General features: G+C 42.6%; 3 protein-coding genes across 7 annotated transcripts; 1 reads left to right on the forward strand and 2 right to left on the reverse strand.

Annotated features, from left to right (window-relative positions):
- Positions 1-2,596: 2,596 nt before the first annotated feature.
- On the forward strand, positions 2,597-39,765 carry SMAD9 (SMAD family member 9). 2 transcript variants are annotated; one of them, XM_074815821.1, is made up of 7 exons: positions 2,597-2,692; positions 17,150-17,773; positions 24,337-24,594; positions 27,427-27,564; positions 29,340-29,561; positions 33,970-34,226; positions 38,594-39,765. In XM_074815821.1, exons 2-7 carry the CDS (start codon positions 17,362-17,364, stop codon positions 38,735-38,737), a joined length of 1,431 nt encoding a protein of 476 aa, XP_074671922.1. In that variant the 5' UTR covers positions 2,597-2,692; positions 17,150-17,361; the 3' UTR covers positions 38,738-39,765. The 2 variants fall into 2 exon arrangements, with proteins under 2 accessions (XP_074671922.1, XP_074671923.1); XM_074815822.1 differs by having other exon boundaries at positions 27,427-27,537.
- Positions 39,766-47,253: 7,488 nt separating this feature from the next.
- On the reverse strand, positions 47,254-55,046 carry RFXAP (regulatory factor X associated protein). The gene is made up of 3 exons (XM_074816732.1): positions 54,459-55,046; positions 51,702-51,809; positions 47,254-48,877 (listed from the first exon to the last, which is right to left on the reverse strand). The coding sequence occupies exons 1-3, from the start codon at positions 55,044-55,046 to the stop codon at positions 48,767-48,769; spliced, it is 807 nt and encodes a 268-aa protein (XP_074672833.1). The 3' UTR covers positions 47,254-48,766.
- Positions 55,047-112,879: 57,833 nt separating this feature from the next.
- On the reverse strand, positions 112,880-131,455 carry SERTM1 (serine rich and transmembrane domain containing 1). Of its 4 annotated transcripts, XM_074815828.1 has the most exons (4): positions 131,114-131,214; positions 123,914-124,012; positions 118,596-118,684; positions 112,880-114,058 (listed from the first exon to the last, which is right to left on the reverse strand). In XM_074815828.1, exon 4 carries the CDS (start codon positions 113,880-113,882, stop codon positions 113,559-113,561), a length of 324 nt encoding a protein of 107 aa, XP_074671929.1. In that variant the 5' UTR covers positions 113,883-114,058; positions 118,596-118,684; positions 123,914-124,012; positions 131,114-131,214; the 3' UTR covers positions 112,880-113,558. The 4 variants fall into 4 exon arrangements, with proteins under 4 accessions (XP_074671929.1, XP_074671928.1, XP_074671924.1 ...); XM_074815827.1 differs by lacking the exons at positions 118,596-118,684; positions 131,114-131,214 and adding an exon at positions 131,437-131,455; XM_074815823.1 differs by lacking the exon at positions 118,596-118,684.
- Positions 131,456-144,179: the final 12,724 nt, after the last annotated feature.

Raw genomic sequence — 144,179 nt, forward strand, 5'->3', positions numbered from 1 at the left:
TACAACTGTACGCAAAAAAAGTGTTCCCTGGTGTATAATCTGTACTATACAAAACTCTAGTAATATATATACCATGTGATCTCTTTTAGCTAGACTTTTCAAAATGGTGCAGTTAAAATTGGCACCACACAACTATGAATGCAATGCAGTCATTGCACAAATAATTTATGCCTATTTAACTTGAAGCTACTATCAAAGATTTAGGAAATGACTGATAAATCTAGGCAGTGGCTCTGCCGCTATCCCCCACCAGTGGGATCGCTCCAGTAGCAGAATTGCATTTTAATTCACCTTACCAATGAAGATGGGCTGGAGATAGCACAGCAGGCTGTGCACCAGAGAAGTAAGAGTACAAATCCACCTTCTCCCGCCACCTCTTTGCTGGCAACAGCAACTGTGAGCAGAGGCATGAGAAACTGGAGGTTTCAACACCTGAAATAGATGCAGTGAGACCCAGCAGAACTTGGGTATGAGAGCCCTCAGATTCATGATCTCGAGCCATGCCCCAGTAAGCTACACACCACACCTCAGCCGAGCCACCCTAACTGTCCGCGTCTATAGCATTCGCAGTAGGATGTCTTAAGTGCGTAAGTTAAAAATAAACAGCATTATGGATATAAAATCTCCAGTCATGCTGAGTTAGACTGTGTGACTGGCACTTTATAAAGCTTTACAGTGACTTATAAATAACAGAATCTCTTCTGCCACTCATCTGTCGAGAAGTCTCCTGTAGGAGAAGGGAGACAGCAGTGGGGAAGCCGCTGGTATTTTAAGACCAGCCAAAGCCAACGACAGAGGTATTTGGGGCGTTACTTTGTATCTCCCTGCTCCACCACAACCCTCACACACACATGCCTTGATAAATTTGCCCTGTGGAGCTGTAATTCCATTGTGGCTTTTTGACGTCTACTCAAACAACATTAGCTTTTCTGTCATGTTTTACAATGTAAAAAATTTTGGCGAAAATGTCAGCAGGATGGTATCTTTAATCATATTTATTGATTGACCTCAAAAGGCTCAGTGCAATTTAACTGGAACCCTTCAATGCAATGAGGGTCAGGTTCAGCCCGTACCTATTCCCAGCGCTGCCCAGAGCCCCAGTTTCATGAGTACCTTTCATTCCTAGTGCCCTTGAAGCCACTTAACTTCCCTGATACTTCTCAGTAAGCCCCTCCTTAGTACAGCTAATACAGTATGCTACGTGGCTAGAAATGGTTACTCATAGGTAATATGAGGGTTTAACAGGTAATATCTAGAGCAGAAAATACATCTGCTCACCAATAACAGCTGCAGTTTGCTGTCTGACCAGTCCCATAAACTGATGGGACCATTCAAAAATCCTCTGCAGGTATTACTAATCCTATTTACTTTTTTTTTTTTTTTTTTTTTTTGCATTGCAGTTAAAAGCTAAATGGAGGTCCTACAAGCCTGGCTCATGAAATCTCCAGGAAGATTTTCAGGACAGCCAATTCAAGACGCTGACTCTGCAGTCAGTGGGAGCCCAGCAGCTGCCTGCCGGGGCCCCACACGCTGGTGCAAATGCCGGGCGAAGGGGATTTTCGGAGGACGCCCCACGCCAGTGACAGCCCTGGTGTGGGGTCCAGGCGGAGAAACCGAGCGCACGCCTGGGGAGGGCCGGTGGCCTCTGCACAGCCCGGTGTAGGAAGGCTCAGCCTGTCTCCCAAATCTCTCTGGCTGCTGTTCAGCCGCCCCAGAGGGACATCTTCTCAGTCCCTCCCCACAGCTGGCGTTTGTCCCCTGTGCCCGAAAGCCGGGTCAGCACCACCCGGAGTGGTGCAGGACGGGGGAGATGTTGCCCCACGCCTCGCTTGGCCACCGTGGCCATCCTCGGGTGCTCGGAGGCTTGTGTGAGGGGCCACAGGCGAAGGGCTGCTGGCTGTGAAGGCACCGGGCAGAGGCTCGGCCCCGGGGGTCACATGCAAAAGCCCCGCCGCCCCCCGCTGCCCCAGGCCCAGCCTGGGCTCCGCGCCGCAGGGGCAGGGCAGGGATCGGGGCGCCCCCTCAGCGGGGAGCCGCGGGGCGGGGAAATGGCGGCGCCTGAGGCGGCTGCTCTACGGCGGGACGCTGGGCTGGGGGCGAGGGTGCGGGTGTGACGGGGGGCGAGGTGGAGGGGGGGTGTGTGTGTGTGTGTGTGTGTGTGCGCGCAGCGTGGGTTCTGCGCGCGTGGGTGTGTGTGTCCGTGCCGCGGTGAGCTCCGTGAAGGGGTGACCGCGTCCGTGTGCTGGAGGGGGTGAGCTCAGCCCCTGCGGGGGGGGAGCTCGGGGAGGGGCGGGCAGCCTGTGGTGGGGGCGCGCTCTGTCCGTCCGTCGGTCCGTCCGTCCGTGTGCGTGTGCGTGTGTGTCCGTCCGTGTGTGTGTGTCCGTCCGTCAGTCCGTCCGTCCGTCCGTGTGTGTGTGTGTCCGTGTGTGTGTGTGTGTGTGTGTGTGTGTGTGTGTGCCAGCGCGGGCGGCGCGGCGCGGCGGGGGGGGCGCAGGGGCGGGCCAGCGGCAGCGGCGCTGCTGGCCGCGGTCCAGCCCGGCGCACTAATACAGCCTGGCGGCTCCCGCCTGACTGACGCCGGCCGGGGCTGCTGCTGCCGCTGCCGCTGCCGCTGCGCCCTGGCCCCGCCGCCGCCGCGCAGCTGCAGCCCCGCTCCCGCCCGCGGCGCGCCGAGACCCCAGCCCGGTGGCAGGTAAGAGCCGGGGCTCCCCGGCCGCGTCCCGGGAAAGGCGGGCAGGGGGAAGAGGGGGGACGGGGGACAGTCCCGCCGCCGCCCCAAACTTCCCGCCGGGGCTGCTGCGCATCCTTCCCTGTGCCGGTGCCGGGGCGGCGGCGGGCCGCAGCATCCCCCCGTGCGGCCAGCGGGGCAGCGGCGGCGGCGCCCCGGGCCGGTGTCCCCGCGGCCGGCGGCCCCGGCCCCGCTGCGCCGGGGCGATGTGCGGGCGGGGGCCGGGGCCGGGGCCGGGGCCGGGGCAGCAGCGAGATGAGACAAACCGACGCCAGGACTGCAAGAGAAAGGAGGAGCGCGAGGAAAAAACAGTTTTATGGATGGCTAAGCGCTGACAAGTCTTCCCGCTGCTAGGATTTCTTTCCTTCTCGTTTAAGTAGGAGGAGGAAAAAAAAAAAAAAAGAAAAAAACAAAACCCCACATGACACGTTTGGAAATACTTTTCCTTTCAGAGGTTATTTTCTGTTCAAGAAATCCCGCTCCTGGATACGCTCCCTAGCAAAACGGAGCAGAATTGCTGGGATTTGGGTTTGTATTCAAGCTACAAACGGGGACTCTCTTTTTTTTTGGCTCCGGAGTTAAAACGTTACTTGTTAGCAAGTAACCAACATTTCCAAAAACAATAGCCCGCGATATGGCAAATTATGAATTATTGTAATTTTATCTCCATGCCCGGGCAGCTCTAAGTGGAGGGAATTCAAAGTTCGGCTCATTTGTAACAATTCGGATATTGTGCGGTAACTTTGTGTTTTCCTGCTTTGATTTTATGGGTAAATTTATTTGATGCTAACCAGGTCTGCCTTAAAAGAGGCATTAGTGGGAATAAAAATAAATAACACATACACGGACCCATACGGACACACATACACACACGTGCTGTGTTAATTACTTGCGTTTATAAATTAGTGAAAAAAATTTTCAGCCCAGAATGGTCAACTTTTCAGTGAATGAGCTGTTCCTTGGCAGAAGTGGGAAGTGATGTGCACGGCTCGGGAATGTATTCAAGTTTGCAGTGGTTTGGGAAGGACACTGCAGATAACGCAAGTTTCAGTACTTTGTATCTCAGATGTGTGGAAATGTGCATCTTTATACACGCGTGTATTTGTGCAGTAGGAGTAATATTCTCATCCTGAGGAGTATAAGCTGAAGAAAGCGCTGCAAAATTCTTCCCCTCAGCGATGGTAGGACAAATGTCATCACTCAAACAAACCTCATCCGTTTTAATCCAGCCAGACAACTCCCTTCTTTCAGATTTGATAAGTACCAGTGTCTGGCTGGTTCGTGTTTGCTTCCTGTTAGGTCTTAAAGCAGAGGCTGGGGATGTTTGTGGTTTGTTTGTTGTTTGTTTTGTTTTGTTTTGTTTTTTAATATTGAGTTAATTTGACATAGTAGCTAAAATAAATGTGCCCCAAAATATATTTGAAGTGAGTTGTATCAAGGATAATTTGTACTATATTTACTGAGTTTGTCAGTAGTTCCCATTCTCATCTGTCCTTTGTGATGGAGTTAAAAACATTTTCTTCTTCACTTTAACTTGCACATAAGCTGATAAACAGTAATTCTGCAAAAATTACTGGAATAAAGTTTAAGTGTATTTTATCATGAATCCTTATGATAAGCAGAATTTGTAAATTGATGAGTTGGAGATAGAAGCTTTTATTTACGTGCAGCAACTGAAACAATTATGCACAAAGCTGTCAACTGCACAACTTTGTGAAGAAGTTGAGTATTAATATTTTATTAACACACTTGCCCAAGGCTAAGAGGCGTGTACACATGTGCCAAATATCTGCAGAAGGTGGGGACATGTGTAGAAGAACTGGGTAGCACCTCAGGTTTGGAAGCTGCTCTCACAGAAACTGGTAGTAGTGCCTCATGTTGTCTTCAGTGGGTACAAAATGAGGCCTAACTCACTAAACAGGAGTGCAGAAGTGTCAGTGTAATGTATCACGTAATATCTGGACAGTTAATCCTCCTTTCTCTCCTTTTATTCTTTAACAGACTCTGCATCTCGCATTTGAATCCTTAGCTATCTGCTGTTATCAGCCTGGGAGATAGTGTGTCATGTAATCCTCCCTCCTGAATGCTAAAGTGCTGTAATTTTGATGGCCAGGCTAATCTGTCTCTATAAAGTTTTTTTTTTCCATTGTTAAATTCAAAGGACAATGACTACTAATTACAAGTGACCTCTAACCAAAACACTAGCTAGAGTTTATCACCGGTGCTAATACTGGCTAACAGTAATTCCAGCATCAGCAGTACTAGGCACCCCATTTCAAAGAAACTTAACAGAATTAAGGGGAGCCAGAAGGAAAAAAAAATATATGCTCTGGGTAATTTGTCTGCCGCAAAAAATATAGTGAAAGTGTACAGAGATTCCATTTGCTGTGCAATATACCCCTTACAAATAATAAGTACATGGATGGGGAAGAAAGAAAAAAAACACATCATAAATATTTTAACTGAAAACAGCACAGCAAAAACATACATAGGAAAGGTTGTTCTGGTAGACTGCCTGGTTTCCTGCTGCAGGCAGGTATAAAGAATCATTAGGGTTATTGTACATTAACAGCAAAAGATAGTAATAACTATGACAATTTGAGAGAATCATTGCTGTCCTATTACTGTCTTTGAGAACATTTATTGTAAGGCAGCATTAGACTCTGAATACAGTATAATAAAATTTTTCAAAAATAACCCAAATTATTTCCCATCTTATATTTTGTCTGTAATGTTTGAATGGTTAATTCTGTGGGAATTCTACAGCTGAAGAGGTGCAATAAAGAGTCTAGGGGCCTGTGTATTTATTATAGTCGCTGAAAACCTTGCTGTGCTTTTGCAGATGAGTGGATCTAACAGACCGTGGGATCAGAGCCCAGACTGAGATCCTGACTAATACATGTGTGCATTTAAATCGAAGCAGGTGAAACATTATCTGCCCAAGTTTTGTGCAGATACCTGTGATTTTTAGACAATCGTTCCACAGGACCACTTGCAGGTTTCTGCAAGAACTATTGCAACATCTTAGACAGATGTAAGATGGAGCAGTTTGCTTTGAGGTTCAGCTTCTCTGGACAAGGGCACAGCAAGGACACGGTGGAGGTGGACACAGAGTGGAGTCAATTTCCCAGTTTACGCAGTCGCTCCTGCATAGAAACACAAACCAAAACAGAAGAAGAAAATCTGATAATTGATCTCTATTTTTCTGAGACAGCATTAAGATCAAGGTGTGTTTCTGACTGGGAGGAGGAATGCCTTATCTTTTCCACATCCTTCTCTCCAGAACTTGTTTCCTTCCCACTCTTTTTCCTTGTCGGTAGCATCACCATCGTCCCCTCTGCCAAACTTAGCATCATCTTTGACTGTTCTGTTTCCTCACAGGTCTTGGTACTCCCAGATATCTCTTGACACTTTTTCTTCATGTTACTTCTTACATTCTTCCTTCCTTTTGTTTGCAGCTGCCAAAGCATTAGTCCACACTGTGGCAACCTTCCAGCTTGATACTGCAACCTCCCATTTCCCAACAAGCCCTTTTCTCCCACCTACGTTGTGCTCCCAGTCAGCATGACCCCTGCCAAAATCATGCGTCTTTTTCTTTTCTTTCTGGAACGTCTCCATGCAGACTCCCGTTCTGGAGTCTCTCAATATGCCTGGTCTTTGTTTAGGCTTTGAAAATGTTCCCCACTTCCAGAGTTCCCCAGAACTATTGGCCTCAAACTCTCTGTCCACTGAAAGAAAGAAATGAGGAGAAAAGAAAATTTAACAGACTCTTGGGTCATTACAGTTTGTTCTGCTTCAGGCTTCCTTTCACCCTCATTACCTGGCTACAATAGGAGGCAGATTGGCCATTTCTTGATAACGGTTATTCTGTGTTTGTTCGGTCTGGTGGTGTACTTGGTCATGCAGCTGTGCTGTGAAGAACAGCAGGCAGAGAGCTGGCGGTGGTAGTATCCTGTCCAGAAAGTGGTGTCTGCTAATAGCAAAGCTCCGTGTAATGAAGAATCCTTTATAACGCAAATAACCCTGCAAGTGAGGTCAATACATTTCAACAATACTTAATCTTTTTTGTGTGTGTTTTCTTGCCGTGCCTTTCCTTAACAAAAAATCCTTCTTTTTTTTTAAGCATTCCTGTGCAGGATTTCTCATCAGGAGAGTTCATAGTGCTTTACAAAGCTGTCCCCATCAGGGTACCTGTATGACAGACGCAGAAATTGAGGACCTGAGGGGAAAACCATTTACCCAGAGGCCTGTGGCAGGATGTGATCCCACACACTGCCCAGTAGGTGCAGAACTGACCAGAGGCACAAGCAGTTCACATGGCTTTTCAAGACTCCCTTACAGTTACTTGCTGGCCTGGCCTATCCAAACCTACTTGTCTCCGTCAAATTACTTTTGCCCAGCTGCCAACGTTCAGTTTCTTACCCTGCAGCACATATGAGGTAGCTAATTTATCTCTCTCTCATCAACAGATCTTGAATTACTTCATACAGGGCATGAGGCCTCCGCAGGGACATCTAGAGTAGAGAAACCAAAATTTATTCCTGTGCGAGGCAGCAGCCTGTGGCTCCCATGCCTGCCCTGCTGCACGTCCTACAGGACTGATGGTGGGACCAAGGCTTCTTGGTGGTAACCTGCTTGGGACTCTTGGGCTGGAGGGGCTGCATGGGGCAGAGCTGAGTGCTAGGAAGGGAGAGGAAGGGGAGAAACACTCCTGGAGAGATGGGGTATTCCTCAGACTCCTGGGGTGGGTCTGCAGAAGAGACATAGGTTTCTTTTAAAGACTGAGGGCCCTATTTCTGCCTTTTGCTCAGTGTTTTCTGAAGCTGGTTGTTAGCATGGCATGCCATCTTACACGCTAAAGAGAATCTAGCCGTCATTTTATACTCCCAGGCTCAAATGTAGGCATATGAAGCCTGTTTAATCTTATAAGCAAGTGTTCTGGTTTACAGAGAAGCTGAGCACCCACATCTTCAGCTGAAGTCACTGGGAATGGCCAGCCGTCTCCTCCTTTCCCTCCACAGGAGGGAACTAGATAGACAAGTTCTTACTCCTTTTGTTCTTAGTCCTGTTGTGAAATAACTTCCACAGGGAGTCCAAGCATATCCAGATATTTTTCATGAAAAGTGCCTCAGTGATGTTGCTTGGGAGCATTGGCCCCTTGACCAAGGCAATCCCTGCCACTGAATCAGATCTTTAAATGGATAAAACACACTAATGTTAGTGCTTACCTGACTTCCACACTCTTTATTTTTTGCAGTTCTTCAAGACCTAAGCCCTCTGGATGCTCCACCCTTCCTCCCCCCTGCAGGGTTTCACAAGCCACTGAGGGCTCAATTAGCACAGATTACTGCGGATGTTCATGCAGGAGAACCTCTATGTCAATCTTATTGCATTAGCAATTTCCCACAGTGATGCAGAATGAAAGCCTTTTAGAAAAAACAGCTTTGAATGTGATATGGTTTGAACACGATGAAATGCTAATGTGATTCCATGGAAAACTGCTAACATGTTGTATATGGAAAGCCTTTTGTATGTGACACATATGCCCCCATATACACTTGGTCAGGCTTTCTCACCTGGGAGGAAGGAGAGGTGGCTGGCAGTACTGCTGCTCCCTCTCCAGGTCTGCTGTCAGTCAGAGAGGAAGCACGTCTGGAAGTTCTTCCTTTTGAGTATTTTACTGATTATCTAAATGATCTATTGAACTATATTTTACTTGCCAAGCTGTGTGATGCTATATCTTCTGCAAAAGGTGTCTGCTGTGTTAACACTGTAACTGAGTTAGTAACCCTTCAGGCAGACCTCCCAGATGTTTCTCTCTGGGACCTTGGGTGTTAGGCAGGGAGCCTCCATGCCAGGCTACAGCTAGGAACATGGCTGGCGGTGCCCTGTCAGCGTGGGGTGCTTAGAGGCAACAGACTCCCCAGCTAACTCTCCATGTCACAGGTTGTCTCTGACTTTGTGGCATTAGATACCTGGCACAACTAGACAGCAGATCTCGAAAGCATGAGTCCTTGCATGGGGAGAACCAGGTACCAAAGTTTCCATCACTGGGAGCAGACCTTGCAGATCTGCCAGCTTCCTGTCAGTTCTGTGCATTCCCTCAGGAAATGAAGGTATTCAGCACTGTGCTGAACTTCACCCAGCTGGCCTTCAGGTGTCCTGTTAGGTAGATGGGATGTGCTACCATACAACACAAGAACATTTGCTTTATCCTTTGTGCACTGTAAATGTACAACCAGAGCTCCAAAAGTGCATTCCTTTCTAACAGTTTAAGACACTAAACTTTCAGGATAGGTTCCCATCAGACTTGAGCGCCACATCCTTGGTGAAGTAGTTGTTCTTTAGATGTATCCTTATTCACAACATTCTTAATGTCTAACTCTAAGCAAATCCTTTTCCTAAAATGGGTATTTGGGAATGGCTCCAAGAATGCCAGTGATTGATAACGAGGATTACAGGATCCGATTAGTGTGGATATAAACTTTAGGCTAGCAATGAAGCTGAAATTCTTTTCTAGTCCCCTTCTTCCTTTGTGAAGTGTTTGTTCTGGAGGCACTTGGCTGCATGCTTTGTATTAGAGACGAGTCAGCGTTTATTTTAAAAGCAGGAATTCTATTTTTTGCGTATTTCCAACCGTTCCATTTTTAGAAACACTGATGGGCTTTGCTACAGTTTCTCTGGGAATGGTGGGTATGTGAGGAATGCAGGACCGACTGTCTATAAAATGGGGATAACCAGAGCCATGAGAAGACATTTTGGCTCCCCAGGGCAGGTTGATGCACCTCCTCCCCATCATATCCCACTGCCTCCTGCCTTCTCCCACAAATATATCCTTGTGGTCCTCCATGGCAGGTGTGTGCTCCTTAGCTTCTGGCTCTGTGGGAGGAAGGCAGCTGGGAGAGGGGGTCTTCCTCAGGGCTGCTGGTCTGAGCCTGAGCAAGGCAGCCACAGGAAAGGATAAGGCAGGGAATGGGTGCATGGGTCTTCCTCCTGCCTGCGGGGAGCAGGGTGTGGGGCAGAGAAGAGGATGTGTCCCTGTGGGATTGCATCTCAGAAATTTCAGTGTGGCCCAGCCAGGGAACACAGTGCAGTTCACTCCATATAAACATCACAGTTGCTGGTTTCCTTTAAAAATTAATACCAAGGAAGGAAGTGCAGTCAAAGAGAGATCATAGCGATAAATTGGTCTGGTTTCATATTTTTGCACAGACTTTGATTGTGGTAATTTTGTGGGGTGTCTTCAAATATTGTGGGAGATTTTCAAAGGCAAAAATCAGTGAGAACGTCTAGCCCTCTGGTTTGTGTTTACCCTGAGCAGCAGCATGCACGTAACCTGGGAGCCAAAGCCAGTGTAGCCACGTTAGCCTAGTGCTGCACCTGAAGAGAGGGGCTCTTTTGTTTGGTCATAGCAGGGGACATAGGGTCAGAAGGGCTCATCTCAAGGGGTTTTCCAGTCCCTTCTTCCTCCCCAAGGCCAGCACAGTTATTCTTGAAGAAAGCTGTGTAATTGGCACTCACAGACCTCCAGCAGCAATAACTATCCCAATGCATAGCTACCTTATACCTATGTCCCATTTCTTCAAGTGGACATGAAAGACAGATTGCCCCTATCCTGCTTGCAACAGCCTTTTGCACATTGAGGTACTGTTACCATGTCCATGCCCCTCTGTTCTCCCCATCTTAAGTCACACTAATGAAGCTTTGTTGAAGCATCTGTCAATGTGCTCACCCAGAGCGGTCCCACGGCAGGAATTGGTACATCCCTTCCCAGTCAGGCATCGTGGGCATACCAAAAGTGAGCTGGGTACTTAATTTTCTTTTGTGATGGAATTAACGCCTCTTAAACACATCTGCAAGTGTTTGATCTGTGGAAATTTCTGTACCAGTGTTAAGGTGTGCAGCTTATATACTTGAATCTTTCCTTCTTTATATCAAATGAGAAGGTGTTACTACTGTCAAGAGAAGCTGAACAATGCTGAGTAGATGAGATAAGATTTGAATGATTCCACAAGCTCAGATAAATTATTTGGATGTCATAGATTTTTAGGCACTGGCATCAAATTTTGTCCTTATTTTATCTGGGAGGCAGTAAGTTTGGTGAAGACTCCACAATGTGGACAGATGGCCAGAGAGGCATGAAGCCTTGTGAGATTTGCCCTTTGATATTGATGTCTTCACATAAAGTTCAATGTAGAAGGGCTTTCAGAACATACTTGGAAAAAACGGAGAAAATTAGTTTCAGAAGTTTTCATTATTCATTTAAGCTTATAGGAATAAACAATGAGATGTTGCCAGGGCTGTGTGAAACGTGGACAAATTTGAGTCTCAAGTACTTTACCTCCTGTCATTGCAGCTGTTTTCAATTGGAGCAGTCCAGGGTCAAACCAGGAAGAAATTTAGTTTCTTAATTAAAAAAAAAAGAACAACCTTCTTTACATCCCATTTAATTAAAACCTTGGGTGTCAGGTTTTGTGGTTGTGGAAGAACTTGGTAACATTGTAATGAATAATTCATTCACTGTATTTTGTTGGGTGCAAAAGACAGTGGTTTCAGATAGGTTCATAACAGCACCCTTGTCTGGCAGGTCCCAAGCACAGCAAGAAGCCCCAGGGGATCCCAAATGATATTGTGGGTGCCACGAGTGGAACATGAGTCTTTTCAAGTGATTTACATGCACCAAGAGTAACATGTGGCCACCGTTCCCAAGCCATGAGCTGGTTACTGAAGCACCAGCAGTAGCTGTGCAGCTCAGGCGTGCACTTCCACACTGCTCTTTCGGAGTGAATGCACGTGTGAAACCTCTCCTGCCCAGCTCTGATCTACTGTGCCTGCAAAACCCTGGTGTCGGGGTTGGTGCTTTGGGCTCAGGGTGTGGGAGCAGGCCCAGGGCAAGGCTGGTGGGATCCCTTGCTCATTTGAGGGCCAAGTATTTGTAAACACTTTTGTTGGTTTGTTTATTTATTTATTTTTAAACCCTTTCCCCTTCTAAGGTGTGGAAGATCCCCATAGCGAGTGGCAGTGATGATGTGACCCAGGAAGTGCTTTGCCAGCCCTGGGTGCACACTGGCTGCTGCCAGCTGGGCACTTTTGAAACCAAATCAAGACTCAGTTACACTGAGAAAACTCTCATGCTTCTGTCTTTCATAGTAGGTAGAAATAACCAAGTCAATGCTAGGTAAAAATAACTAACCAAGTGCATGTTCACAGCATTCCTCTTTACGTTGTTTGACTGAAATAATTTTCTCCTTTCCAACTCTGTTGTGATTTAGTCATCGAGCGGCAGACTTCCCGATATAATTGTCTTACTACTCCATTTTCCAGCTGCGTGCATCTCCAAGAACTGCACAGCTTATGTCTAGACGACCCTCTGAGAAATGTCCCTCTGTGGCCTTACTTAGCTGTTGCAGTGACAGCAAGACTGATGATGTCAGCCATTTTCGAGACTGATAGCCACTCCTCTCACAGCTCAGTTAGCCAGGGCAGGCACTCTGAGGGAGGCAGCATCTTGGAGGTTTATTCTGAGATGAGATGCACACACACACATCTGCATACACCTGTGCTTACACACATGTGCACACATACGCTTTTGAGGGAGGATGGACACTGTGCTTTTACCCAGTTGTGTTTTACGCCTGTTTTCACTAGCATCCATGCAGTCTTCCTTTTTGACTTCTGCATAAAACTTAGAGCAAATTGTAACTAGGACTGGTACAATTTCATTGCTGTGCCCATGGGAATTGAATTAGAGGGACCTTCATCAGCATGTTGGCCTGCACAGACATTCTGCTGATGGGTGATGCAAGACACAGTGGATCCTTTTTACATCAAATGAATTCTAAATTTCCTAAAATCTTTCCATAGTGGAGGCATCAGCATGCTGCCACGGGAGACACAGAGGAGGACATGTTTAATTTCCATGAGCTTTGGAAACCCTCTTACTGACTTCAGCAGGACCTGGCTCCAGTTAGGAAACAATAAGCCCACAGTGATGGTGTTCCATCTGCTTTTCTCTGCTCTCGGTGTGTCAGGCTCTTTAGTAGCACAATGGAAATTACTGTAGTGAAGTTCCTGGAGGAACATACTCCTGTTGACCTGAGGACCTGCAAGCTAATTCTACACTGGAGGGTGAAATATGGACTTAGGAGCAGGAGAAGGTATCCTAGTCCCTTTCACTTTGTGTCCATGTTGCTGGGTCATAGCCTAGTAGTCATTCAGACTTGAGGTGAGACTCATCTCACTCAGCATGAGCTGTATGCAGTGCCTGATTTTGCTATTTTTTTTCTAGTTGTTTCCTTTGAGGTGGAATGGTCCATGCCATGTACACACCTGTTTTTCTCAAGTAGGTATTTAGGGACTTGAGTGTGAGTAGGTCAGATACGAGTGTCAACAATTTGGACATGTTTATGTGGCCAAGTAAATTCTACTGAAAGGCTGCTTCCATACTAATAGATTAAACATGCCTAGTACTCTTCTTGGCCTTGAGGCCAACTGGGATGGAGAGGTTCACTTCCATAAAACGGCTGTCTTGCGCTCCAAAACAGGGTGGCTCTATGCAGACTTCTTATTAGGAGTTACCCCATGTCCCTGCTAACTCCTGAACTAAACACAAGAGTTATTTGGGAGAGTGCTACTGGCACAGACCAAAGCCATTCCAGATACTGTGGTAATAATTTATGCTGTAGATAATCAAGTTTCCATACCCAGAAATGTTCCCCAGCAGTAGTGTAGCCATAGCTAAGGCAGACACCCTGTGTTTAGGGAGAATGGAGCCAGTGAACTGGGCTGAAGCATTTCCAGTCCCACCTTCTCCTGCAGACCACAGAAACGAAAGGGTGGGTTCATGCTCACGTGCCATAACTCTTCTGCCTCTTCCCTAAAGCAAACTTCAGACCTTAGGCTAAACTCGGTGATGGAATAAAGATTTACAGCATGGAAGATTGACTGTGTTTGGTGTTGTCCAGTCACCTGACAGATAGACAAAGCTTCCTTGTAGTCCCAGAGGAGGCAATTATGTTAGGGATGTACCCTGAATGATGCCTGACTTACACTCACGATAGCACATCATACTGTCACCGAGGGAGACACAGGTGATCAGACCAGAACTTCCATCATGGTGTGGCCCAGGGCTTGATACGTGTGCTGTGGATATGGATCAAAACTCTAACACTTCCTTCCCCGCTGCTACTCTAAAGTGAGGAGCATCAAGAAACATGATGGATCATCAGCACAGAAAACACATCAAACACGGTTTTGAAATGTTTCAATGTTGGAAGTTTCCAGTTGGGTAGGCAAGTTGCCTGTTACAAAAGGCATACAGCTTAAGCAACTGCTGTCCTGAAAGATTGTTAAACTGTGAATCGACACCTCTATGATTACAGCCATGGAGGAGAATGGCTGCCTAGGTGTTTCATAATGGAGTATCTCAGCCTAGCAACACAGGGCTTATTCTGCTGAATAGTGTGCAGTATTATGTAATTTAATAACATTAAACTAGGATGTTTTGATAATATTATTTGAAAGCTGTTTAGTTTGTATGTTAGTTAAATTTGGGGAAAAAAATATTTTAGAAGAAACTGGGGGGATCGTGGTAGGAAATTGTGCAATGTACTTATCTGAGACTACATCACATGGTCTGCAAAGCACGGCTTTTGCTTTTATACACATAGTCTTGGCAACTCTCCCACTAGCAACAATAGTACTCAGACTCATACTGATGTCACTGTTGAGTTATTTAATTTGACTAAACGAGATTAATGTGTTTATTTAAAACCTTGGTCAAAATGGAAAAGAAAATCTCAGGACAATACTTTTATGTGAACATGTATGTTTTCATATCTGATGATTGTAATGTTGCATTAACTTATCAGGAGCAGTTGTTTACACATGCTAACACCCAGGAGACCCCCTCAGATAAGAAGTGTGAGCCATTTTCCCTCTCAGCCTGGAGTAGAGACTTTTACACCACTGCTGGTCCTGTGGGCTTTCATCCCAGGCTCTCCTTGCTTCCTGTTTCTACTTTCGGAGCTGATCCACAGAGATCCTGGCGTTGTTTCATTTTCTCGTGTGAGGATGGGGTTTGGTGCCACCAGGCAATGACAGCAGTGCCGTGGTAGATTCTCCACAGGTTCTAACTGGGACAGCAAGGGACAGACACCTCCACTGCATGGGATGCCTAGATGGGGCTGGTGCTGGGCTCTGTAGTCTGAGCCTGCTCCCACAAAGGCTGGAGGTTGTCTGCTTAAATTTTATCCACATTATGTTTTACAAGCAGCTTGAGGGTTTTTTCCTGTGATAAATCATTCTGAACTTACTTCATTCTCACATGTACCCTCTAAGTGTTTGGAATAGACTTCGGTTTTGACTAAGAGGCATTTGTAACTATCCAGTTAAGTGTTCGAGGTCATTCAATTTTTGCTAATACAGAGTGAGGAAAAAATCTGGAATCTGAAGTTTCTCTTTGCATGGTGGGACAAGTTTGAGCAGCTCTGTGGAATTGATCACTGATTGTTGAATGGTGCGAGTGAGGGGATTTCTGCTGTGTTCTTGTCAAGACCCTCTCTTGACAGTTGAGGACAACTGGATGTACACATAGATTGATAATGTAGAAATTGCATAAGCCAGAGCTCAGTGCTGTGATGGGTGCCTGAAGCAAGGTGTGCCTGCTCTTCCTTCCAGTTTTGTAGTGCCTCCATACATATTTTCATGCAGCCTCCTGTTCACTGGTGCTTGGAATATGAATCTCTTGGGGTAACAGCAGCTGCTGCTGGGGCTTGTGACATGCCAAAGTGTCATTTTTATGCTTTCTCTTCTGTGGGACCAAGTGCTTCCATCTCCCTGGCTTTGTGGAATGCGTTTTGGGAATTTGAGCCCCTGCCCTCATCATTGCTGCTCTCATGGAGGAAGGGAAAAAGTGCCTTATGTTTACATGTATCTGCACTTCTCAGGGTGCTGGGCATCTTAAAGGGTAACGCAGTGGGGCAGAGGAATAGGCATGAGAACAAAACAGAAGGGCTAGGAGGAAAACGGCTCTGAGTGGTCATTGGCCCTCAGCAAACACTGCATGTTGTCTAGGTGGCTCTGATGCCCTGGACCATGTGTGCTTACCCTGTGGCATGCTCCAGAGCTGTGTGATGCTGAGGGTATCAGACTATGCCAAGGAACCAGTCTTTTGGATTGACCTCCTGTCTCAATATGTTGTGCCTGTGCCTGCTCTTGGTGTCCCCAGGTGCTCTTTGAACTCTTACAAGAGCTGTGCATTTAAGGAAACTGCAAAATAATATGGTTTGTGAAGCCCTGCTGCTCCCAACACTAGGCAACATCTGTCTCCTCAGTGGCTGCATATAAGCAATGCTGAGGACTACGTCCAGGCCTTTACTGGTGGAGGGCAAGAAGGACCCAAGTCCTTCAACAAGGGTGGAGTAGGGCAGTCATCGAGCTGCTTCTCTGGAGGCATCCATTTAGAAACTGCCCCCACCTTCTGCTTTATGTGCCATCTGTATAGTTCAGACTTTTGGGCTTGGTATGTACAGGGGGTCCATGAAGTATAGTTAAAGCAGTAAAGAGCTTGACATACAAGGACGTTTTTCCTCAGAGTTCCAGTCAGTGGAAATATGTCATTTTTAGCTAAAATTAGACTGGCTCCAGCTACATTCAAAAAAAAAAAAATAAAAAAGAAAACCCGTCAAGAACTAAACTCTTTCTGTTGGACTTTGTCAGATGTAGCAACTCTTAGCAGAAGTAACTCAGGATCCATCCAGCACAAACCGTGTCCAAAAGTCTGTGATTTTCATCCAAAAAACTGTGAATTGTTAGAGAGAGCAAAACAGACTGGCTAGGCAAACAAGGTATTTCTCTTGCATGTCAGAAAATGTAAATAAGCTTAGAGAACAGTGATAGATCTTTCAAAGTCATTAAAGGAAGTCTGGGAGTAGCTGAATTCTAAATTAATTTTGCAGTTAGTATTGTACAACTCTTGACAGTAGAGTGAGATTGGAGGGGCAGAGAGGGAGTTGAAATCAGAGAAATATTCTACTCATTACTTCCATAAAATTTGATATTACAGATTTAATTTCATAGAAGATGCTTGAGCTGAACCTACAGCTATTACCATAAAAAAAGAGTACATTTTGTTTTGTAGTAAATATAACCCCAACTCTGCAACAATTTGCCTAGTTCATTAAATTCTAAACAGAAATTGAAGTGACTGGACACTTAATGCTTTCTGAGGTCCAACTCTAAAATGACTGTGGAGGGTAGTGGGGAGAAGAGGCTTGGACCCAAAATAAACAGCAAAAACCAAACAGAAAACCATTGAAAATTAAATGCACATTTTTAATAATTTCTCTTTGAAAAGATTTTATTGAAGGAACAATGAAAGGAGTGTGTGAAGCCTAACTAAGTATTGTGTTGTTATTCCAGGCTTCATCAGCAGTTTCTTGATGTTTGGAAAGTTCTGAGGCCCACCCTGTTGGACTACTTGTAACCAGTGCCTAAGACTACAAAAACATATGTGTGGAAGAACCTTTCATTGAAGGAAGCATCCATCTCAATATTGAAACTCCGTGCAAGCCTTGCAAGGCAGGAGAGCAATTTGTGCTTCCGTTGACGCTCGTGTGTAACCCCTGCTTCTTATGCACTCCAGCACCCCTATCAGTTCCTTGTTCTCCTTCACCAGTCCTGCAGTGAAAAGGCTGCTGGGCTGGAAACAAGGAGATGAAGAGGAAAAGTGGGCAGAAAAAGCTGTTGATTCCTTGGTGAAGAAGTTAAAGAAGAAAAAAGGTGCCATGGAAGAACTGGAAAGGGCTCTGAGCTGTCCAGGTCAGCCCAGTAAATGTGTCACGATCCCACGTTCCTTGGATGGGCGGCTGCAGGTGTCTCACCGCAAGGGGCTTCCCCATGTCATATACTGCAGAGTGTGGCGCTGGCCTGATTTACAATCTCACCATGAGTTGAAACCACTGGAATGTTGTGAGTTCCCGTTTGGCTCAAAACAGAAAGAAGTGTGCATTAACCCCTACCATTACCGGCGGGTGGAAACCCCAGGTAATTATATCATCTGCAAATGATTCACATTTCTATTAGCTCTTGCACTGGCAGGTCTAGTCTTGGTGCATCCTACTGAGTTGTGCTCTGAAATCTGAAAAGGCAGATTTTGTTTTGATGGAAGGATCCTGGGTCTTCCCCTGCCTGATGGCATCACAGCTCCATCAGTCAGCAGTAAGAGGGGAGTCAGGAGCGCCCGACCCGTGGGGTCTGCTCCCATCGGACCCCCAGGGGCACCTGGATCTTGTCCAGGGTGCTGAAAGCGAGCCTCGCCCCATGGGCATGGGTGCTGGCTGCCCTCTGAACTGCCCCCCTGCAAACTGGTGTCCATTTACATGAAGTCTAGGCACCATCGTAGACTTACCACCCTGGCTAGATTTATGTCTCGTTGTCTGAAAACCAACAATCGACTCATTGATCCACAGGAAAAATGTATCACTAGCTCTCTCTTTGCAGATTAGAGTTGCAGTAAGATAGCTTATTTTGCTGCGGTTATGAAGCCAGGTCAGTTGATTCTACCTAAAATGCCTGGTGGCCTGCTTTCAGTGGGATTTACTTACCTAAATAAATAGTTTATGTGAAATAAACCCCCCAAGTTCCCATAAAACTCTGATTTTTTTCCAGTGATGAACCTCTTTAGACTGGATTTGATCAGCACTGAAAACTTATGACCTCACTGAAGGGTCGTTTAATTGGGCTTTGTGTCAGTGAAACAGCTGTTAAAAAGTTATACTGTTCAATCCTGACTTCTATAGGGATCTTAGAAAGTAGGGCTGACAGAGATCTTGAGCAGTTATCCTGTTCTCCTCTGCCCCTACTCCCAAACCAAACCAAATTACCAGGTACATTCCTGACAAATCTTTTTCTAAAGAGCTCTAAAAATCTCATGTGGTAGAGCCTCCACAACCTCCCCAGGCAAGTGAATCTATTGCTTTGCTATCCTTACAGTTCAACATGATTTCTAATGTCTAACCTAGCTCTCCCTTGCTGCCAAAAATCACAGTAATTTAATTTACTAATGGATATGGTTGGTAAGTATATACTTATTATTCTGTGATTAGTCTTTGTCTGGCATGAACTTTACTCTGTGGTGACATTAGTATCAGAAAAGTGAACTGTGGGATGCTTCTTTTCACACAGATGAAATAAGGGAAGGACACTTGTCAACAATTGTTAAACAGGGGCTGCTCACTTTTCTGATCATCCTTCCACTGCAGCAGAGCTGTCATTTTGAAGTTGTATCTCAACTGCTGTAAACATTGTCACAACTAAAATTTTACAGCTGCAGTGAGTGGTGCTTGTTGTCAACAGTTTTCGTTGGAAAGAGGTGATCTCCTGCCTTGCTAAAATAAACTCTTCAAGAATCTAAGAAAATATGCTCATAAAATATCCCATTTTGTGTATCTTTCTCTTTGAAGGCTTCAGTCTTTAGTGTCTTCTCATTTCTTCTGGTGTAACTCTGGTGTGGTTAATGGAGTCTTCTCAGCGCGGTAGCTGATAGCACTGCACAGTGCTGTTTTCAACCCTGGTCTCCTGATCTGTTCAGTGCCAGCTAACAAACGCTAGTACTGGGGTAATCCAGCAGCTGCTAAGTGGCTGCCAAAGCTTGTTGTTCTGACCCTGAAACTTAGAAGGTTTCAGCTGTGAACATGTCTCTACCATTTGTCTCTGCAGCAGACTGACTACATCTCTGCTAGTAAATGAGACGGGGCCACAGTGCAGGTCTGAGTATTGCTGAATTGGTAGCATGCTCCTGGGCACAGCTTTGACCCATGTGGACTCGCATGGACTAGCATTTCTCAGGGTTCAGGGGTTAGCCCACAGGAGGCACCTGGGGCACTTTGGATGTGACCACCTTGTTTTTGAGGTCAAAGAGAGTGCAGCTGTGAGGATGGAAACTGTGCTGTGCCAGTTCCCCACAGGACCCAGGAATTGTTCTTGGGCTGTTGTATTCATTCCTACCGCTGTTCTTATGGGGACAGCTTAGAAGCTGAAGCTCACAAGTGAGTCTCCTCCCTGCTAAAGATGAGTCAGTGCAGCAAGAAGTATAACCTATTCAGGTGTGCTGGGGCAGCAGCAGGAGAGATAACTTACAAGTGGCAGTAATGCAGCTCCAGGCCAGAGGCAGGCAGAAAGCAGTGCTGTGAGGAGGCGGTAGTGAGGCAAGAGAAGAAGGTGGTAGCAGTGAGATCACCACAGAAAAGGCTGGGAGCAATTGATGTAGATGCCAGTCTGTTTAAACAGTCCTCTTTTAACTACAGGAAATCTTCTGCATCTTGGCTGTTGGTGATCTTTGGCTTATGTGAGATTCTCCGAGTCTCATCCTCTGGAGCTAAAGAATCCACCCATGAAATTAGTCAGCGGTGCATTTTTTATAATCCCCAAGCCAGTATTATTTTCATACAAATGTCCATCCTTTTGGGGCTCATTTTCCATCACTGCAGTCTCTCTTACTGAGTCAACCGCTCTGCAACCAGATCAGTTAACTTTTATTCAGAATGAATGAGTTGGGTCAAAGATGGGAGAGCTTCACTCGTTCTTTAATGGCCTGGCAGATCCCTAGACTTCTATTACTAGAGAGCAGCTTTAAGCTCTGGTCTGAGATTCATTGCTTCTGCTGTGTCCTCAGTCTGCCCAGCCACATCCTAGTCTATGCTGACCAACACTGCACAGTTTATGCATAGCTTTTATTGCTGCTGTCAGTGTCCCCAGCAGACTTCAGCTCAGGTCTGCTGAGCAGCAGGTGCCATTTAGAAAAAAAGAAGCAAATATTTCCTCTATTTGTGCAAAATCCTACTGCAGAGAGGGGTTAGGCCACCTAGCCTAAAGGAGATAGGTATGGTGGTTAGGCTCTGCTGATCCCTTCACTGTTTTGTCTTGAAGAGCTGGTCAGAAGTCTCAATGGTTTGTTGTCAAGAGAAGCTGCAGTTTCAGAAAAATACAGAAGCTGCCTAAACATGTACCCTGTTATTTTTATATGAGATCATTCATGTGTAGATATTGCAAATTCTAGTGTGCACCATTGATGTAGACAGCAGGAGCCTAAATGAACTTTTGACTTAGACTAACTGATTTCGTCAAGCCTGAGTGGGACTAAAATGCAAAATTGCTTCCCAGTTGGCAGACCACCTGATGATCTCACTGTTGGCCATGTGCTTGGTGTTTGTGAATGGTCATGGATACAGGGAACAGATGGATCTTACTGGAGGGGAGGTCTCCAAAGGTAATAAAGTCTGCAAAGATGGGCTGTTATGTGAGAAATCGTAGTGTGGATGTTGTACCTGAACTAAACTGTGAGGCAGATAGTTTACTTTCTAGCATCTGAAGTCACAGGCTCTGGGCACAGACAGACTTCCAGCAAGAACTTTTGCAGCTAAAAGGAATAGGAGGAAGCTTAGTGCAGAAAAGGCAGTGGCAGGACTTGGGATATGACTGTATTTGTCTTCAGTTGAACAAAAATCATCAACACTTGGGCAGGCATAGAAGGAAGGATCCACCCCTGGCTTGGTGGAGAATTGTAAGTAGAAAAATAGAAAGCAGAAGAATAGTAGAAGGATAGAAAGTAAAATAATAGCAAGTAGAATAAAAGGACCCCATTGAGTGCAGGCAATGCAGGTAGATTATGAGGACAGACAGGTCCCAATGCGCTCAGTCACCCAGTTTTGTGCCTCTGGTCATACTTCCTTCAGAGTGATTGAGCCCTGGAGAGTGACATCTGTTACCAAAAGAACAAGGCCCTCTGGGGAATTTTTAGCCACAAACAAGAAAATCTCTGAATTCCTCACCACCACAGAGGCTTTAGCCTCTAGGCAGCCACAGAGCAGTCAGTGGAAAGATTGAGTGAGGTGGCAAAAACTGTACAGCGGAGCAGAAATTAAGAGTACCCTGGTCAGAGCTGGGAAGGAGTTCAAGGCTTGAAAATTCCTCTTGCTGACTCACTCAGGGCGAGTCAAAGGCTTTCCCTGGCAAGTGCTGTCCATACATCCAGATTCTCAGCTTTCATTTAGAGAAAGAGTTGCACTGAGTTCTGACAGGGCTGAAGAAAGCTGCTTCCTTAGCAGTGGTACCCACAGCGAGGTGCCAACCTCCCAACACTGCACGGCATTGCTGTAGCACAGCTGTCCCTTGCTCAGCACCTATGCTGGGTGGAAAGGGATCACCACTTCCCCATTTTCTAAGGCTGCTGGTCAGAGCTGGCTGAGCAACAGCAGACCTGGCAAGCATCATACCAGTTTCATGGAGCAGCAGAGGCAAACTCCAGAAGCAGCTTACAGGAGCATGGGATGTGAGGGATCCAGCTCACCAAAACCACATCTGCAGTGGTGGTACTGGTCTTGTCCCAGTATAGAGCAGATGAACTGAGCAATAAAAGAGTCTGTTTCTCTCCACTGGCTGTGAAGAGATCTGTGGGGGACTGGGCAATGCATTTCGGATGTGAATACCTGTATTGCCTGTATGAGTTCTACCGGGAGAGCCTAGGAAATCCAAAAAGCTAAAGAAGCGGTAAAGAAGCAGATTACCTTTCTCTACCAAAGAACTTAAGAGGGTGGCAACAAAGTCTTCATCCCACAGGTAGCGGCATATCAGAAGCAAAAGGAAAGAAGGTAGTCTCCAAAGTACCATCCTTGTGCTGGCCAGAATATAATTAGAAATGCATTGGGCCAGAGAAGAGTCTCTTAACTTAAGAGTCCCAGTGCCTGTGTTTCCAGGCAGGCAAGATGACTTCTGCAGTGAACCCCCTGTCATCAGTCTGATCTTTTACATGTCTTTAGGGCTTGGTTCTTCAGTTCATGGGTGACTGGCAAGTTCCCAAATGGTATATGCCAGTGGGTGGGCAGGAGCATGGTTTAGCCCTGTCCCAGCTTCAGCATAGTGCTACATCAAGCAAGAAGCTGTAAACCTGCCGTTGGTACCAGGCACTGGTCCTCCTCCTCCTGCTTAAACTGCCCCAGCTCTCTGAGCAGTTGATGTGCACTGAGGGTGCACTCCAAGGAGGGTGTTCCTACAGCCTCTTCTCATGCACATGTTTTGCATTATCTATATATTATTTACTTTATAGCAATTATTCCACTCTTTCATTATGCTGGATAAATGAGAGTTAGCTGTAATTAAAAGCTGTTAGCTAACCTACCTAAAAAGAATTGGCCTTACCTAGACAGAGCTTTTGGGCCCAAACAATATGTTAAAACACGTTCAAACCATATATTCCTGTCAGCATTTATAACCAAAAGCACACATTGCTATTTGTTTCCATAAACTAGTAAGGATAGACTGAAAGATTACATGCCGCTGGGTTTTAGGCCAGAGGAACTGTGGACACTAGGTCAATCAATACAAGCCTGCTGAATTGTTCCCTGTGTTGGGACAATTTATCCTTGTCACAACAACTCGAACTGCCTCCTTATCTTCTCTGGTGGCTTTTAGATCTGCACGATAGCAACTGGGGATTCATTCTCCCTACCTGTGTTTAAGGCCTTAACTAAGATAATTAGGCACTATGTGAGCTAGTAACTAATAGAGATATTTTGGATCACCCATTGTAGGTGCTGTTCCCCCCCCAAAGACCATGGAGGACCCAGTTAAAGCCTCAAGTTGAACTCCCATATGCAGAACTATTTAGCAAGCCTCTTTGTGTTCCAGCCTAAGGGCTGCATCTTCATAGGTAACTCACTAGTCAGGTTTTTTGAAGTGTTTTGGCTCCAATTCTGCTCTTGCTCCTGATATGTCAGAATCCAAAATAATTTGGGTCAACTTTAGGTTTCTCAATTCAGCAGTGCTGTTAACAGCACTGACAGTATGAGATGTAAGTGAAGACAGTTTGTGAAGAGAATTGATATCTTTTATTAGATCAGTTTTTACATGGATGAATTTGGATTTCAGTTTTCTGACCTGCGTTTTTCATGACTTAACAACCAACCATTGACATTTGCCTCCTCATGCTAGATCTTTTCTAACTATATTGCAAGAGCTAAATTAATATTGCTGCAATATTTGAATTGCCATTTACATTTCCTTTTAAAGATCCCACTGTCTGTCTGGCAGCATTTTCAAGTACCTGAAAACCTTTTAAATCTGGTGTCTAGATTCAGGTCTGTGCTTCCTTTTGACCATCTGTAAAACACTGATAGTAAAATATGCAGTGCATTGTGGAGCACTATTAATTATTATTAAACTTGTCTGTGGTTTTGGCAAATCCTGTTGATAATAATTAGCAAACTCCTGACATGTACAGTCTTTCAGGAAGGAAGGAATAGGTAATTTTGAGATGGAGAAATGTGCCACTTGCATTTCTGTAAGAGTCTGTGCATGTGAACCTTATGGTATCTTGCTCAAGTCAGGAATGAGTCCATCTTTTGCATATGGAATTGCTGCAACTGGCTTCAAATCTGGAAACAAAAGGTCCAAGAATCAGCTTTTGATTCTTGGTTTTGGACGGGTTTGTTGCCCTTCAATGACAGCAGTATTTGGGCAGCATGGAATATGCCTTTTTTAACTTACAAAGAGATATAATTTCAGGAGTGCAGTTTTAACCAGATATTTTCTGTTCTTGTTTTTATTTTCAGTCCTACCTCCTGTACTCGTTCCAAGACACAGTGAGTTTAACCCTCACCTCAGCCTCCTCGCCAAGTTTCGAAACACTTCTCTGCACAGCGAGCCGCTGATGCCACACAATGCCACCTATCCTGATTCCTTCCAGCATCCTCCATGCACCCCTTTTCCGTCATCACCCAGCCACATGTTCTCCCAGTCACCTAACAGCATCAGCTACCCCAACTCACCAGGAAGCTCTTCTGGACCAGGAAGTCCCTATCAGCTCACGGGTAAGAATGAGCTTTCCTGACTGAGGCAGTCATGTTCTTGCCAGGGCCTGGGGTCAGGTGCCAATTCCATGTGCTCCCCCCAGGCTGTAGCTACAGATTGAACTGTTGGACAGGATGGATTTGGAACATGATTTCTTGTGACTGTGTCCTATTGTCTTCCAGTCCTTGAGACAGATGCTGAAGGGACTAAGTGTTATAGTCATCCCACTCCTAGAAGTACCTGGATGAGATTTCATGATTACTGTAAGGGGAAAGTTGAGGAGAGGAGCAGGTGAACCAGGCCACCTTCTGCCTAAAGCTTCCCATCCAAGTTTCTGATACAATGCATGGAGAAGAGCAATTGCAACACCTAAGTTAAGCGCCTCTAAAAGAGATGGTCAGGGTAGGGACTTTTAGAAACTCCATCAAGAGAGACAGGATAAAATGGGAAAATTGGTATACAGAAATATTTTTTAGTGTATGGTGATCCCAGACAGTATAAACTTCAGGAAATTAAGGTGTTTAACAATCTGGCCCAACACTTGGTGAAGCCACCAGGCAAATTCCTATGACTTTGGAATGTGTTTCATCAGCTCCACAGTTCTGAGGTCGACAGGGTTATGTCACTCAGATTGTTTGCGTTTTGAACTCCTTACTTAGTACTGCTCTAATTACCTGTGAATTTAACTATGCTTTTGCTGTTAAATATACCAAGAAGGCATCATGCAACACAGCTGAGAGCTAGCTTTAATATCAAAACAAGGTTCAGATTCACTTCTGCACTTTGTCGTAACTCAAATAGATTCAATGATCTCAGCTTTTTCACAAAGATGAATTCAGGTCAGAATCTTGTAACTTAATGTTTTAATGTCTCAACTACAAAGCATTTAAGTTAATGTCCTTAATGATGTGCCTGTTGATTTTGAGTGCAAGAAAGGTGTTTATTTTTACAAGGTATTCGTAGTTTTGAACTTCCTTTTAAGCCGGACACTTTCAAGACAGTGTGATGTTTTTTCTTCCCTCTCTATTCATTGAATGGACCTTCATTCATTTCTTCTCTAGATCTATACTTCAGATTAAATCACATTTGGCAACATTGAAACATTTCAGCAAGTAGTAGGACTTGTTTGTCTTCTCCCATCTTTTTCTTGCACCTCTGTGTAACCAAGCTGGATTCAGTGGAGCTGGTCCTGACAGGTAAATCAGGTCCATTGTAACTACGTAATGACTCTGGCTTGTGCATTTAACTGAACTTGGGACCTTGCAAAGCTACTTAAAAATGGAAGTGGCTCAACCTGAGCTTCAGTATATCACAGCACACAGCATGCTGATAAGCATAATTTGCCTGTGTAACAATCAGGGATGGAAGACTATCTAAAGCAAACTGGAATGACATCAAGAACCTTGAGTGGGATTGGTGTGACCAAATATAGATGTCAACAATGCAAATTTCTGCATCTCATGCAATTGTCTGTACTCTCTCTGTAATCAGTGGAGAAAAACAGGCACTCCTAGAACAAGATTCATTGCATCTTAAGGTGTATGTCTAAAGTAGGTGAGATGCACCATGTCTGCAGGTGCCTATTTTTCTTTAGTGGCTATAAGGAGACCTTATGGTGACTAGCTTGGGTGTAGACATCAAAAATATCTGTATAACCACATTATATTCTTTTCTGTGACTTGTATTCTCTTCCACTCTTCCTTAATTGTGTTTGACTATTCTTGCTTGTTGCATTTTCTTTGGAAGGGTTATGTCATCTATATGTTAGAAATATGATATAGTGTATGACATTTCTAAATCCTGATCAATCCTTAAATAAAATAAAATTCCTTACTTGGAAGATTCAATGATTGTCTTATGAGACAGTCCACATTTATCCACTCTGAGTGAAGTTGCTCTCTTTTGAGGGCCAGCCAACAGATCTCAAACACAAGAGGAAATTTCAGCCCGGAACCAAATTAAGCCCTGGTCTTCTTAAACAGACCCTTAGTCCTGCAAGCTTGTATATGGCTGTAATTTACACATAAGCCCACTGAGTTTCTGTTTAAATGAATGAAACTACGTGGTTTTAGTGCTTATGTAGTGATTTTCGACATTTTCTAATACAAAAATGAAGTCCCTTTTTCTTTGGCTTTCTAAAGCCTCCTGTCTTTCTTGAGAATCCCCACTATAGAGTCACCTTCTGTTTTCTAGCTTACTGTACCATAAATAAAGCAAATCAGGAGCTGGGTAGGTTGTGAGTTGATACTTTTTCTCCATAATTTTTGTCACATCCATTGCTGTTTGATGTGAGACTGAACAAACCAGAAGAGGCCCAGCCTTCCCTTGTAGGACAGAGGTACAAAGGACAAATCTGGAGGGAGTTTTGCCAACTCTGATTTTAGAGTGCTTTAAAGGCTTTCCGTAGGCTTTTTTTATAAACTGTGAAGAAAAAGAGCTTTCTCCCAGAGGATCAATTAAAGTTAGCTTCTGTTCTTAAATCATCCTCTTCAAGTTTTAAATTTGCAAGAGAACTCTGGAACTGAAGAATCAAACTGCATTACTTTCTTAGGGTAACAACTGGTGTTAACAGAGAGCTTGACTGGACACCGCTCTAGGCTTGAGGCCCAGTTGTGACTGTTCCTCTCTCTTTCAAGTGCAGCCCTTCCTTCCTGTCCTTCCTGAACATGTAATGGTCTTAATCTGGAGACTGAAGGGCAGTCAGGTTCAGATTTGTGCTCTGTTTCCAGCCCTTCTCTAGCTAAACAATGATGAAGAAGTTAAGTATTCACCAGGAAAAGCCAGGGAGAAATTACCAATGTATTGATTTAGGTGTTTTTTCTTTCTTTTCTTTCTTTCCTTCTTTCTAATAGTGGAAACTCCACCCCCACCTTACCATGCAAGGGAACCTCCAGGAACCCACAATGGGCGGTCAATGGATGCAATAGCTGAAAGTCAACTAGTGCTGTCTTTGCCCAATGGAGGTAAATCTGCCGATGGAGAAGCTGAAAGTAAATAACCATTTGTACTATTCTTCAAAGAAAAACTGTTAAGCAAAAAAATTGTTATTTGAACAAGAAGGCTCAGTGATCTGTAATAATAGGTTTCAGAGTTTTGCAGTAAGGCTGTGTCCCAGACCCATCCATTAGCTAGCAGAAAGGGTTGATTTAAGAATTCAGTGAATTATGTGTGAAGTTACAGAGTTTAGACCTTATTTGCATTCATGGACTATTACAATTAGAAGGCTGTTAATGAAAGCAAGCACTGTTATCTATGTTGTAAAGACAAAGATATCAAATCAAGGATGGTGAGGCAACATAACACACAAGAGCACTCTCAATATCAGAACTGATTTCTTTATCACCTTCAGTTCTGGGTTTCAAGTACTTTAAAGTCTTGTGGTTAGGACCTTTCTTACTGCCATCTTTGTATTAATGTTACATTACTGGCTGGCTGGAAAAGAAAGGACGTGTTCTAGTGAAATACAAGAAGATTTGTACAGAAGGCCAAACTCTTTGTCCTCATATAAGAATGCTTTAGTGGGAGAGTGCGTGGGTGGTCAGAGTAGAAGGGTCTGGGATCCTCCTTGCTCCCCGCAAAGCACCTTTATGACCTCTCCAGCATGGTCTCTACTACCTCCAGACTAGTAGAGGCAGGTGGTGCCTCCACCATTCAAAACCCATTGCTGCAGAGCAGCAAGGGGAAATGGAGTTCTTCTGGGTTTTCCTTTGGCTTCCTGCTACTGCTAGGGAAAAATCACCATTGTTCTTTTAGTCCAGCATATTGTAGTCCTAAACAAATGTCCTTTATGGCATGAGGACTGAACACTGTGCACATACATGCACATTAAAAAATATTAACAGCCTTCTGAATCAGTGAGGAACATGTATGTATCACAGAACTGGAGCAGGAGGATGAGGGTTATAGTGCTGATTACAGATGGGTACACAGAATGGCCAGATAACTAGTTATCAGACACCAATACTTTTAAATAAATTGTTGAGATACTTTAATCTCTTTACCATAGTTTACCATCCTTGATCACTGCCCTAGTGAATATTAGTTGGAAGTTTATTAGATGTTATGCACAGAGGTTCTGTGGGGGCAGGGGGGCTCACATGCCTGTGGTGGGCAGGCAGGATAAGGTTCCCACTAATTCCTGTAGGATGAATGAGGATCAGAGATTCTGTTACATCTTTGAGTCTTTCTTTGCCTCTGAGTTAGAAAACCTGGGCAGGGGTAAATCCAAAAGAAATGACCTTCTGACATTTCTGTTTACAGTCCCACATGGAAGTGGAAAGCCCCAAAGCATGCAAAAAATTGGGGGGGAGTGATTGATTACTTCTGAACTTCAGAGTTTGGTATTAGGCTGAAGGCTTGGCTCAGTTTTGACTTGCTTTGAGCCCATCTGTTATCCCTAGTGGCTGCTGGTGTGCAGAGCAGATGTATCCCTTACTATTTTCAGTGTAGAGATTGGGCCCCAGTTCAGCATGGAATGTCAGCATGTGCTTAATTTAATGCAGGGGAGTTATCACTTTTAAGAACAAGTGGGACTCCTCAGAGGCTTAGAGTTAGGCTGGTGTACCAGCCCTCTGTGTGTTTGGGGCTTCAGTCATAAAATTAAGAAGAAACAGAAGCTGCTGTTGAGATAAAGCATGACCTAAGTGACTCTTTAGATGAAGAGCTGAGTGGGGTGGGAGTGGGAGGGAGAGAGGAAAGAAAACAGAATGATTGTTTAAAAAATATTCCTGAGACCTGAGCAGCTGATTAATTTTATTTCCTACAGGTTTCCGGCCTGTTTGCTATGAGGAACCCCAACACTGGTGCTCAGTCGCCTACTACGAACTCAACAACCGGGTAGGAGAGACTTTCCAGGCTTCCTCTCGAAGTATCCTTATAGATGGATTTACAGATCCCTCAAATAACAAAAACAGGTTCTGCCTGGGACTGCTCTCAAATGTAAACCGCAACTCTACTATAGAAAACACCAGGAGACACATAGGAAAAGGTAAGAGGAAATCCCTTCTCCTCAGGATTATTCAGAGCTTGAAAGAACTGTGCATTGCTTTAACAAACCTAGCTGATTTGTCAGATGTGCTTGCCTTAAAACCAAAGCTCTAAGATTACTTCTGAAATAGAAAAGCGGCTGATTCTTTTCTGACTGGATAACGATCAGCAGAGTAGCTCCTTACAAAAGCTATTTACTTGGCCAGCAAAGAGAAAAATGTTGTTTATAGTTGTGTGTTCTAATTTAGCAGTATGTATTTTCATTTTATTTATTAGAGCTTCTGGCAACTGGGAATATTGCCATTGAAATGCCACTAAAAGGATAATTGCTGGTGCCTCAGGGCTGGTTCTCCTCCCACCGAATAACAAAGGGAGATGGAGTTGAGTTACTTAGCTGAAGAACTCTACCAGAGTTGCCTTTGTAGCTTTTCCCCCCCTACCAGTCTCATTCCCTGCCTTGTCAACTTCTCACCAATGAAACGAAGTCATGGATTCTCCCTCCAGCAGTTCTTCTGGTATTCGCCACTTTTGATGTACGTATACCCTGTGCATGCAGGATCATATGCTACTGGTGACAAGTACGAGGAGACCACACCTGGACATGCATGGCTGCACACACTCCATCCCAGCTCACTAGGGCTGTGTAGGGGCTGATATTCTTAAAACTTACTGTTGTTTGTGGCGGTGAGTCAGAAGTCCTGTACCGGCCACTTCTCTGTGCAGATGGAGCTTTGCCTGTTCTGGTATATCCAGTCTAGACTCATTATCTTGCCAAGCTAGCCTCTCACCGGTAGCTGCCTGGGAATGGATTTCCCACTGGACTAATTAACTCTAATTGTTCCACTCCTATTATCTTGTCAACCTCACCTCATTTCCCAGGCCTAGAGCAGTATTTTAATTGGCTCTTGATAGTCTAGTGTTGAATGACTGAATATGAGGAAGCTCTGAGACAAATGTGACATAGTTTTTACAAACAACAGTGAACCTGAAGGCTAGCGCAGGAGATGTTCTATTTAGCTCTTGCACTTTTCTCCGGAAGGGAAAGCACTTGTGTTGCAGATGCACTGTGTGAAGCCAGCGTGATGCTGTCATGACAAGCGTCTGTCATAGTAGTTTGTTGTGAGGGGTAGAAATGAGTTGTCCATCTAGTTCTAACTTACTCAGAAAATAAACCAAAGCTTCTCTATCAACATAAGCTGTCAGAGGGGTGTAGATCAAAGCTGAGCCCAGCCCTAAAAGAATGACAAAAGATCCCAGTCAAAGCTGTCATTTGAGGATGTTACATCCTGTGACTTTCTGCCCAAAAAGAGGAAGAGACAGAACAGAAAGAAAATGAGGTAAATGCTAATGGTCCTCATGCATTCAAATCTGAAGATCTGTCTTCATTGATTAAAAGTCCTTTAAAGTCTTACACTAGGAATCTGCCCAAGGGAAGGGAGCAGGTTGCCCAGAGAGGAGCTTAGTATATCAGAGATCCTTAATTTTACTGCTCTTCCCTGGTTATGCAAATCTTAAAAAAACATGTTCAAGTGGAGTAGAAGTGGCACCAGTACAGGCCTGCAGAAGAGCACAGAGCAGCTCCAAAAGCTGTAGTTCAAAGGCATGCTGGACGGATGAAAGCTACTGAAATGGATACAATTGTCACATGTTAACAGGGGAGAAAAAAGAGTGAGTAAACAAGATTAGCTCAGTAGGATAAGGATATGTGATTGAATTGTCATCTAGTGTATCAGCGTGAAACGGTTTCCTGGAAATACCACATCAAAGCTAAAAACAATCCAGAACACAATGCGACATCTACTAGCAATTGGACCTGTTTCAGCAGTCAGACTTCAAGGACAAAAAGGGGACTTCTCATTGGAGTGTCAAAAAGATGTGGATGCTTGGAGACTGCTGAATTTCCAGTTTCTGCAGAGAGCAATGAAACCCCACTAAAACATATGTACCCTTGATTTGGTCTTCTACAAATATGTATTCAGCTGCTTGGCTTCCTTGAGGGTGCTTGTCTCTGGTGATCGAATACCAGAAGACTGAAAATACACACTGACATTTCATTACTGCTGTATTTATTGTTTTTAAAAAGTCCACAAGGAAAAAGCAAATTGTAGCCTTTGCTTTCAGAAGTGACTTTGGTAGTTTTGTTGTTACAGCACACAGTTTGCACAATGCCTTTGAAAGCATTAATTTTTTTCAGAGGTTGGGTTACTCAATATATGCTGAAAATCCACCTTTAAAATTTTTCACCATAGCACCCAAAAGTGTGGTCACCCTAAACCAGTAGCCACACCTGAAGATTTGAAATGTGGAAAACATTTATGTCCTTATTCTTCTCTCCCTACCCTGTGTTCTCACTCTATTTCAGAAAGTTATAGGGACTCCATCAAGGTCACCTAGGACCTTCGTGTTTTTAGTCTCTCCCTTTTATCCATCTTCCACAGAAGAGAAAGGAGACACAGGTCAAGTAATAGCAGTCACAGTGTGCAACACCCCATAATGTCTGGTGCAGTTGGACCGGAGCTGACAACTGATCTAATGGAGCTGTCATCTCACCCATGTTCCCAGTGCAATGCTAGTGTGTGCTCTGAGCCACACCCCCCACAGCTCACATCTAATTTGAGATCTCGTGGGTGCATAGAAGTAAAAGTCAAGTGATGGCTTGAAGACAGACTTTAAGGTTCCCGTCTGAGTCATCCTGGAAGTCTATGGGAGAGCGTATTTTTCCCAGATTCCTTTCCCACTCAACCTGCTTTTCCCTGAGCCTTTCCCACTTCTGTTTAGAGGCTGTTTTTGTCCTAAGGATGTGCTGCTGCCCCTTGCTGTCATGACCACAGAATGATGAACAGACTGGGAATATGTAACCAGTCTTTTTTGTATGAAAGACAGCAGGAATAAAACTAATTACAACTGAATTATTAAAGCATAGTTATCACTGGCTTTGCAGACACTCCGCTGAGACTCTGTGAACATGTGCATTTGTATGTAAGGGTTTGAATGCCATACCTGGGAATAGAGAGGAGGATTTTATTTTTATTTAGTGGTGGTTTTTATGAGAACAAAGAACTGAGTTCCTCCACCTCTCTTGGCCATGGGAGGGGTTCATTTCACCTAATCTAGCCATGGGAAGGGTGAATGTCTAGGCATCTTCACAGGATGACTTGGCCCCCTTCAGGGTGTGGTTTCATGCTCACGTTTAAGCAGTCTGGATCCCCATCACCATGCTTGCACTGATGAAGATCTCACTGCAAATAAATATTTTGGTTTGTTTTGTTTGTTCTTGAATTTATTAGCTGGTTCGGTTCCCCAGTCTGGATAGCTGCCCAATCCCAGCCATTGCTGCCAGCGTGAAAGCAGGTTGGGGGAAGAAGCAGCAGGGGCAGGGAATGAGAGAGCCTTTTCAGCACCTGCACAGACTTCTATCAGTTTAAGCTGGCTGTGAGCCTGCACTCTGTAGCGGATGGAGTGAATCATCTGGTCACAGTGCCTCTCATCATTTGTCAACTAGAGAAGGCATCTACACAATTAGCTTACACAAGATCCCTAACTTTAAGGTTGCTGAATTGTGCCAAGATAAATTCTCCCACCAATTAGGTATATTTTCATGCAAGCAGATGTCCTGGGAGGACCAGAGTCTTTGAATGGATACAAATGCTTCCATCTTCATTTCCCCAAGGCATGGTAAAAATTGGAGAGTTAGTATTGGTAGGTCACTTGGGCACTGAAAAGTCCAGAAGGAAATAAGTCATTTTCTTGCTAAAGGTCACTTTGAACAGGATCTGATGAGTAAGTCATGTCATGTAAATGCAAATACATGGTTCTGACATGGTGGATAAAGCAAAATACCGAAATGCTATTTTAAGTACACACCATGCTGTGTTTGAACTGCATGAGATAGGATCGTGTAGTAAAAAAATAGCGTGCAATGAAGTGAGTCTTGGTCAGCATGCATGTGCTCAACAGTGAAAATACATTTAGATGTGTAATGCATAACAGATTTGTCAGTTCTTTGGCAGTTTTGATCCATGTTTGTATATGGTTGACATATGTTTGGTATTTATGTGTGTGTATATGTATGTGTATGTGTGTCTTCTCATAAAGTACTATGCCGTTGGGTTAAAGAAGTAAACCAACTTTCACTAAGAAACAAAGAAAAACATCACGTGCCAAGCCTTTTTCCTTCTAGACTAGTACCTCAAAATAGTGTTTATGACAATTTCCTCTTAAGGTTGGGGGATCCATTTTACAGATATGCGCACAGTTTACTGTCTTTTAAAAGGCACCGTATAGGCACTGAGTGCCTGGAATGATCCTGGGTTTGTATGCCCACGCCAGTAAGATAGTTAAAGAATTACTGGTATAAAGTGTGTTGTGAACTATGGAGAAATAATACACATTATTTTTTCTTTTTCGAGGTGTTCATCTTTACTACGTTGGTGGAGAAGTTTATGCTGAATGTGTCAGTGACAGCAGTATTTTTGTGCAAAGCCGCAACTGTAACTACCAGCATGGTTTCCACCCAGCCACTGTCTGCAAGATCCCCAGTGGCTGCAGCCTCAAGATCTTCAACAACCAGCTCTTTGCCCAGCTGCTTGCCCAGTCAGTCAATCATGGTTTTGAAGTGGTGTATGAGCTGACCAAGATGTGTACTATTCGAATGAGCTTTGTTAAAGTAAGGATTCTTGGTTTTCTCTTGAATTTGTGAAAAGGCAAATCCCATCCCTTGCTAGCTTCGGTACAAAACTAGACCACATCAAATCCTTCCCAAGTGGGGATTTAGACACCCAGCTTGCAAATAGCAGTTCAGACTACCTGTGTTCCAGTATTGCCTTAAACTTCTAGGTTCTTAAAATCCCTAGCTTTTGTGGTCAACCTGGAAATTTCTTAGATTCAAAAACTTAGGTATTCCATAAGTTTTTTGTGGAAAATAAGCAGAGATTGCATGGAGATGTTCCCCCATTGATTGCAGGAAGAGCTTAGTTTAGAGGGGCTTAGCAACATGTAAGTGTTGTAGCACACATCTTAAGCAGTTGTGATCTCTCCTATTGTTAATAGTTTGCAATAGAGCTTGGCAGAGCCATAGATCTGAGAAGAATATCCTTATGTCTCTAGACTAATTAACAGTCTCACCATTACTATAGACTGGTATATATGGTCTCAGTCAAGAAACAGTGTCCTCCTTCAGCCCCCACTGAGCTTGCTGGGAACTGTTGTTGTTTGCCACCTGTCTGATCCCTGGTAAGAGATTGTCTTAACTTCTGATGACATTCACTCTGGCCAGCCACACGACCAGAAGGGCTTCTTGCAAGCAGAATACAAAACCGGAAAGAACATCTGACCTTCCCCCTGTTATTTGGAAGAGACAGGAGGCCACGAAAGCCATTATTGTTTCCATATCTTCAATATCTGAACTTTGCAGTCTAACTGCTGTGTGTGAGATATATTAGTCTTTGTGGGAGTTTCTTAAATCTTCTGAATGGCCTTCTCACCAGAATGAGATCTCTTGACTCTTTTTAGCACTTAGGATTTACTTAGGTGCCTACTGTAGCATCTAAACCCCAGAGAATGGTGAGTATTTCAAGACTGTTTACAGATGTGATAGAATGACTTCCTATAGTGCTGGTGGGTAGAGCTGACAGCAATGTGTTCAGCCTGCAAACTAGAAAAGTTGCACCATTAGAAGCCAGTTGGTCCTGCTAGGTACCATTAAGAAGTGGCTTCAGTACGTCCCTTTGTCTTGCAAATTTGGTTCTATACAAATGACTGAATCAAGTTGATTGAATTCCCATCTAAGATACTACAAAACTGCTTGAGGTTCGAGCCCAGTTCCCATATGTTCTGCAAAGCAGATGAGTTAAATCCCACACAGCTTTCTGGTCTGACTGTTTCCAGCCATCCTTGGGGATCCCTCTCCTTAGCTCTCTGAGAGTGTTAAGAATGCCCAGTAACTTCTCCCAGGAGTCCAAGCCAAAATCTCCCTGCCTGTGACCACACTGTTGCTTTGTTCTTGGGAAGGAACTGATATCTTGTTCACACGCAAGCATTAGGGGGAAGAAAAGAAAGCAAGAAACCCAACAAACAGCATTTTCTTTAATGAAGACGTGAATGGGCATGTTGTTTGTAAAGGCAGTGTAGCCAGTTACGCAATATTTTCATTATCTCAGCAACTCAGGGGCAGTCTCTTTGATGTGTTATCTGCCTCCATGCCCAGCAAGGCAGCAGAAATGGTGGTGCTGATGTAGTAAATAATGCTGTTGCCATATTATCACCTTGCTTTGTTGAAACAATAGCAGCCACTATCATGCCTCAGGCACCAGAAGACCAGTGCAAGGAGGTTATTTTGAACCCTTTCCCATGACCTTTGGAAAACGGCTATGCAAATCTCATTTAGGTTCTTCCTTCCTGGCCTGTAAAAACCCTTTCCTGTACTGGAGTCTTCTCAAATTATTTCTCTTCCAAGGTGTGAGCCCTGGTGTGTTCAGTCTGAGGACGGGAATGCCCCTGGGTGTTGGGTATGCAGCGCACAGAGGAGCATGCTGTTTGTCAGAGCCACACACCAAGAGTCCCCAGGTGCAGGGCAGTCCTGTGGCTTCTCCCCTGATTCGTGTCCAGATGCTGCTGGTCACCTACAGCCCACAGGGCAAGCAGAGCCAAAGGGCTGGAGACCCCACCAACGCTGGAGCTGGGAGGCAGGGATGGGAAGGGACCAAGACAAGAGAAACTTGCCAGGACTGTATCATCTTCTGGAAGCAGGAGATGCGACAGAGGGAGGTGAAGGTCCTGCCCCCTCTGATACTCTTCATGTGCCCATGGAACAGCTGTGAGGAGCTCAAACCTCAGGCAAATGTGAGTGTATCATCTGAGAGCAGACAGCAGTTTCCATCCAGTGAGCACTGCTGATAACCAAAGCAGGATGGCTGTTGTCTCCTCTCCACAGATGAGGCAGCTGTAGCACAAAGTGGGGAGATGGAGAGTTTCTCCAAGCTGAGGTCTGAACCCAGCACCCTTCCTCCCACATTTCCCCAGGTCTTGGGGCTGAGGGGATGACCCAGCAGACTTGGCCGTGCTCCACTGCACGAGGCAACTCAGCGCTCTGGGACATGGCTGGAGCCTGGACTGGACAAAGCTGCTGCCCACAGGAGGTGGGAAGGGCTGGCAGGTGCATCAGGACCCCTCAGCTGATCTCCCCAGTGCTGGAAGGCTTATTTCTGGTACCCCCGTGGGTGTGTCGATGTCCTCTTCCCAACATCTGCGCAAAACACCACCACAGCTTTGCAAGTTGTTCTCATTTAATCCTGCCCTTAAGAGAGCTCCACTCCGGGTTCCCTTCGGCCCCGGGGATGTAAGGAGGCTGCCTGCGGCCCGGGAGTGATGTGCGGGAGGCAGCGGGGTCCTGCCCTCCTGGCGAGTCCCCTGCTGGGAGCTCCAGCCGGCAGCCTGGGCCAGCAGCGCGGAGTGGCTGGGAGCTGCCAGCAGAGGGAGATGGCCAGCCACCGCCACGCGCGGCCAGCCTCCTCCGGGTCGGGCACCTTGTGCTTGCAGCCTGCCATTCCTATTCCTCCGGATTTTCCGTCCTGCCGGTCAGCAGAGGTGCACTGACCACTCCGACACTTGCCCTTCTGGCCGTGTATCTTCACTGCAGCCGAGTACTTAAGACTTCACAGACTCAGAAGTCTGACTGCGTTGATATAAAGAGCGGTATTTTATGCAGACATTTCCAGAACATTGATTGGAGCTGCCTGCGAACACAGGCCCTTTCTAGCCTGATAAATGCTCTGCAGGTCAGAAAAATGCTGCCTGTTTAAAAGTACTCCTTGGGCTTTGGTGGGTCCATATCGTACTCTTCTGCTTTCTTCCCCCTTCTCTTCATTAAGTAGAAATGAATTTTATCCAGACCACTTATTATATCATCTAGTTTTGGTGTTGATCCTAGTTTTGCAGCTGCTCATCTAGAGAAGTGGGTTCTAGCAGCCTCAGTTGTCCAAGTTGTTCAGCACTCTGCAATTCAGGTACCTTTGGCAGGCATCAATCTTAATATACCTCCATGTTCTTTTTTATGACAAGAACATCAACCCGCCTGACTAGCATAACAATAGGTAAGGCTCAGCTTCTCTGACCAGTGGCTCACAAATGAAAAGCTACATCCTGCAGTGGGACCAGGTTTTGCACATTGCCCTGTGGAAATCTGAGTTCAGTTCTGGCAGTAAGACAGCCGGTGAGCTTTGAGACTTTGGGCTGTGACTTGGATGTCTTGTGTTGCTGTGAAATCAGGCTGCCTGCTTAACAGGCAGACACTCTGCCTGCTTGGTTCTCTTTTCTTCCTGCCAGCACCACATCCTATCGTCTGTCAGACACTCCATATCCCTTATCTCCCTGAAAGAGCTGGAGAAATTACTGCATGACTTCCCACAGCAGGCAGCTGGGAACTCCCATGGGAAAAGAAGACATGTTCAAGGATAGAACACCTATGCGAAATGTCTAGATATAGATTAGATATGGTATATAGGAACCTTGCTGGAGGTTTCCAGAGGTTCAGATAAATACCTAGAACTTCTAGAGTCTCAGACTCATAGGATGCATCTCTACCAATAAATGAAGCAGTGCCCAGGATCATTCCCAGTTCCTGTTAAACTGTTATGACAGGGCCTGGCCTGCTTTTCATCTGCACCAGACAGCAGTCTGGCAGACTTCCCTGCGCACGTCTCTGGGGTGCGAACAGCAGGGACCATTCCCCATGGGCAGTTTGCAGGCAGCCAAGCTTGGAAACAGACCTTTCCATGCCAGTTGGTCTCAGCACCTGGAAGTGTGACTGAGCATTTTTAATTTAATACTATAGGGTCCCTGAGAACTATGATAACAATGACCTTAAAGGAGCAAAGTTTCTAGAGATTATCCCTAGGACAAAGCATTAAATCTTGGGAACTTGGGTGATGGACTACCTGTAGTTGTGTTAGACTGTCAGCACTGGAGTTGTGATTTAATGTTTTTTAAAAAAAAAAACAAAACAACTCACTTTTTGGTCCTTTGATGCTTTTATAGGGCTGGGGAGCAGAGTATCATCGCCAAGATGTTACAAGCACGCCCTGCTGGATTGAGATCCACCTGCATGGACCATTGCAATGGCTGGATAAGGTGCTGACACAGATGGGCTCACCTCATAACCCCATCTCCTCAGTCTCTTAAGAATCATCTCTAGAATTCCATTAGGATGGATGCTATTGCAGGCAGTGGCTTATAGGATTTCCAGTGAACAGAAGCTTCTATATGTAGATGTATGTAGATGTAAATATATCTATACATAGTCTACTCTCCTTTTTTTTTTTTTTTTCATGCTACGTTTTGTGGTTTCTAGTTATTCTGATGCCAGTACAATAAGTTTAGAAATTCAGGTATAGCCTATCTGTTCTCTAGTACAAAATAAGCCAAATTCCTGCAAAAGTGTCAAACATTTCCTGTGAGCATCTTCATTCCCCAGCCAAGCCAGTAAACGGTGCGAATTCTCAGCACTTTCACGTGGATTCAGAAACCTGGCTGTAGCTATTCCTAGTAGGTGAAATTCACCCCTCTGCAGGCAACCAAAGTCAGATCTCTACACCATTTATATCCATTTCACATCCTAATTTCAGGTCTAAAAGAGGACCTTAGGTGGTGCACAGGACTTATGCATAGAGATGACTTTTATCCAGTGAACTGAAGGACTAAACTGCAATTCCAGTCTGTCTCCCTACTGCAAAGCACGATGGGACAACAGATCGTCTGAGGAGCTGAGGCATCCCTGTCTCCCCTAGGATTTGGCAGGAGGAGAGAGCCCTCAGGATGCGTTCAGCACTGGAGCCTTGTCAGAGCATTCTGGACACATCCGAGTAGTCTGATACTGTTAACAAAGTAGTGTACAGTACTGCTGCACTGAAAAGCAACAAGCTCCTAGGAAAAAAAAAAAAAAAAAGAAAATTTGAAATATATGCCTATAAATTTAAAAACTAATTAACTTCCAGTGCTTTTCTGCAAAGTACATACATACTTGCATATGTATCCGGCATGTAAACTGAATCCTATCCATTATACAGTATTGATGTAGTTTGTTTTAAAGTTAGGACTGTCTGTAGTTAGACTACTGTGCTGATATCAAGGGTACGTCTAAAAGGGACTTGAACTGTGATTCAGAAAAGGGAAATGAAGTGTGCATTGAAGAAACGAATAATTACTTTATCATTTACCTTGGGATAGTCTCTGTACTGGGAACAGGAAGCCCCACGCTCACAGGATGCAATGAGAGGGAGGTGGGAATCAGCCATGTCTATCCCCTGTGCTGGGTCAGTCCTCAGGATCTGTCTGCAACACTTGGGTTTGACAGAGAGGGCTTTCCTGCCAGTCACTTTGTACATCCCCATGGATAGTTTCTCATCTTAGATACAGGCTTTATCATTTGCAGCACTTTTGCCTCGCCTGCACCGCAGGATGGTGAGGCAGCGTAAGCCATGAACAAGCGAAGAGTGAATCTACGTGCAGAACCATTTTTAAAAGCTCCTTGTCTGCGGTCCTTCTGTAAGCAGAGAAACCTATTGCCTGTACTCTCATCCACAGAGCCAGGCTTACAAAATGCTGTTCACTTGGTAACCTCTTCTGAGGAGGCAAGAGAAACTTCTACTACATTTTGATTGTTCCTATTACCTTGCTGAAAGGTTAGAGGATTGTTTCTTTCCAGGCATAACAGTCCACTGAAAATTGTTTTGCTTTAAGGGTCAGAAAGAGTGATAGCTTCTCCAATCTCATTCCTCCTTAGAACATACCAGAAGTATCCTAAGGAAAAAAAAAAATTTACAGAATGTTTCTTTTCTTCTCACACAATATCTGGTGACACACATTTTACTGCATAATTGGAAGAGGATGCCTGAAATCTTCGGCTACATCACATACGCAAAGGAAATAACATTCACTGGAAAGACTTTCCATGTGTTTTAGATGCTATGTAATACCTGTTACAGGGTTGTAATTATGAACAGAGCAGAAGAATCAGTAAACTAGCAGGGTTACCTCGTTTGAATACATCTTCAGCTGCCTGCAGAATTCTTAGGGCACAGAAGGATAAATTACTGTTAAGTTTGAGCAGTAATAGCAAGTTGTATAGGAAATTTGTAAATGCAAAGAACCCTATTCTGTCACCATTTGATGTCAGCAGTGTCACTGTGGGATAGGAAAAGCTTTACAGTCTCCTGCAGCAATGAAATCCAATAATAATGTTACACAGAAATTCCAGGTGTGCCATTTACTGTTTAGCAGACAAAAGAAAGATTGGTTTGGAAAATCAGCTCCCTCTGTTATCGGTGTCACTGTCCCGAGGTACTGGTAACACGGGTTTTAGCATGTTTATTGCACCCTTTCTCCAATAATTTCTCAGTGCTTTTCATGTTGCTCATTCCTTTCTTAGCAGTGAAGGACAGAGAAAATCACCTCTCCCGTCCAGGATCTAGCTGTCTTTTATCCTAGATACTTCCTTGCCTTTTAGGCTGAAACCTCCTTCCCTCCCAAAAAAGAGAGAAGCCTACGGGTTGCTTTTAGACATTCTCAGCATTGTCATCTTGCTCACAGAGAGCAAAGGGGGACATTCTGAGGTGCATCTGCTCTTGGGCAGCTCCAGAACCCACTTTCCTGCCAATGCTGCAGAGGAAAATTGAATGGCCGGTGAAGAGAAGCAGGTTCCTCTGGGGCATCATTTGTTTCATCAAAAGGCAGATATTTCAAGCAGGTGAAATACACTCTGCTCTGAACATGCTTATGCCTTCCCATTGAGTATAAGGAGAACTTATAAGGGTCACTAGCTCAAATGTGGACTGTTACATTGAACATATCCAAAAGTAGGTGAGGTGGGCCATAGGGAAGATGTGGTGGCTTTCCCAGCCTAGTAATGATGCTTGCTTAGTAAGTGTCTGTTGTTTAAATGGAAGTTGGGAAATTCAGAGCAGTTTGTCCTTTCCTGTATGTCTACTTCTATAGTAATCCTCATACAAATAGGATTTGGCTTCAGTGCAGTCCACACATGCATCTCATTAGTCACCTTAATACTCCCTTACTAGTAAGTTAAGAGGCATTTCTGGAGCATGATTCTTCTGACCTATTTAAACTGTCTGCATTAGGATGAGGTGAATTTCAGCAAATTTATCTGTTTGCTGAAAGTTGGATTGAAGCACCTGATTCTGGGCAATCAAAGCCAACAGCCATCTCAGAGCTGTTAGCCTTTGGGAAGGCTGGTATCACTGTGTGAACTATTTCCTATTTTGGTGGCCTCTACGGGCCTACTCATCTGTATGAGATGCTGCGCAAACACAAAGCAGCTGACAGCTCCTTGCTGAGAGAGGGGGAGAGCTCACATCACAAGGGAGAAGTGGTAACAGTAGATGAGGCAAACAAGTAAAGAGGAAGATGACCTCTGCCCAGATGCAGTGATAAAAAATAAGGCTAATAAACCCTTTATTTCCCTTTCTTTTTGAACAAAGTCTCTTACAGACTTCGCTATGTGAATTGAGCTCAGTTAAAAATTCAGGTTTCTCATAATTTACAGCAGTGTAACTTTGTATCTCAGTCTAATGTATCCCCATTTTGTAAGGAGATATTTTCTGTTGAAAGGTCTTCATGAACCTATCAACCTGTAGTCAATTTAAAGCCTTTAAATGTACTCATTAATACTCAAGCTTTGAAGATGGGCTTCCTGAGAGATTTAAAACCACTTACAGGGAGAGTACTTGGTCGAAGGCAGATTTTTTAAAACGTTTTTGAGTCATCAACAGTTCAAACCCTCTTGAAAGTTTCTGTGGAGAAGTACCATGCATCAGCAGGCAGCAGTGGGAGTTTCATCAGGCAGAGGCATAAAGCACATTCATCATGGTACATAGACCACTTATTTTCCTATTAAGTGGTCAAGAGAAGATGACTGCTTAATTGCTGCCAGTTCTGCAGCAGCACCAGTGTTAATGTGCCATCTTCATCTAGAGGTGACAGAAGCAAATCTAGCCACTGACTGCATGGAGACATCCAGTGGCACTGCTGCTCTGACGTCTCACTCCCATAACCTTGCACTGTAACAGCTGGTCAGGTATGGTATAGCAATGGCTGTAGCGTTCAGCAGCGTAGCATGTGCTTTGCCTCCCCACCACAGGCTACGCCACAAGCATCTTTTTACACCTTATGAGAGTTTCATGTTTTGCCATGCTTAGTCTGAAGGATAATGTATCAGCAACATGCAGGCGAACTGTGGCCCCAGGTAACATCAACTGGAGTCAAGGAAATTCCTTACATTTCTTCAGCAAGTACTGTGTCAAGACTTTCACTGCCCTTAGCAGCCTTCTCCAAGTGGTCCCTGCCTTGAGCAGGGTGTTAGACTTGATGCCCTGCACAAATCCCTTACAATTTACATTATTCTGTGGGTCTGTGCAGAGATTCAATGATAACTGATTGCCACAGGCCAGAGCTCTCTGTTTGCAGAGACAGTTTCAGGATGAAGCATGTTTATCCTTAGCTATTTCTGCACGAGTTCAGTGCAGGACAGAGTTACAAGATATTAATGTTTCCTCAGCATAAAATCAACACTGCAAACATCTCTCACTGTAAACATCATCTCTACCGCACAGCTCTTAAAAATGGAGAAAATCAAGCATTTGTGACTGTAACTTTATCTAATCTGCCCTTGTTTTTCCTGGCTTACAACACTCACCTCTGCCTATAAGCTCTAAGAACCAGAAAGTCTCACTAGCAACTGAGGAGTTGCACAAACAGCTGGATTTACAGAGGCAGCTCAGGCAGAGCCTGTTTGCTTCTTGCCTGGATGGAAACGATTTATAAAGAAGCTTGATTGAACGTAGTAACTTTGAAAGGGTCTCAAGTATAAAGCCAGTTTTCTTGGCCCAGTAGAGACTTCTCTGGTGCAGCTATAGCTTTCAGGAATATTTGAGCACTACATGATGCTCAGCACAAGAAACATTACATCCTCCGTACTATTCACCTTTCCTCCTGGCTCCCCATAATCTAACTTAGTAAGACCAAAACCAAACACAATAAAGAAAGATTAATGAGTCATAGTGTAATTAAATACCATTTTTCAAAGTTGAGAATATAGATTTATATCATCAGAAATGCACCAACCATAACATGTCCCACGTGCTCTCCAAGTCAAAGGCAAGAGTTCCTTGCTCTGGAGAAGCCTGGAGAGCAGGCTGTTACTTCAACATCTGAACCCAAGCCCTTCTGGGTGAGTGAAAACCCCACTGAAGTGGCTGAGAGATTTTTTGTAGAGGACTTATAGTTCATGGTTGGTTTCAGTAGCCAGAGATGCACTTAGAGAATGAAGGAACTGGGGAGGAGGGAGCATATGACCAGATATGGTCAGTGGTCATCGCTGGAGGTATCAAGGCAGCATGTGCTTGGGCAGCCATTGTGTTCACTGGAGCTTTTTACATTCATATCTACACTAAACATCAAGACCTGTTTTAGGAGCAGCTTGGAGTACCACAATCCTTAATCTGGTGCTTCCTGTACACACAGCCTGGCTGAGTGTGCCAGCCTCCTGGTTAAGCCATGAGATATGTTAGGGCAAATGGTGTTCCATGTGATCCAGGGAGTATGCTCTGGTTGTATCTTGGAACTGCACTTGCAAGATTACCCTTTGCCTCCTGAAGGACTAATGGGGAGTTCAGTTTTGGGGCAACCATTCAAGGACACTACAAGCACATCCAAGTATGTGCTTCTCAAAGAAAACTGCAGTCTGAAACAGAAACTGCATGACTGAAAGACACAGATATATAATCTACCTGGGGCAATAAAGCAACTTGCTTCATGTTTAGGTAGGAAATTGCAGTGCCCAAAGGAAGGTGGAATCAGCAGGAGCCTTCACAGGGACTCCCATCAAATCACATTTATAGCAGGAACTAAGAATAGACAAGTGTGCTTCCCTGAGAGCAAGTAAGAGGTCGGGTCACCATCCAAAAAGAGCCTGATAGAGTTGGTCCCATCTTGCAGCCAGAAGAGAGATTATGTGAGACTTTAGATCTGTGAATAAAAAGCTTCTCAACCTGGAGGCTTCATTGCAGCCACTGAAACAGGGCTTCTTCCTAATGGCAGCTCTGGGGGGCGGGGCATTTAGTCTTTGCTCAGCAGAGAGAAATCCCTTTCTGTCTCTAGTGCAGACGGACACTTTTGCATGTTGTGCACCAGCACAAAACACAGCCTTTGGTTTGTACTGATCATCTACTCACAGGAAGCTCCAGAGTGGCCAGGAGCAGCCAGAATCCTGTTACCCGCTCACCCCAGGGCTTTCCAAGAGCTTGCCCAGGTGTGCCTTACATTATATTGCCATATTGATGCCACACTTTCCTGCCAGGGAGGTGAGGCCTATGAGAGGCCCATCAAGAGGATGCTTCCACTTGCACCTGGGCCATGCTTGCAAACATGGTGCCTGTACAGATAATGAATCTAATTTGCAGGCCATGTCTCTTATGCAAGGTAGATGTAACCACTACGTCCTCCAGAGTCAGCTACTCTTCCATTATAGCCAATGTGAACATCTGCAGCCAATTGTGAACAGTTTTTAGGTCTTCAGTCATAGTGTTTTTATTATCCATGGATGCTGCTATTTTATATTCTGTGTTAGTATTCAAATAATATTGCATATGGATAGCATAGGAAGAAATAGACCGACCAGTTAATAATTTTAAATACAGACCTCGTCAGCAAAGAAAAGCTAGAAAAAACTTGGTAAAGCCTGGCCCCTTGCACTTTCACAGTAGTGAGCACATCACGTTTCAAAGTGATTTTTTGATGCTAAAGTGTGTGTTAAATCTTATTAATTCAGTTACATCCATGAGAAGCTTTGCAAACAAGAGCAAGGGAACAAACATAATGATGAGCAGAGATAATGAACATTCACATAAATTTTCACTTACTCAAGCAATTGGAGTTTTTAATTATTTATAATTCTTTTTAAATTAAATGTACCACAGCATACTTTCTGCAGATAAATCAGTGTTAGCAATTTAATCCCTCATTTCAGTATCACCTCTGTGATGTAAATGGGGCTGAGAAGCGAGACAAGGTGGTGAAGGAACAAACCTTTTTGTGTGGATCAATGAAGCCATAAGGTTGTAAAGTTCTATGCAGTCCAGGGGCCAAAATTGCAGATTCAAGCAAGGTGCGTTGTTTTTGTGTTAAGTACAAGCTACCAGTCTTGTGCCAAAAAGCACCATGAATCATACATAGATTTAACAGTGTCACTTCTGTCTATGAACAATTCTGCCCTCTCTTTTCCATCAGAATCAAAGCAAAACATCTGCACCATCCAGAACAAAGTATTATTCACAGCTAGTGATAATCTGTAAAACAGTGTAGATTGCTGTATAAAGAACACTACTTGGACTCTTGCCTCTTGAGAATGAAAAATCTCAGACATACTTAGTTTCAGGAGCCTGAGAGATGAGGGCAGCTCAGAGTCCTCCGATCAGCCCCAGAGTACTCTGTCCCATGCCCTGTCATGTCAAGAAAGATATAACAATTGCTAATCAAGTGGACATTTTCACAAGCATTCCTCCTGCTGCATTTGATTTGAGGCATGCTGAAGTCAACATATTTAGCCTGATGTTTGAACAATACACTTTTTAACACACTCCATTTTCTTTGGCTGGAATTATTCTATTGTAAAAGGGATTATTCACGTCTTGTGTTTTACTGTTAATAAAGATATTTCTGATTTAAAAGCTCTTTCCCTTGTTGTCTCCCGTTTTTCTCTTTGAAAGAGACTGGCCCTGGAAAGCTGTAGGGCCCAGTCTGATCACCAGTGGCTTTGGTAACCACAGCACTTAGAAAGCCTTTATTCATACATCACTCTTAGGCAAGAGGAATCGGTGTGTTCACTGAGTAATGGGATGATGCAACACTCCCAGCAGAATGGGATGCTGGACACTATAAAATGGGTTGCAAATTAATACAGCATAAAATCTACATGTTACAAAGTATATGCATCCCTCACTGTCCTGTGGTAGATTTGAAGATCAGCTTACTTTTGAAGGAGGCAGCCCTGATCCGACAGGCAGTTAATGAGCAGTGATGCCGCCCTACGACAGAAGCCCTAGCTGTGGACCAGATCAACGTTAGTGGGCAGACAGATTTGCTGCTGTGAAGGTCTCAAACTGCTCAAGGAAAAAGAGATACAGTAAGAATGTACTGTTACAGAGTCAGGTTTTAAACCTTCCTAAAATTCAGATTTTGTTCTGCAACAACAGAAGCAGGGGAGAAGACGACATAATGATCTCAGAGGCATGCAGTTCACACACGGCTTGGGAATCCCACCCAACACCCTGCCTGAACGGGGCAGCCCTGTTGCCAGCACATCTCCTGCTGTCTGCACCGGCCTGTCAGGCACTGCCATCACAGACCACCAGAAATACAGGATAGGTGAGCTGCACTGTGCTGAACATCTCTATGCACATCTTCAGCAAGTTTCATTTGTTTTGAGGTAACCAACTCGTTCAGCACTGTCTTACCACACATCCCCTGTGCCCCTTTTCTACCATGAGGGTTGGTCTGTTTTTTAAAAAAAGTTTAATCAGATCTGCTCACCTAAATGATTTTGTAAGATGACCATTTAAAACAAAATCAAATAACCTGTTCTACAGTTTCAGCCCATTATGTTTTCACAAATATTCCAACACACTGAAAACAGTAATCTGATTTTACTTAAAGCTAAAATAACCTTCTGTAACAACAGCCTTGGAACACAAGAGTTTTAAATGCCACCTAGCCAGAGCTAGCCATTTTAGTATAGAAAAAAACCAACATACAAATTTAACAGAACAAAGAAGGACAGGCTTTGTTTTTGTTTTTTAAAGAAAAACAAAGATTTTACTCAAATCCTATTGGTCCAGAACTGTTGATACAAAGTTTTTCATTTTCTTTTTTAAAGAACAACTTGCACAATGCTAAATACAATCAATCCCTACTGACCAAGTTCTATACATACACAAAGCACAGCTTGTAAAAATTCGCAAGACTAACAAATACTCCTGAAGAGAGATTATTTAGCAGATCAAACTGTCGCAGTATCAAAGTAGTACTTTAATAAGCACCTACACCATTCAGATAACCTCTATTCAGAAATGTGTTTTAATACAAAACTTTGTTTTAAAAACAAAACGTGGGATTCAACACATAACACAGTGTTTGGATTCTTAACCCAATCTACTGCAAATTCATCTGAATTGGCTGAAAACCTGAGAAGTCTAGCACTAGAGTTGATATCAGTTCTCTTAATAGAAGAATTTTAATTATACTTTTTTTAGAAGAAAAAGACTACATAAAGGAAAAAATGCACAATTACATTTTAGTTTTTGGATGCATTTGCTATTATGAGTTAAAAGCTTTAAAATTTAATGTGGTCACTTAAAAATGAGTGATATTCTCATCTGTAATTAAGTTATATTTAATGTATAAGAGGTTGGTCCTTACAAATAACTCCACAAAACAAGGTCCAACTCTCAGTTGCATACATTTCACCCAATTCTTCTCTAAAGCTTTTTGCCATTTATCTCTTTTGAAACTTTTAAATGCTTTGCACACACAATGAAGCATTTCAAACCTACTCAACTTGCAGATAATGAATATATAGCAGGAGGATCACCTGATTTGCACTTTTTTGGGCCACTGGATCAACTTCTTGATGGCATGTTATCTTTGCCTTTAGTGCAAGATTCTACTGGACATAAGTTTCTCATATCCCTGAGCAATTGCTGTTAGGTCATGCCACTGGACTGGCTCAAATTCAGGACTTTATTTCAAAACTTCCATAGAAAGTAACTGACTTCAATGATTGTCATCAAAGAGTGACTTGTTTAACAGTAAATCCTTATATAGAAAAACGTTAATTTAGTGGAAGACTTTGGTAGGAAAAGGGTGTACAGCTGAACGTTACTAATATAAACAAATTTCTATTAAAAAAATTAAACATTAAAATGAAGTTTTAAAAACAATCAAAAAATAGACTCCTCCAGATTTGCTCACAAGTTTGCAGACACCCAAGCAGCTCAAAACCTCAAAAGTGCAAACAAGTAAAATACGTAACAGCAGCAACTTTAGTTTTCCTTTAAACATTGAGACTCTTTGTATTTATATAAAATACACATCCTATTCCTCCTTCAGCACCAGACTTATATGCAGGTCACTGATCTGTTCTGGTTACCCAGGTGCTCCTTGAAACTGTTGCTGCCTTTGTTCCAAAGCCTGCTGACTTAACAGTTGCTGTTGTTTCTGTAGGAACTGCACTACTTCTGGACTTCTGAGTAGGGACTGCAAAAAAGAGAAAGCGGACTTTAAAGAACTCACATATATTAAATTGACACTATAGTGATTATATTTATATTACAATATTTTTTTCCATTAAGTCAATTTGCACATTACCCATTGTTGCAGTTTAACCCCGGTAGGCAACTAAGCATCTCACAGCCTCTTGCTCAATCCCCCACCAGTGGGACGAAGTACTATTCAGCAATAACTAAAACATCACTGTGTTATCAACACTGTCTCCGTCACAAACCCAAAACATAGTCCCATACAAACTACTGTGAAGAAAATTAACTATCCCAGCCCAAACCAGTACACCCATATGAGAGTTCAATTAAATGCTGAAGAATTACAAAACACGCTCACAAAAAACATCTAGAAACTGTTTCAGGACATCAGCAGGTAACCAGAAGCAGCATTAATACACATCCTGAAAGCAGATTCACAATGTAAAGAATATACAGTATTGCAAAAAACATAAAGATAGCAAACAGAACTAATCTACTGACATATTGGAAACAAACACTTTTCAATCGTGCTTCAGTTTTGAGCCAATTTCTACATTTCCCACTGCAGATAGCTCAAAAATACTATAATAAATAAAATACTGCAATTCTACAGAAAAGCTCATGTGCCTGTCAGAGTTCCAGCATCTGGACAATGCTGTTAGTCACACTGTTATTTTTAACGTCCTGTGAGCAGGGAGTTTGACTCAATGATCCTTATGGGTTCCTTCCAACCGAGATACTCTATGATTCTATGTTAACTGAGTGTTCAATAATTCTCCAACATTTAAAAAAAAAAAAAAAAGCAACCAACCCTCTGCCTTCAGTCAAAAGACAAAAGTATCTAAAACTATGTGCATCTGGCTCCTGGCCTGAACAGCTGCAGTCTGTGATCCAGCTCCAGTTGGTAACTCTCATTCCTGCATGGTGGCAGCACAAGTGTTTGTAAGGTCAAATGACAAATCAGGCTGGGAATGGATCCTTCCAAAAATTAATGCAGGAAAAAGGTTATTTTTCAGCTGAATTAATTCCCAAGACTGCTTGCTCATTATGCACGGTCACTTCACTGATGCAACCAAAGAGGTACTGCAACTCTGTAATATAGGTTTACATTCAAAAGGTCCAACAACTTCTAGGGTAGGGTCTAGAACTTTATGCTATTAGGGGCAATTTTGCAGAGATTATAATTGAAAACAACCATTCTGCATATACCTCACACCTACAGCAACACTGAATAGCTAAGGTTAGTGAATCGGCCACTAAAAGCAGTTACTAACAACAAAGAGGCTCACTGAACAGATGTGCAGCCACCTTTTCCTTAGGGCACATTAGCTTTATCAAGTCACTTCACTGCACAGGGTAGTTCTGCAGCAAGCAGGTCTTTATCTGCTGCTGTTTTATGACATTAAGGTGCTTCAGGCTCTCCATCCACAACTTGCTGCTTCTCAGCCCCTTGCCTCTGCTTTCTACATCTTTATCCAGTGCAAGCTGCACATCCAGGCACACATGGGCCACCACAAAAGCCTGTCCTCACAGAGATTAACCACATGCAAGGAACTTATATGCAAGCACAAATGACTTGGCATTTCTACGTGATAAACCCGCAGGCAGCTATCAATGACGTGGAGTCACTTTCAGGTGCAGAAACGTGAGGTATGGAACAGCCTTGGATGCAACAGGCCGCGAGAGATCTCTCTGGGTCACCACGTAACCCTCAGGCCTTGTGTTGTGTAGATATGCACAAAACAAAGAAAAAATTCTTGAAGAAATAATGCTGAATGAGAGAAACCAAGTCAGATCTGAGAGAGAGCAGGAGAGAAGCAAGAACCAGATCAAGGAGAATCTGAATGTCACTTGACCAGAATACTGCAAGGAAACCTCAAATCTTGAAGAACCTTGACATAACTGCAAAAGCTCTCAACATCTATTTAAAAAGCTTCTGGTTGTTGTATTTCTAGAAAAAATAATGTTTCATTAATATACCTTTCAAATTTAATTAACAGCCACATAAACAGGAACAGCCAGGAAAGGGGACAATTCAGTGAGTGGGGCATGAAGAACAACAGATAACATGAAAAATAGTCTTTTCAAATTTCTGAACAAGCACTACAGCACTTTAATGAGGACTGTTAAATTGCTTTGCATAGCTAACAGAGAGAACAGGCAAACAGTCCCACTAGCTTTTGGATAATGGAGATTGTAAAAACCAGTAACATAGAAAGCTGTAATGAAGAAGCCGAAGGAACACTAAGTCCTGAATTACTTACTTTCATTGGGCTTCATTCTTTAAAGAATCAACAGAAGTGTTTAAAAACTTACAACACATGCCATTCATGCAGCCTACAAATATTATAAGTCATACTGTTTGCTTACACAGTTCACTTTATCAACAAATATATATGCAATATGAAGTATGATATGATAGGTCTATAACTTTTAGAACTGACTACAGTAATTAAAGCTTACATCAGCTCTAAAGTCCATGCATTGTTCTATCTAAAGCTTTACAGCAAAGTTGGTTTAACAAGTCAAAAGCATCTCAGTTATAGCATAAGCACTATTTGCCCCAAAGAAATAACGACATCTATTTACTACTGCCAAAACACTCAACTTCAGTTAATGTGGCAGTGATTATTAAATTTAGTCACCTTAGTATTCTTCAGAGGCTGAGACACACATCTGCTCTGCAGCCTATTTCAAATTTGAATATATGCACATGTAGTGTATGACAATTAAACTGATTTTCATCTTTCACAAGGGTGACAGTTGAACACTGCCACACTGCCTTTATTTGAATTCAAAACCTCTAAGAAAACAAAACTTACCAGCCTCTTTTTATTCAGTACTTGTTCTAAAAGAGTAGGTCTTGCTGGGCGATCTCCAATGGATCCTGTTCTCTGTTTTGTAACAGAAACTGAACCTTCAACACTATCCTGTATGTGAAAGAAAATAAAAAATAATTGACGAGTGAGACTATAAACCCTGATAAAATGATACATTTACTTTTCACCGCAGAAAGTCCCGAGAGTAAAGAATAATTTGCCTCATTAATCCACAGAGGAAAATAACAGCACAAAAATGGAAACATATCTATTCAAGAACTGGCCTCTTCTTTCCACATTATTTTCACTCTTTCATCAGTCACAGTGAAGCGATGCAGCTGAGTTAGTCTTCTAAATTGCAAAACTAACCCAGTTGCTATGGCTAGTTAATGGCTTGAATTTATTTGACTGCATTTCTTAAAAATTAAGTCATTCACAACAGCTCAATCTCCAGCTTGTGGAAGTGAATGATATTTAACATTTGCAACTGAGTAGGAATGTCAATAATACTTTTAATAGAAAACCAAAACATACTTCAGAATACTATTATGAACTTGTCAAAGCCACAGGCAAGAGACAGTAAAGTCTACGTGTTTTTTTCTTTGCAAGTTTATTCTGTTCCTTGCACAATCACCCGTCACATGAATTAGACTGTCTTCTAAACAACATGGTCTACAATCTACTGTAGAGAAAATATTAATTGTTTGGAAAATTTCAACCAGTGTCCAATTTTATGAGTATTAAATTCACAACTTACTGATGCTTCCATTTACCTGAAAGGGTTCAAGCAAGAACAACAACAAAGTATCCCAAGTATCTCTCACTTCAATCCTGTCCACAGAAGTGAAAAATAAAACTTCTATTAGGAATCCCCAGTGACAACTTGTGGGGCTTTGATAGACACTACTGCAAAAAAGCACCCAAAGTTTAGCACTAAATATGCTGCTTTCTTCCACAAGTTCACGCCTTAATTTCTTAACATTCAAACCAACCTGCACTTGCAGAAAACGGGAAGCAGCAAGCCTGCTCTCTTCCAACATGCAATAACCACTATTTCATGTTACAGTTCAAAAAGTCTTAACCCATCCCTACATGAAATGCAGCAATTTTACCCTTCTCCCATACTGTCCCCTTTTCTGAACTAGCACAAGTATTTGTGTAGACACATCATGAACTGAGTATGATGAATTATTAGGAAATAAAGAGAGGATAAATCATGCCGGTATATAAATCTAAAATTCACCCACATCTTGAATACTGTGTGCAGTTACTGTTCTTTAATCTAAAAGAGAAGTAGCTACTAGAACTAAGAGAAGGTTCACGAAATGGCAACAAGGATAAAAAGTACGTAACTTTTTACTTGGAAACCAGCATGCTACACCTTTTCACTGTGGGAAAGAAACAACTTAGAGGCTAGCCTACCAAGTAAGTGTCACAAACGGAACAGGAATCAGTTGTTCACTGTATCTTCTAATATAAACACTAACTGGCAAATTAAGTTAACAGCAGCCAGGTTCAAAAACAAGGAGATCATTCAAACAAGGTAGCAAACCTGAAGAAACTATCAGAATGAAATGGGTGCTGAGAGTTTACAAGGGTTCAACAAAAATCTGAAAAAGTACACCGAACAGACATCACTTAAGAGTTACAATATATCAGAAAACCCACATCTATCTCAGCAAGTCCTTTGAGCTGAAGGAGAAAGCTGGGAGAATATTCCCTAGCAGCATCATTGCTATTGACATACTTGCCTTGTTATGCACCTGCTTCACGGCAGCTTTTACAGCTAGACAAAAAGATTCTTTGGTGCGACACCCAGTATGGTTACTATTATACTTATATGAAGAAAAACAGAAAAAGTTTTTTGATGGTTAGCTTGCAGTTAGATCAGCTCCCAGTCACACAACTCCAGAGACAGCTGTGCTGACAAAAAAGAGTTGCCTTGTAGCAGGAGTGCTGGGTAAGATTTTTTCTTCTGGCAACCACTATTTTATACTTGTCCCTTCAAGCACAAACTAGCCGGCACCTTCAAAAGTAGAACCATTTCCCTCTTTCTACATCACCTAAATACAAGATCTTAAACGGTAACTCAGTATAAGTGGCCACTAGGAACTGTGTTATCCTGGCTGTAGAAAAAAAAAAACTATCTAAAAAGTTGAATATTAGCATCAGTTCTCCCACTGACAATATTTCCCCATCGAAACAATGCACGTAATTTTACAAAAGGAAGTATGATTAGTGGTCTAAATGTTTAACTGCCATTTAATACGAAAAAAACTCAATTGGTATCTTGAAGAACCTACACAACTCGTTTTTATATACAATATAATCTGATACCCAATGGCCTTTGTGACTTTAAAACCAACTGGGCAAGAAGACTGAGATCTCTCTCAGATCTATACTTTCATCTTTCCTCCTGTGAAATAAACACATGCTACAGAGCGAACCGTCTTTTAGCAAGACCTTTTCTCCTGGAATCTTCTGGTACAGTTATAACTCGCTGTAATTTGTATCAGAAAAGAGAAAAGAAACGGGGTTTGCTCTGGCACCAGAGGAAGAGCAAGCTCTAGGACTGTCCTTAGTTTTCTTCCCTTTCCTCTGGACAGAAAGGTCCCACTCCGTGTTTCAGAAACCGATGTCCCAGGGGAAGCCCCTGCTCCCCAAGGAAGACACGGCAGCCGGGCTGTCCGCCGACTTCGTCACCGGACGAGGCCCCAGCTGAGGCCCAAGCCACGGCCACCCGCCCTCCCGGTGCCTCACCTCGGCCCGCGGGCCGGCCCCCGCAGCGGCCGCCCCGCCGCCCCCCAGGGCCTGGTCGCTCTTCTTACGCTTGTACTTGTCCTTGTAGATCTTGTTGCGGTGGCGCTTGCACATCCAGGGCTTGCGCTGCTTCACCACCTGCGTGGTGGTCTCGCTGCAGCCCGCGTAGGTGCAGCTCTTGCAGCCGCCGCCCGCCGCCGCCGCCGCCGTTTCGCCGCTCGAAGCCGCCGCCGCCGTTGTCGCCTCCTCCTCCTCCAGCTCCTCCGGGCTGGCCGTGCTCTCACCGCCCGCCGCCTCGGCCTCCTCCCCCGCCTCGGCCTCACCGTCGCCCCCCAGCTCGTAGAATAACATGAGGCCGCCGCTACCGGAGGGCGGCAGCGGCGGGTCGGCGCCCGGCAGCGGCAGCACGGCCCCCGCCGCCGCCTCCTCGCCGCCGCACGGCTGCATCACGAGCAGCGCCAGCTGCGGCGGCGGCGAGGCGGAGGAGGCGGAGGGAGCGGCGGCGGGGCTGGCCCGCAGGGCGCCGGTAACCGAGCCGCCCGCGCCGCCGCCGCCCGCCCGCGCCACCACCCCGCGCTCACCGCGCATGCGCCCTGGCGGTCGGGGGGTGGGAGAGGGGGGAAGGGGGTGAGGCCGCACGCACCATCTTGCCAGTCGCAAGGCGGGACGAGCGCGCATGCGCGGGCTGAGCACGCCCGGCTGCTAGGCGCGGGTGGCGCGATGACGCGCCTGGGGGTGCTGAGGGGAAGGGGGAGCTATCGGTCCCCCGTAATGGCGGCGCAGCCTCCTGGGCAGGTCTGTGGGACTTCGCCGTGAGGCTGTGCCAGCACCACTACCATGAAGCCCTCGTGTCTTCCCAAGTGCAAAGAACCCCCTTGGGGCCATGGCAAAGGCACCAGTGTGGTTTGGCCCTGTCAGCCTGCTCATCCTCCTGTCCTGCTGCGTTCCTGTGATGGCTGTCCGGACCAAAACTGTCCTGATGATGATCTTCACAAGCGACGTCCCTGGGCTGTGCTTGTGTCCTTGCTCTCCAGCCACTCTGCTGGCGAGTGGGGATGTGAGGGTGCAGTTTGGTTTCCTCTCCCACTTTGCCTTTTTCTTGCCTTCAGCCTGCTGTTGCCCTTGTAGCTTCCCACTTGCTGCTCCTTGCCCTTTCTTTCTTTCATTTGGGTATTGATTCTCTCCTTGGCTGGCATCTGCATGGCTCTTTGGACACCTTTTCCCTATTACAAGGTTCATCTGAGCAGCTAAAACCATCTTCACCTAATTTGTGCTGTTATAAATACATTATTCCTAAATAAACATCTTTGTGATATAAATGAATGCTGTATCCGTAATCTTAGCCATTGTTTCACTCCTCAGTCCAGTCCTTTCTTCCACAAAGGTCTTACCTTTTATTCCAAGAAGAAAATTACTTGTAATGCAACTATCATGGCTACCTTCAGTTTTTCTCCTACTTTGTCTTTCAGTGTCACAGGCACTGGATTTTTCTCACTCCTGCAGAGACGTCCCACTGACTTCCATCTCCTTGATCACCTGCTGTTTGCCCTTCTTCATTTTTCTTTCCTCTTTACTCTCCATGGGTTCTTGCCTTTCTCATTGCACACATCAGTTTGTCCTGTATTAAAGAATGGTGCTGACCCCATGTGTTCTCCGGCAATTACCACAGCTCCCCTTTCCTGTCATTAAGGTAAATGATTATGCTGTTTACAGTTGTAGCCATTCGGTTTCACCCTTGATCATGTTGCAATACAGTTCTCCCTCATTTGTCAAAATGGCTAATGATGTCCTAGACAAATCACAGTGAACTGAGTAGCTCTGTCCTCATCGCCTTCGACCCTCCAATCACCTTCAACATGGGCGAGATGACTCCCAGCTCTACTGTTTAAACTGGAATTACAGACTATTTATTTTTTGTCAGTAGGGACTTACTTTCCCCACACCTGCCTCAGTATCTTTTTCATCTCTGCTACAGCCATGCTGGGACAACTTACAAGACCCTCTCTTTAGTACTCAGCCTTGCATCTGTGCCAGTAGTGAAACGTAAAAATTACACGTAACCTTGTTTTCCTGCCTCTTACCTCTTTAAATGTGAGCTCCTTGAGGCAGAGGTTGCCAGTAAATGTTTGGGTTTTTTCATATTGTGGTTCCATTGAAATAATTCTAGTTTATTTCTTTTGCTTTAAATGCATCTTGAAAGAATGCCTACTTAAAATTTTAAGTGCTCCTGACATTAATTAAAATAAAATTCAAAGTAATAATGAATCAAAAACAGTAACATCTTTCTCCAGCCACACTTCCTGCACAAATCCATGCTATAGCTAATTAAAATACAAATAAGAAATGGGTAACTGATACCCTTTAAATCCCGGGAAGAAAAGTTGCTTGTGTCCTTCCCCACTACTTCTCTGAAGCCCCACTGAGACAGCTAGGTTTGTTGTGGTCCAGTCAGACCAGTAGATTGAAGCAGTTCAAGGCTAAATGAGAAAATTATTGCCAGAGTGAAGGTTTCCAAGCAAATGCTCTGCTGAAAACTGCCTCTCTTTTTGAATCGGTTGGGTTCTGCCCCAGACACCCTGGTAACACACAGGGATCTCATTGCTCACTGGAAGCATACTCAACTCCTTAGTTGTTGTTTTCCTCATCTGAGGAAAAAAGAACAGCACCCCCCCACACCCCCTGAAAACTAACAATACCTTACAAAGATATTGAGGGGGTTAATTAGCAAATCGATTTGATATTTAATAAGCCTATTACTGGGCTGCAATGTGAAGTATTATCCAATTCTTTTTTTACCCCAGAATCTTATCATCTGCTTGCTTGAGGGCACAGAAACATAAATAGGAATTAAGTTAGTGACAGCTAACAAATGAAGCCCTTCTTAAAAAGCTGCCCTTGATGCTCTTTTTTTCTGCCTGGTTTGCTCAAGAAAGAGAGACATTGTGATGGAAAAGAAATCAAGCAAAGTATTAGTTTCCTTGAGCTGCACTTCTGGCAATCCAGCTCTTGGAGAAGGAAGGTCATGTTTGGAAAATTTGGTCCCTAGTCATCATTGCCATCCAGCCAGGAGCAGCTGCATCATGTTTTGCCTTCCCAGGTGCAGTTAAGAGGAGATGCCAAATGTGATTATTGAAATCTAATAAGTTCATTTGTCCATAGGCTGACAGCTTGTTGTTTAAATAGATTCTGTAATTTTCTGCTCTCTCTTTCATTTGTGTTTGTGAAATTGTTCATTTTAATGTTTTAGATTTCTGTTCCAGTTCTTAATTGCCTTGGGAAACAACATGTATTAAAAAAACACATACAGGATAAGGTTAAGGAAGGTAGTTGTCTTTGGAGAGGCTGATCTGTCCTACTTACAGACCAAGATAGTACTAATGATTATAGCTCAGTAATATTTTCAAATTGTGAAAGTTATTTCAACATTATCCTATGAGTGATGATATGAATTCTGTTGACTCATTATCTGTCTGTCTGTCTATCTATTTATCTGTCTTTTACACAGAAGTGCATTTACCTTGATCATGTGTTTTAAGAGCACAGGCCATACTAAGAACTTCTGTGAGAAGTGGGACTGTGAAATTCATACATCCAGTGTTGATTTCCCTACAAAGAAAACATAATCTAAATGCAAATTGCAACCTTTTTGCTGTATTACAAAACAAAGAGGTCTAGTCAAGGAGTTTTAAAACAGCTATGTGTTTTAAAACAGTTGTGAAAGGTACTTGAAAGATACAAGGGAATGAAGACTGCTGGAGGAGGCTGAGAACTAATAATTTTTAAAGCACATCTTTTTAAAAACATTATTTGACGAGGGAATCAAAATGCAAGTATATAGCCAAGAGATTTTTCTACTTTATTGTATCTCTTACTGCTTAGCAATCTGTTTATTCCTCCTACCTGCTCTTGGGGTTCAAGTCAAATTGCACAGTGATTTATACAGTCACTGAAAGGTTCAAAAACTCAGCAGCCTCAGAACAGACCTCCCCTCACAGGAAGGTGAGGTGCAGTGTGATCAATATGCTCACTGATATGAATTTCCAGGTAACAATGAGTGTTGAAGTCTTACCATGAATAGCAAAGCAAATGATTTTAAGCAACTGTAGTCAGTTTGTTGAAACATGGTTTTCAGATAAGTGTACAAAAGTTTGATGCCAGTTCTATCAAATCTTATAAACATACCGTTTTACACTATTCACGTATTTCTGTTTCCCAACAATATTAGGAAGTCAGAAACTTACTAGGTTTTATGAATTACAGATGAATTAATTTTTGCAAATCATGGAAATAAAACCCAGAAGTCTGATTTGCATTATGGATATGTATTCTGGTTTCAGTATATGTATGATATAAAATGGCCATCAGAAATGGGTTTCTTTCTCCAGGCCCTTCTCATTTTTCATGGTTACCTTTGTCCCGTGACAACAGATAAATAAGTGCTGAAAGTAAGTCTCCCCTTTCATCTATTTACATTTAATTAGACATAAAATAATCAGCTTATAAATTAGCATTTACAATATAATAAAAACGATCACAAATAGAGCTGAATAAAAGTGGGCAGGAGAAGAGTTAGAATATGCCTTGAACCTCACATTGAACATTTATTATCCCCTGTGCTCTAAACAGCTTTAATTACTAGAACACTTCTAAATCTCAGAACAGCATTTCCTTGATGCCCTTTTCAATTGCTGAAGTAGACCTTATCTGGAGCCCATTTTGTTAGCCTAGGTGATTTCCATTCGCAGTGAATGGATGGGTGTTTATTGTTTTTAGCACCTGAGCAGGATCAGTGTCATTCTGGAGGTTCCCTTCCCATGCAGAGCCAGCATCCTTGAATATGTCCTGAGATGTCTCCTGTTCTGTGTGAGTCATGATATACGCCTTTGTGATATGGAACAGTTATCACCTTGGCAGAGGTCAGTATCTGCTAATTCTAGTTATTACTGTTTCACAGATTGATTCTTTCTCAATTTAAATCATTCGATTCAGGCCTACTTTAAAATAACATCTCTCTCCTTATAGCCAAGAAAGCGTGAATAACAGAGAAGAAAATTGCTTGCTGTAGCAAAAGTAGGCATAGTCACTCTGCTTAATGAAGCAGTAAACATAAATAATGGGGTAAATTTACAAAAATAAAAAAAAGAAGTAATGAGCTGAGTTTTAGACTATGAAATATTCTTTTCTGGTAGAAACAGAGAGCCTCACTTATTAAGAAAGTTAAAACTAGATGGAAGCAAAGCTCTAGGTAAAGGAAGCAATCCTCTGTTGGCAGGGAAATATGTCATATTAGCTGCTCCGTCAGTTGCTAACATCTGTGACTGACAAATATAACACATACCTGCATTAGAAGGTCAGCATCTTTTCCTTCCTTTCTTATAACAATTCGTAATGTTGTTCACATTTTTTGATCTTCGTGCTGACATTCTTTCATGATCTAAAGGAGTTATGCCTTGGGGTCACTTCTACCATAGAGTTACTCACACAGGTTGTGTTCTGAGTAGTCTTTTCTCAGTCTAATCAAGCAGTGAAGTATTTCCTGTATAGTTCTCATAAATAGGTTTTACGTGTCATTTCAAGTGGGAAGATTTAATTCTGGCATAGTTATCTGGACAGCAAAATTTGTGTTTTCTATTTTTGATTTAATGCCACACAGTTCTCACATAGAAGTGTTACCAAAGGTGTCTAGTTTTTCTGAAAGATGTATTTCATGCTTGAGAGTCCCCTTCATAGATGAGAATGGCTCTAACCCATTAACAGGAATTTCTTTCTTGAACTGGAGCTATTTTTGCACACTTTTCTCTCACTTTATTGAAGCCGTGAAATAGCAGCTTTGCCAATTCTTCTACATAGTCACAGAGTTTTTTCTGTTTTGTTTTTTCAATATGAAGTCGGGGATTTTTGTTTTGATTTGTTCTGTTTAAGCCACCATTCTTTAAAAAATAAGAGAATCACAATCCCTTTGTCTTCTTTGTACTGCAGTGATGGAGAGTGTACCCATTCTTGGAGAAAGGACAGAAGTGTAGAATATTCCTGACATAGGAAAGTCAAAATGCCCTGGTTGATGAAATTGCATGTTAAAAACTGTCAGTGAATAAGATTTGTAGGCTCCTCATTTACATGCTTTGCTAGCCCGCTCTTCTCCTTTACAGAAAGTCAGGGAAAAAGCAGTCAAATTCATGGCTTTTTAACTCTTTTCTTGTATTCTGCTCAATAACTTGTTCCTGTTCTCTCTGAAATGCTTGGCAAATAGAGGTACAAAGGAAGTTCATATATAGGGACTTCAGTATTATCAGATTCAGACTATCAGAGATTGAAACGGACTCATTTTTGCAGGAGGGAGGGTATGGAATTAGCAGGACTGAAGCACGGCTTGATCTTCAGAAAATAACGAACCTGTGCCTAAGAAGCTATTTCTTCTCTCCTTTCTCAGACTGGTGTTACAAACTTGTGTATTTAGGAACAGGAATAACATTTTCTAGACAAGTGTACTGTCTTTGTACTGTGTGCATACACCTATTCTCTGCCTTTCATCTTGACAACCAAGAACATGTCTAATTTGGACCTTAATGCCTGCCTGTAAGCATCCAGGATTAACAGTCTGTTGGAAACACCTTGGGGACCCACCTGTTTTCAGAGCCATTCTGTTAAAGCTGGAGGTTTAAACAGCGTAATTCTGGATGAGTCAGGGCCCAGACCTACAATTGGATTGAGTTAGTTCCACATACAGGAGGCTGAGACCAGCCCTCAGAGAGCTCAAAAGGGAGTCATTAATGGGCCATCAAAGCATTAGTCATTTGCTTATACCTCTTAATTCTGGTTGCCTTTATCCTTCTTCTCTTTCAGACATCTAGAGCCAGGTCCTTGGTTAGTTACCGTATGCTCTGGGACTGCTACTTCACACAAAACATTTTTCTCAGACATGGAGTTTATTGGCCCTGTCACTCAACCTCACCACAAGCATTCGTATTTACAGTCTTTTTACCACATTGGCATTGCAGCTACATACACCTGATGCAAGTATTTCTGGAGGCATATCACCAACTTTTTTGTACTTCAGTCTCAAAAGCCATTTCTAGGCAAAAGAACTCCATGTGTTTTTTCAGAAGCTTTTTGTGAACCCAGAAGTCCCTGTAGCCTGTCAACCTGTTTGGCTGAGGCACATCTGTTTCTGCATAATTCTTATCCATTGCAGCCAGAAGGATGAATGTTTTGAATCATGAGCTGAACCTCTCCCAGTTGGGATCAATGGCTGCCACTATTCAGCAGACACTCAGACTCTATCCAGATCCTGGTTATTATTTTAGAAGCAGCTATTGGCATACAGAAAACTAGAAGTTAATTTGGTCACTGCAGACTTAATGTCTATGCTGAATAATACTACTGGTTGCATATTCTGGTACAGGAAAATTAGTGAAGATTATGTTGCCTTGTACATTGGAGATGTTCAGCTTCAGATCCAGAATTTTTCAAAGCAGCGGCAGATATTCATGGAGCTTTGTGAAGGAGTTACCGTGTTACTTCAAGCCATAGCACTCAGAGGAGACCACCTCCTTAAAGAAGCAGAGCACAATGTTCCCCTTTGAACAGCGTCACTGTGACTGCTGAAGATTTTCAGTAACTCCATTCAGCACAGGGAAGTCAAGCTGTTTGGACTGCAGTGGTGGAGTGTTGTGTAATGTTTTTAATGAGTTGGCGATAGGTAATAAACATTATGAGTGGTATGGGGTAAGTGACTTGCAGAAAAGTAGGATTCCTCACTTCCCAAGGGCCATAGGTACTGTCCTAGAGGAGAAAATGAGTTGTTGAGTCTGAAAGTCTGCCTTACAAAGTAGAGGGATCAATGCATAACTATACGGGAAACATGGGAAAAGCGCTGAGACATCTTCACATATTAAATTATGAAAGTAAGGACAAGTCCTTCCTAAGGACTTTTATGTATGTAATTATGAAGTTTATTTTGTGTTCTAAATAGATATCATCTTGTAGGCTTAACAAATTGTTAGCATTCAACATCCTTTTTTGTACTGTTTTGCGAGCAGTCTTATAGCACTCTGTGCCACAGTGAGACCCTCCTGATCATCCGTTGGATTGTGTTTGGAAGGGAAGGGAAAAATATGCAGCCTAGACTTTTCTGCCCTCCACTCTCAGTTTTCTAGACCATTTTGTCCATTCTATATAGAATTGGGCATTTGAATTACTGAAAGCAGAGTTGGGGGTTTAAAATGCAATTTGAGCATGCATAAACCATTGAGGAATTTTGTTTAGCTCCCCATATATTAACATAAGGATAATAATGACTTAGCCTCTCTTCAACAGAATAGTTTGTATAAAAAAGTTCTCACTACTTCTAAATGTTCCTCCTTATATTGCAGCTGTCTTACAATGCTATGAAATAAATAAAGTGGTTCCCATGGTATTACTTTCTTATTATGAATTATTCTTCACACAAGGGTTTTAGTGAAGACAATTTTATTCCAAGTAATGTGTGAAAGTTGACTGAGGACCAGGTAATTCTTGCTTGGCTTCTTTTTCTCTATGAAGAATTATAAGTCATGTTTAGATACATGTTAAAGTCTGAAAACTGTAAATCTATTCCTCTTTGCTTCTCTTTGGTGCTGCCACTCCACCAAGAAGTTCCTCTACTCTTCTTTATCCTGAAATGTGGAGGGCTGGTACCTCCAGGCCAGTGCTTTGAGGATAAAGCTAATTGACCGTCTGCAGTGTAAGGAGTACACAGATGCAGATTTTGGACTTCATTAGTGGTGATGAAAAATGCAAATGCTGTGTTTTAGATAATAAACACAAGATGGAAGTTTAGATCATTGTGCTCCTCTGAAACTGCCTGTGTTGCAAAAGATTTTTAGATGCAGAGAATCTAGATGTTACAGTCTGCCCTCTAATCTATTTTAAATAGGCCCTATTGGTTTGATTGTTTTTGAAACAGTATTAATAAAGTGAACCTATGCCTATATATGTTTGTTTACTATCTAGTATGAAGGACTGCTAATTGCCAAATTCAGCTCTGATTTAAAGCCTGAGCAGCCACACTGAAATCAGTAACAACAAAGTCAACCCTGCCAGCTTCCAGACAGCTATGCAAATACTACTCAAAGCAGAGTATGGACCTACAAGCCATTTATTTGTTGAGACTCTCTTCCACAAGTCCAGCCTTACTGTCAAGGAAGTCACAATGCCTTTACTTATTCAGGCGGTGTCTGGAAGATCCATCTTGCTTGTAGAAAAAAAGAAAAAGAAACATTAACATGAAAATTAGTCACCACTACTGACTGCAATGATATCCCTGAAGGCGAATAATTTATTTTACTGTGTTTAGTCCTCCTAGTTTGCCCATGACCTGGATCTCTTGTTACAAGGGTAAATGTGTCAGATGTTCGCAATGACGTGACCAATTGCAGCTGTGTTTGGCTTATTTACACTGGCATCAAACGTGAGCTTGTATATAATATCCTTAATTTCTTGGTAGCTTGCCGACAGGCAAGACAGCCAGCACTACTTAGTGTATTAATGTAATCCATGAGAGTTGCTCTTTAACCTATATCTAGCCTTGTTAGTCTTATCTGCTTCTTTACTCCCACATAATAAATTGATTGTGCTTAAAGTAGTGGTCTTTCAAGCATGTTCTAGTCAGGCAGATCAACAAAACTTTTGATCTTTTAACAGTTTATTCTATAACAAAAACATCACCCTATTACATTAAAAGTGTAGAACACCAAGGAGGGAGGACTCAGACTGCCAGTGCTAAGACATTGTTAAACTTTCTAAAAATTTGAGAGAGTAATTTTCTTACATGAAAGGTGCTGCACTGGTTAGTGCCAGATGATGAGAAAGAAGAATTAATCACGGAGTGGAAGGCTGGTGGACCAGTAACCAAGACTAATTGCAGTTGCTGTGGAAAAAAAGATTACCCTAAACAGTAATTATAAAAATACATACTACACATAAACATGCACAGCATGTGTATAAAGAGTTGATTTTTAAAACAGAAAAAATTGTGAGCAAAATTCTGTAGGAAACAAAACCAATGAAAATAGTTACACAGATTTTCACAGAATCATCTAGGTTGGAAAGGACCTTGAAGATCATCTAGTCCAACCGTTAACCTCGCACTGACAGATCCCAACTACACCATATCCCTAAGCACTATGTCGACCTGACTCTTAAACACCTCCAGGGATGGGGACTCCACCACCTCCCTGGGCAGCCCATTCCAACCCCTAACAACCTGTACTGTAAAGAAAAACTTCCTAATATCTAGTCTAAACCTTCCCTGGCACAACTTGAGGCCATTGCCTCTTGTTCTATCGCTTGTTACTTGGTTAAAGAGACTCATCCCCAGCTCTCTGCAACCTCCTTTCAGGTAGCTGTAGAGGGCGATGAGGTCTCCCCTCAGCCTCCTCTTCTCCAGACTAAACAACCCCAGTTCCCTCAGCCGCTCCTCGTACGACATGTGCTCCAGACCCTTCACCAGCTTCGTTGCCCTTCTCTGGACACGCTCGAGTAATTCAATGTCTTTTTTGTAGTGAGGGGCCCAAAACTGAACACAGTAATCGAGGTGCGGCCTCACCAGTGCCGAGTACAGGGGCAAGATCACTTCCCTGTCCCTACTGGCCACGCTATTTTTGATACAAGCCAGGATGCCATTGGCCTTCTTGGCCACCTGGGCACACTGCTGGCTCATGTTCAGGCGGCTGTCAATCAACACCCCCAGGTCCCTCTCTGACTGGCAGCTCTCCAGCCACTCCTCCCCAAGCCTGTAGCGCTGCTGGGGGTTGTTGTGGCCCAAGTGCAGCACCCGGCATTTGGCCTTATTGAAACTCCTACAGTTGGCCTTAGCCCATCGCTCCAGCCTGTCCAGGTCTCTCTGCAGAGCCTCCCTACCCTCGAGCAGATCAACACTCCCACCCAACTTGGTGTCGTCTGCAAACTTACTGAAGGTGCACTCGATCCCCTCGTCTAGGTCATCAATAAAGATGTTAAACAGGAGTGGCCCCAAAACTGAGCCCTGGGGGACACCACTCGTGACCGGCTGCCAACTGGATTTAACTCCGTTCACCACAACTCTTTGGGCCCGGCCATCCAGCCAGTTTTTTACCCAGCAAAGCGAGCGATTATCCAAGCCTCGAGCAGACAGTTTTGCCAGGAGAATGCTGTGGGAAACGGTGTCAAAGGCCTTACTGAAGTCGAGGTAAACTACATCCACAGCCTTTCCCTCATCCAATAAGCAGGTCGCCCTGTTGTAGAAGGAGATCAGGTTTGTCAAGCAGGACCTGCCTTTCATAAACCCATGCTGACTGGGCCTGATCATCTGGTTGTCCTGCATGTGTTGTGTGATGGTACTCAGGATGAGCTGAGTTGGTTTAAAAGGAGAATTTATTAGATCGTTAAAAAAGACGGTTCAAATCTATCAGAAGGGACAACTTTGTCTTGGAGCCAGACTTGGCACAGTAATGAAACCAGGGCAGGATTTGTGAATAAAAAATTATATGTAATGAAAAATAGGTAAGGAGCCATATACAATCATGAAATGTAGAAAAATCACTAAAGAATGTTAACATCATATATTAAAAATGAGAAAAATTAGATTATTAGAAAAGAAATTCTTCTTAGGCTCACTACTAAATGGAGATGATAAAGGAAAAAAGGAAAGGAAAAAATATTTATTAAGGAAAAAAACAGAAGTTTAATAAATATTTCTGTTAATTCATTGGAAAATGTACCATGCTTTTTTTTTCCATCATAAGAGGAAATGAAAAGTATTTTCCAGTTCCGTAGCAACTAAGGAGGATATTAAACATCTGCAAAAGAAAAATTTTATTATGTCTACAGCCCTGTATAATTTGTACCCAGAAACCTGAGGAGCTGGCCAGGTAGACCTCTTGTCTGTTGAAATTTAGTTTTAATGAATCTTGGAACACCACAGCTGTTCAAGAGACAGGAAGACTTTTAATGCTGCAGCAATATTCCAAAGACAGGGATGATGGCTCAAAGTAGTATATACCGGTTATCCTGATGTAAGTCACAGTTATATAAATCTTCAGTAGTGAAGACTAGACATGAATTATAGCTATTAAAGAGTTAGATATCAAACATATAATAAGTGCCAATGAAGATTATTTTAATAGGAAACAGGCCTTTTAAAGTGAGTCTGATTTTGGTTTTGTTTTTAAATTGTATTTTTAAGATAGTATATGTTTGTTTGAGAAGAGTACAAAATGTAATTTATTCAGGCTTTGGCAAGAAATTTGGCAGTATACCAGTGCATTCTGATAAAGTTCAGTATTGTATATGAACAGTAATCACGGGGAAGTGATTTTTCAAACAGATGCCAGTGATGAATTGTCCACATAGTCATAACAGACTATGAATGTCTGTAGTGGGATTTTACATAGAGTTGTACTAATCCTGTTATTTTTCAACATTTGAATTAATGATGTGGAAGTAAATACAAAGAGCTGAAGAAATTTGGAGACCATATGAAGTTACATGGTATGGTAAATTACAGTGAGGCTGTGGCTGTGTCCCTGGCACTCTCAAAAAATCTAGTTTACCACAATGCAAAGCTAAGAACATGAAATTCAGGCCAAGCTTACAGAATGGTGAACTTTTACTGCAAGAACATGGTTCTGAAAATGATTTAAGGTTCACAATGTGCAAGCATCTCACCAAAAATTCCCACTGTGATGATCAGGTAAAAACGTCACTTGCAATACTCACAGTTAGGGAGACAAGTTCATTTTCCTGTGGAACACTGGTGAAACTTGATTCTGAAATACTACTGAAATAGCATTTCTAGCTTTTCTGTTTAAAAACAAATGTATAGAAAATGGAATATATGCAAAACCCCCTTCACAATAGAGATATAAGGAAAGTGCAGGGATGGCCTTAGATGGAGATAGGAGTTCACTCAAAAAGAAGATCTGAGACATGACACATCATTATAAGTACCTTTTTGAAGAGAAAATAATAGTAAGGGACTTGAATTAAATAGAGAAAACCACAGCAAAAAACAGTTTCTGGAAACTAAGGTCATACAGATTCAAATGGGACATTGGGCACAAATTTTTAACAGTGAAGCTAATTAACAACTGGATAAAGGTGATAAAGCAGTGGTGGATTCTCCAGCTTTCTGTTTCTTGGGTTCAAGCCTAGCTAAATTGCTGGAAAATATGTTTAGCCAAACACAAGGTTGCACGGTAAAAGGGGAACTGGATGATGCATCTGTGAAATGGTCTGTGAAATGCTAGAGATTCAAATCAGATGATCCAATACCCCCTTCTCATTTTAAAATCTGTAAACCACCTTCAGTTCAACTATAGGTACCATAAATCTTACTTTTGATAGTACTCAGGTTATTAATATCAAGGACCATAGAGCTCAGTCTTACTAACTAAAATAGTTTGCAAATGTTTATTGTTTTAATATACTGGGTGAACCAAATCTAGTGGAAAGATGTTCTGCAGATATTTCCCTGTATTCTGGGGAAGGATCTCTGTTATGTAGGTCCATGTCTTCCTCACTGTGGCAAAGGAGAAACTTGTCTTCTTTTCCATGTCTTCCCTTTTTACCTATGAGTTGTTCCCTATACTCACTCCCAGCAGTTTCCTTCAGCAAGACAATGGTGAGCACTGCTACCTGTGGTGTCCTTCTCTCTAGAGCACTGAGAGGGGCAGAGCTGGGATGTTGACAGTTGGGTATCTCCTCATTTATGGAGACAGGCTCAGTGCTGTTGGAGCAGCGTTGCACTCCTGTGCAACTACTGGGGCTTTCCACAGGGTTTTCAGATTTCTTCACATTAGACAGCAGTTTGGGAATTTGTATCTGCTCTTGTATCAGTTAGATGGAGCAAAGCATAGCTCCTGCAAAGCTGCACTTCAGATAATGCTGCTACTTCCTGCTTCAAAAGAGATCCAGCAACGAAAGGCCTGGTAGCTTCATATACAACTAATTATGTATTTGAAACAGTGCCAGCAATGCTCCAACCTGAATGATCTTACAAAGAGGAGGGCTTTCTTACAGACAAGTTGCCACTGCAGTAACTGTCCAGTAGGCTGAGACCACAGCAGTACAACCAGGGTGAGGGAGAAGTTTTTCAGGTCATGTGGGGACAGTAGAAGAAACAAGTAAAATTTTCTGTCTCTACCTTTCCTAAGAGTTTCAACATTGTAAGCAGGTGAACACCATGACACTGATAGTTCTGGCACCCTCATCTTGGAGGGACAAAGCAATCTAGAGCAAAGGTCACTTTTGAAGCTTTTTATACCTCAAGTTCCCTTACCTCCTAAAAGCAGCATTTCATCTTACTCTTTCCATGTGTATGCCAACAGAAAGGCTTGGCTGAAGAGTTTATAGTTGGCAGGAACCAGCAAGCATAACATAGATTAACACAATTCTCTGTCCCCTGCAGCCTATAATTTCTAGCTTTCAAAGCCATCCCCGGACTTCTGGTCCAGAAAAAAGAAATTGAACAAAATAATACTTCAGAAAATTCTTGATCTGAGCTTTCCCATTCAAGGTTTTATATGAAAACTGATTATTTTCTAGTCACACTATCTGATAAGAATCTGTACTGGTATTCATATAAAGAAATGAATATGTTCCAGAATCAAAGTTTAAAAGCTTCTTGCTTGAGGAAAACTGTTTCTACAGCTCTAGCTCTGAATATTTGAAGTTATTTGTAGAAAAGATACCTGTACTTCACAGAGAAGAGGGAGGGGAGGAGAGGGGAGTTATGAGCCATCAAGAAAAATTTCTTGAAAAGAAAATGTGTTAAATTCTCACTTCCTATTCTCGTGTGGGTGAGCTGCATTTTACCCACTGGATGGTGTTCTGTCTGGTACTTACCCAGAAATTCTTGTGGCACAGAGACTGTCTGTCATTTGCCGTGCTGCACCTACCAAGAATCCCAGAATCGTCAACTGGCATTGCCAAGAATCATCATAAGAAAAAGACATAAGCTAAAATTATCTAAATAAGCTAAAAGCTGTTAAACAGGCTAAATAAGCTAAAGCCAAAGACATACAGCTGAAAATCTGTTTGTTAAATGCCTGAAGGAAAAAAAAAATCTAATAAATCAACCCTTCTCACCCCTCTCAAAACACATTAATAAAATTAGAAAAGTGGAAATGTGAGAATACCAAGGAACCATTGCTTTCCTGCTGAGAAGAGTATGCTCTTCTCATAGATTGTGGGGTCAGGGAGTGAACTACAGTGCGGTAAGGAAGGAAGGCCATGCACAACCCCTGTATGACCAGAAACTCCACCAAGGCTGATTGCATTCAGTAGGTTTAGTTTCCTTCTTTCTCACCTCATTCTTTCAAAGTCTGAGTGCTGTTTCTGAGATAACAAACTCTAGTCTTGATCTGAAATGGACTTAGTTTCTTGATTCAAGGATAAGGGAGTTAGATTTGTCTTCAGACAATTCCATGGGGTTCTGCAGTTTTTACATGGAAATGTTCCAGATTTCATCAGAAAAGGATGCATGAAATTGTGAGTGCTGCAGGATCCTGGTGGAGCTGTGATACATTATTTTAGTGAGTCTAAGTGTAGAATAGCCTGTGAATAAGTGAATAGACTGTTAGAACTTTTAATTTTTTCCATTTTCTCCACAACAGATCTGTTCTGTAGATGAGGCCCAAGAAATGAAAGTGTTCCTTTCAGCATCAGCATCTCTGAATAGCTTTACTTAATCAAGTTGAACCTGGTACTGGAAATGTTATGGATCACTCACACCTAGTTCTAAATCAGTCCTCTCCCCTTTGGCTTCTTTTTCCTTTATTGGCCATTCTCAAACATCAAACTTCTCTTTTCACAGTTTTCTTATGTATGCCATAAAAATTCTCAGCATTTCTCTGCAAAGCTCTGATAACATACAACCATGGCACTTATGGTTTTGCTCTCATTCAGTTGATGATAATCTGTCTCTGTTCTTTTCTTTGCATATTAATTTTCTTGTTTTCCTGATTAAAATTCTGTTTGTCATGACTCAAAATTCAAACCCGAATTACTTGTCAAAGCCATGAAAACTCTGAGAAGAAGCCTCCTCACGGTGCCTGTCCTTCAAATGGTGCCATGTGTTTGTGTTGACTCCAACCAAATCTGTATGGAAAACACTGAGCTAAGAGAATTACTTAGTATTCAAAGGCCTTTTGCTTAATCAAAATTAAATCAGTCTTGGTCTTTGTAATTATAAAACATGGAAGTAGTTCCTCCCAAATGCAAATCCTGGCATTGCTGGCAGGAAGCAGTCCCCTCACAAGTCCCAGCTTCCATGCCAGGTAATTAAAGCTCTTTAGGAGGATGTCCCCATCTTAGAACCCATCTAGATCTCCTTCTGGACTGGTAGGTTATGAAATACTGCTCAAATGCTGGCCTCTTGGAAATGTCATAGCCTTTCCACAGAGTCATAAATGCTGGCAAAAAAAGCATGAGGTTAATCAAAGCATTATTTTTAATAAAAGCTCTCATTTAAGACAGTTCCTTAGGGTTCAGTAGGAGGCAGCGGTCTTTCTATGAGTTATGAGCATATGTGTGACGTCTCTGTACCCTTAGCATCTTTGCTGCTCTTGCATTTGGTATGCCAAGATCAGTTCATACCTCATTAGTACTAAGGATAATCTAGGTTACTTCCTTGTTATTTCTCTAATATATTATTAATTGTTCTGTTTTTAAGCAAAAAACAACTAGTGTATTAAAAATTATTAGGAAAGCAATAGCAAACTAAACAGAAAATAATATGCACAGTGTGCCTCTTGGAGGTGCTCAGTACAGTTCTGTTTCTATCTCAAGGGCGATAGCAAAACTGGGAGAAGTACAGAGATGAGTGATAAGGACAAACAAAGGTATGGAACTACTAAATAATAAATAGATAAGTGAGTAGACTGTCAGAGAGATAACTGAGAGGGTAAAAAGGTCTATGAAAATGAGTGGCTAGAGAAGACAATTATAAATTGTTATTATAAGCTGTCTCATCCAGTACAAAAGCAAGAGAACTTCAAATGAAACTAGCAGATGACTAGATAAAAGCAAACAAAAGAGGTGAATTTTCATACAATATTCAGGCAAGCTGTGGAAATTTTCACTGCAGAAAGTTATGAATGCTACAAGTTTACATAATTCAAAAAGTGACTGGACAAATTCATGAAAGAAAACTTCAACCAAAATAAAATGCAATGTATTGTGTTATGTGCAATAGTACTATACATAGTGGTACACACCATATATTTTAAGTATCCATTGTGTACACCACAATTGTATTAAACAATTGTATAATACATAGTGACATTATCTCTGACTCAGGGAGTCTGCGAAGGATTGTTTGTTGAACAGCTGCCATGAGAGCATTTGGAGGAAGCACTACTGTGAGTGTACTGTTCTTATTGCCTTTATCAAGCATGCTAACCACTGTTTTCCTGGGGGTTGTTGGTTTCTTCCCTTTTAATTTTTTTTTTTCCCCTCAAGAGAAACTGGTCTTACTGAATTGGGTGCAGAAACCGCTCTCTGGAGTGTTTCACCAAATGCCCCTTAACTAGAGGGGTATTACCATCCATTCCTGCCACCTTTGAAGTCTGGCTGCTGCCATGGGCACAGGATTGGCCAAAGCCTTGCTCCACTCCACTTGATGGTGCTTTTGTCAGTGGGTTGGAGAAAAGGGAATAAAAAAGTGGGAGGTGATGGGGTTTCATGGGGTCTCATCTATCACTGCCCCTGTATTCCGATTCTGTGCTTTCCAGAAGCACCAGTCCTAGTATCAGATGTTGGAGACTGGCAGTTACTGATGGTCCATGCTCCTGGGAAATGGAAGGTCATTGCCAAGAGGAGCTTAGCTAAACTGAGATGTCTGAGGCCAAAAGTGCCACATATCAAGTGCTACCTCTGACAAACCACCTAGTAGCTCCTTTTGAAGGCTGAATCCTGAGATAGATGGATCATTCTTCTGACCCTGTCCAGCCAATTTAATTTTCTTAATAGCATGAGGAGAAGATTATTCCTGACCATACCACAGTTTCTTCTTAAGCCAACTCTCATAGCAGTTGTAGGATATTTCATTAAGACTAATAGCTAATATCCTGGTGGATACGAGGTTTATGAGACAAGTATCTTGAAACAGACAGTTGTATTGGTTTGGAGAGGGCATTGTAGTTCTTGTAGGCTTGTCTTGCAGCCTGTCTGGCCATGGGTCCATATCCATTTACAGCTGAATCAACAAGGAATAGGCTCCAGACTTGTGTCTGTAAACTAGGCTTGAGTTCACAGCCTCAGGTCCACAGCAGGAGACTTGACTGAACCCCAGGGGTCACAATCACTCTAATCAGTGGGGTTCACTGTAGTTATAACAAAAATATCACAGAATGTCAGAAGCTGTATCTTTTTTTTTTCAGAAGCTGGAGAGGAGGAAGAACAACAAAACAGTTAATGCACTGGCCATTATGAAAGTGGTACTAGGAAATAGTGCTGTGGTGGCTTCCAGAACTGAATGTAAACTAAAATGGGCACTTCTTGCACTAAAATGGCACTTCCTGATACCCTCATCTGATATATAAAATTATAGGAGGAAAAGACTTCCTTGCAATATTTTGTGTTTTGTTGAAGCATACAACTAGAACAAAATTGCCACTAGAATTTCTTCCATCTGCTCCCTTTGGCTACAGGTACAGGGCTGTCAATTCATCATACACAAAAAGAAACCTGCGGCCAACTTCTGTGTTGGCATAACTCCACAAAAGTCTTGGACTTGGCCTTCCCCCTGAAGAATTGATTCTGAAAGATTCAGTGGAAAACAAGAGAAAAAAAGAAATAGCAGTATGTGACCACCTTTTCTCATAGTTCATTCAATCCTGTAAAAGACCCCATGGAACTGTTTACTGCAGATTTCTGAGGCAAATATCTTCAAGAACCAAACACACCAACAAAATACTGAAGCAGTAGGCCATGCTTATTTCTACATGCAATAAGGAATGTATGGCATCATATATGTAGCAGATGCTGGATACATTGGGTGCATTTTAATACTTGGCCATCCCTTTTTGCAGATCGCTGCTCTCTCCATCAGGAACACATTTGATCTCTATCAGTCTGTGAAATGCTTTGGAATAGAAGATGGACAAGTAACTACCTGATAGGGTCCATATAAAATATTTTAGAAGAGGATAATGTGCCCTCCATTGTCTTTTGGGCTTGAAGTCTATTGTGTTTGTCAACTATAGTATGAGAAGGTTTTCCTCAATTAAAACAATTTGAAGAAGAGGTTCTCATTGGTACAGAAAAGTCCATAGAGAGCTGCATGGCCAAGGCATAAGCAGTACTTGGGGAGGTGGGAGGGAGGGGAACCACAAATGTCAAAGGCCACATGGGGTACCTTAAGACCTGAGGGGTTTGTGTGGTCAGGTCCACCTGTGTCCACAGTAGACAAGAGATTTTCCATTATGGTCAGTGCTGTCTCACCTCAACAACATAAAGCAAACCACATGGCAAATAATATTGGCATCAAAAAGAACATTTCTATACAAACACTGTCCTATATCATTGACTTACTATTATCAGTTACGGTAAATATTAACAGTGTCTAAAGCACAGGCAAGACTTGAGTCTGTATGAACCATTTGTGAGAAAGCAGAACATATGAAAATTCCAGGAAAACCATTCTGTGTTCAAGTGCTGTTATTTGGATTATGAATGTGTACTATAAACTGAAGTTCCTGCTTGGCTTCTAGCACCAGATCTTCCTGCACAAGAATGTACATATTTGTGAATGGCCTACACTGAGAAGATGGTGCCATCTGACCCTGTCAATTCAGGAAACATGAAATCTATCTCAGGAATCGTAATTATTGATGTCACTGCAACACTAATAGGATCGGTGTTTCTTTAAAACTGTAAATAGTTAATTGTGCACAGCATCTGGCTTGTCATGACTCATGATTGACTTATAATTTTCTTCCAGATACAGCTGGCACCAGCCCCAGGAGAGGTGACTGGTGGTAAGAAATTAAGAATCTTGGCATGGGATCATAGGATTAGTAATGGATTTAAAAGGTGAGAAACAGGGATTTTGAAGGACCTGTGACACAGGTCCCAGTAGCAGTTAAGTATCTGCCTTATATTGACATTTGTGGACATTAGGAGTTAAACTACTACAGGGAGTTTGGACTGAAGTTGATAAGTGCCGTGACCAAAGCCAATGAGGCTTCTGGTTTTCAGTTAATTTTAAAAAGATCCACAATACCTGCTGGTATGCCTCCCACATAGGTATTACAATAACTAAGAAGTAGCCTTATAGCCTCAGCAAATGAGCCACAGCATGTAAGTTAGGAGCCAAGGCAGACAGTGTGAAGAATTAAGACATGGAGCACATGAGGTGATGCAGGAGTCTCAGCTAGAACCATCATTAGAGTAAGGTGGTGGAACCCAAAAGCAGGAGAGCATCCAGCACTTCACTGTTTTCTGCACATAGCATAAGCATGTCCTGGGGCATCTCCAAAGAGCAATCTAGAAAGCCCAGGAGTTAGTCCATGGGAAAATGGGAAGCTGAACTCCAGTCCTTCACTACTGTTAGACATAGGAACCCACATCAACTTGAGTGCTACATCCAGACACAAGTACTTCACAGAGCAAAATTCACATCTTCTTAGAGTCTAAATCATCCAGAAAATGTGCAAATTGGATTCAGCATCCTCATCAGTCTCGGAGGAGGCAAGCCATCTACCTTCCAACAGTGTGTTGACCTCCAGGCTGTATGTGTGAGAGGGGTAGGTCACCCCACAGCACCTCCCTCCAGGTGAAGTCTCTAAGCAGGCAGGAGGGCAAGCACAATGGGGTCAAGAGGTGAGTCCCCAAAGAGACCCTAAGGCTCACAGCTGAGAAGTTTATAAGGTGAAGACCTGGGTTCCCTCCTCTGAAGTGATCACACAGCTTACAGAATCCTTGAATAAAACCAGAAGGCACCTTGTGAACAGGAACCACAATCCCCAGCTCCCTACATCCCACAGCATACTTTGTCTATACCACATCTTGTGTAAAGTGATCCTTGTCAGTCAGTGCCAAATTCTGGTATGGTAGCTTTCACTGTCTGGGGATTTATATTAAAAAACTAGGCATCTAGGTCCCCAAAGGAGGCCACACTGAGAAAAAAAAAAAAAACAAACCACAAACATACTGAAGTGCAGGGTCCTGGGGAAATGTTGGGATAACAAGCTATAGGGACCTCCAGATGAGGCTGTAATTGGAGTTGGGGCTTTGGGATGACCCTTTGACATAAGTTGCAAGCCCATTCACATTTAGATTCAAAAGCGAGCAAGCACATGTTCCAAGATACTCCTAAAAGTGATCGTTCTGACCCATCTGGGCCAGATCACTAGCAATGAAGAATTTGAAGGTGGTCTGTGTTGAGAGCAAATTGTCTCAGTCTTAGACCTCTTGTCTTGCTGTGTATGTTAGCTATTTCAACAGAGAAAAAAAATGGATTTATAAGGAGTATTTGGTTCTCTCTTGTAAATATAGATAATTCTTTCAAATTAGGAAGGAAATAGCTCAAAAAAGAAGTCTGAGGAAACTTGGAATAATTTTGCTGTACCATTAATGCCTGTTAATCTAGCTACTTACATAAGACCACATTTCCTTATTAAGAGGCAGCAGTGATCACTCAGGGAGATGGCCAAGATCATGGTAAGCATCAAATAGCATCAAGGTAACAACAGGAGTCCATTTCAGAGGAAGATGATGATGAGGAAGCAATAGTTATTGGACTCACTGTTCTACAACAAATGTAAGGATGCAGACAGTTTGTGCTCGACAGTCTGCTAGCCTGCCACTGCACATCACCACATGCTATCGTATGGTCACCCAGCACCATTTAGCGAATGAAGCCATCAGGATTTCTTCCCTAACAGAGCTGCTGGCGTGTTCCCTGTCAGCTCGCACACTCATGCAGTGGCACGTACCTGGCCTGTATCAGACATGAATCATGATGATGATGTCAGACATCAGTGGGGAGAGAGCAAAATGTCCTTCAACTTCAGAAAGGTCCTCGTCAGCTGAATGCAACCTTCAAGGCTTTGATTCATGCCAAGGGTTCTGCATGTGCAGCAGTTTTGTATGCTACTTGATAACGCATGTCAGAGGCATTTTATTGGAACCCTCTTTTAGGGCATGCCAGCTGTGTGATCAAGTACTCTGGAAAGTTCAGTGATTACCCTGCTGCAGGCTTTCAAGGAACCAAGCTGTCAGGCACGATTTACAGCTCAGCTCTCTCTTTGCTGCCAAGTTTTGCTCTTCATGATACAGAAAATCCTCGAGGGCCTGGTCTTACACCATGTTAGTCAGTAAAGCTTTAAAAAATTGATGTTTTATAAAATCCATTTAACTGATAACACTATCCAGTCACCTTTCAAGCTTCCTTGACTGTATTGCATCTCTCATTCTGATTTAAAATGGATTTTGTTCTTCAGGAGTACACAGTAATTCCCAGTGGTGATTGTTACTGATAGCTTATAATAGAGCTCAGCTGTGTTGCTCCTGGATTTCTAATCAGTTTAGCAATGATAGAACTCCTGTTGGAGAATTGCACTAAGCCTATTCCATATTCAAAACTGGACAAGTAAACCCCCTCCCCAAATATTTTAATATACTTTATCACAAAAAATGAGGTAAAATAAAAAGAGGTGGCCACTTTTCACCCATGGGGCACGTCTTCTGCTAATCCTTGGAAGTTAGCAGAAGGCATGACTGACTACGTGAACAAGTTACCACAAGGCAAGTTTACACCACAGTGGCAATTTTGTTGGGAGGGCCTGTGAGAATGTTTTCACCCCACAGCAAAGAGGAAGTAGCTTAGCCTGTACTCACTAGGGCACAAACCACTTGACACTTAACCACAATTTAAAGAACAGTCACTGCAGAGGGATTAGTACTTTGCAAAGTCACAGGCTCTCTCACCTGTTAGTAAGTTGTGTTGCTGCATTTGAAGTATCAGAGAGGTTATCATCAAAATGTCTCCTCGGGATTCCTAAATGCTGTAAGCGGAAGTCAGAAACAGTGTTTGGTTGTAGTTTTGGATTTGTATCTATCAGATTCAAGCTCCTTTTCTGCAGTGGTCACAGACTTCCTGGTGACCTTTAGCAAATCACTTTGTCTCTGATCCTCAGAGATAATTAGTCCCACTCTTCCACTGAATTAATGATTAATCATCTTTGAGGATCTAGGATTAATCCTTCATTTCCTCAATTGGGGATCAAAAGTAGGAGTCAATAGGTGTCCTCTTTACCCTTTTTGTCTATACAGCCTGTAGTCTTTTTGGGTATAAACCACAATTACTGCAGTAACTGCAATGTAGTGTAGGTCTACCTAGCTTTGAAGTAGGTGTTTTTATGGGTTTTTTTGTTCCTCAGAGTGATAGCTCCATGTTGGGAAAGCATACTATGATGTTTTGTATAGATACGAAGTATTTTCCTCTGATGACTGTCACTTTGAAACCAAACCAACTTGTTTAAAATTGGTAAAAAATGCCAGTTACTAGTCACCACATTCACATGTTTATTCAGCTCTTTGCCCAAGAAGGGATATCTGCCACATTTGGTCAGTGTTCAGTGAGGAATGAAGCTCTCTATGACACTGATTTTGTATGTTCATGGCTAAAATAATGAACTTAAATCTCCTGAACTGGATGTGTAGCTACTCTGAAAGAAGCTAACCTTATTTTCATTCTAGTCACAGTATGGGTACCTCATACCATTTAACATTTGTAAATCAGTGAGAAGATTAATTTAAAACCTAAACTGGATACACTTTTTCTGTCTGTAATATCTGTAATGAGCCACAAAACTGCATTTCAACATGACAAATTGGTTTCATTCATGATAATTATCTATATAGGGCTGAGACACCTTCAGATTGGGTTTCATCTCTCTCTGAAAAGGCACTAACCTTTTGTGAAATAAAAGTTCTGAATGCGATGTAGAAGTCCTCACACAGGAGGGAACCATTTCTTCACAGTTCCTTTCTAGTCCTCTGCTCTCGGTGAACTTCATTCTCTTTTTTGGTTTTCTTAGCATTTTTTGCAGTGAGCAGTATCCTGTGTTCGGACTGGGGGTGTTTGAAGGGTATCTATGAAAGTGCAAGAGATAATGGTTAGGATGTTTATACCTGCCACTTTAGGCTTCCCTTTCTGTCACTGAAGTGAATAAGTGTATTAATTGTAAAATAGCCTGTTTCATCACTGGTATTAAAGACAGCCCTGGGTGCTCTGAAGTAGGTACCTGGTTGTGCTGGGTTTGTGTGGCAGGGTTTTTGGTAGTGGGGGAGGGGGCTACAGCAGTGGCCCCTGTGAGAAGCTTCTCAAAGCTTCCCTAGCTCCAAGTTGGACCTGCCTCTGTGCCAAGGCCAAGTCAATTAGTGATGGTGGCTGCACCTCTGTGATAATGTATTTAAGAAGGGGAACCTGGGAGGAGGGGTTGGAGGAGAACACCTATGCGGACAACGAGGTCAGTGGAAGAAAGGAGGAGGAAGGGGGGGAGGTGTGCCTGAGCAGAAACCCCCCTGCAGCCTGTGGTGAGACAGCAGGACCACCCCCCCTGCCACTCATGGAGGTCCATGGTGAAGCAGATGCCCACCTGCAACCTGTGGAGGACCCCATACTGGAGCAGGCAGCTGCTCCTGAAGAAGACCGGGACTCTGTGAGAAGAAGCTGGGAGGACTGCAACGTGGCGGGGTGACCCACCCTGGAGCAGCACAGGAATGGCTGAATCCTGTGGGAAGGACTCACACCAGCGAAAGTTCGTGGAGGACTGCCTCCTGTGAGAGGGACACCACACTGGAGCAGAGAAGAATGCGAGGAGTCCTCCCCCTGGGGAGGAAGGAGCAGCGGACTGACCGCAACCCACATTCCCTGTCCCCTGCACCACTGGAGAGGAGGACGTAGAGATCAGGAACAAAACTGAGCCCTGGAAGAAGGGAGATCGGGGACAAGGTGTTTTTAAGATGTGGTAATGCTTCTCACTATCCCACTCTGTCTGTTAAGTGGCATTAGTTTCTGAATTAAAGTTTTCTTCCTCTAACGAGTCTGTCTTTTGCCCTTAACCATAATGGGTGAATCATCCCTCTCTGTCCTTATCTCAATTCCTGAGCCTTTTCCTTCATTTTTTCCTTCCCAGTGCTGGGGGGGAAGGAGTGAGTGAACGGCTGCATGGTGTTCAGTTGCCCTCTGGGCTCAAACCATGACACTAGTGTACAAGGTAAGGCAAGACCAACTTCACAACTTTGCGTTATAGAGACTAGCATTTATTTGTATCATCCAACACTGTTTTTGTTGTCTCTCAACTCTCTCACAACTTCTGGCATTGCAGCCTTACTAGGCATCTAGCTATTCCTTTCTCATGCTAGCTTTTATGCTGCTCTCAAGATCATTGCTTCCTGGACAGGCTCCAGTTAGCATTCCAGGTGATGAAGGGATGAACATATTATAAGCAATTGCTGCTTTTTTGAGCCCCTTTGCTGTGGAGAGATAACCACACTTCTCTATAGGTTACTTTCTTTTTACTTTCAAAACTGAGAAAGCAATGTGACCAATGACAGCAGAGAAAATGGCAAATGTTTTTTCCTCATGTAACTGAAGAGAAAGGAGAGGGAAGGTTCATGCTGCAGATGCATTCTTTTCACTGTGCTGGTGTCCTGACATAAGGTCCTTCAGAAAAGGTTAATTTTCTAGGGAAATGTAGCTTCTTCATTAAGCAAAATGAATACAAATTTTAATTGGCATAAAGATGAAGATATCTTGAATGTAGAAACACATAATGAAGGCCTCCTATTTTTTACTATTGTGTAGCCCAGTTACTAAAAACAGAGTTTAAGATGTTATCAAGGTGACAAACAGTATAATTAATCACTGGCTCAATGTGAACGCAAGCAGTTAGCAGGGTGAAAGCCAGAGGTGTGTGTTGTGACACACTGTGGCATAGCTGTACTATCTTTCAGTGTTTCTGTGTGTTAGTAGACTTGGCTTACTTTATCTGACCCCTCTTTTCAGATAGTCTGTTGGTTACTCTGGGCTGTTGGATTGGCTGCAGAACCCTTCCTAAAAGGGTCCTTGACATCAGCTGTGTCAGAAGCAGCTCAGGTATATGAGCTGTCCTAACACCATGGATATCATCCTGCATTTTGGAACATCAAAGGAGAGCCAGGTCATGGGCACATGTAGCCATTAACTTGTCATGATTGTGTCATCAATGCTGTGGTGGTTTAGTCCCTGCCAGGGTCTGAGACCACGCGGCTGCTGCCCCTCCCCCACAAAGGCAGTGAAATACAAAGCCCCGGGGCTGAGATAAGGACAGGTTTAATACAACAGTGCAACAGCAACACAACAAACAACAACAACAACAATAACAGTAATAACAATGAACAAAGCAAGGTATGTACCGATACAGCAGTGAGAGGACCGACTGCACAAACCCACGCGCTCACCGAATCTTCCCGCACTATATCGCCCGGAGGTGACATCAGCATGGTATATGAATAACCCGGCTAGAGCTTCCCCCCACTGCTGGGGAAACTTAACCCTATCCTGGCTAAACCAGGACAAATGCTATGTGATATGTTATGATAATAACACTCTGTAATAACACTCAGCAGAGAACTGGCCTGACAAAAAAAAAAAGGTAAATTGCTTACTGCCAGAGCAGCAAGTCCCTTTGGATCAGCAGGACGGTCAGGGAGAACAAGGGGCAGAGCTGTGCTGCAAGGGAAGAGGAGCCAGGAGACAGGTTGACAACAGGGCAGGTAGGGCAGAGACTCTACAGCCCTGTCCCACAGTAGAGGAGGGAGGCGAGCAGAACAGACCTTGTGTTCAGCCAAGAGCCCAGATAACCGGGCAAGTCCATAGTGACAGGATAGGGCCTGAGGTGAAACCATGGCCATGTCAGTGAGATGAATTGCCAGGCATAGGCATGGCTGCAGCCCAGCTCCACAAAGGACCAAGAGCATCACCTTAAAAGCCTCACCTAAGCACAGGGCATTTGACTCCAAAGAGGCACTTCACAGCTCTTTCTCACTTAGTTCTTGAAGGCTGGGCAGCTGTCTGGTATCAAAGCTGGTTGTGAGCACAGGCAAAGGTACTCCTGGAAGTGAGGTGAAGGTGGTGATGCAGTACCCTCACATGGTTGCTGCATGGGAAAGAGGGAGAAGTCAAAACTCTCCCTTTCAGCAGCAAAATGTTAGACTTGGCCATGATATTTAATTTCACATCCAGATTTTGATGCTGAAGTCAATGTGATCCTAATGGAAGAGCTATTTTCCAAGTACTTCAGCTAATTCTACCTACTAGAATTAAACAGAAATACTAAATCTTGATTTTCTTCTATATGAAGTACGAAGTTAAAGATACTTTATTCAGCATCAAAATATTCCTTGAACAGAGGAGCCTATCTTTTTCTGAGGAGCACTGGTAACTGCTTTCAATGGGGTTGACAAACTGCAGGCTACTTGCAGTAGTTTCTAACTAGCTTGTATTCTTAAGTCAGTAACAGACAACTTACTGTTACATAACCTGGCAATCAATTCACCAGTTGGTTTGCATATATCATCATAACTTATAGAAGCAGTACTACAAGTTGTACACTAATTAAAGACCTTAGTCAAAGGGCACACGTTTGAGTCTGTGGTTCAATGGTGCCTTAAGGCCACCAGGCAGTTCCCCTACAGTTGTGCTGGCAGGGATGTTTGTGAGGATATGCCATGAATATGATAAAGAACTCAAAACAAATTCAGAAAGGTACATCCTTGTTCAGTTGCCTTGTCCAGTCCACTAGCAAAACTGGAAGAGTGAGCCTCCAGCTGTGGGGAAGGGAGGACCTTAAGGAGAACAGTGTTTGACTTGGGGAGTTCTTCAGTCAGTAACCACATCTGATGTTTTCCTGAGGCAACACCACTAATGCCTTTTTGACTGTAGAAATACTGAGTAAGGGCATCAGGATTTAACTCATAAAACCTCTGAAAGGGACATCAAAAGTCAAAGGAAGCAGAATATTTTACAGGAAATTAATTCCCATGACAGAGTTGTTGTGTTGATTTGATCATTTTGTCCATGCAATCTCCTTTGTAAATTATTAATACTTTTCAATGCTAATTTAGTCTGATCTAAGAAGATAGAGTGACTTTGGACTTAATTTTGGTTGATGATATCCTAGGAATATTTGGATGAAAATCAAAGAACTTTAGTATCCTGCTCTGGAATTTCAATAATGTAAATACAATGGTGCCTGGTTTGAATGATCTTTTTAAATAAAAATGTGAGGTTGTCACAAGTATTTGTGACCACTGTGTACTGAAACTTTTATTACTCAGTTTTTTTTCTGAAATTGGTTTAAAAAAAACGGCTTATCAGACTTCTACTACCTGTTCCATCACTGAAAGACAGGATATTCTTTGTCAGGATCTTGTTTTGTTCTTACCTGTGGCAAGTCAGCATGAAATCCATGACAGGAGACAATTTGGGCTAAAAAATTTAAAGGTATACATAGTGACTTTTTTTGTCTTATCTAATTATTTTTGCACAAAGAGACATTGCAAAGCAATGAAAACTGAAAGTAGCAGGATTTCAGATGCCTGCCTGACAAATGGCAATCCCAAAGTGGCTTGAACCTTTAAGACATAGTGTAGTATATTGAACTGGCATTTTGTTAAATTCTACATCACCATGTCCCCCTCAAAGGAACTGACAGAGATTCACAGGGCTTTTCTGGGTGCAAATCTATTTAGAACCCCTTTATGCCACATAGTATCCTATTAAAAAGATACCCTGCCAGTCTTAAGCATGCTCCTTTGTCCTTAGATATATGAGCAAAAAGAGGCTGTGTTTCATGTCCTGAAGGTCCAAAATTGGTTTTAAAAAATTATCAAGAATATCTGAGGCCTCAGCTTCAAAGATCTCTCCTGGTTTCTATTAGCTGTGTGTCTAGGTCTTGTGTCATGCCCATGCTGACAAGATCAGAGGATATCAGGCAGCCGGTGAACTTGAAATTTTTCTCGTAGTGACTTACCTCCCCAGTAGTTTTAACAGAAATAGTAGTTTTAAGTTAAAAACTGGGCAACAAGGAGTCAGTGAGAACATGTCAGGATTTGCATTTTGATTAGCCATGATACTGTAATTTCCTTAACAGAAGCTGGCAAATTCCCACCCAAGGGAAGTGTTGACAACCTTCATCAGTGATGGGCCTGTTTCTTCCTCACTAGCCCATAACTAATTTCACTTCAGTACCAGGTTTCTCATCTCTGTTAGAAACACAGTTGAGAGTTGTTATAGTGGAGATTAAAATATTCTACATATCTACAAGGTAGAAGAACCCTAATCTTTTTCACCTGGCATTATAGAAGTCAAAAAGAAATGTAGAAACAAATCTGTAAATTTTTTAGCACTAGGTTTCTGTGGCTCATTTTTGTTGCCGGCAGGTAAAAGAGAACAAGATGTAGGTATTGTAGTCTTGCCAAAGTTTTCTTATCTGCTCAGTTGGAAGATATGTTAAATGATGAGGCTAAAGAGTACTTATTAATTTATTCTTACATTGTGTGAATATGATTAACTGATTTTTCCCATCTCACCAGCGGTCTCTCATAACCCTGCTGGTAAAGGCTTCACTTTTAAGAATAAATCTTTGAGTGCCAAAGTGTTGGAAAGTGTTACTTCAATTAAACATCTCTAAAAGTCCTAAGATTCTGTTTCCACTTACTCTGATTTGCCTACCATGGATTATCAGCTTTAATGAAAGGATTTCTTTTGACTTAGCAGTGAGAAATACAGCCAACAATCTCCTGCATGCTCTTGTGAAAAGCTCTGCACAAGCTTACCAGTGTACACTGTAACCTTTCCTGGTCAATGCAATGCAACAGTGGTGTTAGAGCATACCTGGAAGCACAGTCAATCCCAGGGAAGTCAACAGGCAAGTTTAAAGTTAAGCATGTATGTAGGACTGACTCGGCCTAATTGCACGAAGTTGCAGAATTATGCAGGGATGTAGGCAACAACACTGCAAGAGAAATAGTGAATTTATGGCTCCCTGGCCTACCCTGAAGGTACTAGGATGACTTATCTTCTATTAGTGTCAAACGTCAAATTCAGAGTGATTCTACTGCTAGAATACATTGATGATATGTCAACATTTTCTGTCTATTTGATGTCTTTTGGTATGAAGTAGTATAGGGTTCAAAAACTTATGAAGGTAGACTGATGGAGTATGAGCCTACGAGTCTGCCAAACTGCCAAGCCATCTGCTTAGTTTTTCAACCGTCCGGTGCTCCAGATAGATCTCAATTTTGGTTCTCAGTGAGCCGATAGAGGATTTACCTTCATTGTCCATGTAGTTTCAGAAATGATTACTCCTTTAAAAAACCCTCAGGGACTTAGAAGGCAAAATCAGATGCTTCTCCATTTAGAAAGGAATTTATTGACTCAGGAAGATGAAATCAACATTGTTTCCTGGACTGAAGGCATCCAACAAAAAAGGAAAGTGAGCAAGACATGCTTTCTCAGCAGACAACTCATTCTTGGGTTAAAAAAAACAGCTAGAATAAATGCTCTTAAAGTTCCATGAAGGATTTAAAATGACTGTGTATCCTTTGTGACTACTGTCACACAAAACTTAATAACTGGCATTTAAAGAAGCAGGACACTGTAAACAAATCAGTTTAGTAGTTGTACACATATTGATTCTTTGAACAGAGTAATTTGTCTCTTTCTATAAAAGATCTGCCATCTTTTATCACAGAGGAACCTTAGTAATTTATCTCATTTTTTAAAAAATTTATAATTCATTAACCCACAAATCACTTTTTTCCAAAGCCCTTGAGACTCTACTTGAACTAGCAGGAGAATGGACAGGTTCTCGCTATGAACTCCCTAATTCTATAATTAGCCACTCACTGAGTTTTTAACAGCAAAGTGCTGCTGCTCTACCTGCCATTACTCTGGCTTCATTAATTTTATAGAAGATATCAGAGTACGTTAGTCTGATGCATTGTCAAAAATAATTATAGTGTAGTCATACTCTGGAAAGCAGATATGTAAAAATGCCATCTTCTTATCCAACAGATCACTTCCCTGTGCACAGTCAGATCTGCCTGTTTTGTGACAGAAATACTCTTTTTTGTGTTTCAGTTCTGCAAGTACCTTGTATACAGAATATCATTAAAATTGAATGTATTGAATCTCTCAAGGGCATTCTCAACACAGTGGTCACCAAACCTAGGGTCATGGAGTTGTACACAAGTTCTAGAAAAGCACAGCTGGAAGATCTTAGGGCTGATGAATCTTGAGTGAATTCACAGCTTGACTTTCTATAGGCATCAAAGCAGACATAATGAGAAGAGAAGCTAGTCTATGTTTGAGAAGGCAGGCAGAATTTCCAAGGCTGGCAGAGCACATCTCTGGGAATGTGTTTGATCTGAAAGTAATTAACATATAACAAACATGGAACCCCAGAATGCCATTTTACATCACTTTTCATTTTCAAACAACACTGTAAAATTAAGCCATAGTTATCCAGTGTTACATTTTATTGTACAAGAACCTTGTTTCAGCAAGGCTACTCTCTTCATCACATTGCTTCATTTCTTTATTAATTCACATAACCTTATCATTTTCAGTGTGTCATCGACTCAACCATGGATATAATTCAATCTTTCTTATTAGGTTTACAGGCCCATTTCAACTTAAAGTAATGTGAAAACGTGGAAGTTTGGTATAATGAAAAGTGATAGTGCAATAATTTATAAATCAGTTCTCCCCTTCTAAAAAGTCATGTACTGGACAATTGCTCGTGAGCCAATAAACATCATCACTTCAGGTGACATTTTTACTGAGCATATGCTCTTTAGACATGTCACAAAGAGCCATTACTGAGTCTTTCAATACCTGTTAGCTGTGGAAGGCATATATAGCATAGAAAGCAGAATGTCTCCTCACTTATGCATTACCTGCAGAGTACTTCCCTAAATTGCAATGGCAGGACAATATTTTTGTGCTAGATCCAGTGGGCTAGCAAGAGTTGAGAAAGGTGAAGATCTGTTCACCAGGGGAAGTTCTGTCCCACTCTTCTTGCTTGCACCCTAAATGCACACATAGCTGCTGTTAAGGTTCGGTTTGAATCCTGTTTTTACTCAGCAGCTGCTTAAACACGAGGCACATGTGCTTTGTAGCATGCTTGGTTTTCCATACACTGTTCTCAATATACCTAAAATCATGCTCTGTTCAAGCCCAAAAGCACTTTTGTTTTGAGTTGCTTATCTGCTAGATGCCTAACTGACTCCTAAGTCCAGTTGGGAACAATAAATCAACTCATTTTTCATGTCCTTCCCAGATAAAACCCAACACAAAATGAAGTGCCAGCAAATGCTCTTTTCCAAAACCGGGGGAGCAAGTTTATCTTCTATGTACTACTGTATTGGGTTTGCATGGTACAGTTTTGGTAGCCGGGCGAGCTACAGAGGTGGCTTCTGTAGGAAGCTGGTAGAAGCTTCCCCCATGTCCAATAGAGCCAATGCCAGCCGGCTACAAGGTGGACCCACCACTGGCCAGGGCTGAGCCCATCAGCAATGGTGGTAGCACCTCTGTGATAACATATGTAATCAGGGGAAAGAGAAAAACTATGCAACTGCAGCTGGAGAGAGGAATGAGAATATGTGAAGAGTAACAACTCTGCAGACACCAGAAGGAGGAGGAGGAGGAGGTGTTGCAGGTATCAGAGCAGCAGCCCCTGGTGCAGCCCCTGGTGCGACAGGCTGTGCCCCTGCAGCCCACGGAGGTTAACGGTGGAGCAGATCTCCACCTGCAGCCCGGGGAGGTTAACAGTGGAGCAGATGCATGCACCAGAAGGAGGTTGTGACCCCATGGACAGCCCACACTGGAGCAGGACCTCTGGACCCATGGAGACAGGATCCCACACTGGAGCAGGTTTACTGGCAGGACTTGTGACCGTGTGGGGGACCCACGCTGGAGCAGTCTGTTCCTGAAGGACTGTACCCTGTGGGAGAGACCCACGTTGGAGCAGGGGAAGAGTGTGAGGAGCCCTTCTGCTGAGGAGGAAGGAGTGGCAGAGACAACGTGTGATGAACTGACCGTAACCCCCACTCCCTGTGCCCCTGCGCCACTGGAGGGGAGGAGGTAGAGAAAATCGGTAGTGAAGTTGAGCCCAGGAAGAAGGGAGGGGTGGGGGAAGGTGTTTTAAGATTTGGTTTTTATTTCTTCTTACCCTACTCTGAGTTCTAATTGGCAATAAATTAAACCAGTTTTCCAGAGTTGAGTCTATTTTGCCCATGACAGTAATTGGTGAATGATCCCTCCTTGACCTTATCTCAACCCATGAGCCTTTCATTATATTCTCTCTCCCCTGTCCAGCTGAAGAGAGGAGTGACAGAGTGGCTTTGATGGGTACCTGGTGTCCAGCCAGGATCAACCCACCACAACTACCCTAACCCTCTTCTCACTTATCGAGCAAATTACATGCTTCAGTTCAGTTCCTTGCTACACCTCAGGGAGGACTTAAAAACAAAACCATCGATACCTTGGATGAATGAACTGCCTGCTCATCAGTTGCTGTTGTTGTACATTACTAGGAATGTAAGTGATTTGGCTGGGTGTCTGAAGATAGCTGGGATAGATCTGGGTTTCCCGGAAGAGTAAAGTCGATGTGGATTTCCTGTACAGTCATCAGAGACCACTAAAGAATTGAAACACTCTTTTTGGGGCAGCAACAGGAGATGTGAAGGTGTCTTCTAGACCATTCCTCCTTTGCAGTCACGTTGCAAAAAGGGTCCTCTGTTAGCACACCCCTCAAGCCCTTCCTGTACTACAGCAACTGCAGAAGTCATTCTACACGCCATCCTGTTGGGAACAGCAGTTAGTGTCATTTATTTAGGTTTTTTCCATACTTGTGAGTGATGTTGAATGAAATGTTGCTCAAGTGAGAAAGTAAAAAATATACCTGTATCACACTTCAAAAACTGCAGTTATTGTGAATATTTGATAGTGGTAGTTCCATAAGATCACACTGTGGAAGCATTGTTTTCATACACTAGCATTTTTATTAAATAATCCTTATTTTCCCCTAAATATTATACCAATATCAATAACATATACAATGCAAATATTGAAAATTACCTCTGTCAGTTAAGGTCATGTATGTTCTGTGCTTGTTCACAAAGTCCCAGAATTTGAGTAGCTTCAGACTAACTTTTTTGCTATATATTCCAATATAGGCCCCAGGGAGAATTCTGTTATGTGTAGGGGCCCACCTGCAGCACATACACCTCTGGGATATCTGCCCTGGATGCTGAAAATTTACTTTGGAGAAAATTTATGCTGCAGAGAAGCAGTGATTTAACTTCAGGAAGATATAGCTGACTACATAGACAAGAGTGTCTAATTTGCAATGCTGAGCATATCCTAGCTCTGTGTAAAATAACAAAATAAAAAAATAACTCTCCTTGCAGAGAGAATTCCTTAGACTAACACACCTGGAACCCCATGCTGCTGGTTTTATAGCATTCACAGAAAATAATTACTACACTGCTTGCTATAAATTTTTTAATTATCATTGCCTATGATTTTTTTACACCAGCTGTACATTTAATACTGCAGAATACTTCCAGAAAGGCAGTTCTTTCTTACTTTTTATATTTTTTGGTGTCAGGTTTCACTCCCAGATCTGAAGTGGTACCAAAAATGTAATTATACTTTTAATTCTGTTTAGTTTTAGACAGGTGAACCTGCTTTCATTTTTATGTTTCCAGTAAAGAGAACCATGCTGTGCTATGCTTTGGGGTAGAGAAGTGGGAGGACACTCAGACTCCTTGTAGACATTTATTTTAAGTGACAGACATACAATTAATTGTACACCTCTCAGCACCCCAGTTCTGGCTGGATTATCATGTTGAAATATCCACTATTCCATAATCCTAGTTGCCTTCATCCACCCAACAGAATTTGGATCTTCCCTAGGACATAAGTGAAAGAAAATAATATAAGAACTAGATCACACCAGAAGGCCATTGAATCTAGCAGTATCTAGCATTGAATCCAGCAGTAGTCCTAGGTAGGTACCTAGGGAAGAATATGACATTAGGACAACTAGATATAATATCCTCTAATATTCTCTCAACTGCCAATCATTTTCAGGTCACAGACCTCCTGAGCCAGATGTTGTTTGTATTTATTTAGAAACTTTAAACATGTAAACTTTTGGCATCCACACTTTTTGTCAACTACCCTTTGCTTGAGGGATCAGCTTCCCTGCTTTGCCTTTTGTCTGGCTCCTGCTAGCTTCATTTGCTGCTCCTTCATCCTTGCATTGCAAAAAAGAATTAACAATTGATCCCCATCTGTTCTCTCCATGAACAAATAATTTTATACACTTTCTCTTTTTCAACCTAGAGAGTCTTACCTGTTTCGTATAAATGACATTTCATATCTTAGAATATCCTACTGTCTTCTTCCTGCCCTACTAAATAAAACCTTTCAGTGATGAGGGGAACAGAGCTGCACACAGTTTTCATGATACAGGTAAACCGTGGATTTGTATAGTGACATGAGGATGTCTGCTGCTTTTTCCTGATTTCCTTGTTTGCTTGACCACAACTGAGAACTATGATGGGACTGTTGTCTTCATGGGGCTATCTATCATTACCCCAGGAGCTCACTCCTGAGTGGGGATGAGCAGCTGAGAACCCATCAATTCAAATGTCAGGTTTGGATAGATTTTTTTTAAAGTGCATCCCTTTAATTTACCTACAGCAACTTTCATCTGCCATTATACCCTGCCCAGTCACTCACTCTTGTAGGATGTCTGTCTTTCTTCATTGTTGACTTCATCCTTGCAACCCTAAGTGATTTAGTTTCATCAGAAGTATCACAACTGCCTGTTACCAGCCCCTCTTCCAGCTCATTCACAAATTATGTCAAATAGCAAAAAGATCCCACACAGCCCCCTCCAGTCTGAAAAGTGAACAATTACTCCTCAGTTTTGGTTCCTATCTCTTCACCATTTATTCATCCATAAAAGCACTGTCCTGCTTGATCCATGACTGTTTAGTTTCTTAAATTATATTTGGCAATGGGCTTTGTCAAAAGTCTTTTGGAAATCCAAGGAGACAGGATGATCTTGATCACCTCTGTCCATATTCTTGTTCAACTGCTCAGAGCTTGCTCATAAGGCAGGATTTCTCTTCACAAAAACCTTGCTGATTCTTCTCAAATAGACCATTTTTATCCAAGTGTCCACTAATTCTAATCTTCATTATACTTTCAATTAATTTGCCTGGTAGAGGCATCAAGATTACAGACCTGGAGTTCCTCAGAGCTCCACCGCAGTCCTTTTCAAAATTAGCATCACACCAATTTGCAACTCTCCAGCTTTCTGTTATCAAGACAAGCCAGTACAACTGCTTCTCAGACTACTGTGATTTATTTATTCATAGAAATGTAACAAGCAGAGAGAACAAGATTACAACAAGCAGAGCCTTTATGTTAGCCCTTCCTTGCCAGCTCAGTTAACTTTTTCTAAAATTTAGGTTCCTTGAAGACTTGCCCAAGCAAAGTATCATATAACTTATTTTTCCAGTCTCTCTGCTGGTCTTCCTGCAAGCAGTTGCTGGCAAGTTACTTCTTTCTCTTTCTTCGGGGATGCCTGTTTAAGTATTTATTACCCTTGGATAGTAAGTTTTCAGTCTTGGTAACACTATGGTTTAACTTGGTTTGGAGCGTTGATATTCCCATTTTGCAGATAATAGCTGTCTGTTTTCTCTCAGTTTCTTTTTCCCCATCTTGGGCTGTTTCTCATCCAGACTGCTGCTCTTCCTACCTACAGTAGCCTGTTACAAAACAAGCCAGTATTTGATCCACTGTGCTATAGCTGTACTTTGTAAATAGCTAGGCAAAATGTTTATAATGTCACCTGTGCATTCTTCTTGGGCTCAGTCCTGTCCTGAGACAAAGCTCTGCAAAGGAACTTCAGGTGGCTTGAGGAGTCAGGGCTGGCGTCCCCAGCATGGGTTATGAAGCCAACAGGACAGGACTGGGAGATGCAGTCTGAGCAGCCAGCACAGGTGGGAAGCCAGCCAGCATAAAGTAAAGCATACATGAGATTCTGTTAGCTCCTGTAGTGCTACCAAGGAGCTCCAAACCAAGCTTAGGATGGCAGGGGATCAACAGGTAGCAGAGTACAATGTTCCCATGACATGGGCTAGTTCGGGTGTCCCAGGTTCTCAACAGGAAGCATGACACACAGGTTTATTAAGGTCAGGTGAGGCTGCTCTTTCCCCTGAAGTTGGAGCAGATCCCTCCACTACTGTAAAGAACCATTCAATCTGCTGAAGAGGTTTCAGTGGAATTTGACAGCCTGTACTGACTTTGTGTTTAATGTACTGTGGTACATCAAAAGCAAGGGCAAGCATGGAAGCAAAGGATTCTTCTGCTTCCCACTCTGCTCAGTCTGCTAGGCTGCAAAAAAGCTGATGGATGGTCTCTGTGCTGTATGTCTTACCAACAGTTCAGTAACTCCGTGTGCTGGGCATGGCCACAGTTGTTTTTTCTTGTATAATTCTCAGAAGCTACAATATGCAACCTTTAATCCAGTGGCAGTGCCACTAATTTTGCTTAAATGAGAAACAAGTGTGCAGGTGAGTGTGTAGTTTCAAGCATCCACAAAGAAACCGAACTAAACTGTAAACTACATTAAAAAATAAAAATAACCAGGGAAGAGATGAATATTCACAACACTTCTAAAAAGAACTGTGGAGATGCTCACACAGCCCACCCTTGGCAAATGGCCTCAATAGCAACACCTGGTAACACAGGAGTGTGAGGTAAATAGTGTCTCTGTGTGTGTGTGTGTGTGTGTGTGTGTGCGCACACGCACGTGTATTGAATACACAAAGCTGTCTGGAGGACATTTGTCCATGTTAACTGATCATGTTAAAGACGAAGGTGATCATCAGCCCACAGCTGATGGTGTTATAGGGGAAGAGAGACCATCAATGGATTAAACAGTAGCCAGGGAACTTCAAAGAGAGCTTTGAAACAAAAGAGGAGTCAGCCTGAAACAAAGTGTGAAAATTGGTAGGGTGGGAAAAACACCTTGAAGGATAACCAGCAATAGTCAAATGTGTTTTGACACTGCCAGAATCTGCCCTGCCAGCATTGCAACCTCCACCTACATCAAACAGAGCATCATCCCTGTGGAGCCTGTGCTCAGTGGGTGGCATGACGGTATGGGGTGCAACAAGTGGGAACCCACATCCAGGGTGCATGTAGTGGGGCTTGTGGAGGGACATTTCTTCACCTGCAGGAGACGTGGTTTATCTGTTATATTACTGATATTGATCCCGAATGTACTGCAGGTGAGTTATGTGTCATTAACAAATCAATAAACTGCTTCAATTTGGTTTAAATTATGAGAACTGAGCAGTTTTCCCCTGCTACATTATTTGTGCAGTGGATGGTAATACAAGAGAAGTCTTTCCATTGGAGAACACTGATTTGCTGAAGAGGCTTGTTATTTTCAATTGTCTAGTGGCTAATTTCCAGTTTGTATGAAGTGAATGAAGTTGCTCCATCAGACATTGATGAAGAAGCTCAAAGGTGAATGGTTTTAAAAAAACAGGTCTCAAACTTTGTCTACACTAATATTTTCAGCTATTGTGCAAAAAGATAAGTCTTTGATCTTTGTTTGGTGGGGATTGATACGTCCAAAAAAGGGAGATGCAAAGACAATGCATTACAACTTGCCTGTGATCGTTTTGCAAGCAAGGCCTTCAGAAAGCAGAGGAGTGTGTAAGTCATCTGCCCCAGGGTAAACCTCTGCAGTAGCAACACCTGAGCTGGTCAGTCTAGGCTCCCTCGACTGCCAAAAATCAGTTCTAAATCATGAAACACACCACCAGAAAACAAGTCAGGTTCTTCCGATCTTGGAAGGTTTGGTTCCATTAACTCTGTTTCCCTCCATTATTTGTCCAGGGAGTCTGGAGTAACTGCCTCAGGAGTGGGTATCTACGTTGTAGATAACTGAAGTGGGATTCAGCTTGCAGGTAAAGGGTCTACATGTACGTATGTAAAAACCATTTCAGTGCCTTGGCACCCATTCCAGCTGATCAAAATTTGGTCAATACCACTGATGAAGCCTGGAGAGTTACTTAGTTGCCATATGCAAGAGTGTTTATGTTTAGATTAATAGCTCCTGTATTTACCTATATATCTTGCTTATTCTCTCTGGATTAAATAGGAGTTATTAACAAAAAAAAAAAAAAAACAAACCCAACAACAAACAAACCACAAAACCAAAACCCAAACCCAACCAAACAAGAAAAAACATAATGAAAATTGAAATACTTTGGAGTCATTTTGATAGTGCAGATGCACAGCTTGAGCCTCTTTTAACACTATAAAGTTTTGTCACATTTTAACAGCTGATGTGTAAAAGAGGTGGCCCCTTAGCACTGACTCTGTGTAGCTTTTGTTTGCTGTGTTAGAAAGAGGGCTGAGAGACACAAAGCATGTCTACCCTCTAACTGAACATTCAAAGGAGGAGAGCGCCTTCTAGGTGGAACCCTGGCTGAGGATCCAAGATACTGAGGTCCAACTCCCAGCTTTGTCATATGCCTCTAATATGACTTTGGAAAAGACATTTCATGTCCCACTTGAAAGACCTAATCAGTTATCCGTAAAGGACAAAAATAGCTGGGTTTTTTCCTCTCTCATTGTTTCAGACTGGGCATGGTTTGGGGCAAGGATTGCCCTATGCACTATTGCAATTTCGTTTTGGGCTGCAAGTACGATAAAATAAGTCCAGAAGTCTGTTTCAGGGGTAATGCTGGTAATCCAAAACAAGGATGTCTCCATTGAAACTCATTGCAAAGGTATCCTGGTCTAGTACATCTCATGGTGGGTCTAACTGACTCCTGGAAGCTGGTGATTTTCATTGCCCAACCAGTGACTCAGCAGAGGGTGATGGCTGCACAGCCTGATTGCAGTAGGAGAGACCTTCTACACTATAAAAAATTAGTGCTTTCTGAAATGGATGAGCAGGGAAACAGGGACTGCAAAAATAATGCTTTGGCAAAGGCTTTCAGTTCATGCAGCATACCCAACACTTCTCTAAGTTCAATGACCTTCTCACATTTCTTTTCCATTTATGTAAATGTATTCATACCTCAGATCCATGCAGAAACCCAAGCTGGATTGTGAAGTATTCCAAAAATCCTTCCAAGAAGATTTTGCTTTTATTACTATTTCATAGAATTTGCTTAAATTAAAAATTATCTACTTCTTTTAAGAAGCAGCTTTGCAAGTCATTGCGGAAGATACTATAGTTGACTACTGAGATTAAGAAGTGATGAGCCACATATTTGAAAACACAACTTTGAGTCCTTTAAAATAAAACTAAAGCTTTTTTCCCTCCTTGAATATTGCAGTCAAGCTTGAAATGTAGTACCTAATGCCCAATTAACTTTTCCTTTAGGGAGACTTAGATACTCCCTATTTTAGGTAGTTCTTTGTCAAAATCTTTGTGTTTAAAACAAAGGAAAGTAAAACACAATATTGCTGTACTCAGCTACCTCACAGGGCATGGCATTTTGTGGTAAGGCAAATGCCTCTGAGATGGCAAAATACCTTGAAGTATTTATTTTCACTGTCAATTTAGGTAGGACAGACTTTACTGTAGCAAGTAAGTCTAACACCTTGGAAGTGATAAGGTTGGTTGAGTTTGTGATTCTGCAGAAAACAAGGCCCCTGCATGATTTTCAAACTTTTTCAGCCACTCAATAGCTATTTCAGCAAAGATTCCCTTTGAATAAAAGTTGAGGTGTGAATTATGCTCTGATACTGTCATGCTTAGAGGTTGCATGCCACTAGCTGGGAAGCTAAGTGCTTTCAATGGCATTAGCTGTAGCGCTGCTAAGCCATCCATACCAGAAAGCACTGCTCCTTTTATGAAGTGTTTAATTTTGTGCTTAAGGCTGAGATCTCAGGAATGCTTTCTATTTTACTTCTTCCCCACCACCCTGATCTTCAGGTCTAGACTAATGAGCTCCGCAGAAGAACTGATATTAAAGAAAATCTGTGACAACAGAACAAAACAAAAAGAATTGGCTAAGGCTTTTAAGGAAAAGGTATAACTAGAAAAGCTAGGAGAAATGTAGCTAGAAGTGATCAAAGGACAAATGAAAAATGGAATGCATTTTAATGAAGGCCACTTCCTGCCTGAAAAAGGCTGCCAGAAAGGAAAACATCCAGAAATCGGTGAGGGGACTAAATTCTCACAAGAAGAGTTTTACCTGACTCTAAAGAGGTTATGTCTGTAATGAGAAAGAAAAAGAAGAGCATTTGGGAAGTAAAGAAGATCTAATAAAAGACCTGTTAATTGCTAAACCAGACATGGACTCCCGGAAAAGATAAACATAAAAAAAGCCATTGGATTCAGGTCACATGGGGACTGGGGTATTTATGCATCAAATGTAGGGCTTAATTGGGAGCAGTCACATTGCCAGTTCCTGCAGAGCCTGAGACAGCTGAGATGGTGCCTGGGAGAAGCCATCAATCCCAGGTAGCTTCAGCGGCACTCCCAGAGCTGGATGTGCTTCCCGGCCAAAGACTGGGACAAGTCAGGAAAGGCAGAGTTTGCAAGAGACTTCCAACAGTTGTTTAAAGTTTGAACCAGGAAGAAGTGGATGAAGAGCAATGAAGCAAACACAGTCACTCTATGTGCTGCTTGAAGGGGAGGTCTCTTACAGGACCTGTCTGTCAGTTGATGGATTTGACCTCAAGGGTGCAGGAAACTCCCTAGCAAGGCATCTCATGCTCTAAGATGTATGTGAACAAGAAGAGAAAATCAAATGTAGTTTGGTTTCCCCGGAAGGGAGGAATGATCCTGGCAGTTACATTTGGATGAGGACAAGCTCCCATCCCTCATCATGCAACGGAGAAAATTCTGAGGGAGGAACACCTCAGAGATCTGTGAAAGGAAAGCAGGAGCCCCAGAAAGTCCTGTAGACTTTCCCCATCCAGTGCAGCAGTCTGGAACTCTCCCAGATGTATCTTCAAAGTATCTCATGGCTCCATGCAAGCACTGCCCACTTCCCTGTCGCTCCTAGGCCTTGGGTATGCCTCAAACAGGCAAATTAGGGAGAAGAAAAGCAGAGGAGGTAACAGCAGCAGATCTTCTACAGATGTAACGTGCCTAATCCTGTTGATAGCTCTGACAATTTACACCAATATAATTACATTTTAGTAATGCAATAGATAGAGTCACTTATGAAATATTGCTCTCATAATTGTCTTGGTAGGTACTTTGATTGGGATGAAAACTCCTTGAATTGTAAACAAAGGGTAATGATAAACATTAATGTATCAAGTTGGTGCTTGGTGGTTTACTGCTGAGACTGGTATTACATGCAGCCTTATTTAACATCTTATTTAATGATCTGGATGAAGGAGTAAACAGACTATTAAAAGAAATCCCAAGGGTGAGCAAAACTGGGACAAGGTGAGCACAGTGGAGGCAAAGAACTGATGAAAAAAGATGCTGAGGGAAAGGATGGCTTTGGGGTTAATGGAGTGGACCAGGGTTCAGTTTTCTGATTATATCACGCACAACTTCACTCTGACCAGGCTTTCAACAGTGTCGATATTGATTTCAGACTCACCCAGATGCTTTGGAGGATAGGGGTGATGGTTTCTCTGTACCTTATATATCCATGGATTACACCACTGATAAGTGCACTTATTCCTCCATTTCTACTTAATCTGAAACACTTTGAATGTTGAGTGTAACACAGAGAGGGCCCCAGGCAATATCTTTTGTGGCCTTATAGCATCATGGGCAAATAAATAACAATGATTCTTGAAAAACATGGGAAGAACAAAATGAAATGAAGTTCCAACTGAAAAATGTATGACACAGCATGTGGGGAAGTTCAGCTGAGGCAGAGATTCCCAGTAGGAGCATAAAACCAGGGCAACAGTGTAACAAGGTTTAGTGTGATGAGGAACAAAAAAATGATTAAATGTGAGGTTGCCACATTAATCAGGGGCTATTTATGCAGGGGCATCTCCTTACAAAGCGGGGTAATCCAGCAGATGCTCTCCATGCCTGTGTGGTGACAAGAGCTGCAACATTGTGTGGGATGATGAGCATCTTCCCAGAAGCAATTGACAAATTCAGAGAAGAACGACAGAAGCGACTGGGAGGATGGAGGTGTTTGGTGGCATACACACAAGCACACAAATACATAGAGGTGTATGTGAGAGTGAGAGAAGGTAAAATGGACTCATTTGGCACTGTCAACAAACATTTGCAGGATGTCAGACAAATCTGTGTTTCATACATATGGTCTGAAAACCATCATTGGGAGGCTTCTTTTGGTCCATAGCTTTGTGAAATCATAGCTTTGACAAGGCCAAAAACCTGCACTGAAAGCATTTCTTTAATGTTTTTAATCCAGACTTTACTACTGGATATTGCAGGGGAGCAAAATAATCCCTAAATAACAAGGATGATCTGTTGATTAAAATATTGTAATTCAACCCTGCAAAACCACATATCTTTGGACACTTCCAGAAAACTAGGATGCTGTGTTGCAGAGGTCTAACTAATCAGATGGTGGTCTTATGAAAACAAAATGGAAAGTATCTGAAATAACTTAGAAAATAATGTTTTCAAAATGCTTATTATAGAATAACACCAGTACTATTTTAAGAGAAAGAAAGAATTCTCTCTGAGGTGATCCCATTGCATAAAGCCTGGCTTCTAGGAATTTATTTAAATCATAAAGTGTATTAATGTGCATTCAAGAACATCTGGCAATTATTTAATTTCAGAAAAGGAAAACCATACCATGAAACAAAATCTTTGCTACTGTATACTTATGACCTATTAAAATTCATGGACATCCTGTACTAAAGGAAATTGCTTTTGAAGTGATTACTTAACAATTCTTTCACTGGATTTAGTCCAGAGATATAAATTACTCAGAATTTTACTTCCAGATTATGGACGCAGATGTTTCATAGAAATCACTGACACTATTTCTTTAGCTCTTGTATTACAGCTGTGGCCAGTTGAAAAGTCTCAAAAAGTCTAATGCCCTCAAGGAACCATGACTATTGCTTTCTCAAGTGTTAATTTGTGGTAAGCATATTCTAATTCTTTAACTATGAGCTGTTATTCATTTTATCATACTGTACTTTATTAGGATTATGTTGTAAAACTTCTATGAAGATACATCTGATATAGCACCCAATTATTATTAATGTAAGTAACAATGTTTTTCATTGCAAAATCCTGTTTACGCTTACTGTTGTATCGCCAGATTGTATTTATTTAGGCTGGGAGTTCCTTGCTAGGTGTTCAATTGAGATGATTTTTTTCAGGGTTTCAAGAGAAAAAAAATGAGAAGAGGACAAAAATGCAATACTTTTTTCCAAGTTCCCTTTTTGCTAAGATTTTTTTTGTGCCTTCATGCACTGAGTCATGAATTTTGGATAGTCCTTTTGAGTTTCCCATGAAAATTTGTCCAGGTTTGGGCAAGTTATAAGGCCTAAATATTGAGATAGCACATCTGGGTTTATTGTGGGCTTGCTAGAATTAGGCAAATTCACTTCCGAAGTCTTTCCGTACTATGCAAGACCCCATGTGCTGACTTTAATGTCTACAGGGCATTTGGTAGAGCAAGTCAGCACTGCTGCTGTGAGGCTTGAAGTGCTGAGCTGTATTTGCCTGGCTATTCCTTCTTCTGGCTGCCAGCTTTGCTGTGACACTGGACACCAGCCTTCATAGCACAACGGACAACTTTTTCATCCTTTGAAGGAAAGGTTGGAACTGGTTTTAGTGTCTAAGGGAAAAAGCCTTTTTCCAGATCTGAGTTCATAGGTGTGAATTGTGAGAGAAAGCAGTTGCTTCCCTGCATGCTAGCACAGGTTGTCCAACACTTAGGACAGGGAAGGAAAGAGTTCTCCATCCCCACTTCTCCTAGTCTGAGCAGTAATCTGCCAGTTTCTGAGAATCTCATGTTTAATCATACATCCTTCATAGTGCCTGTATATAGGAAATGGGCCCTGTATATACTCTGGACTGAGTATTTTTCTTTGTAGCAGCCACCCTGGAAAATCTGCTATATGTAATAATGATTAATATAGAATTGAAGAAATTAAATAGACCTGGTGAATCGTGATAGAACATGTAGTAGTGATAAGAGCATTTTCATAAAAGGGCTTAGAATTGCAGCAGCACCACCTTTAAGCATTGAAAGTAGTTGATCGTTATCTTACCTAGCAAACATACTGCCCAAAATGGTGTTTACAACGTTTCCCTATTTAACTGTAGAGACTTTTCACATTACATGCTCATCAGATAGGCACACTGATTTTACTAGGACTCAGGAGATGCTTGGTGAATCATTAATGTTACAAATCCAAAACCCAAATGAGGTGCTGTATATTGATATCCAGATGAGAGGTATGTGGCTAAAAATACATCTTGTCAGCTGTGATTTTTGTTATACACCAGCTCCACTTAAAATTTGCTACAGACAACCAGGATGAGCAGAGTCTGCCTGCAAGAAGCGCTTGCTCCCTACCCTTTTGATCTAAAGCAGATGTTACCTATTATCAGCAGAAGGCCTGTGTTGCATGCTAAAGGAAGTTGGTAATATTCAGTAAAGGGCATTGGTAAAAGTACACTTGAGAGGGGATAGGCACGTATTATTTACTGCTGTCAAGTTACCCTACTGTTTCAGTGCAGTTTTTATTGCATAGGTTTTCTAGGCTCAGTAAATCAACAGGAGGTGAAGTCGCACCTAGTTACTACACTGGAGGGTTTCAGATTGCTTACCATGAAGTGCCACATACGTAGGGCAAGCAGTAATTTTGGAAAAACTAAAAAAAAAATAGGGAAAACTAAAGAAAATAGGAAAAAAGGGGCTTCCTGAAATACACGGCTTCCTGAAATACAAGGTGAGCCAGCTAAAATCATTGTCATGTTTCATCTGAAAAAAAAAGTACTTTCTTTGTGTCATTGCTAATGATCTTGAGTCACTTCTTTCCCACCTGTAGGCTGAATTAATGAATAATGTGATTAGATCCATCCTGTGGACAACTCACAAATCACTGTCCTTAATAGAGATGATCTAGTCTTCCTCTTTACAGCTCCAGAGGTCTCTGTGTGATGATGCACATGGTTTAGTTATTGACACTCAGTTTCTCAAAGCAGATGTTTTACACGTTTTCAGGGATGTGGTTTTCTGAATACAAATTAGTTGAAGTGGCAACGGAAATAGAAATCAGTGGTATTTGTAACTCGAATGAAAACATTCACATTTACCAATTGCTCTGTTTCTGGAGCTCTAATATAATGTTAACCATTTTTCTTATCTGATTACATTCTCATTCCAGTATACATTTCTTTTTCCCATTAAAAGTCAGTAACTTGGGCTCTAAACAGCGGAAAAATTAAACACCAATTAAAGCAATTAGAAAAACACTAATTTTGTCTGCTGAGTCTGGTTCTGCATACCCTTTACATGCGTAACTTCCATGGAGGTCAACAGGAAGTCTATGTGCAAACATGCATTAGGATCAAGTCATGAAAGAAAATTAAATTAAGGTTTTATAAATAACTGACTTTTTGGTTTTTTTCCGGATGAATTAAATAATTGAAAAAATTAATCACAGGTCAATCTGATGTACATTCTCTTCACAAAAACACAACCCTGTGTTTGAAAAAAAAAATCTACTTTTACATTAAACAAAATTTTCATTTAATCTGTACAGGCATGTTTTGGATACTTCTTTTAAAATCAGAGATATTTGAATCACTTTTAAATATAGTTCAAAACAATCTTTGAGAAGAGTGCTTGTTTCAAAAATGTTGTAATAAAACATTTCAATTTATAATGTGTTTTATTTAGCCCAAACAGTTTTGACAGAAATACATGAAGCTCATTATAGTAAGCATTAACCTGCATTTTTCAGTGAACAGAGAAGATGGAATAAGATAAGAAATATCTGCATAGGGCTCTGCTGCAGTTTTGGCTGCTTGCCGGTTAATTCCACTAGAATCATTGCCCACTGCCTGCACTTAATTTGTTTCAGAAACACAACAAGTATCTAATCTTTTTTCTGCTGAAACCAGTGCCTCCTACCCTGCTTTCTGAGCTGCTAGCATAGAAATTTTAAATCATCTTTAGCTGTAAGGGTGTAGTAGAAGATAATAAGGTGAACAGTACTGAGTAATAATAGGATCTCCCAATGGAAATAATGACCAAAAGGCACAGTGGCCGTTGATGGATTTTAAATGGAGTTGAGACATGAACATGACTTAAGTGAAAATTGGTTTTGACCAAGGTGATGTGGAGATGGGCAGAGCCCCATATTTGTATTTCAAGATGCCTATTACAGTGAGGCATCAGTCACCTTGAGTACTATTATAATACAAGTTACAAGGGATAATGAAGTCAGTGAAAGCTAATCATTTAACTGGAAAAAATGTCATTGAAAGTCGTCCTCGTAGTGTTACTCTTTTCCCACCTCTCTCACCTGCAATATGGAGAAATACAAACTGGTGCATTAATACTCCTGCAAAACATCTTTTGGAAAAGAGAACAGGCAAAGTGGTAGTGTGTGGCAGGCTGGGTTTGTGTCCCACCTCAAGAACCAGAGTGCTGGCACACCAAAAATCCACTTCTGCACTGAAGGCTTGGGGTTGCTTTAGGGCCAGTGATGCTCAGGGCTCCAGGAATGATGGTGGTCTCCTTCGCAGACATGGAACTGTCCCTTTCCTTGCTTTGCCCTAGAAGAAGTGTGTGAACTATCACAGCTTCTGCTTTCAGTGGGACTTTTAAAGCATTGTGAAATAAGAATATCAAGGATAACCATAGAAACTGCTCAAATCATAATAGGATCCATATTATGATTTACACCAAATTAGACTTTACTAGGTGTAAATGCTGGTGTTACAGCCAATGGCAATGGACAGTCTTTGTACTTCTACATTAATTTCTTCTCTCCTTATTCAGTGTTGGTCTCAGATTATCTTATATCATGGAATCATAGAAACATCACATTGGAAGGGAGCTACAATCCAGCCCCCTGCTCCCAACAAGGAAACCTCAAAGCCAGAGCAGGCTGCCCAGGGCCCTCCCCAGGTAAGTTTAGAGTATTTCCAGGGATGGTGTTTCCACAGTCTGTATAGTATGTACCTATAATTTATTGGCTGATATATATACCAATACAATAGAAAGAGGATTGAAAGCATGTGTCTGAAGGGATGGATATGGATAGTTATGAGCTTTTCCTGCTGATGCTCTGAGCTAGATGGACAAGAGGAGTTCTACTCTGGAGGTTATATAGGGCTTACAGGCTCTGGACAGCACTACACTGACGCAGGCCCAGGTCCAGGGAGCAGATGCAACCTTGTGTCTTCCTGCACCCACTTGTGCAGTCACAGCCCTGTGGGCTAACAGAGCACTGATGAGGGGTGGAGGGAACAGCTGGGCTACTTCTAGCATCATTTCTTTACAGTTTTAATTTTGAAAAAAGAACAGATTAAATCAACTCTAATCCTAGGATCCTTGGGAATGATGTATGGCAAAGTCAGTCCCTCACTTCTGTACTCTGCCTTGCTCTCATTCTGCTTTTATTTCTTTATTCCCTTTGCCACAGTCCCTGTAGTAGTAGAAAATTCCGGTTTAACAGAAGTCAGTATCTTCAGATACAAGTGAGGTCTGCTTTTCCAAGTTACTTTTTTATGTCTTAGTTTTAAAGAAAACAACAACAAAACAGAAAAAAAAAAAAAAAGAACAACATATAAAAACATTTTTTCCAGGCAAGAGATAGGCCAGATAATTGCTTTAGGTGGTTGTGAAGCTGTCCTAAGGCATTTATAGCTTGTCAGTATGCAGATGTTCACAGGGAGTCATGCTATCTCACAGCAGTTCCTTCAGCATCCTGGCTGCTGGGGAGAGGAGAGGTAGAGGCTGGCACCCACCAGCCGTGGGTACCTGAAGCTGCCAGGACAGTCCCCGATGATGTCTGGAGGGGGTGTAGGTGGAAGCAGATGAGGAGCAGATCCTGCCTTGCTTAAACCTCACTCAAAGTTCACGGATCCTGGTGTTACTGAAGGCAGAGGCCACCTGCCCATGATTTCTTGTCTGCAGAGGTGACTCTTATTCTCCGTTCTCTCTGGCACATTTCCTGGAGCAGCCGAACACACGGGCAGAGCAGATACCATGCTCCCCAAACACATAATCATATCAGTTTTCCTAATTACCCTTCCACTTGTCCATTTTGCATGGTGGGTTTCTAGTTGTAAATAGGAAATAGCTGGTGGGTGCTTTGCCACAAAGCAATATTTTTTCTATTTTTTTTCCTCTTGTCTTTCTGCATCCATTTCTTTTTTTTTGGAAGATAGAATTTGACTGAATTTGCACCTCTTCTGTCTCTCTATCTACACATATTTTCCAACTCCTTTTTCTTATTCTCTATGTATTTATTTGTATACCTCTTTATTTACATATCCAGTTCTATTCTCATTAAAACTTCCTTGGTGTTTACCTTTCACCCTGCTGGATCTGTCTTTAAGTAAGCAAACCAAAAACTATCTGAGAAGACCATCCCAGAAGACCGTCCCAGCAGAGTTGCTTTAAGAGGTCATCTACTCAGGTGGAATAGGGCATGGGAGAGAGCAACAGCAGACCTCTGCCTTTTTGATAGTCATTTTGAACAAATCTGGATGGCGGAAGCTAGGATTAGCGGATTGGCGGAAGCTGAGCAAAGGTATTTATCAGCCAGTCTGTCTGACTTGCTATTTTTTCTACTTTGTCTTTCTCTCTGTAACCACCCTTGTATTACAAATTACAGTAATTTTTGTAATGCAAAATCATGCAAAGCTTTTTTTTCCCTGTCTTCTCTTCCAATTTAAATGAAGCACTCTGACTCTACTACCTAACTAATTGTTTTTGATCTTGCCAAAGTTCAAGTTATTGTATCTGATATTATTCTTCATTGCAGCAGCCTACATTTCCACTTAATGAATACTCATGAGTTAGACACTAGAAAGAGCCTTTGGTCAAACAGCTTGCCTTGTCTGAATTCTCAGTAGATCCAAGCAATTATAAATCTGTCAGTCCAATCTACTTTCAACATTACTACAATGTTTTCTAATACAATGTAGTTTACCAATAGTTTTTTCTGGAAATTCTTCTGGGGAGTGGGCTTGATTATGTTACATACAGCTGCTGGGTCCCTTTTCAATACATACATGTAGCTTGAGCTACTGAGGCCAGCTAAAATGTGCATAGAAGAATTAGCATTTTTATCTACCTGCAACAGTAGGTTGAAGATTTTATGATATTGAAACCAGAGAAATATCTACATCCTAGATGAAAAAAAGAGAGATTCAAGAGGAGGTGGCAGAGTGCTTTAATCAGTAACATTTGACCCTACGTGCCAACAGCCACAGTAAACCACTTGATGACAGCAGCTGGGCTGACAGAAGTGTGTCTCAGCTGCAGTTATGAGAAACATCAGAGGATGAGATGTTTCTCTTTTCATTGGTTGTGTGTCTCCAGAACACCTTTGCTGTCCTCACATTTGTAACTGAGAATGGAACTTGGGCAAGGGTGTGTGATACTTGCAAAAGGGGCACTTTACTGGGTTTGCTCTTTTGAAAGATGTGGAGGTTACTGGAGTCACAGAACCATCAGAAACATGCAGTGTGGACTTGCCCAAGCCAGGACCCTGGACACGGTCCTTCCAGAGCATCTGTGCAAGGACCAGGTTCATCCTGGGCCACCAGCCTGTGCAAGAGCAGGGGATGTGGGAGAATGTGGCAGTGTAGGAGGGAGCCTGTGTGGTAGATACCCATTCTGGATGAGGATGGGACCACAGGAGCTCACTTCATCCACTGCAAAGCACAGACTTGGCCCTCACTTGACATCATCAGAGCTGGCAGTTTTTTCCATGCCTCCAACAAACACCATGAAATCAGGACCACCTGGGTCTAACAAAATTGTCTGGGAAAGCTAATCCAGCCTTTAACCCACTCTTGGGATCAGACATTGGTGTTACCCTTTTTCCCCCACAAGCACTTGTTTTCATACTGATGGCTGAAATTGCAAATTTGGCCATTTCTTCCTGAGTATAACATAGGGGTGTAATCTGGAATAGCGTATTTGCAAGTTCCTCAAATATAGAAAAGTTAACAAAGGAAAATTATTCCTGCAGATACAATGACATGTTCACTCAGGAGTTATTTTCTGAATAAAACCAACCTCTTAAAGCATGAATGGAAACTGAAAACAATGAAGCAGATTTTATTTTAAAGAAACTAATGAAAATTTATGTTACTCATTCTTCAGGCATCTTACTCTATAGACTAGGCACAGTCCTATGGGTTTTCCAACAATATTACAATAACATGCAAAATTACTGTGAGGATAGAGGTATTTTTCATCAAAAAGCCCACTCTGGACATGTAAAGAACAGTTTTTGAAGAGCAGTTAGTTTCACATGTGCCAAAGTGTGCAGCTACACAATGCGAGAGCTGGGGTACTGGCAGGTGATAGGACGGGAAACACCAGCTCAGTGTCTCCAGATGAGGAAGGACCTGTCGGGTCACACCATTAATTCCACCTGCTTTTGGTGAAGCCACACTTCCCCGTAAAGGTCATGGCTGTGTGCTAGGCACACAGGCCAGGCTCTATGTGCCATTGGTCACAGCCATCCCCCTGCCTTGTCAGTGGTTCTGGGTGAACAGAGGCTGCAGACCCGTGGACTGTGTTAGGGGGGTGCCCTGAGGCAGCTGCTCTGGCTCCTGCCCAGCAGCCCGGGCTGTGTGGAGAGGCATCACAACAGCCTCTGAGAACCTTTTGATGGCATTCCAGATGAAATGCAGTTTATTGAGCAATCCTTTGGAGCTTTCGGATGCAACAAGACAGCAAAAAAGCATTAGAGTAAGGGAAGAAGTAGGACTCTCGTATGCCCTGAGCAGAAAATGCTTTGCCAGGGGCAAAGGATTCAGGAGCAGAGCAGTGACAGCCAGAGCTGCAGCAGGAGGGGAGGCCCTGCAAGGCATGCAACCAAGGCTAGGGGGGCTTCCCATGCATGGGCCAGTGAAGTTACCTGCCCAGGTACTAACCTCGGTTTCCCCCTGCCCATTACCTGTCCCCATGTGGCCCCCAGCTCTGACACTGAGGACAGGAGAAAAAGGGACTGTGTGCCTCGTGGGGGGTGGTAGCCCTACTTACCTTTTTCTTGAAATATTGCCTATTTGTGCCTAATTCAGCACCCCTCTCTCATCAGAAGATGCTTTTCTGTCACTGCTGGCCATGTTTCTCCCACCACCAGTGGTCCTTTTTCAGTCCACTTCTGCCTCAGACACATTAATTTCCATGCTTTTCAGGCTGCATCTCATTTTGCTCCTTGCCACGCTTCTGTTCTCACTGGGTGCCTTTGTATCATTCCTTTGTCCTGGCAGGTGTTTGCAGCTTGTCCTAGATTAATATCATCTGCAAGCCTCCATGTTTACTTCTATCTTTTGCATCCCAAAGCTGTTTCAGAAAAGGGGTGTGGTCATGGGGGTACCTTGGCAGACAGCCCTGGCACACAGGTCCCAGCGCTGGAGGAGCATCCAGGGAGCTGAAGCAGGATTTGCCCTGAGCAATCCATGCAGGGAACCTCTGACATAAATGTGTCCTTTGCGCTTATTTCTTGTCAGCAACTGCTGAGCCCAGGCTCAGGATAAAGCCATGCAAATGATTTATGGGCTATAACTTATATTCTAAGAAAAAAACCAAACTCATCTGTGTGTTGAAGGGGCAGCGAGGGCACAATTCATTAGCTAACGGCTTAGTCTCCATCTTATACTTTACTAATAATACTTTATGACAAAAAAAAAAGAGACATAAACATATTCTAGGACCTGGTCTGTATGACCAAATCCATATGCAGTATTACAAGTGCAGCTTCATAAATAAATATGTGTGGCAAAATTGCTCTGACAGATACCTACACACATTTATTGAGGATAAGGCAGAAAAATAAATGGATGGGGTAATTATATGTCCCTTTAAACAGTAGAATGTCTTACCTGGAAAAATGTGTGGACAAAAATATTTATGTCAGCACAGCTGGAATAAAATGCTCCATTTTTAATAATTCAACCAAACAGTTTTTCCATTATTCTTAAGAAATAGATATTTTGGCAAAAATATAATTTTCCAAAGAAAACTTTTGAAGTTTGTAAAAAATTATACATTATATTATACTTTTAAAAATAGGCGCTTTTTTTGCTTTTAATTTTTTAACTGGAGCTGCTCACAGAGGTTAATTTTATTGAAGCTGCATCTTTTGGCAAGCATGTTAACTGCTGAAACGAATGCACCCATTGTGCTGCTGTCCATAAGGAACAGAAGGTGAACTTAAACCATGCAAAGAAGCCCAGTCCAATTTCCTGGAAGCTTGTGGAGATCCTAGACATGCTGATTGCCACCTGCTGGGATTTTCAGACTTACAGTGGGTGATCAGCTCCCACTGATCTAAACCAAAGAAAACAGAAGTGAAAAATAGCTCATCTCACCTGGTCCTGCTTCACCATCACCTGCATAGTGATTACCATGATTACACTAATGTACTTACCTGGCCTTGATAGCAAACACACAGAAGGCTGATGCTGCTTTTATTTCCAAAGCACAGACCTGAGAGGAGCCATGAAAACACCTTCATCTGGCATTAGCAAAGTGTCCCTAACCAAGCCCCAGCCTGGGACAGCATCTCAGCCACTTTGAGCCACCCCACTTACAGGTGATCTGACAAAGCCAGGAGCTTTATGGACCTATGGTGTGAGAGTGGGGCTGTGATTGCAGGTGGGTCCCATTTGCACATCAGACTGGCTGGCATCACATAGTTCACGTAGTGTAAAGCAGCTTGAGGGCTGCTCTATGTTATGCCAAAGACATAGTCAAGAGCAAGCCCACATTTGATGGAGGGTAAAAAAAAAGGACTTCAGGCTACTTTTTCACCCTGAATTTGAGTCATGTAATCCTCTGCTGTAGCCACAGAGTGGGGCCATTGTCTTTGAGAGCATACGAGGGGCTGCAGACATGAAAAGGTCATTCAGCTGGGGAAGCAGCTGGGCTGTAACTCACAATGTTTCCTCAGACAGCCATAACTGATGCAGTGAAAATGGTCTCGTCAAGAAGAATGGGAGGTATATGGACTTTGTAAATAACCTTATAGGCAGATGCCTTTCCCGGTGATCTCAATGAAAAAAAAAAAAGACTCTGAAGGAAAAGAGCTCAAGTACACCAGAGCATGATGCTTCATGGGGATTCAGCCTCACCAGAGTACCACAGGGTGAGACAGTAGAAAGAGGAGGGTGGACAAGCTTCATGGAAGAGGAGTAAGGTTTGTTCCCACGTTAAAAGATATTTATAGGAAATCCAGGCAAGACTTTAAGCTTACAGAGACAAACCTTTCTGGTGAGCTGGCAGGCAGAGAAGGGCTGAAAGCTGAGAATTAATTCAGTAAACTCTCCACAGAGTTGAAGATTTGCTAAGTGAAAAGTGTGACATTGTTTCAGGATGGGACTACTTGGGTAATGCTGAGGGCAGATGAATATGATGGGTTAATTTGACAGTAGTGCCAAGGTGGCCAGGCGTGCAAGAGACTCTCTAGATACAGAGACTGCTACAACCTTCACCAGGTACTGTTTGATTAAATACACTTAAATGGACCGTATTTGTTGAGTTAAAGAAAAATGATTTTTCTGTGCGATCCAGGAACTCCATACTTTATTGGTATTTTTCTTTCTATAGCTTTCCAGGTATACTTTGCAACTACCTGAAGCCATGCAGTCTTGGAGCCGTATATTACCGAAGCTAATGGCACTGTTGCAGTCAGAGGGCTTAGTAAAAACAAAAAGGGCTCAGGGCAAAAGCTGGCTGTGAAATGTGAACCCATGCCACAAAAAGGCAGTGGAAAAACTGGAAAAGCATGTGGCTGCAGGCAGGAGGAGGAACAGAGCAGGTCTTTACTAACAAGTTATTGAACAAATCATTCCCTAGTAAAGACATTGTTTACTCAGCTCCAGAGATGAGAAAACACATCAGGAGGAGGCAGTGAGCTAGAAGCCACTGAGTTTTTTGCACTGACATGAATCATGGAATCACAGCATGGACAAGGGAACTCCAAGGATCATCTGCTCCAGCCCTCCTGCCCAAAGCATGGTCAGCTGCAGGCAGGTTGCCCAGGTCAACACAGCCTCTTTGGGCAATCTGTGCCAGTGTCTGACTATCTTCACAGTAGAATGTTTTCTTGTGTTCAGATAGAATTTCATGTTTCAGTTTGTGCCCATTGCCTCTTGTCCTGTCACTGGGCACCACTGAGAAGAGTATGGGTCCCTCTTCTTCCTCCCTCCCATGAGGTATTTATACACATTGTTGAGATCCTCCTGAGCCTTCTCTAGACTAAATAGTCCCAGCTCTCTCAGCCTCTCCTCATATGAGAGATGCCTCGGTCCCTTAATAATTTTAGCAAACCTGCACTGGGCTCACTGCAGTAGTTCCACATCTCTCTTCTACTGAGGAGCCCAGAACTGGACACAGCAATCCAGATGTCCCAATGGTGCCTGAGCAGGGAGAAGGATCATCTCCCTCTACCTGCTGGCAGTGCTCCTTCTAATGCAGCCCAGGAGGTTCCTGGCCTCCTGTGCACCAGAAGTGCGCTGATGGTCCATGTTCAATTTAATGTGCACCAGGACCCCCAGGTCCTTCTCTGCAGAGCTGTTTTCCAGCTGATCAGCCCTCAGCTTGTACTGGTGCCTGGGGTTATTTCTCCCTAGGTGCAGGACTATGCATTTTCCCCTGCTGGACTTCATGAGATTCCTCTGTGCCCATTTCTCCAGTCTGTCCAGGTCTGTTTGGTGTGTGAGTGACATAAAAAAGGGGAAACAGAGAGGGAGAGAGACAAAATACAGAAATTTTATGAAAATTAATCTAATCTGTTTTTCAGTTTACCATGGTGGAAAATCCCTGCAACTCCAGAGAATAGAATAGAATAGAATAGAATAGAATAGAATAGAATAGAATAGAATAGAATAGAATCGTTTTCAATTAGAAGGGACCTACAATGATCATCTACTCCAGCTGCCTGACCAATTCAGGGCTGACCAAAAGTTAAAGCAAATTATTAAGGGCATTGTCCAAATGCCTCTTAAACACTGACAGACTTGGGGCATCGACCACCTCTCCAGGAAGCCTGTTCCAGTGTTCTCAAGTTAACTCAAGCTCAGGTTCTCAGGTTGGGGTTTTTTTTCTTTTTTTTTTTTTTTTCTTGAAGAACTAGTAGTTAGTAATCCTTGAAAATGCCATGGTGCTTTTTGCCTGTGGCTTCTCCTGATGCTATTCTGTGGGATCCAACTTGTTTCTACTCAAACCTATCCTGACAAGAACAGGTGCAACTCAGCTGAAATCACAATGACTATACAGTTCCATATGTCACTGCTGAATGGGAAAAAATTAATAGCATCTAGTAAACTACAAAGCAAAACCAAATGTGTGGTTTCAGTTACCTTTGCTACTTTGTGCAGTCTGAAATACACTTTTTGCTCTTGTGAAGTTTGACAACAGCTCATTGCACAAAGCCTATGGGTTTTCAACAGTCTGTATTGAATGTTAAATGTCTTTATATATGCAAGCATAAACTAGTAAATGTGAAACATATTGTTGGGAACAAATACCCATCTCAACCTGTGGTCTCCTCTCTGGTTTTGATTAAATTCCTACATTTGCAGAAAAGGAAACCATAAATTTACAACTTTGTCAGTAAGAGAAGATAGTTGAATGGTTGCTCCATCTTGATTTACAGTTCATATATTTTTATCTACCAGTAAATGTACAAATACATTCTGTTACAGGTTTGGGATTTGGAAGAGCTTTCAGAAACAAAATAATGCTTCCTGATCCCTTTTAAGTAGTTAACTCTTTTCCCAAGGCCTATCACCAATTACAGTGAAAAGTGAGTTACAAGAAATTTTCATCTAGATGAGTAAAATATTCCAGAGACTACGTATATTCATCAAACCAGTTTGGCTCAGAGAACCTGCAGGCTTAAGTCCTTTATTAGTCAGTAAGTTCTTTGTAAGAAGCTAATCACCACCGTTAAGTCATTACCACTTACCATACTGTAGGTTCACTTTTAAAAATTGAAAACACCGACTCCAGCATTATCTGTATGTTGTTTGGCACTGAACAGCTGTGTTTCTAATGATTATATTTACACTGGGCTTTCCAAATCTATCTTTTAAAGCCCATGTAGGTAATGGCAGAATGTGTCTTGTTGATGCTTGACAGCTCAGCAGGATGGTATTTGCAACAAATCTGGTCGGGAGGTCTTCTGCAGCTCGCTAACCTGCTGCCCTGCTGGGCAGTAGCACCGTGCGTGGGGAGAGCAGTCACCTGTGCTCCCATCACCTGGCGCAACGCGTGCTGTCATGCCAGCAGCAGAAACAGCAGTGACATTTCCATACCCTTCCTCGGGTCTCTCCAGTGACCCGGTTCCTGCCATGAGAGCAAAATTTGCATGGACTTGAGTGGCAAGACTGGGCTGTGCTCACATAGTACAGTAAGGATAGCAAGGAAACACCGCACAGTGGGGCTGCAGTCCTAGCAGGTCACATGTGGCATTTCAAACCATTTCTTTCATTGTTTGCCTTGATTTAATTCACAGCTGAACACAGGATCCTGTTCACAATGCTGCTAGTTATTTTGCTACAGAAATTGAGGGCTGGGTTACATTTTGGGCAGGGGGAAATCATAACCCAGACTATGGCTTTGCAAAGAGGAGTGAGATTGTGAAACATTATCCATTTCTCATCCCCTCATCTCTGGCCTCTCCTTATGCTGATAGGAAAAGGGGCAGAGCCACTGATTTTTTCCATCCCATCTTTACCTACCCTCTGAAGGTAACCTTGAACCTCCTGAGGGTCAGAGCACAGGTCTGCCTGGCCTCTGATTACACAGATCCTTGTGTCCCCCCTCCACCCCAGCGTGCATTATGAAATTACAGGACAAAATCTGGCCCAGAAAGTCCTCACCAGTACAAGCAATTTCTGCTGTCCCTGTGCATGAGTACAAACATCTTGTGCCTAAAGGACCATTTAGGAGCCATTCAGTTGCTAGCTATAGTTGTTGTATGCAGATCTTTTAAGAGAAACCACTGGTTTGTACTGGTATCCAGTAAGAATAAGCTACAGTATCAGCGAAGGATGCGAAGGAGTTGTGTGGTATTTGTGATTCAGTAGCAAAAGCTGCTCCCAGGAGGAATGAGTCATTGGGCAAATGAGATGTAACGGGGTCCAAACATACCTCCACACATTCAGCAGTGAGCATCGTTATTGTAGTTGCTTTACTAAGTTAAACAAAGAGACTCAAAAACTGAAATACAGAGACTCTATACAGAACAAGCTGGGAGTACAGATAAACAAAAGCAACATTCTTCAAGAAATGGATTTTAGTTGTGTTTTATAAACATCAATAAATACTGAAAAAGATGTGAAATTTTTTAAAAAAAGAAACAATACCAACAACTTTAAATTGTCCTAATATTCATCATTTAAGCTGATTTTTTTATACTTTTGCAATTGGGATTTCATCCAGAAGTATTTATCTAATTAAAAAAGGGGAAAGAAAAGTAGTCAGCATATTACTGATACAAAACCAGGGAAGGGGTCACAACTAGAGCAGAAAAATGGCACATCCAGTTAGAACTGTATTACAGTGTGGCAAGAATACTCTTAATGAACACCGTATATGAGTGAGAAAAGGACAGCATCACTATTACAGGCATGAAACGATGATCAGGTGTCATTATCCATTGTCCAAAATGAAAAAGAACATTAGTAAAAGGGGAAATGAAGACTAGAAAAGGAAAGGAAAAAAACTAAAGAAACTTTAAAAGCCACCTCTTCATAATAGTCTTCTAAGGCAAATGTTGCATGCACTACCTCCCCAAGAAACTAGACAAAGCTCTTCCATTCCCCATGTTTTTCCTTTCATTTAGTTTCATGAAGAAAGGTTTGAGAGAGCAGAGCGCTGGGAAGAAATACTACAAACCTCTAAATTAGTGAAAGAACTTCCAGCATCACTATTATATTCTGGGTAGGAGGAACTGGAAGAAATTATGTTTTTCAGCCTCTGAAGTGCAATGATCAATAGCAAAAGGAGAAAAGCTAAAAGACTAAGGAATATAGAAACATAGACATAGACGTTGGATAAACGGCCAGGTGATGAATCTACTGAAGTTGAAAGGGATGTGGGATACAGCTCCAGAAAAGTCCCGTTTTCCATGTTTCCTACAAATCCAGATGAAGGGTCGGGTTCTGACATTTTTGGGTTTGTGTTTTAAAAATCACAACAGATCTTGGATTCAAAAGCAGTTTTAGCAGCATAACAAAGGGTTTATTTTAGGCGACCATTTTTCCATCACAACGAAGAGATGACAAGTCAGGCAGTGATCAAATTTATCCTTTGTCCAGGACAATGTAAGATTGTATCCTTCAGAACTGCAAGGAAAAAAAAAAAAAGCAAGATTAATTTACTAGCAGATAATGTGATTTACTGTGCACCTGATACAATCTAGTTCTTAAGAGTTACAAGTTCTTATTCATTAGCACTAAGCTGAAATTCTTAAAGCATTAGCTAACAACTATCTTTATATCTTTATTTTCCAAAACGCAGGGATTAGGAAAAATCCTACCCATTGATGAATTAAAACTGACCCTTCCCCACCGTGAGTTGTTTAATGGAGGAACAGCACAATCAAAAATATACTTTATATGGGACAGACATTGGAATCCAAATTTGTCTTGTGGAAAAAATCTAGTCAAGGAATGAAAAAACCCTCTCAAGACCTCAGCTCCTCAACCTAGGTAAGCAAGGCAGCTCAGCACCGTGAGGGATGACAAATCCATTAGCCACTTACTCCACACTGTCTTTTCAGAGGTACCCAGAATGAGAAAATCTGCCAGACCTGATTTCTTACTATATATTTATAAAATGGATCAAATGGTTTCAAAGATCAAAATGCATCTCGCTGTAATGCTGCCATAGGGACCTCAATGGCAGACATGGTTTAGTGAAGTGTTGCAGCTTCTGACTGCAAAATCAAGCATTTTACAATTTTACTCAAAAATTTTACAAGCAAAATCCTGAGGAAACAGGCAGCCCTGGCAGCTCAGCAAATGCGAGGGGACTATTTAAGGGCAGCAAACACTAACAGGGAAGAGATCCCATCTTTGAAAAAGCTTTGCCTCCAGCCACTTTGTGTTGGAAACTGGAAGCTCAGGTGCTGGCAAAGGTCAGAGTAGCACAGGACAAGCAGATCAGGATATGCTAAGCTGCTTTTCTTTAAACAAATGTAGTTAGTCCCCAGGTGCAGTCTGGAAGCATAACAGAAGGCTTGGTGATGGGGAATTGCTTGTAAAAAGCTGACGTGCTGTAGCTGAATTACATGGTGTAACCCATTGCCTCCGTTTTGATGTAAAACAGATAATGCAAGGTACAAGTGGCTAGGAAATGAAGCTCATTTTCTGCATATAATCATCCACATGCAATCTTCCTATCCATCCATCCATGGTCAACCTCTCACTGCAGATACTCAGGCACCACAAGGAAAGGCGACAAGCTTTCCTCCCAGGAGGAAGACAATATCCATACAGAACTACATTCCCAGCATCTCATCCTGACCTTGCTTTTGGCCTCATCCTGTGGTCCCAGTTCAATACTATTATCTCTAACTCACAGTTAGAGGCTTTGAGGAAAATCCCACGGATTTTCATGGTGATAGGGAGAGCAGACACTGTCAGCATCAGCCAGAGAGACAGAATCAGCCCCTTGAAGTAATGATGCACCAGTCTGGGGTCTCACCTTCTGTATGTCACACAACTGCCAAGTGTCTCTGTGTTTCCATGAGAGTGTCTCAGCACTGTTCCCAGCAATGGTCTGCCTTATAATTTTCCTTTAAACATGCTACCTCTGCTAACTTAAATAAAGTACCTTTCTTCAAGAGGCTGATGCTTTTTGACACTAGGTGTGACCACAAAAGCCCCAACCTGAACTAAAGATGCTTAAGAAGGTTAAGGTACTTTTCTGCTGGTGCTGTTTCCTCTCTGAGAACACAGAAGGCTTGCAGACACCCACTGAAAAATGCTAAGAAGTTTGCTTTGCAGCCACTGAAGTTATTTGCATAGTTACCCACTGCTCTTCTGCACTGTAAATTAAATGTAGGAGGTTATTCTATTGTGGCAGTGTGTTCTCCCCCACCCCAACCTTGCCCATAACCTTGCTCAAGTGCTAACCACCAGTGGCGGTCGTAAGGGATGTGTCTGGTCGTGATGGCTGCATCCGGCTCAAAGTGGATTTGGGGGAGACAGATAACACCACAATAGCTGAGGGCTAGTTGAGCATGCGCCAGCGAAAATACGGCTGGTATGCAAATATGACTGTAAGTCAATCATCTTACTCCATAAATAGTGGACAGCCCAGAGCCTGTTGAGCTCTCCTGCACAGCAGCGGGCTGCACACCAGTATCTTCCCCTTGAGTAGGGACACCTCAAGACTGAGAGATTCCTTGCCACAATACATTCTCGGTAAGTGATTAATAGCATGCTAAACTTTGAAATCCTAACTAAGTGATATAATGGATTGATTGTGCACATATATAATCCTTTAGACATAAGCCATTCACTGATTCTTGGACTAGGATTGGATCCTAGGATCCAGCTCCAGAAAAGTCCCATTTTCCATGTTTCCTACAAAGCCAAATGAAGGGTCGAATTCTGACATTTTTGGGTTTGTGTTTTAAAAATCACAACAGAGCTTGGATTCAAAGGCAGTTTTACCAGCATAACAAAGGGTTTATTTTAGGTGACCGTTTTTCCATCACAACTTCTCTAAACTGAGGAGTTTAGAATGCAAGGGGGTTCTTTCTGAACCTCATGACTCAACGGGAGGGTCTCCCTGACAGTTTTGTCTGACCCTGTCCTCTATGCAGTAAATATTCAAGCGTACCTTGCCATTGAATCTTGTTAAACCACTGTCACATTTACCAGTGAACTTTATTAACTCACTGTCTTATATCAATAAAACACATTGTTGCTTCTCTCTTATGAGTGAAGTGCATGACTTCATCCACGACAGCTACATGTCATAAAAAGCCCTAAGTGCCTGAGTAAACAAGGACTACATTAAGCGCTAGGTTGAATCTAATTCTATGTTTTTAAATGTTACTTTATTTCCTATACCTCAGAACTACATCTATACTGCTAAATAAAACAGGTCAAGGCTATTCTCTGGTCTAGAGGACAACTTGTGTGGCACACTGCATCAAGATGACTAAACTCCCTTTTATTCCCATGGACAGGATTGCCAAATCACAGCTGCCTTTGGGAATGAATAATGGCCAATCCTAACCCCAAATATGTCCAGGAATTGCTTGGAGGGTGCTAGCTGGCCAAAACCATGCCAGGAGGTGTGCTTGCTAATTCAGCAGGAGAGATGATGATAGGCCTATGCCCTGGCCTGGATTAATTTACTAGTACATACACATCCATCATGTTTCCATGGATAAAACGTTACATTCCAGATGTTGTTTTATTGTTTATTTATTGCATTTATTCTTTTATTGCTGAGATTTTGGTAGTCTTCATCAAGCATCCCGATAGCCTACAAGATTTGCAGCAGTACGAAACGTCATCTGCAAATACCAGATAAAAATATTCTTACCCTTGTGGTATATAACTCATACTGATGCATAAAATATACTAAACCAAAACTATTTTATAACCCTAATAGTATTTAGCCCCACAAGAAACAGTATTTACTGCATGTTGTGAAATCAATCACAACAGACTGAACAAAGAGAGATCCTTATAAGATTATACTTCTTTTGAACTGTCTTTAATTTAGTGATCCAAAATTAACTAATGGAACAATACATGTTCATTTCAGGTTCTGGAGGTAGTTAAGTGCATTATAGCTAATTTATCCTTTTTAAAGGATAAACTTTGATATAGAAGATGTTTATCCTTGATTACTTGTCATAATGAAAAGCAGATCCATTATTAAATGAATTGCTCTATAATAATTTAAGGAATTAATTCACATAAATTCTTTAACATGGCAGAAGTTAAAAGCCTTTAAATTCTTCACAAATTTGAAATCCACTACGTTCTACTTTTATCATTAATAGTTTTGGCGCTGGTACAAGGAATAACTTTGGTGTGGGACTTTCTTTGAATTTAGTGAAAAATTTATGGTCTTAAATAGGACTAATCAGAACCTCACAGTTACGCAGAAATGTGAGTGCTTTGCTAGATCAGAGCCTTTATAGGTCTCACAATGTCAACTGGGCTATTTTTAACTGAGTATTTTGTAGTGAGATCAGAGACGCTGTAGACTCTGATTCCAAATGACTATGGCCCAGATTCTAGTTGTCTCGCTTACACTGCGTAGTGATGTGATGTGTAAAAGAATCTCACCATAAAATATAGCTTCAGCTGAACGGGCTCTTTGGGTAATATTTTAGGAAGAAAAAGAAATTTGTGTTGTTTTAATCACACATTTAAAAATATGGACCTAAAGTGTAAGGTCCTACTCAGTCTAAAAGGATTTTTACCAACCATCTGGACCATGTTGAAGTAAAATAACAAAATAATAAAGTGTGTGAACATATCTGGTCCTGACATGGGAGCAGTATTCATAGGAAAGGTACAAAACATGTACAGCAATAAAATGGATCTGGTCCTGTTCCCTGACGGTGTTCCCTGGTGCTGTTCCAGCGTTGCCATCCTGACAGAGAACAGCCAGGATGGCTCAGCCAGCGACGTGGGGCAGGGGTGTAAACACCATTCTGGTCTGAAATGTGGCTATAGAGTCCTAGGGCTGCATGAATTTCTGCCATGCCACAAATCATACCTCCCAGCCTTTAAGAGGGGGATCCACAAGTAGTTTTATTCAGTGCACCACAGCTACTGATTCAGTTCAGGTTCCTGCTTCTGCCGGGAGAAGGTGATAAGTGCATGAACCATTTGTCTCTCTTACCCTAATCCTCCAAAAGGAATGACTCCCAATAAAACCAGCTGTCATCTTCACCTTCATGTTTGCTAATTGGTTTTGTGCATTTCTGAAAACTAAATAGAACAACATCATAACATCTAGCCCAAACCTAGTCCCACAAAGCCCCCTCACTACAAAAAGGACATTGAATTACTCGAGCGTGTCCAGAGAAGGGCAACGAAGCTGGTGCAGGGTCTGGAGCACATGTCGTACGAGGAGCGGCTGAGGGAACTGGGGTTGTTTAGTCTGGAGAAGAGGAGACTGAGGGGAGACCTCATCGCCCTCTACAACTACCTGAAAGGAGGTTGCAGAGAGCTGGGGATGAGCCTCTTTAACGAAGTAACAAGCAATAGGACAAGAGGGAATGGCGTCAAGTTGCGCCAGGGAAGGTTTAGACTAGATGTCAGGAAGTATTTCTTTACAGAACGGGTTCTTAGGCGTTGGAATGGGCTGCCCAGGGAGGTGGTGGAGTCCCCATCCCTGGAGGTGTTTAAGAGTCGGGTCGACATAGCACTTAGGGATATGGTGTAGTTGGGATCTGTCAGTGCTAGGTTAACGGTTGGACTAGATGATCTTCAAGGTCCTTTCCAACCTAGATGATTCTGTGATTCTGTGAAAGTGACTGGGAATGCTGTCACTGACTTCAAAGTATAATGGCAAAATTGAAAGTGGTTAACTGCAATAAACCCACTGTCTTTGAGAGCTATAAACCAATCAAGGAATTCAACTAAGAAGCCAAAGTTTTCAGATTCTGTAGTGGTCCCTACCTTTCCCTTGTCTATTTTTGGAAAGCTGAGTTGGTTTAAGGCAAAGACTGAATTTAAAGCGATGCCGCTGAATGCCTGGAGATGGAGAGGAACTCTGACTCCAACAGGAGAAGGCTTTCAGAATAACCAGTCCTGAAAACTCCTGGGACAGGAGAACTGGGACCTGTCTGCTCGGGCACTCAGATTTTGTGCTGTAGCTGAATATGGATTACTTTCTCAGAGGCACCTCTGCAATCCCAGGACAGGGATGCATGTCTTGAGGAGGCTTCCTGAGTCATTGAGTCCAGCCCCACTGCTGAAAGCCCCAGGTCATACTCTGCCTTTCCAACACCGGCTGATTTTCCCACTATTACTCGATAGTTACACAGCCTTGCTTCTCTCTTGGCCAAACTGCTTAGAAAGATTCACACATTTCAGTAAAACAACTTACTGTACCAAGAAGGCACAGACTCCGCCTCCACTCTCTGCTGGTTTTAGATATACAAGAGAGCAAAACCTTGTTCTGCTACTTTAGTCCCCAAATGTGAGGGGTGGCACACAAGGAAAGGCTCTGCTAGACACATTTGTCATTTGTACATCCTTGCTTTTCAACCAGAATGACTATTTAAGTATTTTCCTCCAGCTTTGCATTGTTCCACCATTCACATCTTCAGTATATCACAAGTATGGACAACCACTCTTACTCCAAGGTGTGGTAGGTTTGTGTGAGGTGGGGTTTTGGTAGTGGGGGAGGGGGCTACAGAAGTGGCCCCTGTGAGAAGCTTCTTGAAGCTCCCCCAGCTCCAAGTCAGACCCACCTCTGGCCAAGGCTGAGCCAATTAGCAATGGTGGCTGTGCCTCTGTGATAACATATTTAAGAAGGGGAACTTGGGAAGAGGAGTTGTGAGGGAAATACCTATGCAAACACCAAAGTCAGTTGAAGAAAGGAGGAGGAAGGGGGGTAGTGCCAGAGCAGAGACTCCCCTGAAGCCCGTGGTGAGAGGACAGTCTGTCCTCCTGCAGCTCATGGAGCTCCACGGTGGAGCAGATGCCCACCTGCGGCCTGTGGAGAACCCCACACTGGAGCAGTTGTCTGCTCTCAAAGAAGGTGAGGACTCTGAGGGAAGCCTGTGCTGAAGCAGTCTGTTGCTGGGAGGACTGCAGTCCATGGGAGAGACCCATGTTGGAGCAGTTTGTGAAGGACTCACATCAGAGAAGTTCGTGAAGGACTGTCTCCCGTGAGAGGAACCCCATGCTGGAGCAAGGGAAAAGTGTGAGGAGTTCTCCCCCTGAGGAGGAAGGAGCAGCAGAGACAGCATCTGATGAACTGACCACAACCCCCATCCCCTGCCCTCCTGCTCCCCTGTCCTGCTGCGGGGAAGGAGGTAGAGAATTTGGGAGCAAAGTTGAGCCTGGGAAGAAGGGAAGGGTGGGGGGAAGGTGTTTTTAAGATGTGGTTGTATTTTCTCACTGTCCTACTCTGTTTGACTGGTAAATTAGTGGTGGTGGTGTTCAAATTAAATTGATGTTCTTTTTCTTCCCCAATCGAGTCTGTCTTTTTTCCGTGACCATAATGGGTCAATCATCCCTCCCTGTCCTTGTCTTGATCTCTGAGCCTTTTGTTTTATTTTCTCCTACCCGTCCCTGATGGGGGAGCAGCTGCGTGGTGCTCCGTTGCCCTCTGGGCTTAAAACACCACACAAGGGTAGGGCTACCTGGCAGATACTGTAGGCAGGCTCAGTTAGAGTTTTTCATCTTTTCTTTTATCCCATGGTAAGTGGGAGATAGGCACATTGGCATTCATCAAAAGCAGGACAAACTGGGTAGGCGAGGGATTAAGCAACCTATCACTATATAAGAGGTAAATCCCATGTACCATGCAGTATCATGCCTGGATAGCCATGCCAAAACTATCAACTGTTTGCACCTTTGATGGCACCTGTCATAAACCCTATTTTTTCAGAAAATGGAAATATGGTCAGGACAGAGGCCTCATCAATTAGTATATGCCCTGCGTGCCAAATTATGTGTAACATACATAATTTAATCTTGAGCATCACTGAGACAGTAGTAGACTCTTCCAGTTCAGTGTAAGGTGAATGTTAAATGAGACTGCAGCACTCTCCAGGATGGCATACAGTAAACAGAGAGCTTTTTCAGATTCCCAGTGTCATAAATCCTTTACCACTCAGTTGCCTGTATTGTATTTCTCCACATATCTTGATGCAACAACTCTATTTCTCCAGGCTCAGTGAAATATAATTTAATGGAGCATACTCACAACCACTGAAGCCCTAAAAATTGAGGAATAGGAAGCAAAGATAAGTCTGGTAGATTCATTTTCTTGGGAATTTATCAGCCATAGATAAGCACTTTGTTTTCTTGGTCCTTCCTGGCTTTTTGTGACTACAAACTGAGAAATATCTTGACTGTTTCAGAGGCTTCAAAATGTTTAAGCAGAGAGAGAAATTGACATAAAAGAAAATCAGTGGGTTTAGCTATATAAACTAATATTTTGGTCATAATCTCCCATAAACTCTTTCTTTACAGGTAGAAGATATTCTAAAAAGCCTTTATTGTAAACAACTCCTAACAGCGGAGAGCTTAATTTGCCTTCACCAGTTCCAACGGTGAAGTCACTCATTCTGTCAGACATCAATATACTGTTAATTGTATCTGCCTTCCTTCCTTATAAACTTAAACCCTTTTGGCTGATTTCAGACCAACATATACAGAAAGGCAGGGGATGAGTACAACAGATGGCTTCTTCAAAAGAGAGGGCTCTCTGAAGCGTGGCAGGAAGCTGCTTGCTGACCCAGTGCAGGACAGCTGAAGAAGCTTGCCCATGTCAGATGTTCATGGATTCTGGCAGAAGCAGCCTCTGGCCACCAGGCTTTGTTATCTTGTGCACACTGTACTTCCTGCGGATCCAGTTTCCATGCTTGCACACACGTGTGCCCAGGGGACACGGAGATGAAGGTCAGAGAAGCACACCCACCCTAGTGGAAGAATGTGTCCACAATGGACGACTTGGGACTGTCCTCCTGGTGAGGGGGATCTGGTGTTTAGCAGATCCTAGATGGCACTGAAATTACTGGCCACTAATCTGGCTAGGAAATGGCTGGGAAAGGGAGATGAGTTGCAAAATGGTACTCTGTCTCTGTGCAAAATTTGCTTGCTCCGTATGAGGCAGACAGCTCTTTGGAGTAGGAGAGGGGAGGCAGAGGACATTAATTAAAGATTACACTGATAATCTCTATTAAAGAACTCACATGTATGTTCCCTACTCTCTTTTGCTTTTTTGGAAAGTTAAAGCCAAGAGTGAGCAGGCAACATCATCCCCTCACAACCTGAAACAGGAACCACCTCTCCTTCATTCAGCATCAGGTCAGGAAGAGCAGGAGGAGGATTGTGCAGGTTCCCAGGCAATATGGTGATGCCAGTTCCAGGATGAAACCTCCTCACCCCGAAAGGTGTGTCACCCCGGCAAGTTCTGTTATCATAGTGATTACTTCCAAAAGCTGGCAGCAAGTTTTAACTAGATCTATTAAAAAGATTAAGGTTTCTCATGACCTTTGCTAATTTGATATATACACGAAGGTCAGCGAGCTTCTGGTTTAATTCTTTCATCTTCCCCCTCACTGCCTTCATTTTCTACAATTATTTCCTTTAGCATATAGACTACATCACCACATATTGTCCTTCCAGCTAATATAACATATAACACAAAGCATTCAATGCCAATAAAAATATGCTTGCATGCTCATACTAAAGAACTGAATGAACTTTGCATACAGGGAACCCTTCAGCCTTGAAAGGCAATTTGCTCTAGACTGGAAAAATATAGCAATTTAACATCATGCAACTAAATTAGATAGTAGCCCTAGACAGAAAAGAAGTGAGCAACATTTTGTTCCATTGAAAATGTCATAGGAAAGACAAAGAATGACTGCTCACTTGGAGTTTAGCAAGCATATGATCCTTAATTCTTATTATTCTTGCATAAATGCCTTTGGCAATTAAAAGACCACAAGTGAGTAGGATGCTTCTTTTTCCTGTTACAGATGGACCCTCCAGGAGCAGAGAATCCCTTTACCCATTCTGCCTGGGAAACAGGATCAGTCATCAACTGACACAATAAAATAATGCACACAAGGAAAAGGAAAAACTATTTCCTGCCACCAAGCAAAGTCTTCCTTTGAATTTATGATATAATTTCATTTTTTATTATGATTTAAATTTATGATTTTTAAAATCTAAGAAGACAAGTGCCCAGATGGTTTGATTGCAGGTTAAAATCAAATTATATTTTGTTTGGGGTTTTGTGTGGGGCTGGGAAAAGGAAACTCTCAGAGCCATAAGGATACTTAGATTAATTCAGATAGGATCAAATGCTTGTATCATTTACATTTCCCACGGATCTGCAGATTATAAAGTTATTTATATCAATGTAAAGCAAAGACATCATGACCTGGGATCAGACCCAGAGCCTGTCAGTTGAATCTGCTCTTTAAAAGTAAGAGAAAAACAAGCCAGGAGAATGAATAAAATACTTACAAGCAGGAAGATACAGGGATGCAAACCAAACGTCCAACACGCAGGATGTGGTTAGTTGTCACGCCCAAATCTAAAGGGACTGCATGCTGGGAAAAGCCCCTATAAAAAAACAAATCATAGCTGAAGAGTTTAGTAATAACTACATCAATAAAAAACAGGGAAGAAAAGTGCTGATTTTTGACTGCTCTTAGTGCCAGAAATTTCAGAAAAAAACACCAACTGGAATCCTGGCTTGTGTTTTATTTCTGCTAGCCACAGCCTTCTGCTGTCCAGTTACAGCACTGTATGTGTAATACAAAAAAACATGCCTCTCTCTTGATCTCTGCATTACAGCCATGCCTTGATAACACCTTTCTCCTCTTCTTTTGCAGAATGCTCCAAGACCAAGACAGCCTGCTGTCCCCTGGCACTGCTTTAAGCACTGGAGCACTGTATCTGCACTCATTCATTTCACATTATCCCCTAAAGACTCCTGCCAGGAATCGGGTCTTTCTGGATTACACACCATTATTTATTTATTTTCTTTATTTCAGACAATTTGCAGTTTAAGTTCACTTACCTGAAATCCCCAAACTGAATACTGTATATGCACAAGGACAGCTAGCAGATTTTTGTGTGCTACATTCGTTCAACTCCTAAAAATAAAACATGGCCCCTGAACTGTTTTTAATAAAGCAAATGAAATTGTATATGAAGAAACAATCCCAGACAATGCACATTAAAGCAGAAGTAGGACCACTTTTAAAAAGATCCTCCCCTCTAGGAAAGAAAAGACTCCTGCACAATCATTATACATCTCAGAGCTCCATCCTTTCAGCATATTTGGTTTGAACTGCATTAGAGAAGCAGATCTCTGGGGATGAATGTTAATGCATTGTTGTGTTGCTTTCATCCCTTCAATCATTGAATCACTTATGGTTTAAGCCTGTCCAAGTTCAATAAAGAAAATTATCTAGTGCAGCTGTTAAAAGTCAGCATTGTTGAAATCCAAATGTTTTGATAACATCGATTATACTAATGTTCCCCCTCAAGGGAGCCAGACAGCTTCCTTACCACCTCCCAGTGCAGAAGGAGGCTGCAGGTGAACCTCGAGGTTGGCTTCCTCAGGGATGGACTCAGCACACCCTCTGGATGTAAGAGCATGCACCCCATCACCTCGCCCAGCAGGCTGAGGCAGGTGGTGGTACTGGGATGGAGAGGGGGATGCAACAGCCCCTGTATACCTTTTCTCTGACAAATCTGCCTCATGTAAGAAAGAGCTTGATCCTACGCCCCTCGGTATTGTCTGCTCGTAGCAGAGACCCTTTCCCTTCCCTTTGTTTCTTTCAGAACAGCTCTCTTGGGGGAAGGAGGCACGGATCTCTGCAACAGGGACTGTATCTTCAGACAAGACAAATATAAATGATTTTACGTCTTTTTCAGCTCTCTTTTGTCTCTGCAGGATCTTCTTTAGTCCCTCTCCCCCCAGATACACAGAGCACTGCCCTTGCCGGTTTAGCCCTTGTTCAATACAATGCCTCAGTCCCCGGCGAGGCAAAGGGAAGGAGCCTACCAAATCTTGAGCTGATTAAACACGCCAGAGATGCAGTGCAAAACACAATACATCCTCAAGGCTCTTTAAATGCGTGCATTCATATTCAAATGGCAAGCGTACACAATGAGATGGAGAGGTCTGAGCTTTTAATTACCTTTGAAGAACACAGAAATACTTGGATCAGAACATCAAGAAGCTTATCTACAGGAGAGCCCTTGGCATACACAGTTGTATCCTACAGTCCTTCATCCTTCTTGCACCAGTCTAAAGCCCTTCACAGCTATTTTCAGTGTCTCGGCTGCAACAGTAGCCCACAGCCGAGGCTCACACTGACCATGTTCTGGCACAACAAGATTTGGCTCAAACACTGTATTCATTCCCATCGCCAATAAGATACGCAGGGATCAGGGATGTATCTGTTCCCTGTATCTCTCAGGATGTGAATGGGGAATGGAGACTCATCACTGCACACCTGGGACCTCAGATGGGGAAATGGGGCCCTCCCTGGTCCTGCTTCCTATGGGAGTGTGAATCTGAATCTCACCCAAAGGACACGCAGTCACCAAGGAAATCAGTCTCCTGATTTGTCTGTGTTAGCTTGCTAAAAATATTTATTTCCTAGTTTTGTTGAAAATTTCCAGTGAAAAATTACAGGTTGCTGAAAAAAACCCCAAACAACTAAAGCTCAAAAGCCTGCTCTTTGTTGAGCATAGTGACAGGACATATTTGATTTCTCAGTGTCCAGTCTCAGATTTATTCCCTTTACTCCCACTCCGAGTAACTTTTGTTTCTGTTGGCCACTTTTAGCCAATTCAACCCCAGGCAGAAACCTCAAAGACAGCTGAGCTCCTAAAGTTTAATGACAGCAGATGATCAGGAAGAGGAGACACGAAGGTTCACACAGCCATTTGGTTCCTCCTAATACCTTTAGATCTCAGTAACTGACTTTTAGAAACACAGTCGCTAAAATGTCACTGCCAAAGTAGCAGACTGTTGGTGCCTGTGGGGAGGAAGTAGGCTGGAAGGAGGTCCAGGGCAAGGTTAGCCAGGGAAGAGGAATTAACCGGCAGGCATCAGGATGTCTTAATTCTGCATTTTGTGGAATGACTTCTTGTTTGATTTCTTGAAATCCCAAATTCAAAAGTTTTGTTTGAAGAGAAAATTTACTGTTGGGTGGAATGGCTGCTTAATTAGAAATGTACTTTTTCACAGGGCAAAAAGAAAGGAAGCTTAAAAACAAATAAATTCAGTTAAAACCCATTTCCCTCAGTGGAACAAGTATATGAAAGTATTTCAGCTGCTTCTGTCTTGCCATCTCCTTTCATGGTTGAGTCATCCTGTTCCTGCTAACCCTCTTTCCAGAGGCTGCAAGCGGCTGTGCGGAGCATCCCACCAACACTGATAAGTTTCTCAGGAGAAGATGCCCCCCAGCATGTGTCGGGGGAAGGGGGGGTGGGGTGTGTGTGATGCAATTAATCTCAGAACAAACAGAAGTTAATTAAGCTGTGTTAACTCATGCCTGACTCTTAACATGGGCTCCCAATAAACACCTTTTGTATTTGAGACAAGCACACCAGCGCTGGGCTCCACGCTTGGGGGCAAATGGAAGGTGCAGCAGAGGGCTGTGCACTGTGTTTGCTCTCCCTGAAGCCGTAGGGACTTCTCATGGGGCAGTGCTCCAGCTCCTCCACATCGTTTACTCAAGAGCAAAACCTACCAGATAAAATATCAAGCCCCAGGGCAAGCAGTCCTTGTTATCAGAGCTTGCTTTCATTCTCCATCACACTCATCTGTGAAGCTAACAACTTCTAGGGCTCAGACCCTCACGTTCAGCAACCCTCCAGGTAAAGGGGCAAAAATCCTCAGACATATCAGGCGCTACCTCCTTCACCTACCAGGAATACAGTTTTAGGACAAAATATGGCTAAATCTGGAAGTGAATGGATTCAAGGTCTCTATTGTCCCCTTCAGTGGTGCAGCACAGCATCCTGGCTGATGCCAGAAGAGGTGGCTGCACACACAAGCGTAGCTGAGAGCCTCCATCTCTCAGACTCCAAGGGGGCACATCCACGCCCATCTCGGGAGGACTCCCTGCAGACTTCAGTAAGGTGCTCTGCTGAACAGTAAGCAGCCCTTAATTTTGCTAGTCAATGGGGTCATTAGTCCTTAAGTAATTAAGTTGTGACCCGGTTAAGTGGAGTCCAGAGTAGTAAGAAAACACTTTCTTAATGGTAAAATTCATCTGACACACTGGCTTCAATATATTTTATAAAAACAAAGTATGTGGTCCATATCAAACCTGAAAACGCCAAACAGATTTCATTTTAACCTCCTTAGAAATCCAGACACAATATAAAGCTAGGACAGAATTTTGTACACTTGATTCAACAAAAATCTGTTAATACATCATTTTGTTTCAGAATTTTGTCTCCCCAAAAAAGCAGATTCAGTACCAACTACGTGCTATGAACTTAAATGTCAAGGGAATTTTAGGCATAGATGTGCTATCACAGTTAACTCCTCTCGCTGTAACTCTGCTTCTCGACTCAGGTGCCTCAGTCTGCTTTATCAAGAGACATAAGAAAACAGCCTTCTCCTTCAATTCTCTGTTTTCCCTCAATGGTATAACAGAAAAGATCTCCCTCCTCATGCCATTCCTTATTTTACCAGTGCAGGCTGCATGCCCTCCCTTGACAAAGAGACTGTAGCCTTATCATATCTGTATTTGTGTGCATAATATTTACCTATTGTCACTATTTGCAAAACAGCCTGCAATAACTTATGCAAAGATACAAGACTATTGCAAAGGGAGTTGCAGTGAACCACGCTGTATCGTGTAAGCATAAGGGGGCAGGGTTGCACCTGAAATGCCAAAAAGAGCAAGTGAGGATAACATAGACTATGGAAGGAGAGCTTCTGCTGGTGCTAGATAGCGATCTGTGCGACATTGCCTCTCAGGTGTCCTAGCTTTAGAGGACACTGTTGTGCTCAAATCCAGAGCCAGACTAACTCCAGTGACGGGGATGGTGGCAGCATGGGTGAGGGCTTGTCTCAGCATCTCACCAGACAGATACTGAGGGCATCACAGCAAAAGCAAACGTGCTGGGACATATCAAGGAAATTAATGAAATGATGGACAAGACGCCTATACGAAGCTACAAGTAAGCGCAAGGCGAAGCTCAGGGAAATAATACAAAGGTGATAGCTTGAGGGAGACAGATGCTGAGAGCACAGCCAGGGGCTATGTCTTGGTAAAGCAGGAGAGGTGGTACATCACGTATGGGGAGACTTATCGAGGGCACTCGAAAGTGAAGCCTGTAACTGACATGTCCGATGCAGGGGAGACGGGGGAGCAGCAGCAGGAGTGACAAAGAGGGGAGATGCAGCCAAAGCGGCAGGCTAAGAGGTGGGTTTTTGCAGCAGTGCCGTGGATCAACTATGCTGTAACAGGATTTCCTCTGCGCAAGCCAGGAAAAGGAGGTAACCGCAGTCATGAAGACACAAGGGGAGGAGTGGTTGCAAGAGACAGCAGGAGGTAGAGGTGAAAATGTCTTGACTTTCTAGTATTTAAATTCCAAGTCTCAAACCTATCAGAGACACCAGATTTTTCAGTAACTTCTGGATGTACTCTATCGTTGAGCTAATTCGTCTTCTGCTTCTGCGTAGATGGGGCACCAGGAGGAAAACTGCACTGCTTCCTGCCTCTGATGGGGAATTTACAAAATACAATTTATAATTTGCGCTGCACCAGTAAGACCCAATTATGATCCAAGCCACTTGGCGGACACAAGCTATCCCAGTCAGCCTTTTATGTCTGAAAAGGTTAACAAAATGCAAACAGCAATAACTTCCTAAGCCAAGTATATTCATACACATACATTCACTTACTTGGTGATAGTACTAGAGTAGACTTGGATGCTGAACTAGCCCAGGACCCCTTCCCCACCAGTTCAAGGTCCTGCGGCATTTCTCCTGTTGACAGCAATGTGCACGTACTGGATATAGCAAGTAGCAGTCTGCAGGCAGGCAAACCTGCACGCCGGAGCAGAGGAAAGCCCGGGAAACATGAGGAAGGCAGGGGTGACATGCCTGCCTCTCCTTCCCCCGCCTTGGGTGATGTGGATGACCCAGTCTGAGGAAGAGGTGGGGAAGGCAGGCAGTCAGTACCCATCTACAACCAGCAGCAACCATCCCTAAGGGGGACAAGCCCTTGTAGGCGTTATAGCAGAAAGAAGGAGGCTGGTGGTTTCAGGTTGCCCGTCGTTTCAGTTTGTTCAGGCACAGAAAAGTCAGAGTAGGGTCAAAATGACTGCAAAAACCAAAATCATAATGAAACAGACATCAACCTTCCAGCTGTGTCCCTTATCAGAATAAAACTGCCAGCACTATGTATATCCTATATGGTCCAGATTTTATACATTTCTTCTATTCATGTTTCTCCCATTCTTCTGTAATTACCCGAGAATCAAATTTAATAGTACTCAGTATGCATTCCTAATTGTCTTTGCTTATATAAGTGTTAATCGACGTGGCAAATGCTCAGCCCTTTACCACTATTTTCACAGTTTCCTTCTAACTAACTGTTTAGCATTTGCAAGGGTAGGAAGAGTTTTCTTCACTTGCTTTCTGTCCCAAACTTCATTACCTCCACTGAGATGATATTGTAACAGCCTGTAGCTTTTAGCTAGACATAAGGAAAGGGCACGTTTTTGTGCATCCATCCTGTTTTCTTTTTCCACGTTGTGCTGTCTAAGCTCAGCTCTTCTCCCAGTATATTGTACAGGCATTTTACAATTTATTTGCAGAGGGAGCAATTCCTTTCCTGTCATCTTCCCGCAAACAATGTGAAAGGGCACACGTGTGGCAATCTATGCTTATGCCCACAGAGCCAAAAATGTGCTTGCACAGTGATGACCCACCGCTCTGCACTATCACATTCCCGGTCTGCAGCATCTTTCAGAAATGGAAACCGACCTGTGCCTCCCTTCTCTCGGCATCCCTCCTTCCAGAAGCAGCGCACCCCCAGATGCTGTTCCCACGCTCTCCTAGCGCGCTCCCCTCTCTGCCTCCAGCAAAAACAATTTCCCCAAAACGAAGAAGCGGTCATGCAATTCCAGCACTCTGACAACCCACGAAGTCAGGAAGGGCAAAACCGGGTTCTTTCCGAAACGCATTCGGGAGCAAGCAAACTCAGGCCTAACACATACCCAGGTTAAACGCATATGAAAACCAAATGCCCTTGATTACGGCACACGGAAGGCTCTCCCGGAGCAGCCGCGGAGCCGGCGAGGCGGGGAGGGCAGAGCCTGCTCCCGGGGCGCACAGCGGCTTTCAAACCCTGCCGGGAGACCCGCTCGGCGCCGGGAAGGCACCGCTCGGCGCCGGACAGCGAGCGCGAGCGGTGCCCGGTGCCGCCGAGGGGGAGCAACAGCCCCCCGCGGGCCGAGCCAGCCGCTCCCCGCCGCGGCTCCGCTCAAACCGCCGGGACTTGCGCAGGGGGAGAAAAAACCCACCCCAACCCCACCGTGCCCACCTCCCTTAAAAAGGGAGACGGCCAGACCCCGCCGAAATGCTCCGGCTCAGGCGCAACCGGCAGCGCGGTCCCCCCGTCCCCACCCCACCCCACCCCACCCCGTCCCGCCGGGGCCGGGGTCAGCCCCGCTCACCGCGCCCGGCTCCGGCCGCCGCTCCGCTCCCCCGGCCCGGCCCGGCCCGGCCCAGCGCCGCTCCCGCCGCCGTCCCGCGCGGCCGCCGAGGCAGCACCGCCCCCGGCCCGCCCCTCGCCCGGCCCGGCCCGGCCCGGCCCCGCCGCCCCCAGCCCCGGGCCGGAGCGGGCGGGGGCAGCCGCTGCCCTTCGCTCGGTGCTGGGGCGGTTCGCGCTGCTGCAGGGGCGGGGGGGCCGGGGAACACGCTGCCAGCAGCCCAGCCTGGGGGGGGACGACCCCTCCGCCTTGCTGGTGCTGGGAGGGTGACAGTCCGCGGGATTTACCGGGCATCCCGCGGCTGTCCCGCGGCACACACCGCTGAGATGTGCTGCTCCCCAGCTCCCGAGGCCGCTCCTTTTCCAAAGAGAGACTGCGTGAATTCTACATCTAACTGGGAAATTCAGGCTCCTCAGTGGCAGGGAGGCTGCGGAGGGTCGGGTCGAAGCACCCCAACCAGGAGCTGGGCACAACGGAGTGGGTTGGAAAAGCAGGCTCCCTGGGAAGTGGACACTTGCAGGTGTCTTTCTGAAAACTCTTCCAAGTTTTCAGGACAGCTGCTGAGGCCCTCAAGGATGCTTTGACATCATTTGCACGGGAGGGAATTAATAGTCGTGCCAAGACCAACTGAGATAATGCCTGTACAGTAGCATAAATGAGAGCAAAATCTGGCTTCGCTAGTTTATTCAGAGAGTGACTTACCTATGGATATTACATACTCTGGAATCAAATACTGGGAAAATGCTGGCTGGCTGCGACACATTTCCTTCCGTGGACACTGTGGAAGGAAAGGCTCGGCTGGCTTCTGGTGCACTTGTCTCCTCCACTATGATTTTTTTGGCCAGATGACTTTACTGTGGGTTATAAATCAGTGATGAGCACTGTGAAGAGCAGATGGGGAGTTTAATGCACCCTCTGCAGCTCAGTCTTGTGTCTGGCTAATGTCCATGTGCCGTTCTGAAAAGGATGTTGGAAAAGGTTGTTCTTCATTTTAAATTGCTCTTTGGGAGCTGCGCAGTTCATAATGTGCTGCGGAGGCACTTCTGTGCGATGTACTTTCTTTGATGTAGTCTATACAGTTTCAGTAGAAGAGTTACTTGTGATGTCGTGAAACAAAGTCAGTTTTGGAGGAACAAGACATATGAATAAGCAATAAGAGACAAATCTTAAAGGGAAAATCATTCCCAAGGAATGAACCATATTTCTCCTTGATAATGACCTGTGAATGCAGTGGCATACAAAAGAGATGGGTTTGTCTTTCAAGGAGCAAAAATGCCCTTTCCATATTTCACCTATGAAAAAGGAAGTCGATGTTTTTGTGGGTTTGGGGTGGTTTTTTGTTTAGGTTTGGCTTCTCGGGGTGGAAGTCATGTGTATGGTATATGAACACAAAGAGAATAGAGTATCAGTTAGTGCTATGATATCCCTAACCTGGAAGCAGATCACTGGCTCAGTTCAGCTTGCATCCACTGCAGAAAAAGGCACATTTGACAGTGGACTTGCTGATTACATGAGCTGTTGTGGCAATAACACACAAAACCTATTGAAACTGTAAAGAAAGAAATATTGTAGAGAGACACCTACTACGCTACTGGCGATGATTAGATTAGAGATGAAGAATCCTGCTGAAGCCATCAGAAAAAATACCCAGAATTTGCTATATCCTTTCTTATTTGTATGCTCAAACTAGAGGGCTTTTTGGTACAAGTCCTGTGTCTGGGATGTCACTGGATATAAACAGAGACGGATGGTAGATTAAAGTTCTCAACATTGATTTTGTCATATAGATAGAGGACCAGGTACAAAACCTTGACTCTTGAAAAAAGAAAGAAGCCAAGAGAAATGCTTCTCTTATAGCTCAATTATTTCAGCAGTGGAATTGCAAGCTAGAACAGAGCAAGAATTTCCCCCTGAGGTCAAGCGGGAAGAAGAGAAGGAAAGGCAAATGCAACTGAGCTTGAAGTGGCTGCTAAACCAGGCATGCAGTTAGCACTGGCCAGAAAAATTGATGCTTTCTAAAGTAAACAAATTGTGATCCCTTGGACTTTTCTCACTTTAGTGGATTTTAGTTCAAAGCCTAATCCACTGAGGAATGAGGCGTTTCCTAAGTGCTTCCTACTGATGAATGTGCTTACCCCACAGCATCAGGCATAGTCTCTAGTAATCCTTGGCTCTGGGAGAAACTCAGAAGTCAGATCCAGATCTATTCAGTATGTCTCACAATCTCAACCTACGTAATGTAGGTTAGGTCGTATGATCCTAGCTTGTAGAGCTACAAAAAGATACCAGTACTTTGGCAATGAGTGGGAATTAATTTTTGCAGCTGTGCTCTGATTTTCACTCTTTTCCCGAATAAAGCGCATCTCAAAGGGAGGTGAACAGCGCTGCTAGAAGAAGGTACACGTTTGTTCAGCAGAGGAGAAGGGGGCAGAAAGGCTTTTGTGCTTCTTGGAGGTCACTGATATTTCCTGATGTTTTTTTAGCTTGGGTTACATCACTGATGTCCTGCCGCTCTTTGTGGCTTGTTCATTTGATGTGAGCTGCTCAGTGACATCGGTTAAAGCAACACCAGAGGAGTTGTCAGCAAGATCATGCCTCTTGCAGTCAACGTTGGTGGCTGCGTCAGGACCTCATGCAGAGGCCATGGTAGTGGGAAGTGCTGCAGCTCCAAAGTAATTAACTTGTTCTTTTATTGCTCTTCCTCCTTCTCGCTTTCTGTGCAAACAGCACAGTATGAGCTGGCCTTTCCTCAGGACAGTGTCTTTCATGCAAAATGCATCTCAAAATGTTTTGCAAAGATAAAATGTTCCACTAGAGCATTAAACAGAGAAAGAGAAACAGTAAGACAGAAAAGATCTTTTTGGAGAAGGTTTAAAAAAAAAATAAATGAAGGAACAGTAAAGCATAAAAATGCAGGGAGAGTCTTCAGATGGTGAGAATACAAAAAAGTCCTTACAAAGCCACTTTAATTTTGTTTTTTTTTTAATGCAGCTACAGCTAGCTAAGTACTGACTTTGCCTTGGAGTCAGAGTGGCAGTTTAAAGGCTCTGGATGGCTATGGTTGCCTCTGAGGTTCTGGTCTGGAAAGGGCATGTTGAGGAGACATGGCTTGACTGATCCTTAGTCTGGTTGGGCCTCCAGAGCTCAGTGTCATTCCTGCTGCTACTAGGCTGTCTATGAGACAGTAAGGCTTTAGTGGATTTAATGGATTTTCTGCCTCAGAATACAGAAAGTTATAGGAAATTCCGTATTATTACTATTATTATTATTGTTACTGCATTGATGGTTCTTGATATGATTCCCTGTACCTGCTCGTACAGGGTCGTTAGGTGTTGGAGTAAACAAGCAGCTTGATTCCCTCACTCTGCTGGAGCATCTGCCAACAGAGCTGCTATATCCATGCTATCTGCTTGGCTTCACTATGTCTTTTGTCCTTTAGCGTTCCTTCCAGGTGTACCACAGCTGGAAGAGCTTTGACTGAAGAAGCCGATACAATCCCAGTCTTTTGTGAGCTTCTACAATGTGAAATGCAGAACTTTCTCTGTTGCTATAAAATCAGTCAACAAAGAAATGTTTTATCCAAATTTCTCCCTTTATCTTTGTGGTTAGAATCTATACCTGGCTCTTTTTGTCCTCACCAAGACACTGCAATTTATTTACTGAAGTGCGTGGTTGGATGCAGCTCACCCAAATTATGCATCAAACTGACCCATATTTTAAGGTTCTGAAGATGAGTCCTTCTGAAATGCTTAAATTCACTTTGTTGTCAACAGAAAGTGGTAGGTGACTGTGAAAACCTCCAGAGGGAGTTCTTACTCATCTAAATCTGAGCACGAGTTAAGTGTACATGACTTTTTTTGATGGCCTTATAGCCATTTATCTTTCTCCTTTTGAGTATCGAGGGAATTTAGGGACTTCCTCAGAAAGAGCTGCTTCATTACACTCCTAAAATATAGGCACACAATAGTTAAATGAAGTAAATCCCACCCTAGAAAATCAGATCCTCATCTGTCCAGCTGAGATCATCACTTTAAACATTTACATGTAAAGAACGCAGGTCAACTAAGAGCCAGGATAAAAATAAAAACCTTTGCTATTTAGACAGATAGTCCTTTCCCCAGAAATGCTGGCTCTCCCCTCGTTCTTCACCAAGCTCCTAGGGGAAAGCAGTGAGTAGTGACGCCTTCCTGAACCTGACCATGTCATTTTAGCACCTCGATTTGTACTCAGCTTGTGTGCCTTCAGCACATGTTTTGTCTTGTACTTTTTTGTGAACACAGTGGCTAAAAGCTAATGAGTTTGCAGGGTAACATTTTCTGATGCTGTAAAGGCTTCTGCACTACAATTTACATAAACATTACTATTTAGTAATTGCCAACACTGCAAATAGGAAAAGTCTTTAAAGACTTATTGAACCAATATTTAACTTCTAATTCCTCCATCACATAAAAGGTACTTGTTAATGCAAGGACCAGCTAAATGATTTTTAAAGCTCAATTCACTCCATCTTTAGATGTTTTTAAAGTACTGTTAGACCACTGTTAAACCTAGAATTCTCCAGATACCTCTAGTCTTTTTAATTACCTACAGTCATTATTAAGAGTAGTCACTGCAAAGTTCATTCATTCTCTCCATGCTTGCTACTAATCCACTTAGGAACTTCACCATCGAGCAACCTCAGGAGAGGTTATCTTTAATGAGAGCCCTATGGAATAACGGGCTATTCATTTCCCTAAATGTCACTTGTATAATATTAATATATTCACACGCTGATAAAAGGACAAGCACCTCATGCACTGCGTATCCATGGCATGAAATGCTGGCATAGATCAGCTCTGTCTGTTAATAGTTAACATTTATCATAGAATCTTTTAAATGTCTATAAATCAGCTCTGTTTAGGACATATCTGCAGTGACGTACATTAAGTACACAGATAATGTCCAAGGTCGGCTGGGGATGTCTTCTCATGTCCAGTGAGTGCTGGTTCTTCTGGGAATCAGGGTGCATTAATAGCCAACAGCAAGTCCTGTAATATAGAGCCAGATGAGAAAGTTGCACTTGATTTTAAAGGCAATGAAATTCATACATAACTTATGATAAATAAATAGTTCTACAAGTACTGGAACTGCAAAAACTTGTTTTCTTAGGGATTTATGTCTTGAGGCTAATGACTTCTGGTCTTCACAAAGATGCAAGCTCCACTTGAAGCTTCACTAAGCAGAGAAGTTATAAGGTGGTGCCTGTGTGTCTGTGCCTGTGCGTATGTGTGTTTTTTCTGATGCCTAATAGCCCTTTTCTTTCTGTGAGGAGGACCGTGCTGTTTCTCGCCCTGAGTTCACCTGGTCTAGTTCCCCTATTTCAGTGAAGTGATTTTTGGTTTACACCAGTATTGGTAAAATCAGACTCAACCCACAAACTGTGGCAGCTTGGGCTTGATTCAGTTGCCCACAGAGAGCCACCCATGACCTTTCAGATGTCATAGGATACCTGAGATGTTGTATGGTGCCGGTAGATATGAAAAGGGCCCAGAGGAAACTTACAGATTTCTTACCTGATAACTGGGAAGCAAGCAGGATACATAAGGACATCTCAAATGGCACTGAGCTGAGCCTGAGTTCTCCACTGTCTATAATGGGATCTTGGGCACCCAGCTCACATAAGACACATCCAAATATGCATATACAATTAGATATTTTAATGACAAGTCAACTCCCACTCTTTTTTTTTTTTTTGATTACTTAAGTCAGGGGCAGCAAACTCCAATCCAGAAAGGGTTTTGTGCCCACATAGATCTAACTGTGGGGCCAGAAAAGCTTTAACTACCAAACCAAGATTTTCAAATTCAAGTCTTGTTCTGCACCTTTACCCTCCCTGCAACTCCCGACATCTCCCAAAAGTGTATCACTGCATCAGCCAGTACAACCCATTTTTCATTGACAATTATGCCCTTTGCTGATATAGTTAATTGGTTGTTTTGTTTGGATTATATGTGTGTGCATCTTTCTGTGTGCAGCCGACAACCTGAATGTGGCCTCCAAATTGTAGAATCTGGTCTCAGCTATATAGTGCATTTCCTCACTTTCATTGCTATATTCACATAATTAATGAGACAACACTATTCTCTATCATAGTTACTGATAAATTAGAGATCAGATAAATTAGATCAGAGTTTCTCTCCTTATAATACACATTCAAAGTGCCTTTCGAGACATAATTTTGTATTAGGACTTTTCACAGACATGCTCTTGACTGCTGTTGCACCTGTATCAAATGATCCACTTGTGAATACTGGGTATACCAGAGGCACAGCTACCATAGTATCCTTCCTTACCTGTGATGTCTTAATGTTGATGTCATTTTGAAAATATAGGTATATAGCTGTTAGTTAATCAAAACATTACAAATCTGATGCCCATGTACTCTACAATCATTTAATACCATTCTGTCAGAGCAGAAGTGCTTTAAAGTGAGTACAAATGTCATCTGAGCTGATTTTAAAGCCCCATTACGCTGCCAGAGCACTCCAGAGTAGCCTAAGTATAAAGGAAAATCAGGACCTCCATCACAAAGATAAATGATCTGGTAAAAAGATCAATCTCATCCCCACAAAATAGCAGAAGCGACGATAGTAGAGACAAATCTCATCAGGGACCTCCTGTCTGAAGCCTACAGAGCTGGCTGTGGAGCAGACAGCAAGAAGGGAAAACAAACCCAAAGCACAAGACATATCTCACATGGAGCTGACTTTTATCCATGGAGTGTAACGCAGCTACTGCAGCTCAGCTATTTATGAGTGTCAGATGAAATAATCCCAAAGGGAGTCTCTATCACTTTAGAAGGCACCTTTTTTCTTTTTTTTTTTTTTTTTTTTTTTTTAATACAGTAATAGATTCTGAGCTGAGGAAAACCTAAACCAGTTTAAGGAAAGAAACTTCATTATAATTCAGAGAAGTGAGACTTTTTTGATAATTTTAACATCTCAAAGGTCAATGGCTGCTGCTTCTTTTTGTCCCTGAGGGGTAACATTGCCTTTCCCAGCAGTGTCCCTGTTTCATCAGAATCAGAGGAAATCTATGAACTGTGTGATAACCTTAGCTAATTATTCAGAGAGTGATAACGTAAAATGATATGACATCAGCACCAAGATAGAATAATTCTGATAATGTATCAGCCCCTGAGTATGCATCTACACAAGCCAGCCTAGGAACATATACTCTGAGAAAATCAGCTTCTCATCTCAACCCTATAATGAAATGCAGTTTCTGCCACCAACCAAGAGTAGCAGCTGTTCCCGCCTCTTTCTGTGATCTATTCACATTCAAAGAGCTGGGGAAAAAAAAGGAGATTCCCTGTTGGTTCAGAGTCTGATAATACCACAATAAAAATCACAGGTTAGCTTTGGCCAGAGACACCAAAGATACACAAAAGGGACAAAAGCCCTTTTTCTTCCCCAAACAACTATGCTAATGGCACATGAAATTTTCACAGGCTTTTTGGCTGAGACAGTGTTTAAATAAGTTGAATCTAATTCTAAGAAGTACTAAACATGCACTTTGTAATACATGAGGAGTGTCCTTCATTGACATTAACATCAGATCCTTTGCCTTTGGCATCCCTTGACCTCAGTCAAGGATGCTAAAGCATAAGACTGATAGAGAGAGAGGCAAATAACTCTTCACTGGAAGTGCTTATCTCCTTGTAAAAAGTGAAGCTTTGCAGTTTTCTATACCCTAAAGCAAACATATAATATATGCTATGTTACACAGCCATGCTTCAGACCACTTATAAACTACAATTACGTTATTCCTGTCTCCTTAGGTTCTCCTTTATACTTTCTCTTCAGGTTTTAAAAAGAAAACTCAGGATATGGATAGTTATGCTTCCTCATACAATTTTATGTGTATCTACCCAAATGCAGTTCTCTTTTGCTATTGCTTTTTAACTGTATTTCAGATCAGGGGAAGCCTGACAGACAAGCTCTTCTTATGTTGCACCTTGAGGTTTGGAAGCTCAAAGCTCTGCTGAAGTATAAACCAGAGCAGTAAGAGAAGATGCCTGCTCCAGCCATTTGGTGGGATAAGTTTGTCTGTGAAAGGCAGATCACCTAGGTCATATTAGATTTCTGGGTTATGCTCTTCAGCCCAGGCTCATGCTGACTACAAGCAAGACAAGCTATCCAGGGCTAGCCAACACAGAGAGTGTAATGCAACACTTAACCATATGTAAGTTGCATCATGAGTACAGTGTCCTGTATTTTGTCAGTCTGATCAATTTTAATCTTAGATTTTTCTCTTTCCTGGTTTTCAGGTTTTACTGGCTTGGAAAACCTTAGTCTTATTTTCAAAAATCATCCAAGGTGTATGGAAGGCCAGCTCTGTGGTGAGAGAGACAGGCAGCACTTGGAGGACAGGATCTGTCTTGGTCTCTCTGATGAGACCTCTCCATCCCATTCCCCAATGTCATTTTTTGTGTGCTAGGCTATTTGAGAGCTCTTCCAATGAAAGATGCTATAAAAAAGATTTTATTTCCTAAGGATTTTTATTAATCAATAAAATAGAGCAAAACTAAAACACATCATTGTTGAGAAGGCTCAAGGAATGACTGAGAAAGATGGTTTAGCAGTTTTGGGATGGTGGGCTAATAGCTGCATGCTGTGAATGATTCACTTCTAATATAATTTTATGCACGTGCAGTTCCATGGGCACTAGTGATTCACATGAGTGGCAAGAAAGCGAGTGCCCTATAAGGAACCCAGACCCCTGTAAGGAGCAGTCAGCCATAAACTGATTTATTTCCTTTGCTCAGTCTGGAATATAGTTTCTTGAGCCAGGTTCCCAATATTGAAATCCATGAAATTATTTTGTTTGGCAGCTATTTCTTACTGTTAGCAGAAGAGCTATAGAAAATGAATTTGGGATTTGTTTTATAATCTGTTCCAAGTTGTCCTTCATAACTAGTTGAAGGAGTTCTGCTGGTACCAGTTTTTCACCCTCTGCAACAACAACAAACCCGTAACTGCTTAGAATCTGATTTTTCATAGATTTACTATTCCACCAGCTTTTTATAATACAACTGTTTGTTGCTTTCTCATAATTTACACACATACATGTGTGCATGCATACTAGTAAAATGCTGGGTTTCTTGGTCTATAGTCCTGACTATCAGTACAAGGTAAATTTATGTCCCTGGTTATGGTCTCATGAACTGTGAAGGACTTGGCATTTGGAACAAGCAAACATCAAAGAGTGCTATTTAGTCAACCTTTTAAGTTTTGAACATGCTATTGTGTAATGAATGCAAAGTCCTCAGCAAATAACATCACAGATGAGGGAAGCATTTGATTTAGTATTTCTGTTGCCCTTAACCTGAAGTAACCATTTTTAATCTGTATAAATTGGTTAGCCAATAACAAATGACTTATTATTATGCATCAGTAATGAATTCCAAGAAAAGAAGTATGATTATGTATGAGTATGATTATTATATTTTCCGCCTAGAAAATAGAAAAGTATGGGAATTAATTCTAAAAATTCACAAGGTTTCAATGTGAGGTGTATACTGGAGCCTTTCCCCCATGGTCATTTTCCTCTATTTCTTACCCTTGCGTGTGTTGCAAAGGTACAGGTGGGCATATAATGAGTGAAGGAGAGAAGGCCTTCACGTCGCCAGAGGTCTGCAAGATCTCAAGAGGCGTAAATGCTGCTTCATCTATCTGGTTTTTTCACACTATATCCCATGATAGGATTACAAGGCCAGAATTTATTCTTTAAACCTTACCAGGGTATTTGAGTTTCTGTAATATATCTTTGTTCTTAACTTGGGAAATAATTATAATATTTAAAACTGCCATCTGTAGCTAAGATGTTAACCAACCTGGAGCCCAAGTGTGTTTGCTTCTATAGGAAGTCAACAGTCATGTATGCATATGACTCTTCTTTTCATTTATCCTTCCAGCTGCATTATTTTACATGTTAAAAATATTCTTTCATTCATTTAATTTTATTCTAGAAGACACTGAAGCATTTCTAAGAGGGCACTTAATTTCATTAGCTTTTCTGAAAACAAAAGCACAGCATGAACACCTAAGTAGAAAAATTAAATTACTAGATGCAAGTCAGAGGAGGAAAATGCCCTGATACCAGCTTTACAGACCACAGACTCTTTATAAACTCATCACTGTCATAACTAAAATTATAGCCACAGTCCCAGTGACCAAAACTTTGTGCAGGGAGGAGCAAGACAGGGTGACTTACTGCTATGGTCCTTTATGTGTGTCAGGAGAACAAGGCTATGTCTGAAATTTAAAAAACTATCAAAGCAGTCTCATATGGTCCTTTTCTATTAACCAAATAGTTTCACTGTAAAATTGAGCCCTGTTCCTCCCTGAGGTATATTTTGTCTCCTTTTAGCTAGAATAGTCTCTGAAAGCTGCCCAGGTGTTTTCCTCTCCAGTAGCTGAAAACCCTGAGGTTGATTTATTCGCTTCTGAACATAACTGAAAAAATTGAATGCTATTTCTCCTCTGAATAACGCTAATAGTCAGCTAGATACATGCAAATTTCAAGAAACCTTACATAAAGTTTATAAATTTAGATTTTATACATATCTTAAAGCTGTATTGTTCTGCTATAGCCAGCGGGAGTTCATCATCAAGATCTTGCAGTTTAAAGAAAACTAAGTTCTTTCTGAATCCACTCAGCAATAGTAGTACACATCCTCAATAACTCAGCAGAAATCAAATTAATTCCTCTGACATTACATCAGTTACAAGAAATAAAGACCTGACTCAATAAACTTTACAAATTTAAGCTCTCACAGATATTTATGCCTCTACTTTCAACATTATTGCTTAAATTTCACCCACAAAATGCTGATATTCATCAGTTGCTCAAGCAAAATGAGTTTATACAAACAGAGGACGTTCACAGGTAAAGTGTCCTGGGGTTACTGCAGGACACTGGGAGTCAAATATCCTGATTTGTAGTTTTGCTACTATCATTGCCAATCCTGTAAAGTGCTGGTTGCTCTCAACACCTCCCAAAACCAAAGCTTGTCATTCACCAATTGCACGTAATACAAGAAGTAACAGTGGATGTCACAATAAAAACATTGGATATCAATGCTAATGAGAAAGTGTCAATCCTAGCCTTGATAAGGGCTGAGAGAGCAGCAAGGTGCAGCCTGGAAACAATCCTGAGCACCTTTGTACGGGGGTTCCTGAGTGGAGTAAAGCTGAGTATTGATAAATACATAGGCTGAGTATTGATAAAGCTGAGTATTGATAAAGACATAGCAGCCACGGCTGCCGTGGGCACTGCTGGTATGGCGAGGCTGCCAGCCTGGACGAGCCACGATGAGATGGCATGGCCTCCAAATGCTACAACTATACGGATAGTAGTAAATAATACTATTTTTGATCTCAGGTGACACTGTAGGCAGAAAGGGACATAAGATGTAGAGAAGTAATAAACATTATATTGACTCTAGGCTTTTGTCAGTATTTCCAAGTTTGGAGACAATATAAAGCCTGATTGTAGGATTGTTCAATGTGATTTTACTTAAAAGTTAAGCAGCATGGTAGCTGATGATAAAATTACTAGTCATATGTGCATTCACTCAGCCATGAATTTAAAGGGAGTTGAGTGGATAAATCCCCATCCATTCAAAGCAAATCAAAGGAAGGATATTTGATTCTTCTCAAATGGTCTAAGTTCCATAGTTCACTGAAAAATGTCACACAGAAACATATTGGAGTTTTGGCCTTCTTTGGGACTTCTGGGCTGCAGGTATTGTTGCTTTTGATTATCAGAAATGCTAATAATGGAAGGGTCATCAGCAATGACAGTGGGACAGCAGTGGTTAAACATGGACTGGTGACAGAATTTCATCTCTTATGATATGAAGTCTAATTAGCATTAATATATTCTTCAAGCTAAATTGCACCCAGTGTTTTGCATACATAAGTACAGGAAAACATCGTTTAATATCTTCACAGATCAAAGCACCCTGTGTAAGACTGGAGTACCTGCTATAGGCAGAAGTCACAGCTCTGGTTGGGGTTTGTGGCCCCTCTTCCGAGTGAACACCATGACACCACATGGGAGGTGAACAGAGGTGGGGGGACTGGGAGGGCAGTGGGGGGAACCTAAGGATGAGGAGATGATGCCTTAGGGGTCTGCACTTTTTAAAGAACAGAGATGTCTGAGCGCAAACATCTCACACAAATTATTGCTACCTTCGACAGAAACAGGTGAGCCAAAAAGACTATGCTTGTGGTTGGTTTTAAAGACACTTTGCTCAGAACATATAATAAAAATAAAGGATCTGCTGTGATAATCTTCATATTATCCCTATTCTATTTGCATTCTAGATGTCAGAAAACAATAATCTTATCTGTTTGTTGCAATGAGTTTAATGTGCACTACATAATTAATATAATATAATGCTTGTAAAGTATTTTGGAAATGTAAAATGCAAGTGCTAAGGGCTGTTATTGTAATGGATGTCTTAATTTTTTCATAAAAGACATATAGCAGACAATTATAAAGCAATATGATGAAAGACAAGGAGCACTTATTAATTTGATGGTAACAAATAAATGATGGGTAGCCATTGTTGGAAGCTTTTGCTTCTTTGGGTAGTGTTATTCCTTCCTTAATTTATTACTTCTTTATCCTAAGACATATATGTCTCTTTGCAGGCCTGGGTGAGATGGATTACAGCAGAGGAAGATGGGGAGGAGGTGGAAGAGGAGGCTGAAGAACAACACCAGTATGAATATTTGGTTAGTCAAAGGGAACATGTCAGCCCTTTACATTTATTTTTAGGGTTTTTCCTGTGCTGTTTGATCCCTGTACTTGGGAAGGAAATACAACACTAGACCAGCCCCAATGCAGCAGGATACCCCATCAGTGGGGTTGATGTTTCAGGAGGAGTGAAAGGGCAGGCTAGATGCCAGGCATGGGTGGGTAGGAGTTTCCCGTAAATCCCTTTAGGATGCACTGGCAGGAAGAGGTGGGGCAGACGTGA

This window comes from Strix aluco, chromosome 2 (assembly GCF_031877795.1).
Source record: "Strix aluco isolate bStrAlu1 chromosome 2, bStrAlu1.hap1, whole genome shotgun sequence".
NCBI classification, from domain to species: domain Eukaryota; kingdom Metazoa; phylum Chordata; class Aves; order Strigiformes; family Strigidae; genus Strix; species Strix aluco.

What these genes read in the sequence shown, in the direction of transcription:
- SERTM1 (XM_074815827.1), bottom strand. Translation starts at nt 113,882, where the DNA reads ATGTCAGAACCCGACCCTTCATCTGGATTTGTAGGAAACATGGAAAAC.
- SMAD9 (XM_074815821.1), top strand. Translation starts at nt 17,362, where the DNA reads ATGCACTCCAGCACCCCTATCAGTTCCTTGTTCTCCTTCACCAGTCCT. An exon ending in AAGTCCCTATCAGCTCACGG is followed by an intron (nt 24,595 to 27,426) that starts GTAAGAATGAGC and finishes TCTTTCTAATAG; the next exon opens with TGGAAACTCCACCCCCACCT. An exon ending in CAGGAGACACATAGGAAAAG is followed by an intron (nt 29,562 to 33,969) that starts GTAAGAGGAAAT and finishes TTCTTTTTCGAG; the next exon opens with GTGTTCATCTTTACTACGTT.
- RFXAP (XM_074816732.1), bottom strand. Translation starts at nt 55,046, where the DNA reads ATGCGCGGTGAGCGCGGGGTGGTGGCGCGGGCGGGCGGCGGCGGCGCG. An exon ending in GGGCCGGCCCGCGGGCCGAG is followed by an intron (nt 51,810 to 54,458) that starts GTGAGGCACCGG and finishes TTTCACATACAG; the next exon opens with GATAGTGTTGAAGGTTCAGT. An exon ending in TACTGAATAAAAAGAGGCTG is followed by an intron (nt 48,878 to 51,701) that starts GTAAGTTTTGTT and finishes TCTTTTTTGCAG; the next exon opens with TCCCTACTCAGAAGTCCAGA.